General features: G+C 37.0%; 1 long non-coding RNA gene across 1 annotated transcript; it reads right to left on the minus strand.

The window, feature by feature from the left end:
* Positions 1 to 18,020: 18,020 nt before the first annotated feature.
* LOC125321696 lies at positions 18,021 to 67,213 on the minus strand. The gene is made up of 7 exons (XR_007201649.1): positions 67,164 to 67,213; positions 66,761 to 66,819; positions 55,237 to 55,268; positions 46,857 to 46,906; positions 43,744 to 43,838; positions 36,507 to 36,562; positions 18,021 to 18,257 (listed from the first exon to the last, which is right to left on the minus strand). It is a non-coding gene; the product is annotated as an uncharacterized LOC125321696 (long non-coding RNA).
* Positions 67,214 to 144,179: the final 76,966 nt, after the last annotated feature.

The following is a 144,179-nucleotide window of genomic DNA, read 5'->3' on the forward strand; positions in this document are numbered from 1 at the left end:
GAATGTGCTGTAGTTTTTCATATGGAATATTACCATTTTAATTGCTCTGGAGCCTGACTTGCCTGTGCAGAAACAGGTAATCACTGTAATTCTGCTACTGAATCCTAGTGGACTGTATAGTAAAAACCCTGTTGGAAGACTGACACTGACTCATCTGCTGAAAAAAATGGGTAGAGGTGGCCAGTTTAGGGTTTGTGGGAGTCTAGGGCACCTCTGAAGGTGGTAAAATGACAATCTGTGAAATTCACCAGGGACTTTTCAGTGATCATTACAATGAGAAAACTTCAACCATAGCTTGCACATGTAGCTGTGATGAGGAATTTGGTTCGTGCTAGAGCAGAGACAGAGCTGATAAGGTGGTACCTTACAAGTGGGCTGAGAATACAGGGCATGAGAGAGAACTGAAGAGCTTCACTGAAGAGCTTCACTTAAGAGAACTCTGGGGACAAAAACTGGCATTTAGAGAGGGTTCCCATAGCATCTTATTGCTATCCCAATGAATGATATAGGTTAATGAAAGGCACAGACCAAAGAGCAAACAGCTCTAATGCCAAATGCTTACAAATTATGTGTGATGCTGATAACTTGCGATGAAGAGATGACAGGTTCTGAAGTCATGTGAGGAAAAAAACCCACTCCCATTATGAAAAGCTGGGTGGCTGTTGAAGCTGTGAGGCCTGGAACACACTGACACAGTGATACTGCAATGCTTAATCCACCTATCTATGTGTTCCCTTACTAGAGAGGTAGATAACCTGCCCCACAACCATTCCAAACCCACTGACTCAGACACAGGGTGAACCTGCTTAGACTAGAGGGTTTGGTTTCATGTCCTGCTCCAGCTAGAATAGGTCTTGTGGTAGGCCTGCCCCCCATACACCACCTTCACAGCATTTCCACTCCTAAGGGTCCATTTCCCCTTCTTGGCCTTCTTTTCACCATTCTTCTATCTACCTTTCACCTCCCATTTTCCCCCAGCTATACAAATGAATCCATAACTTTTTTCTGGTTAGTACTAGTTTTGATAACAAATATGTTATTTCTCATCCCATTTGCTGTGCAATCTTGACATTATGTGGTATTGCTAATGGTTACCTGGGTGCTGTTTGCCTTACAACACTGTACTCCCACAAACATCCTCTCCAATTATCTGTGAAGTTTGGCATTTTTTCACATACCTCCCACTTAACCACCTGTGAAACTCAGCCACCTCTCACAACTTAAATTTTAGCTTGCTTCCTACACAGGTACTTGTTATGTTCAGCAGCTTCTGGTGTCCTGTCCAGAAGATTTTCACTTCCTGCTCTATCACTTATTCTGAGCCAGGTCCTCCCCATCATCCTGAGAGTTCTCTTGCAGTCTTGACAACATGTCCACAGTGACTGATGTGGGCTGTCCTTGTCCAGTCCATCTCCCATCCCTTGAAGAAGGCATGTAGTTATGATGAGCTGGGATGGTGTCTTGCTGAAATCCTGCAGAACCTTTCTTCCACTTCAGCCCCCAGTTAAGCATATATCTTGCAAAGGGGTTGGTGATGGGAAAGCCATGTCATCACCTCCTTAGGTTAAGGAAGCAATTGCAAGACAACTTTTAATATCATTGATTTTAGTACTTCACTTCCCAGATGATTTGCTGTGATGGGTTGTAACCTTCATCTCTCCAGAAGGCTGGACTCCCACATCTTCCACTCATCTCCCTATGATTAAGTCTCTGAATTTCTGCTGTTCCCTGCAGTCACACACATCTTCGAGACAGAAAGGCCACAAAAAATGTCTTCCACATATTTATGGTGAGATTTTGTTTCACTGGAAACCATACTCTCAGGCTGCGCAGTGAAAAAAACAACAGGTGTGTAAAATACAGTAAATTTAGTTCTATCCTTATTTTACAGCAATAAATTAAAAGGCAGAAGGTATGTATTTATGACTGATATAAGTGCAGTTACCAAAACAGGGCAGATTTTTCTGAATTTAAGAATCCCCAGACACTGCCCACTCATTGCTTCTGCTTGCACAGGCCTCCTGTGAAATACAAGTAAACAACACATCACTCAGGCCGATATTCTCAGGTGAACAGCTTTCAATAACTTGCATGCTCTTGAAACAAACTTTTCCTTAATACTGTAGAAAACTGAGGTAGCTGAGTGAACAATACATTCTCCTTAACAATTAGACAAGGGCTATATAGTGAATTAAGATGAGGTGACAAAAGTTATATTTAATGGTGAAAGAGATCCTCCCAAGGTACGGTCTTGTACTGCAGCAGTGCTGGTGAGAAGCTGTGTGGCAGGGTAATGACATGGACATTCATACTGATTTACCTATATTGACTCAGCTGTCTGATATATTGTTATAGGGTTTTTTTGTCTCAACAGTTTAATTTTAAGGAATGATGGCTAAATAAACATTGCTGTGGAATGATGGCTAAATAAACATTGCTGCATCAACATAAACATCACTTATTCTGTCTTGTCTCTTTCTGGCTTCTTTTAGTGCACTCTTCTGTACTTCAGAGAAATATTCCAGCATCTCTTGTAGCCTTGGTGGATAAAATGTAAGCACTCAGTAAAGATATCTCTGAATCTTCAGAGCATTCAAACATCTGGCACCAAGATGACTCATTCAAGGAGTGCTGTATCCCTAAATCAAATCACACAATCTGTCATTTTTGACATTAAGAAATTAGAGAGTGTTCAAAGGAGGGCCATGAGGATACTGAAGGGTCTGGAGGGGAAGCCGTTTGAGGAGTGACTGAGGTCACTTGGTCTGTTCAGCCTGACAAAGAGGAGACTGAGGGGAGACCTCACTGTGGTCTTCAACATACTCACAAGGGGAAGCAGAGGGGCAGACACTGATCTCTTCACTCTTGTGACCAGTGACAGGACTCGAAGAAACAGCACGAAGCTGAGTCAGGGGAGGTTTGGGTTGGATATCAGGAAAAGGTTCTTTCCCCAGGGTATGGCTGGGCACTGGAACAGGCTCCCCAGGGAAGTGGTCACAGCACCAGCCTGGCAGACATCAAGAAGCCTTTGGACAATGCTCTAAGGCACATGGTGTGACTCTTGGAGTGTCCTGTGCAGGGCCAGGAGCTGGACTTCATGATCTTGATGGGTGCCTTCCAACTCAGCTTATTCTGTGATTCTGTGATTCTATGATTCAATTAAAACGGCTCATGATAATTGTGTGAGGTAAACTCCACCAGTTATGCCAAAATTATCTAACCCACAGACTTTCACAAAAAAATAAAGTCATCTTCCTGCCTCATCTGCTTTACAGTGAACTCCACAAAGAACATGAGATGTGAAACCTCCCCTTCATCACTGACAGAACACCTCACATCCAACCTTTCTGGAGGCCTCACTGGCCCTGTGCCTTGACTTAATCCTACATTTTCTTCTTCCCAGCTTATTCTTATGTATTGACACACAGTTCCTTGAGAGCAGTCAGACAAATCTACTCCTTAAAACTCTGCATCCTTCTTAGCCTATAAATACATCAGAAGAAGTAGCATAACAGAAATAAATAAATTGCTCCCCATGCTCACTGAAGATAGGGCAAAAAAAGCAATAGGCTTATAATGCAGCAAAAGGTACTTAGGACTCTGACAGGCTTGTGGCAGAAGATTAAAATCAGACATCTAGTCTTCATTTAGCTTAATATACAGGACTGAATGCTGTGATAAGTCAGCAGGTGATGACTTGTGGTATCAGGCATCCCTGCATTAACGGACAGGGAAAGAGACAAACACTTTAGTGCTTTAACAGTTTCACCTGCCTTATTTTGGCTGCTAAGACAAATCTATCACAGCCCTTAGTTTAACCATTAAAGTAAGACTTAGCATTAAGTACAGACAAACTGGAATAATTTGTGAAAGATATTTGCAGAAAACATATATTAAGCCTCTGTAAGAAACAGCTTAGGTAAAAACCAGATAGAAATCCTTGATCCTGCATGTGATACAGGCAGAGGAAGACAAGATTTGACTCAGTGAACGTAGGGACACCCTTCCCTTCTTCTCCCTGGGATTTTGTGAGCAAACCATGGAATTCTGACACATTATCATATATCACCTGAACCACCAGAGATCTGTAGCATTTTTTGAGCAGAAGACACAAGCCAGTACAATCTGTTTCAGTAAGGGCCAGGACTCTTTCCCTAACTCCAGCAGGTTTTTGTGTGGTTGGTTTGGCTTTGGTTTTAGGTTTGGGGTTTTTTGGGGGGCGAGTTGGGGGATTTTTTGGTTGGTTTGGTTTTTTTTTTTGGTTTTTTTTTTTTTGGTTAGATCAGCCTCAAAACATGAGAAACTTTATTTCACACTTTAAAAGTAAAGGGAACCTTTAGGGTGCTTCTGCATGAGGAAAGTCTAATATTATGAGGTAAACTTTAATAGTGGATATCCACAATAATCAGTTCAGGTTTTCCATTCCTGATACATTTTTCATGGTCAAATAAACCCAAAACAAAACAAAACAAAAAAAAAACCAAAAAACCCAAGAAAAAGTATTCCCTATACAGTATGGAATTGAAAAGCACTTTGACTTCTTATTTTGAGTCCTTCACTTTTGAGGCACACTGAAAATTGAAATGAAGCATTCAAAATTATTGGATGACTTTTAAGAAAATATCTCGGTAAGTTTTTTGGGGTTTCATTTAAGAACATCAACTTGTTCGTACTGATTTTTTTTCTAGAAACAGCATTAGTGATCATCAGTCTCCTAAGTCAAGGTATCTTTTAAAATTTTGAAAATTTAAAGAATTAAATTTCAACTTCTTATTGGCATTTTTGGAAATCTTTGTGATAAAACAGCATTTTCTTTTAAATTTTATAAAATTTTGAGAAATTAATGTTAAGAAGTGAAACAAGTGATGCAAGACAAGTGATGACATTTTCTTAATACTTAAAATATGAAGACTTTATTCTTTATTCCAATTCCATATGCAGTTATTTTGTTATCAATTTGGAAGGGTTAAATTAATCTAAATTTTGTTCCAATTTCAGTTGTGAACAACTACACCTTCCATTTTTTCTTTTCCTTCCAAGATTCTTTATATTAAAATATGAAAATACTAACTCAAAAGCTTTTACCAAATTAATTGTAAGGAAGGATAAGTTTATTTTTTATTGAACTCCATAAAAGACAAGATGTTGTTTCTAGTGTATCTAACCTTATCTAATAAAATTTTCAGGATCCAGAACTTTGCAGTAAAAGCATTCAAAATTAATTTTAAGTTAAGCTCTTTTTAGGACTGTATTTTCTTTTCTGTATAAATAGTCACATAATGTTTTCTGTTAAAAATTTTGAATCAGAGAGAAAAAAAAGACAGAAAAATTTGTCTCATATTTCTGCCTAGACTCAACATCTAGATAGATCTTATTAATAAAATATTGGTATTTTATTCAGTGCTATTTGAAGTGCCATATAAATAATGCCATTAATTCAGTGGTTCCAAACAGCTAATCTAGAAGTAAAACAATTGGTGACCAATGAGAAATCATAACAAGTGAAGAATGAACTCTCAAATTGAACAATCAATCAATAACTACAGGGGTGAAAATTGTTGCTTCAAACTGTTATTGTAGTATTGTTGTGCGTGAAATACATTTTACATAAACTGAGGTTGGTTCACTATGCAGCATATGAAGAATCAGGCTAGATTTGTAAATGGCTTTGCTATTAACAGTTTAACTATCTATATATCTAATTATATAATTATGTTCATAATGACCTCACATCTAGCAGTAAACAGGATTTTTTAAAAGAAATATATTGGTGGCTGGTGGCATTTTTTGGGTTTTTTTTGCTTGATTGGTTGGGTTTTTTTAGTTTGTTAGTTTGTTTTTCATACTTAGTTTTATATCCTAATACCTAGACCAAGGTCAGGCAGCTAGTTCTTGATGTCTTCTTATACAAGATGAACTTTTCTGCTTTGCCTATTCACAATTACCAATATGTAATAAAAAACCATGTTTGTCCCACGTGTGTGTGTGTGTGTGTGTGTATATGTATATATCTATATATATACACCGTGCATAGTATATTTAGCTTTGTTTGTAGTCTTGTTTTGGAAAGTGCCAAGTTTTATATTTTCATAACTGTTTAAATGGAAACCGTAGACAGAAGATAAAGGGCTTGCCAAGCTGATATGCTTCAAATCAGTGTATTTATTGCCAATGCTATTAATGCAAACACTGGAGTACAAGCTGAAAGTGAAACATTAAAAACAAACTCCACAGATATACCCAAATTCTGTAAAAATATCACATAATTAATAATTATCTAAATGTACAATTTGGTTTGTGACTTATGCAAAGTAGTTCTTCCTGACATTTCAGTTTATTACTTCAGCCTGAGTTTCTCTGCTGAAATTTGTGGTTGTATATTTCTATGGTAACCCTGGAGGAGGGAAGGGAAGGGTGCCCAGGGAAAAGAAAGGAAGGATGTTACAAGGAGGAAAACAACATGAAACTGAGAAAAACAGCCAATGAAAAAAAAAAAAAGATGAATTGCAGCAGCTTTTAGAGGAGACTAAACCCCCACAAAAAAACCCAATCCTTGGCCAAATATGAAAAAAAAATGAAAAGCATATTTTGAATGAAATCTCTGAATGCACTTATTGTGGATAAATCATTCTTTTTATTATCAAAATACATTTAATCTGGGGACAGTAGAAGAAGAGATAGTGAAAGATTCTGGGTTTAACAGGTAATTTTAAGTAACCTAAGTCAATATCTATCACCCCTGTGTAGTTTGCAGTGAATTGAAAGTTTTATCTGACTTTATACACCAAACTAAAGGCACCTAGGTTTTGAGTATTGTCCTATATAGCTAAGGGAGATACAGTCAGCTCCAAAAGGTGATTGTAATAGGTGACTGATTCTTAATTCAGGGAGGTGAGTCAGGCTAGTCACTTTCTTTTATGCTAGTGGGAAAATAATAATCTTTTGTCACCCTCTGAATGAATCAATTTGTTAGTAACATCTATCTACCACTTTTAAACAATTTAAGCTTCCAAATATTTTAATATATCTTGATGTAATTTAGGGTGGGGAAAGTGAAAGAAAAGAGAAGAATAATCTTTGGAGACACCTACAGAGTTTTTAATTTAGAACAAGCTGTCCATTTTGAGCACTGAAGTACTCAGGATAAATGTAGAATCTCAGCACGGTACCAGATATTTAAAACTCACTGGGTGCTTAGAAAGGAAGGAGTATCTCCACAAGAGCAGGTTCTCTGTATTCAATCCCCTTGCTACATATTTAATGTCAGATAGGGGCTGAGTTTGAGACACTGTGACACATGGAGTTAAATGAATTTTGCACTTTTGTATATACTCCATCACAGTTCCTCACCTCCATATTATTTTACTCCTGGATGTTCATGAGGCATAAGGATAATAGAAGGCAAGTACTTGTCAATATCTTAAAAGAGACAGTAAATAATTTTTTGAAAATTAATGATCTTAATGTTCTCCTCTGGTTAATTTTACCCTTTTCTTTCCATGACTATTATAGCAATTTGGGTATTTATAGTTTTCTGCTAGACGCAGGAGATCATTAGGGGATGTCTCACACTCCTTGGATGCTCCCAAGGAGTGTAAAACAGAAACACTTCCAAACAAGAGGAATTCTAACATTAATGCCACTGTCATATGTATCAGACAACCCTTTCTGGTCCTCTATGTTTTCAGATTTTTCCCAATGAATAATTTAAATGAAGCTGGTTTTCCACTGCTAATTTAGTTGACTAGTGATGTTTTGCTTTTCAGACAGCGTGAACTTCATGTTTTGAGAGCAGTGAAGACTCTGGCAGAGTCCAGCTTCTTCCTGATACCAAAGTCATTGCTTATGTGAATAAATGCTGGGTTAAAATGGGTGAAGAGGTGGAACCAGGTTGTAAATCACTGTCATCCATCAACACCAGTGCCTGACTACTTGTCTTTTCACTATCTTGAGTATAAAATCTCAATGACATACAAGGTAGGGTGGAAGGGAGGAAGAGTGAATTAAACAGTTCCCTATATTGCCTATTTCGTGAGAAAAAAAAAGGTAGGAAATAGAGACAAATGTGTTCCAAAGCTATTTAGAACAGATATCTCAATAAATAAATAAATAGAATCCTGAAAGTATATATACTTTAAGTGCTCATCTTAATTATCTTTTGCTTCTTCATCAGACACAACAGGGCAGATTCATGTTTGAATAACTTCTATGGAAAAAAATTAAAGTAAGTCTTCCAAGACAAAAATACAGTTTGCATATCTCCTTTGAAACAGATAAAAAAATGACTACTGAATATGAATGATTCTCACATCACCCACTACTCCACAAAATCAGTATGGATTATTGTGAAAAAAACCCATTCAAGTGTTTTAAGAACACTTGGTCACTAGATTAAGAGAATGTACAGAACCACAGAAACATAGAAACATTCTGTACATAGAATGTACAGAAACATAGGAACATACCACCCCCTCTAATCAAGTCCTTAAGTTAAAAAGTAATGCATCCACTTCTTTTCATAAACTTCTACAAGACAAAAATATATACAGAAAACGTGGTTGTTGGGGCGGCTCAGCCTGCTCTTGGGCTGAAACCATCAAATGTCAGTCACCAGAAGAGATCACTGCGGTCTAGGTTACCTCCCCCTGGGTGGCTCCCAATCCTAAATTACCTCCCCCTGTTCCAGAAAGTTCTCCCTTTTGTAGTTATTAATTGGTTCCCTGTTATGACTCCTGCCTCCCTGTTTTCCCCATTTGTTCTGAAAAATTGTATCCTCCCCTCTGCTTGTACCCCATTGGTTGTTTTCCCTTTCCCTGCCTTACTCCACCCCCCCCATAAAGGGGGCTAGCCCGCGTCTCCTCGGCGCTTTTTGCTGATCCCTGGTCCGTCTTGCGAATAAACCTGTTGGAACTCACACCAGAAGCCCCTCCCGCCTTCTTTGCCTCCGGGCTAACGCCAGCCTGATCATCGGCTGCCCGACAATGTGCTTCCTCTGAGGAGGAGCCAGCGCGCGCACCCATCCCACGCCGATTCCACTGAGCCGTGCAGCGAGGACGCTGTGGAGGCCAACGCTGCGTCCCCTCTGCCCGAGGGCACGCTGGGGCTTGTGATTACAAGCCCCCGGTTGCGTTACGTGGTTGCTTATCTATTACCAGCTGGAAAGGAACAGAAAAGCCAAAACCAAAAGTAGACATAATGAAATCTTCACGTATCAAATTTCTGAAGTCTTGTTTTATTACAAAAATGTATCATGTCTGGAGTATGGCCTGGTTGTGTGTCACATCTCCACCTCTGTGGAGGCAAAGTGCCACGTGCTTTCTTGTTCTCTTGCTCCCTTTCACATGTGCACTTGACCTGCTGCAGCCCATGAGTTTCACAGTAATTGACACTGCCTGCGAGAGATAAGCAGGAACACGAGTCAGAGTTTCCCAGCTGGTGATCTCTCAGTCACTAATGGTTTGGTAGGTCAGGCAACTGGACTTTTGTATCATACAATCAGAGCCTCAAAGGGAGGTCACTGGATGCTACATTCCTCCTGCTGCTACCCAGTGTCAGCAGCTCTGCACTTCATTTCTGGAACGTGGTATTTGATGCATCACACTTGACAGACGACTGCATTAATGTCCATGACACATCAAGAGAATGAAATGTAGGATGCACTGATAGAGACGATTGCAGCTTAGGAATATGTAGGCTTTTGATTCTCTCTGACTTTGTGGCTTACTAAGAAGCTGATATGACAGCTCAGAAAGGAATCCCTGTATGCAGCTCAAGACCTCTTAAACTTTAAAATGGATATTGTTTTTCTTTGTTGCGTTTTTTGTTTGGATTTTGAGGGGATTTTTTGGTTGGTTGGTTCTTATGCAGGTATGTGTCCATCAGAAAAGACGAAAAAAAAATCTATGGAGTTGAGAATCAGTTTTTTATTTAAAATTAAAACATTGTTTCATATTCACTTTGTAGATTTTATTTTCATACAAATATTCTGAGTCATATCAGGTGAAACTTTTGTTTTCTTTTGCTAAGAATTGCAACAAAGTACAAAGCACTATGCATTTTTTTTTAAAAAAAGCATATTTTTGAATTCCAAATACCTATAAAGATGAAAAGCCTAGTAACAAAGTCTCTGTAGACTTTGTATCTACTCAGGCATTTGTGTCATAAGCACTTTCATATGAGTTACCAGAACAGCTTTTAATTAAATTTCAGTGACTAACCCACCATACCTATTCCTGTTATAGCATTCTGCACTCTGTACACTTATGCTTTTTGAAGTACACCAAATTTAAATGGTTTGTTCCTGTCCCCCTAAAACAATTAGCTATTTTTAGATGCTTTCAGGTTACAGAACTTCTTGTTTTCACCGATCACAAACTTACATTTCTGGAGTGAAACACAAGCACTGTTCAATGGAGCATAAGCACCATCCTGCACCATACTACACATTACTCACCAGGGCAAAACAACAGTGCACAGAAAATACAAGGCAGAAAGTGAAGGATGCAGTTCTGTTGATAACATTTTGATGGAATACTAGCACTCAAAATAAAATACATACTGAGCTCAACAGTGACTCATACATTTGAAAGTGAATAGGAAATTTGGGTAGGCAGAAAGTAATAATCAAGGTGAGAATTTTACAGGAGGAAGGAACTTTACTGTTAAGCCCTGCTTAGAGTCTGAAAAGGCTTTGAAAAGTTGTGTGAATTATGAGAGTAAATTATATTCTTCCACATTTTTAGTTAATAGACAGGAAGGGTACTTAACATCCTGTTGCTTTTTTCCAGTTGTAGAAATTCACAATTTCACCAAGTAACAAGATAGAAAATCCTAGCAGGAGAAATAGAAAATAAAAGATTGATTCCCGGACTGTGGGCAAATAGTGCAATGCTGATGTTGTGTGAAACCACACAAACAGATCACAGAGCATCCAGAAGCCTATGGTTAAAGAGGAACTTGCAGGTGGCCCATCTCTGTACAGACTGTAATTCATAACAGCAGCCTATGACCAACAGAATTCAGGCCAGAGCATATCAGAGGCCGCTACACTGTGCTTTCACTAGGGTCTTGATATGCCACTTAAGTTCACAGCATGCACTCCTTTTTTCCTCAAAACACAGTGGAGTGATCTGTTCTTCACCGTCTTAAGCATGAATTCCTGGTGTGTGTCTGTACCACGCCTGTATCCTGCATGAAACTTTGGCCAGGCTGGAGCGGGCTTTGAGCAACCTGGCCTGGTGAAAGGTGTCCCTGCCCACAGCAGGGTGGTTGGAACTGGATGGTCCCTAATGTCCCTTCCAGCCCAACCCATCCCATGATTCAAAAAGCACCCTCACCCAAACCCAAAACCAAGCAAACAAGAAACAAAAAACCAAGCAAACAAAAAATCCACAAAACAATGCAATAACCTTTTCATAACACTAAAGATTCTGGAGTTAGGATTAATATTTCAAGATTTGATAAGAAAATGGATATCTTTTGAAATAGAAGTACTCTCCAAATGCAAATGAATTTACAAGCAAAAAACTATTGATGTTTGACTCTACTTTTGGATGTCACTTTCTCTGATTTCAATGCACTGACCCATTTTCTAGCATAATGATAAATTAAGAGAAAAGGTAAAAAACCAAAATTGCTATTTAAATTCACCTAGAGAAGGAGAGTCCGTAGCTTTTTTTCCCCATCAAATAAAATCTACATGAGAGAATAAAATTTCCTTGTGTATTTTTCACTTTCACAGTTTTTCACTGACATACAAAAATTCAGATGTTAGAGAAAGAACATGGGGAAAATTTATTCAATGCAACTGGGTTTAGATTCTATCAAGCATGAAGGTGTTGTAACATAAAAGTAGAGAACCCCTGGAAAAATAATGTTCGAAATGGGAATGAGACAGTGAGACTGCATCTCTCTTCATTCTTTTATCCTGCCATGAAAATACAAAGAAGAAGGTAAAATAAAAGTGTTTCCAGAACAAATGTCTACCGTAATGTTTCCTGCTCATTTTAGTGGATAATTGTAGCCAGAGAGTTGTAACTTGCAGTAGAATATCCACAAAGACAGATCAATGTAGCAAGGCAAGGATAGAAGGGTTTATTTAGTTCTTTAATTCTCATTGTGCAAAACATTAAAGGTACAAAGAGAATTTTATCATGAGTTCAATACTTTAAGTCCCTGCAAGAGCAAAAAAAAACTATTTGTATTAAAAATCAAGATTTTCTTTGAAACAAAACATCTAAGACAAGGCAAAAGCCTATAATGGAGCATTCTAATGTAACTTCTGGGAATCAACCTCCCACTTAGAGCATGGACAACCTCTAATCTATATTTAGTTTCAAATTTAGGTCACAGTGAAGCATAGAATATCTCTGACCTCTCTTGGCAACTTGTTGCAGTCTTTGATTACTCACATAGTCAATTTTTTTCCTAAAATCTATTCACAGTTTGCCTTGTTGCAGCTCATGTTCATAGCCTGTAATACCTTTACAGTGCATCTCCAGGAAGAATCTGGCTCTGCCTTTTCTGCACTTTCCTCCTGGAAGTTTCAAACCAGCTTCCTTTCATTTTCTCTTTTCCATACTGGCAAAATCAGTTCCCTTAATCTTTCCTTCCTTTTCCTTGAATATCTTGTGTTCCAGACCCCTAAACACCTAGGTGGTGACTAGTTCCTTTACGCCAATATTTCTTGAGTACTGGGGAGACCAAAATGGACATGATACTTTGGGTGCTGCATTCTTAGTGCCAAATGAAGAAGAATGACTCTGGTCTACTGGCTACACTTTTTCTCATAAAGCTCATATTCTTCATGTCTGCCAGGACACACTCCTGAATAAGGTTTTCTTGACACTGGGACATCTCAAACCCTTTTTGTTAAACTGGTGGCTAGCCAGTATGTCCCTAGCATTTGCAGGATGTTGCATTCAGCTTTGTTCAACTTCATAAAATCTCTGCCAGCTTTCCCCAGTTTGATACTGTCTACATACAGTATTGTACTTCATCCTGTTGTACAGGCCAGCAATGAGGACATCAAACAACATCAGTCTCAATATCAGCCCTTGAAAATCACTAAGATTCTTTTATTTTTCCAAACCTGAATGTTACTGTACCCTACATATCAGGACATATTGTGGCTGTGGTGCTTCTTCAAGATGAAAATAAATACACAGACTGCAAACATATTATTTTATAAGAAATCATTGAATACCTACAGAGGAGTTATTAATTTGGTCTCTAATTTGTCCCTGCTATGTCAAATACAGATTTTCTCAGTACTATTCAACATCCTTCCACTCATAAGAAATTGCTACCAATTTTCTAGCACTGGTTTCAGGAGATTGATGTTTAAGTGTTTCATATGCCTTTTTTTGACAAGGTTTAGGGACTCAGAACTAGTCACTCTCTGAGTTAGTCAATATATTCAACCAGGTGGAAGAATTATGCTTTCATAAGAATGCTTACTGTATGGGATATGGGGAGACAATTATTCATCTTGCATTCATATTCTAAGCATAAATAAGCATCCTGTGCCTTTCACTGGTGATGGAGAAAGGGCAGCAGGATGATAAGTCTGAGCTAATAAATATCAACTAATGGTGTCACTGGGATTTGAGGTATCTAGGTTTGAGGTCAGAATACTTTTTTTAATCATATATATATATATATATATATGTATATGATTTATACAGTCAAGACTGGTTAAACCTCAGTGTTCAACCACGGTTGATTTCCATCTTCATATATGGTGTTCTAGACAAGCCAAGACTTCGAGCATAGGAGTTCTAATTAGAATTAGGAACACTTCCTCATGTGGAAAATTACTGCAGTGTGTCAGAGAATGCTCATGGCAAAATTGTGCTGCTGTTGGTAAAATAAAATGACTCCTCAGAAGCAGACTGAGCTATGTGTATGAAAATATGGTTCACTAATATAACTGAAATTTCTCTAGAAAATTCTGTTGAATTAACTGTGCTAGTTGTAAGGAGCAGTGTAGGCTTGACCTTAGAGATACCTTTTAGCTTTACATACCTTACTGGTTTTTTGTGTGTGTATACATATATATATGTGCGTGCATATGATTTATTCAGAGCCATGTTGTACTGTTTAGTGTTTGTAAAGTACAAAAAGATTTTGAAAACTGCATCATCAAACTAAAAAGTGCCTTCAGCATGATGTAGCATAGTGATAACAGTTGCAGGTCCAGGTCAAGCATTGAAAATTCCCATGACTCCAATTTCTAACATGTTTTTAAAGGGAAGAAATGTTTAAAATTTATTTTAACTGATGCTCAGGCAAGAAACTATTATAATTACAAAAGTATTGAGCCTTTTTTTTCCTCCTTTTGCTCAGAAAACTCCAATTTGTTGTATTTTGTTGCCTATTTCATTGCTGTGTCTGGTTAATTCAGTCATGTTCCATTATTCTATTGACATGGCAGAACATGACATTATTGGTACAACTGAATCTGTCAGATCAAAAATATGGTACAGCAGCCTGGGAAATTATACAATTTCTTTTTCTTTCATGTTAAAAAAGGCAGAGGTTTAATAAAGCTCTGAAAACATTCAGTTAAAATTATATTTAAAACTTTAAATTTTTAATCTGTTATGGTTCATGTACAAAACATTACATCTCCAGGCAAACAGACTAAAAGTGCAGTTTCTGCTTTGTTGTTAATAAGGGAAATACTCACAGAAGTCTGGCAGGCTTCCCATGCTTGGGAATATGTGACTTAAATCTGATCCATTCACTAGGTCCCTGTTCAACATCTACTGAAGTCATGCAGCTCCCTGTGATTGCAAAGGGAAGAGAATTGCCACTTCACACAAAAATCTACCTCAGCTGCTGTCACTTAGAGGCAGATGGGCAGAATGAGCTGCATGCAAAATTCAAGAAAGATAAAGAAATTGTGGCACTGTCGGGATACAGTGATTTAAAGATAATGCCCAAAATGGCACATCTTTACTGCTGCATATGTTGTGGAGGACTCTTTGTGCTTTATCTTCAGGAAAACTTGAAGAATTGGAGAAACATGGGAGATGGGGAATTACTTTCTTGATGGCAGCACAACAATGAATAAAACAAAAATGTTTTATTCAGTACACAATATTTGGGTTTCATGGAAATTGACTTTTGGGAGCTTTCTGCCTTTTCTTTCTCTCCATCTATTGTTAGATTTCTGAGAGACAAGTAAAAATTATGCTGATGGCAGAAACACTTAATATAATAAATGTCCAAGAGGAATAATGTACCAAAGGTGGCAGAGTCACGGTTACAACAATGTTCCATTTTCTTGTGTGACTGTCAAGTGACCTTATGTATGTGGGACCCTAGGTGGACAACAATGCTAGAGAACCTGCCATTTCTAGTCTCATTCTGGATAAATCTCCAACCTAGGATGCTTTTGACTTCAAAACTGTGCCTTGGCACTGTTTTGACTGTATTTACTGACACTATCCTAATCAGGTCTTCTTAGCTAGCCCTTTGGAAGCTAATGAAATAGCTGAAATTCAGTCAGAAATCTTTTTTAATTTCAACTTCACTTATTATACTGAATTGATGTTTTGCTTTTTTTTATGGTGACACTCTAGTATTTGTAATTTTCACTCCATCTTTTCTTTTGGAAGCAAGCAAACAACAAACCTCAAATATTTTACCGAACAGTGAACAAATTCATTTTTTCTAATGAATACTTTTCAAGAGGGCTTGGCTTTCTTTTGCTTTTCTGTATTGCAACCATTGGTGGTGTTACAACCAACTCTGGGGTTTTGCTCGACCCACGGACTCCCCATGCATAGTTCTTCTTCCCAACCTATTAATTCGTGTTTGTCAGCAATCCTACTGACCTCAAGACAGCTTCTTGCCTGGGATTCACCCTGTGGAGTTTATATTGTCAAAATTCTGTTTTAATATGGGTGTTACAAAAAATTAAAGCTTTAAAGGATATGATTCTTTTGTAAATGCCAAGGTAACTTTATTTGAAACATACTGGCTCTAAGATGTGATGTCACTCCAGAAGATTTTTGTCTCAATAAGTTAGTAACATGAGCCAAATGCTGTGAAGATAATGGGACAGTATATTCCAAAAAGACAGCGAAAATATACAGCAAAGGTTGTTGTATGATTTGGCCATATGGTATTTTCAATAAAACTGTGAAACATGATCCAAGGTTCATACTAATTTATTTGTGTCTCATAGACAGAGATACTAGCTTCACTTTCCAAGAAGTGTGTTTATTGAGAATACAGCAGCCAAAAATGTCTAGTCACACACTAAATGCTGGTGTATTAACCATAATAAGAAGTTCTATTATAAAAATCACAAGGTTAATTGGATTTCGAGACCATTATTTTAAAGTAATTTCTTTGTGTTCAGGTTATCTACAATCCAACTGTGTTGTGGAGGAGGAAAAAAAGGTAACTAAATTATAAAAATGGTGTTACATTATCTAAAGAGTCAAATCTGGACTGTTATTTGGCAACAATCTTCATGCTATTTAAAATGTGTTGTGAAGATATTGCTCAATAGGAAGATTATATTGCTGACTACCTGTACAGATCTAACATACCTGCTTATGTTAAAAGCGGGGATATAATAAACTTAAAACATCTCAAGTAAACATACTATTCTAGAAAGTCACATAAGGACTGCGGAGCTTTAAGTTGGTGTATGGAAAGCATACAGATGCAAAAAGCCTTTCATCAAATGATAATGTCATGCTCATGACCAATGAACAATAAAGGAACAAGAAATAAAATGTATCTGCAACTTCCACATAAGCTGTGCATGCAACACATCTGGGAGTAGAATATTAAGAAATGGATGGTATCTATGAAACAGGCTGAGCATAGCAATACAGTGATTCTTATCCAGGGGATAAGGTAAGGGTAGGCAGCCTTGTGAAGCAGGTCTAGACCTCAAAAGCAATAACACCCTCTGATCATCTCTAGCCTCTCCTGCTCTTTTCCATAAAACTTCAAGAACAGAACTACTAAACTTTCTTTTTAAGAGAAACGTAAACTATTAGTAGCTGCAGATGACATTTGGAAAGATTAGATCTAAATTATTCTTTGGTTTTAAATCTGAGGGTTTTAATTTATAGAAGCCTTTAAACAAATTCACCTTTTGGCACTCTTGTGATCTAAAGGATGACTGTGCTTACTGAATTCACTGTAGTCCAGCACAACTCACAGTGAATTCAGTTCTTATTGCAATACTCTCCTTCCCCTCTAATTAATGTAAAAAGTCCACATAAAATGTATACAGTGTAAATAGATTAGAACACTCTTTTTTTCCCTGTGATTTACAAGAAAGGATAAGATGCTGATGCTATGAAGTGCTCCTGAAGGTGAGGGTAACTGAGATTCTTGTTAATAGACCCCTTGGTGTGGATTAGAGTGAAGCAACACTGAATCAATGTTTATTTACTTGTGGCAGGTTTCTTTCAGACCAGTGTACTAGTTTGAAAACAAACCAGTGGGAGGCACCAAGTCAGAATAACAATTTAATGGAAATTAAAGAAAAGGGGAAAAAAAAAGTAAAAGAAAACACTGTCAAACTGACAGAGTCAAGGTACAACCTGACACCCTGTTAGGCAGGGTGGTGGTAGCAGTCTGGTAGAATGGTGGCTGCAGTCCTCTGAAGCAGTGATCCTGTAGTAAAACAGTCTGCTCTTCCTCAGGAAGTCCAGTGGTGGCTGTGTAGCTCCTGTCCTCTGGAAATCCAGTGGGAAGCCGGTGTCTCTGGTGTTCAGCCTCAGCTTATATCCACGATGGGATGCTTGGTTCCTCCCTCTGGGTGGAGCATCTCACAATGGGGTGATGAGTCATGAGGCAAAGTGTTGATTAGGCTCATTAACAGAAGATAGTCCGGAGGGAGTTATCTCTGAGTCAGGCGGCAGGACAATGATGGGCCATTAACAGCAAGCTAGTCTGGGGGGAGGAGGCAAGGGAACACTGCCCCACCTGATTTCAACAGCTGATGGGGATGGTAATAGAATACACTGCAACCCAGGACAACCAGTTTGGTTGCAATGGGAAGAGGGTATGCAGCCATTTTGGTTATTGTCAATAGAAATATGGCAATATAAAAATATAAAAATATTGCTTAGGAAAATATATATGGAAAAGAAAGGGAAATAAAGGACAAGAGCACATAGTGGAGAGGAAATAACCATCCATGGATCCAGGGACAAGACTTGATTGTTGCAATTTCCGTATCTGTTGGTTGAGGCGATGGTTGCAATCTTGATCCATCAGAGCTGGGGGAAGACAACGAAACACAAAGTTCAATGGGTTACACATGCTCAGGTTCAGGTGGGAATGCCCAGGTAGCTCCCACGAGGGGGAAGTTTTACACTGTTACACTGTGGATCATTCACAGTCCTCTGGTGGAAGGCTCTAGAAATGAGTCTGGGGGCACTTAAGGGTCTTTGATGGGTTGTGAGTCCTTCTAAGACATAACAGCTGGCTCACATGCCAGCATAGCCAGTCATGCCCCATCAGAAGGGACGAAGACCTTCAGGCCTACACACAAATGTGAATGTCCTGATCCTTCCCCGGAGCGCTGGGGGGCTTTTACACCTGAGCCAGTGTTATGATCCAGTTTTTAGGTTCTTAGAAATGCCTCTGCCCAAATTAAGGTGCAAACGAGACCATATGCCAGTGACAATAGTAAGGGTTTTATTTGATGATAAATATGAGAGAGAGAGAGAGAGAGAAAGAAAGAAAGAAGTAGAAAATAGGTGGGGGGGACAGAAAGAGTGACAGGGGCAGAATAGGAAAATATCACCACTCTGTGGACCCCAAGATGTTCTGTTGCAGACTCCCACCCCAAACTCAACTGGGGATAGTTGCAGCTGGTGGCTTTGGCCTTTTGTGGATGCACACCTTTCCCTCAGCCTGAAATGACTGAACAATGTGTTTCCCTTTATCTAATCAACAGTTTGACTTTCAGTTCAAAGTCCCACTCTTCAGGGAAGCTTCTTCGGTTGTAGCTTCTTTATAATGAGCAAAACTTTATATCAGTGTTTGAGGCATGAACTATTTTCAGTCTCTGACAGCCAGTTGTGTAAGGGAGGACATTAGCATGATAGAAGAGCATTATCCCACCTCTGCAAGACCCTGTCCTTTTCCCTTATATAGCTAAAACTTTCCCTTATCTAGCCAGCTAGTTGCTAAACAAAGGCTGTTTTGGCATGGTCATCCTCTGGTGGTGGGTGTGCCTCCCCTCTTCACCTGGGCTGTCCTTATGCAGATCAGAGCTTTCACCATCACACACAACAAACTCTCCTCCTCCCCTTGGGTCGGGGGGTGCAAACCTGGCCCCAGCAAGCACCATCTGCTTTTGCAAATGGCCAATTGTTTGAGTCATTAACCTTTAACCTTTCAATCTCTCACGCCTGACACACCTCAGAATAAAGTATACCCACCCAGTTTCTGTAAAGTGATTATAGTTGGATGTGTACTGTGGACAGGGCATACCCTTGTCAACCATGTTCCATTTTTTCACTAAAAAGAAGGGAATGATACAAGATAAGGATAAACCATGCAATTACAGGATGTTTCCAAATCTTAGTAGCTAAAAAATGTTATTCATAAAACATTCAGCAAAGGACACTGTCCCTCTACCACCTCTTAGATTAATTTTTCTATAACTAATTGGCAGGTATTGCTTTATTATTTGAATTAATTTGGTTCATTATTCTTCAGTTAATTAGATATTAATTTAAAATCAATTTGGCTGGAAACAAAATACTTCAGCTAACAAAATATTAGATAATTTTTTACCTTGCATTATAAAGTTATAAAAGTTGACCCTTCCCATTACAGGCCAATAAAAATTTGATGGGCTGAGTTGGATACAAGCTGTTCAGACTCTTCCAAAGTTAGTTACAAATTAAAGCTTTGTTCAAGACAGCATTTTAAATAGATGAGAACATCCTTTGAAGATTGTCCACATTTTGTACTTTGCTCATCAGAAAGTCTTTTTTCTATACTCCTTTCCCCCCTATCAAAAAGCTTTTGAGAATTGACTGGTGTCTGGAAAGAATGTATAGGTAAAGTAATGCTTATTCTTTTCCTTATATTTCAGGTTTTCACAATGGTAAGGTCAAATTTGGGAGGTGGTAACAGAATTCCTCTCTCCTGTTCTGTTGCAGAGGTACTGGAATGAGTAACAGATGACAAAACTTCTTCAGAACTTCAAAGCACCTCCCCCCCGTGAATGTCTCAGTCAGTTTTGAATAGGTGGTGCAATGCTGTGAATAAACAAAGCCTGACTTTTTAATCCACATATTGCCTATTGTAAAGTATTTGTCAGATGTCCTGTGAGAAGGATTTTAAGGCTGTATATTGCTTGCATTGTGCTTTTGCTGATCACTTCTGATGAATTCTGGTTACCTGCGTGATCTGCTTTTGTCTCTTCATTCTTTTTAGATAAATGGTGTTTTTTAAGCTATTAAATACAAAAAATAGCAATTCTACTCTTCAGAGAAGTCCGCAACAACGATCAGCATGTTTAGGAAGAAGAAAGTCCTAAGTGCTAAAATATGTGGAATTACACATCCTGATATGACTCCAACGTATTTTATATCGCAACTAAGATATTTAAGTGGCAGTAGTTAGGTCTTATTTGCATAACTAAGGAAATTTTAACAACTTTTTTGTGAAAAAAATATTATAATATTAATGATTTTTATACCATTGCATATATTTCACCTAGTATTATTTCCTACAAAAACAAAAAGGCAGGATATTAGAGAAAAGCCAGTAATGAGATGAGAAAAATAGATGCTGTACTGTCTAGCACTTAAAATAACAAATTCCAAGTTCCCCCTTTGTGAAGCACTAACCCTTTACCTAGGAGTAGATTTTGGGTTCTTCTTAATATTAGAAGAGAAGGAAGCTTAAACTTGTGATAGTGAAACAATTACACCATTTTTAGGTTGTTTCAGATTTTGTCTGATACTATTTCAGAGGTTGAACACCTGCCAATTCAAAATTGTAGTACTAATCCACCAGTGAAAATTGCTCAAAACTATTGAGATCTTCAACAAAGACATACAATCCTTATTTTTTTCCTGGGTTAAGTGCACTGTGAAATTTATGAGGTGTGTAAAATTTTGTATTACAAACATTATAGTCCAACAAAGACATTTCATGTACAGCTCTATTTGAAGTAGATAATAGCGTCTGCCATGATATATACTGCTGAAGAGAAATGTATGCTTTTAAACATCAGGAAGAAAATTAATTTTCCTGTCTACAAGAGCTTTGGGGAAACATAAATGACACTTCATCATGTATAGTTGTATTTTTTTAAATGTAATTCAAACATTTTAACAACTAAAAATCAAGTCTGGAGTTTTTTATGTACATTCTCTAAGGTGATTACGTTCCCTAAGGTGATTACATTCCCATTAGAGATACCTGGCATTCATAAAAGAGTGTTTTCAGTTTAAAAAGCTTTGTGAAAACATGCACTTAAATTTAAAAATAAAATAAGGATTCTGGGGTGATTTCTCTCTGAATATTACAGTATATGATGAGTTTTTTATGACAATTGAAAGTTTCAGAAGTCCAAAGGCAAATAGAGACATCCAAAATTATTAATATACATTTTCCATTGCTTACATTTCAGTTTAGATTTTTAAAATTTCTGTAGCTTAAAATTTGTACTCTCTTTATGTCATGGCTGGCTGCACAATAGACATCTAAACAGAATGTGATCTGCTGCTCATACAATCCAAAAGAAAATAAATTTCCAACATTAACTAGAGGATTTCTTCCTGCTTGAATTTATTAAGCTCATGTACGGAATAAAGCAAGGAAACATCTGTTTTCTCTTTGGGGTCCAATTGATTTTTGATAGCTAAAGCCTTCCCCTCAGAAAAAGGTATGGAGTTACCTTGCATTAGGAGTATCCTGATGAAGGCAAGACCCTTTCTAGTTTTAATATGTGTAACAAATCTTATTAAAAGCACCTGGAAACTGTCAAACATATTATGTAATCTTGTATTAGATATAGTAACCATTTTTAATATTGAAACATACAGTCTGAGTTAAATAATCTGATGCCTTAGAAGCAGATTCCAGGTCATTAACTTATTCCTCTTTCCTTGGACATTTTGACCTGATGCCCTCTTGTGCTCTGTTTGAGAAGACCAAGTTTGCAAAATTTATTGTTTTAAAAGGTCCTTTCTTAGTGGTAAAGAGATAAAACACACTGTAATGAAGAGAAAGATGCAGTCCCTTAGTTTCAGCCTGACAATTGCAAAACAAAACTAAAAGTGATATTTCGCATGAGTGGTTCTTCTGGAATCTATAAAGGCATTGATTAACTTCTTTCCATTAACTTGTGACCTCAACATTAAGCACAAATCACACAGGGACAGCTGTTGACCATTAAAATGTGGTTCATTTTCTTCCTTCCATTCTCCAAGTTGAAGCTTTTATACAGAGATCTGTAATAGAAACACACGGAATAGCCTGTATACAAGTTTGCATGGCGTATGAATAAGAGTGTGTGTGCATAAAAATAGCAGAAGGAATGTCACAGCAGGGTTTAGACAAGTGGTGAACATGCAACTAGTCAAGAGACTGAAAGCAGCCACCCATGGATAACAGCAAGGCATCGAGCTGAGTGTTGATGATAAGCTGCACAAGAGCTAAATCCACAGCAGAGTTGTGGGGCAATCTCAAAGTGATACTGCTCAGCATGGCTCTGTGTCTTTGTCAAAAGCCTTAAAGTCTGCAAAGGGCAATGCCACTCAAGATGAGCCTAGAAGATATGAAGAGGAATCAAGGTGAATAATTTCTTGTCGTCTATTTCATCCTATGTAATAGTGGTCACAACATTAGAACATACGTGTCTCATACTTTTGCAGGTAAGTGTGAAACACTGAGTGCAAATTTGGTATTTTCTATGATAAAAATAATCTAATTCCCTCTGTACCATCTCTTTTAAATTTTGTATATTGTTTAAACATACACACAGTGTCAGATTGATAAACCCGAAGAGTTATGATATAAAATGGATTTTTTTGCTGTCCTGATTGAGTTCTGTGTCACATCCTCAGAGGAATTTACTTGTACTTTAACTGCACTTGAAAATGAATTCATTCAGTCCTTGCTTCTCTGGGCTGTCAAGAGTGGAGAACAATTCCATGACAGGAAGAGGACAATGTTTAAAATGCAGGTTCCCACCCCAAGTAAGAAGAGTTGTAAGAAAAGTGAAGCTTTTTTACTTGTAGTTCCAATTCAACACATGTACAGGGATTAAATAAACTTTTTATAATTGCTCTGAAATTCTTGAGTAATTAATTTTCCCATCATCAAAATGTATGGCTAAATATTAAATGTTACAACTCTGTGAACTGAATTGTTTAGGAATAAAAACGAATCAAACTGAAAAACTGTTCAGCACTTAAACGCCAGAGGACTTTTCTTTATAACATGGCATTGCTCAATCAGCTGCTCCACAGAGAGTTTTAAGTGCTCGTTTTAAGCATCACCTGTAGTCTATTGTCAAATAAAAAATACTGTATTAGAAAGATTGCTGATCTTTCAGGTAAAATGACTGAGTTTCATCAGTTTTTCCTGTTTCAATATTTTTCCTCCTAGCAAGAGCAGGATCAATGTTTCTCCTTTTAGTAAAGTTTACCTGTTTCTTACTCGGCAGTGATGCACATTTCTGCCTAAGGAATTAATTCTTTAAGATTACAAATTTACTAAACAATTATTAAACAAATACAAGAACTGATAGATAGAAGACTCGCAGGGAAAAAAAAACCAAGGAACAATGAAACTCTGATGATATACAGATGATCAGAAGTAGAAACATACATACTTATGAGTGTTCTTATCACTTCAACAGAAACTCACAGAGCGCTATGAATTACAGGATAAGAAAGCAGAGAAATCTTAGCTTACTGCCATGGATAATGCCTTAATAACAAAATCTTCTGAAGAAGGTACCTAGTTTATTTTTTTTGCATTTCCCAAATTACCTGTGAAATTCTTACTCCTAAAAGAACATTTTTGACAGGCAAAAATGGCCTGGTCTATTTGAATAACATGGCAGCAAAGCCTTTGAATCTGCATCCATGTAATAGAGGAAAGAATTTTGTCCAAAATTATACCTAATTTTTTGTACTTCTAAAAGTTGGGTAATTTTCCATACAAAAAAATTGATAATGGTTGGTAAATTTATTTCTTTATATTTATGGCAGTGTTTTAAACATGGACAAGAATATTGTTTCAGGCATTGCTGCAATGAAGATTTCACTCAATCACATGACTGATAAACAGCTTTATAAATCTCTCAACACACTCAAGGAAATAAAGTTCTTCAGAGACCTTTTCTTACAAGCACTACTGCCACATCTAGGAGGATAGCAATAGATGTTTGATGTGACTTAAGAAAATTTATATGACAGCTTCCAACAAGAAATACGAGAAATTCAAGAAAACAGTTTCTGTGAATGATGAAGGTGAAAGAGTTTAAGATATTGTCAGAGCAGCAAGAGAGATATCCTTTTTCACAGAAATTGCATAAGATCAAACCTTGCACATTTAGAGTGGATCAGAACCTCTAGTGTATGACACTTCTTGATTCAAAGGCATGATTCCAAGTTGGAAGTATCATGAAACAAAACAGGTATGAATAATGCAGACAGCAAATGAGTAATTAACATGCATTTCATGTTTATTAATCCCTCCTCTGACACATCGTTAGGGGCATTCTCAAGCTTTTGCCTTTTGATTTTACAAAGTCTTGCCAGAAAGCATGTTCCTTTGGAAGTTCTCTCTCATCTAGAGAATCTGCTTTGGAACATCTACACAACACACAATACAAAATCAGCTTCTCCTCCTCAGCCAGCTTTATATATTCTTCAGAATCAGTACTTTGGACTTCTCATGTCATGCACACCAAATCTCCCATTCAGGATTCCACTTTCTGCAGACTAGTGCTTCCTCTTAAATGATCTGCTTATTCCCCGCCATTTCCTGCCTTAGTCCACCTTCACTCCTACCTTTTAGCTTCAGTCTCTTTTCACAGCTTTACTTTTTTTAACAAGGTTTTTTGCCAAGCTTCTTATCTCTGAACTGTTCTCCCTTCTGAACTGCTCTCTGCTCACCAGTACACCCACAAAGGCACTGGACAGCCTTTGATCTGCCTGTTTTGTAAAAGCTAATTTCAACATTAAGCATATTTGTATTTTAAACTCCATACCGAGAGCTTATGAAGTAACTGTATTGATTACAATGGTATTTCTGCTAGCTTTTTTTAAGATTCCCTCACAATGTTTAAAGTTCTTACCAAAAATCCTGCTGGAGTTATTAACATAGTTTTTAAAGAATTTGACCTTATTTGACTTAAAGAAATTAAAAGGAAATACTAATCCCAGAGAAAAATATTAAATACATATCACATTCCGCAGAATGCATTTATTGTTACACTTCTTTTTGTAAAAATATAAACCTACTGTTAGTTCATCTGAAGGCCATCAGCATCACTAATGCATATGCTTCACAGTTATTATAAATCTCTAAGTTGCCAAGGTGCTTCTGCAATACGCAGAAAAATTATTGACCCTCACAAGGCAAACACTTTGGCAATCAGTTCCAAGTCACAACCTGAACATATGGCCAAACATGCATCTCTTACAATAATCAGTTTTAAGACTTAAAAAATTATACCCAAAGAATAGAGAAGAGCTGACCCAGTAAAGCAGTTTGTGCTGGAACAGTAATGGATGACAGAAAAATACAAATCTATCTTAAGAATTACACAAATATTCACACTATCCATCATATTCTTTAACAGACTAGTTCTGACATAATACTTTCAGTCCTTCTGGACAAGTCACAGGGGTAGGAAGAGTAAAGCATAAAGATGTAGTGACTGGAGAGAAAACTATGGATGCTAGAGGATGCGCCACAAGATCCACAAAGAAAACAATGAAAAGAAGTAGTCCCTCAGCCATAATGCTGCACTGGATTGTATGGTGTGTTCTGTGTCCTTGTCCTGCTCTTTGTGACAGCACCTAATCATCTCACTAAGATATTTGTTGCATCCAACACTAGAGGAGCCTCTCTTGATCTGGTAGACTCCCTGTTTTTCAAGGAGAGCCCAATGTGACTCAAGGTGTCTTCAGCTTTCTATTTCCCCTCACAAGCATTAACTCCACACACCTTATATAAAATGAGTCGGTCTTTGATATCCACTGTCAATGGAGCACTTCTCCCTACATTAATATCAGGTTTTGTTGCATATCTTCTCTTTCAGTTATGATTCCTGTATCATTTTCCACCCCTCACACCTTTTTGCAGCATCTTTAGCAGCATTAGCAACCTGGTCTAGTGAAAGGTACCTTGCCATAGCAGTGGGGTTTGAAAGAGCTTATATTTAAGGTCCTTTCCAACCCAAGCTTTCTATGGTTCTATGATTTTCATTTATGACCATTTTGCAGAAACCTGTTTCATTGTTTTCAGGAACAGAGCTCAATTTTAGCAAAACACATAACTTTAGTTCAGATTGTTCAGATCATTACTCAAGAGTTCCGTCAGAGATCACTCTGTGCTTGTTCACATTTCCTACACTTTATAAACTAGCACTTTATGATCTGGGCTTCTGAGATTGTCATTAAAATAGTAATGCTTTATTGTTCCCATGATTCCTTTATTTACCTTGCTGTTTCCTGTTTTTAATTACAACAATTGAGAAACTGTCTGAAGTGTTTCATTTGTCAGACTAAATAACACTAGCTGTTTGGAATTAAAACATTCAGATGATAGGTGGATTAGACTACACTGAAATAAAAAGTGTAGCCTGGTGTCTTCCCACTAAATGTTTCCAGTAGATAAAGATTTTATATTGAAAATTGCTACTAAGAAAACCCCAACAAACCAAACCAAACAAAAACCCAAACCAAACCGAAGAAAATAAAAACAACAAAAAAAGACAACAACCAACAACAACAAAAAAAACCAAAACAAACCCAAAAAACCACCCCAAACCCCAAAAATAATGCTAATAAAAGGAAAAGTATGATATAATTTCAGAAGAATCATTTCAGAATGAACCATATTTGCCAGTGCATTAGCTGCTTAGAAGTGCTATTTTCTGTTGTCACCTTTTGCTGTGTCCTCTTGACACTGCAGCTTCTCCTGTTACTGACTCATTTCATGCCAATGTTTCTGTCATGGCTTTTGGTGTGACTGTCACTTCTGCATTATAGGTGGTGGTGAGTAAAGCAGCAGTGGCACCTTAGAGAGTGACAAAAGAAGACAAAAGTAAATGAAGCAGAGATCTCAGCAGGCACTGGATTAACCTCATTTTTTTTTTTCAGGCAAGACTTTTTTTTGACAATGATCAATTATATACAAGAAATTATGATAAATCTGTCATCTCTTTTCCTTTCATTTCCCCCTTCTTCACTTCACAATGACAGAAAACAGGGAGCTCTTTGAAACTGCAAGAGGATGCAGCTGGCAGAGAGCTGAGCAAGATGTTTCTGAAGAGTTGCTTATTTTCTGAACAATAGTCTCAGGTCAACTGAAATTACTTAAATTAATCTAAAAGAGGAGACTCTTAAAAAATTCCCAAATGATTATCTGAAAAGTTCTAAATGAATTTGAATAATGAGCAATTTTTGCAGTATTGTGTTCTGATAGTTCCTTTTTGAAATCTTCCTGAATTACTTTTGTAAGGGTGGTGAGGTGGGGAAGAAATCTTCTTGATCTACATTAAATTTATTCATTTATTTTACCTGGAAGAATATGCCATTCTATTTGTTTGGGTACACTTTAAACAAATAACTGAATTATAAGTATTAACTAGTCTCTATAAAGGTTTATGCAAACCCACAGGACTGAGGAGACATATGAGAGAGGCAAGAGCTGGCAGTAAGTTGCTCCAGAGCAGAGCCTACAGCTCACCTCATCACCAGGCAAGGAGTGAGCAAAGGAAAGGGGTGTAAGGTGCTTAGAAAGGGTTTGGCTACAGATGTTCTGTGAGGAGGATTTTGAATGATTCAAAACCATTCCATGTGACTCTGGACAAATCATCACGAAGACAGTTTTTCCAAAATTACTTAAGTGATTGAGTAAAATATTTGTCTCCAAAATCCTTTTCAGTTATTGTATAAACAAATTGGTAGCTAAGTTTGTGCTCTGTCTTGTTACATTTTCTGTACAATAAAGTCCCACAGATTCAAATATTTTGTTAGCCTGACATTGTCAGCTTTAGTCATAGAAGAGCAACACAAGCCCCATTTCATGCTGAGTACTTTTATACAGTCAGCAAGATATGTGTTCCTCGTGTACAATACCTTCCTTTTTCCTTAAAGTTATTTCCTCTTTCTACACTAAATTCCAGTTAGATGCAAGATGGCTTTATAGAAACGACCAAAATATTATTTTAATAATATTTTAAGTATAGAATATTTTACTCCAGAGAGTATCTTACTCACAGGGCTACACCTAAAAACTATTTTGGACACGCTTAGCCCTCCTACAAAAATTGACGCCTGATCATGGAATTCATAAAGATTGGCTAGGTTAAAGAGAAGTTTCAAAGACGACATGACTCTTTGGTTCAGTACTCAACACTTTCACTCAGATGGAAGAATCTGGGATTAACTGGCTGATCTAATGGCTGTGTCTGAGTATGGGAGACAGTTACTGCAGTGAATACATAACATTTCTTAGTGAAAAGAATGGAAATGAAGATCCTTCTCTTTTGGTGGGACATAAGAAACACTTGCTAGCCTTTTAACTTAATTCCTGTTTAACATGGTACTTTTTTTAAATGTCTCTCTGAAATACCCAACTCTCCCCGCTCACCCCGTGAGGAACACTGATGTGTTGCCTGGTGCTGACACCAAGCAAACAGCTCTGAGCTGTGCTAGTGATCAAGAAAATGTTCCTTCTGTTAGTTCAACACTCTCCAGAACTCCACAGTTCTTCTATATATTAGTCTCATTTAATTGTGTTTACCTCAAAATTACTGAGGTGTACATAATTCCTACTGAAATAGATGCTCAAAAAGGGTTCCTCTCAAACCAGCTTCTTTCCTGAATCTATTATCTATCAAAACAAATGTAAAAGGATTGAGGTTTGAAAGTGAGTTGGGAGAGGAATGAGAAAGCAGTATGCAAATAGCATATAATAAAACTAGATATTTTCATATGTAATTATATGAAATAGTTGAAATATAAGAACACATTTCAATAAAATATGATGGATCTCTTCAATGTGATTGTATGGTTTTAGTCACAGCACGCATTATCAGTAAAAACTTGAAATCTTTGTGTCTTCATTTCAGCCTTTATTATTATTTTGTGAAAGGTAGACTCTCACTAGACTCAACCCATTAAAGAAAATTATGCATGGATTTTCTCCATCCCTTTCAATCAACTAAGTATGTTCACATCAGTGTTGAAATAGAAAATTAGTTTTATAGTGCAAGATTAATGATATGATAATTGTTTCTTATGAATATAGAACCTTGAAAGACAAGAGAATCTCTGTGTTCTTAAAACCAATTTTGTGTCACCTTTTTCCTGGCAAACATTACTATTATCCAATGTAGCACAATACTTCTTTTGTTTAAACATGTTTTCACATACCATTAAGCATAATTTCCTTACTTCCCATGAAGATTTTCCAGTTTATTTCAAGCTTTAAATTTACAATTCCCTCTAAATATTCAAAAAGTTTTTCCTGGAATGGTATAAGCAAGCTTTATACAACACATTTTCATACTTTGTCTTAGTTTATCTTTCCATGTCCTTTATTTAATTTATCTTTATACTTTAGAAAAGACACTGAATGGAAGTTATTTAACAGCAAAGATGAAAGTTTGAACAACTTGTTTATTTACATATATCCTTTTATCCCTGATAATTTGTATTTATGTATTTTGAGCCAATTTTTTTAAGTTACACATCTACACATTTATTCTGTATCCTAAAAGATATATCTTGGGTTTCCAGAAGCAGGTAAATATAACATCTAGCTCTTTTTCACAGTACATCAAGACAATAGCATAATTTTTAGAAAGGGGAGAAAAAAAGCCTGAGAAATGACGGACATAATTCAAACAAGTTTTTTTTTTTTTAAATTAAATTTTTTTTTTCTTTTTCACAATGTACAAAATTAATATATTCACAGTGTTTGGTAGAATTACTATTCCTGCCTGTGAACAGGAGTGTAGTTCATAGAGGCAAGGCTTTTTCATACAAGTTAAGTTCTCTTTGAGTCAGTCAGAATGAACCAACATGAAAATGCTATAATTTGCAACTGTTTACTTTAGAACTTATTAATCATAAAGATAAAAGCCAAAATTGTATTTCAGAAATTGAAGTTGTCTGGTCTTCAAATCTTCACAGAGTCCTAGTTAATTAAATAACTGTGTCCTCTTATCTTTAGTAAGCTAGTAATTTAATACAATAATTTAGCAGAAAGTTAAGTGAGAGTACAAATACTTGGTGGAATTTAAATATCTATTTAACCTAAAATTGGCTTTTACAGGTAATCATATTAGGTGTTTTTTCTAGTCATATTCCTGCTGTGCTTAGGTGCAAAAAGACCAGGGAGGTCTTTGTGAAATGAGGCTTATGAATTTGAACAACGTAATATGTTTCAGAGAGACGTGCTAGATTATTGGCATGAGAAAGATTAGGTTTATTCATATAGTCTGCTTTTTAAAATAGATCTGTCACAGCTGAGTGAAATGCAGCTTACTGTCAACCTCTGCTGTAATCGTTGAAGGTATTGAAATGAGCTGAGTCCACAGTCGGTTTCTTTTAAAGCAAGAATAAACTAATCCATTCTGTCAAAAATAAGGATACTAATTACTTTGAACTCTCAGTATGAAGCAGGTAGTGAAAGGAATGGAGGAATAAAAGAGGAGAAAAAAATGACACAAGAAAAAAGTGTAGAATTGTCACTGAATTTTGATTTAGGACCCAGGAATCTCTGAGCCTTGCAATTGGTGTATCTGCAGAACATAAACTGATCCCCAGAACCATGCCCACACTTTCCTGGGGCATTTAACACATACCCACATGTACAGCTTCATGTGGCGTCAACACAAGGGCCTGAACTTCATGCAGCTCTCAAGCAAAGGTGGTCCATGGTCCACACCCTGACATAAATTATCATTTGCCATTAAATCCATTTTCACAGTGTAGGAAAGTCATGCATTTTTACATTTAACAGTAATGTCATTTCTGGCATTTTTCTAGCAGAACTTATTGCCTAAGCTTATCCTGAGGTATTAGATGTTCCCAAGGATACCTTCCATCATTCTCTTTGTATTTTGCTGCAACATTTTTTCTTCCCTTGAAAATAGCCAGTAGGTATTATTTATTTCTTTATTTATTTCATCAGATCACAATGTCACATCTAACTTTGTAACCTGTTTTCTATTTCATGTGCAATTAATCTATTATGAGTTTTGCCATCTAAACTCTTATATTGAGCCAAAACAAAAACCAAAGGATGTTAAAAAATATGTCGCTAAAATGAATTTCAGAAGAGCAAAGCTATAATATAATCTTGAAGTCTTAAAGTCAGATCTCACAATTAACCCGTAAATTCTGAAGTTAAATACTATCATAATTTGCAGTAGCTTCCTGCTAGACTACAGAATGAAAGGAAACCAAATGGTTCCAGACTTTTTTAGATGCCACCAGAAAGACATCCATATCAGGGTTGGAAACACTGATAAAATTAAAAAAATAATTGCCTAACTCCAACAAAAACCCCGTTTGTTAAGATTATAGAGAACAAATTTCTCACCTCTTCAAGGTGTACATCCAAAGCCAGCATTGTCAGTCCGAGTTGAAAGAGAAGAAAATTAAGTGTTAAAATATATTTTCTCAGAAAGATTTTCAGTTTTGCTACAAATACGATTTGCATTTTAAAAATGTATGAGCCCAGAAAGATGTTTATCCCCGAAAACGGAATGTCTTGCTCATTTCTGTTGAGAAACATTTTTATCCATGAAGTATACTGACATAAATTGAATACACAATAATTCTACCAAATACAGATTGTTATCAAATATAAACACAGTCCATCTATCAAAATACAGCCCCATACAAAATGTTGATACTAGTGAGGTTTTTTCACTTCTTTTCTCAGTTATTGTTAAAGAGGTTATTTACATTCCTGCAATTTATTTAGCAGTACCTCAACAGAAGAGTATGTGTCAGTACAATTTAGAAGTAAAAGTCAATGAGATACTAAATACCTACATACTCTGGATCAGAAACAGAAGGTGATTAGAGTGAGCTTGAAGAGAAGCCAGGATGTAGATGACATTGTGAACAAATTTTTAATAATCTTATATTTCAACAGGGCAACATATGGTTTCACATGGATTTCAAGAAAAAAAAGTGGCATATGGCATTACTATTGCATGGCAAGGTGCCACTTTATCTGGTAAGTGTGTGATGCAGGATTCACATCAATTATTCACCAACACAGAGAAGGTAAGCATAGAAGTAGTAGCTGTTTTAAAGAATTTGTGTACATTACATGAATGAATGGCCTGGAATGGCCTGAATCCAGTGAATTCGTCCTGCTCTTTTGGCTTAGAGGTGGTAGATGACACATTACTAGAAGTGATAGATAAGAAATAGATAGGCAGGAATACTGCTGCTAGTCTAAATGGTTGTGCTAGCAGTTAGGGTATTACTCACCATATGTTCTTTTACACATATTTAACAAAAGAGCTTCTACCTTAAGCTAAAATTGTTTTTCACATGTATGTTCTTTCCTCATTGAGAACTGCCTTGTTATCAACTGTGATCACATTTTACAATAATCTTTTATTATTAAAGACCTTATTAACGTGGGAAATGTTCACTGCATATGGAGACCACAGCTAGAAATGTTATAGCTTCAAAATGAAGAAGTGAGTAACTGCAAGTGTTAAAAGTAGGCATGTGAACTGATTAATCAGTTTAATCAGTCTCAAACCAAGAGGTATCAGTTGCTTTATGTCAAATAATTAATATATAACAGCATTTTTTATCCCCTGGCTAGTATCGCTAGTACTATTAGAAGAGCTTGGTAGGATCTATGTCTCCAGATCAAAGAATTTCAGGAAAAAAATTTGAGTTCTTTCTCAAACACAAAATAAAATGAGATGCTAATAACACAGGCAACAAGATCAGCTGATGCACATAGTCCCTATTACCAAACCACTGACATTGTATATGGAATAGCTTATTTGAAATCTTGGAAGTTTTTAAGAGCAAAGAGAAAAACTGAACCATTTCAAATATCCTGTCCGTGATGTGATTCTGTAGTCAAGACCTTGAATAGTTTACAATGGGACACTCAAATAGCACAGTGATGAACTTTGCATTTGAACTTCAAAAAATCCAGAAGGTAATTTGCTGTGAATGATGAAACTTGTAACAGCAAAACAGCCCAACCAAAACCAAACCAAACCAACTCCCTACACTACAAAAACTGTCCTGCAGTAGCCTTCTCAGACATAAAACTTCCATGACAGAAAAGTAGAAGTTAATTGAGAAATCAGTGAAGACTCATGAGAAAGGGAGAGGTCTCTGCGGAATAATTAGTTACTTCAAAGTAGTAATTATTTTCTAAAAGTCTTTCTTTACAATTTATTGGAGTTTTAAGCAACTTGGGGGTTTTTTGTCCTGTTTGACAGAACTTGGATTCCATTTTTTGTATTATGCTTCTTCCTTTAATAGAAAAATATTTTTTACTTGTAAGTATTCAACTGAGAAAAAAAATACTCAAACATCTGGGTTTTTTAGATTCTTTTTTCATTTGTAGCAAAGCACACAGCATATTTAATATTTTTTACAAAAAGCACATGACTTTTTGGTGCACTGCAGGAATCTTGATGAAAATTGAAACACATTTACAGAGAAAATATGAAAATTATATTAATGACAACTTACAATGTCATCTGCAAGTATATATTATATAACATAATGTTACATAACATTTCTATGTTGCACTGCAACAGTGCCGATACCAATTTAAACAACCAGAAGGATTCATGTATGCCAGAGAAGTTGAACATCCTGTCTGCCTTTCTGATAGGTAAGGAACACAAAACTTGACCTGTACCCTAAACAGGCAGCAGGTACATAAATTTAAAGCCATTAAAGAAAATATTATGTATCATATACTTTTTCTGTAAGCACTTAGTCAGTACAGGGTCCAAATACACACATAAATGCACATAAAAATACGTGTTACTTTTCTCATCAGAAGATTAAAAACCCCCAACTTGCTAAACTTACAGTGATTGAGAAGAGTACATAAAACTTGAATACTATTTTAGAAAATGTCTTTAAAAGTTACCTGTTGCTTGCCAAATTTGCTGTAAATTTTTAATATCCGCCTTGTCCTCCTCAAAAAAATTTTTAACTAAAACAAGGCCTTACCATTAAAATACAGAGCACTGGTCAGTAAGTCTGATGTCTGTTTCTTGTAAAGTCTCAAATCAGATGTAACAAAGTCATCAAATATGCTCTGTGCATTCCCTAGAATGTTAGGACAGAATTTTTCAGCAGCTTATTATGTGTGCTAATATCACAACAATCAAGAAAGGATAATGAGGAATTCTTTGGAGCTAATGGTTAAAGCCTAATCTTTTATATCTAATACGGAGAAAAGACTAAAAGAAGCCAAACTTCCACATCATCTACAGGCTTAGAGGCACTGGATGAGATAGAAGACTCCAATTATTGCATTCCTGATAGGCATCCATGTTCTGATTGGTGGGAATTTTCATTCATCACTAGGGAGTAATTGATTCATAAATGTAGATACTCCACTGTCCTTCATCTTCCAACATAAAAAAAATTATTGCTGTTATAAATCACAATAACAATAACTGTCTGAAAAATAATCATTACTGTAGTTAATATTACATTGTTTAATTATAGATATTCCTTTACTTGAAAATGTGAGTTTTTAAAAAAATCAATTAATTAGTAATCAGTTTATTTTATTTAGAATGTCAAAGCTTAAATTTTCTTAAATATACTCAAAGTAATAAAATGCTGTAGAGGTATTAGGCATACAGAATACTCCAACAAAATCTATTTCTTCTGCTGAAGGTATCTTGCTGCACCTCTTTGCTCTTTGGTTTAATTAATGATGCACAGACGCAAAGAAAATAAATCCATGCCATTAAAAACTTGTATGCATCGGGATTATTTGCAGCACTGTAAATCATTAACCAATAATGCAATTTAATTTGAAAAACCTTAGGTCAGACTTTCATAAGCATTTAGGTACTTGAGGCAGGTAGGATTCTACTACAATTTTCAGGAATTTAAGCATCAATTCCCTGCAAGAGTCAATGACATTTAGGATTCTGCACAGTTTTGAAATACCAGTAGGTATTAATTTACATCTTTTGATACCTAAATTATTTTAAAAATCGGATGGCTTATCAATCCCTCTTGAAGTAGAGAAGAGTTGCTTGATTTTATGGCCAAGGGCCCACAAAAAAATTATTATAAAAAAATGAAGAAGGGCATACAGGGTGTTGCAGCTGTATCGTGGAAAATACCAATGCGTGACTTTTTGCTCACAGTCAGTAATGAGGTGTCTTGCTACAGAGGTACATATGAACCACTCTGCACACTGCAGACACATGAATAGATGCTGAGAACTGCAGTGGCAATAATTTGTGTTAATGATTTTTATTGTAATACTGAGTATTGGGGACATTGATCAGAGAGTATGTTAACAAACACAGCAGTCAGCTAAATTTAAGTTAAATTTAACTTAAATGAATGACAATCCTGTCTCATAAATAGCTCCAAGAAATCAAAAATAGTTCTTTTTACTCTATTGAGATAGAAAAACAGAAAATCAAAGTACATACCCTCTCCCAAGTTTTCAATTTCTTCCTGTCCAACTTACTCAACCCATTTATCCGTTTTTTTTTCTGCCCTATCATAAATTTTTGTTGCACAGCATTCAAATGGAACTTTGTGCAGCCAGGGAAACGGGGTTTTAGAGGTAGCCTCTCTCTCCTGCTCTTTGCCCATAAGAAAAAATCTAGCCTTAAACTGCCTCCATTTCACTGCATTACAGACATATTTTAAAACACGATGCAATTTCCCTTCTTCCATGAAGAGTTAGGTACTACAAGGAGAGTCAGATTGTAAAACAGACACTCTGGTAAAAAAAATCCACTAGACATTTTAAAATTCCTCTTTTCCAGTAAGCTCAAGGTAATTTTTGTGCAGTAAATTACTACTGAAGCTGCAGTGAAATTATTCTGTATTCTAATGGCATTTGGGACTATTTTAAGGGGTGATAGTGGTGATGGGATAAAAATCAAAGCATAAACTGCAAGGAGAAATAGCCATACAATTTATTTCCTAGATAATGTTTGTACTAGGGTGCTGTAAAAAAGGCCCATTAATAAGTAGCTTCATTTTCATATACAATACCCTTATAATATAATCCATTTGCTTTTGTGAACATACCATGATGCTTTGGATGCCAGATATTTCACAGCTTCAATATCCTCCACTAATTGAACCTGGATGAAAGAGGGAGAACACTAATCAGAACTGATTTCAAGTGCTGCTCACTTGAGGGAGTGAAAATGGTATCTTCTCCCAAGAGGAAATGTTGATACTGCATTAAAAAGACAAGCCCTGTGATATCCTGTGTCTCTCAGGAGGAACAGGAGTCTAATAAACTGCAAATTATTTCCCTGTTGAGGTAGAACACCAGGAATAAGGAGCAAATTTTAATGAAACTACTTGACTGCAGATGTGCAGGATAATGGCTCTCTTCCCATAGCACTCAGTTCCATTCTGCCAGCCTTATTTCTGTTCCCACTATGGAAAGGCTGGTTGCCCATCTTTACTCAGTTTGATAAAGGCTGAGTTAGGTGCTTTGGATCTCAGACTGTAAAAACAAGTCTCCAACTTTATTTCAGAGATAATTTTTGAGATCAGATCTTTATTGTCAGATGTTCCACCTTATTTGTTAGAAAGCTCTGTCAGAGTCTCTAGGAGAACTTTATCGATACATAACTATATAAATCATAGATATTATTTCTAGAATGATTGGAAAGGTATGTTTACCAAGGAAAAGGAACTATTTGAAAGAACAGACAGTGACAGTCCAAAGAGAGACATAAGTGAAGACAGCAGCAAATTTTTGGAGGCAGATGTAATGCAGTGACAGTAAAGGTGAAGAACAAGAGACCAGTCAAGCTGAGGAGGCAGCTTTGGGACTTCCATTCAGAAGTCAGAGATGCATTTCACATCTGAAAAGAGTGAAAACCCTTACAAAACAAAACAAGAAAAGAAAAGTAGAGTAACAATTGTAAAACGTGCTATTTTTTCACAAAAGATGATTAGGATAGAGATGGAATGTGAAGCCTTGGAAATTGTGCAGGAAATAAAAAAAAAAAAAAAGCGTGAACTAACAGGATTAAAATAAATAACTTTCTTGGAGTTTTCTAGCTAAAAAAAAGCAATCTCTTTAAGATAATTAGGAACAATTCAACATATACCAGCAGATAATAAAACAAAATTGCAATAGATACTTTAGAAATTGAAATTAAACTGGTATTCCATTCAAGATTAAGATACTTAGATTTATTGTTCATTAAAAAGGGTTTAGTTGTGACTAAGGTACATAAACTGCCATCATAGGCAATGGACATCAAGGGCAGATGCATAAGCATGAATTTGTTTTGTTTTCCTAAGGTATCCAGGACATCTATACGGTGTTAGAATGTAAACCCAGACTAGGATACTGAACTTATGGAAGACTTGTACTTTCAGGAATTTACATGGAGATCAGTTGCAGAGCTTTTCCTTTATGGCACACTGCAATAGTATTTGGAGAGATAACTCAATTAGTGGTCACGTTTTCCATTTTATTCATCTATGTAGCAACAACGTAATTCTTTTAAATGGAAAAAAAAAAAGTAGCATAAAATTCTTTAAGTCAAACTGACAACTCTTTCAGTGGCCAAAAAATGGTGAATTATAACCTTGCAAAACAAATTTACAGGAAAATTAAAAAATATTTAAAAAAAATTAATTTCTAATTCCCCTACATGCACTGTTTTAATTGATATAATTAAAACACCCTGTTCTGTTCTGTTCATATATCTTAAATCTCATTCACCATTTATTTGTAAAGAGTGGTTTCACTATGTCCCCACTCCTTCACAGAATCAGTCAGTTCAATATCCATTTTCTTTAGAAATCTGACCTTTAAAAAGAGATCTTGCATTTCTCTCTTCTCTCAACACTGTTATCAGTAGTGACTCATTTTCTTTTTATTCGTTGTTATTAATGGATATTTTTAAGGTAAATATCTACTAGTTATAATTTCATGGTTCTTGGATACTTCAGACTAAACAAGGAACCTATTGTCCTAGGCTAGGTTGTTTTTCCCATCATTGACCATAGCAACGAAGTCAGAACTCAACATAGACATTTAAAAAAAAAAATTAATGTGAGGAAAAGTCTTTGCTGGAAATGAACCTAAGAAAAGATGCCAATTTCCTTAGAAAGCTCATCAAAAACTTGCAAGACCCATTTTCTTTCATTTATTTGTGGTTTCTTTCATATTATTATGTCAATCTCAACTCTTCTAATGGTCTTGATATACAATAACCTTTTTGTGTGCATCAAGGAAGAATTTGTTACCTTAGGATGATTTTAAGACAATTGCCATTGTAATTACCTCATAGATAAACTTTTTTAAAAAGTATTAACGAGAAGATCACAAAAGCTACATTACTGATTTGTGTTTAGCTCTCAAAGATAAATAAGAAATCTGTCCATAGTTTCCAGAGGCAAAAGATACACTATTCTGCTTTCTTTTTTTGAGCTGACCAAACTACCTGCTGTGTACTAAGTGAAAATGAAAGTTTTTCTTTGGTTGTATAACTTTAAATTTTATTCATTAAAGAGATAGTTTTGTTCTTGACACTGAATTCATAGAATGAAAACAATTCTCTAGTTGTTCTCCAATCTCTCAAATGAATGGTCAGTCAAGTCTTCAAGGCCTTGAATTATTTTAAAATAAAGTGACTTTTGAGAAAAAAAAAAACCAAAAACTTTCATTCTTCAGAGAACTTATTTAGCAAAAGATTTTTTTGGTTAGAATCTGATAGTGTAATTTTTCCATTTTGACAGATTCTGAGGAGATTTGCAGTTTGAAAATTGCATAAATCTGGGAGGTCTCTGCAGAATATAAACCATAATAATTTGTGATGTATTAACTTCCTTTTAATTCACATGCATATTTTAAAATATTCTGATCTACATGATAGGTATTTATAGAGAAATTGCAGTATTTTTGCAATTCTTATCAACAACAGCACTAAAAATATCCAAATGCCCTAAACCACACTAAAGTCCTTCCACAGACATTTGGAAACTTATTTCTCAGAGAAACATAGAGATGCAGTTAGATAAACCTTGAATAAATTAATTGTTGTTCTTCCACATGCAGAATAAGTGGAGTGATTGATGAGTGATGACTCATAATTGCCTCAGTTTCCCTTTCTAAAACTTATTTGGATTATAGTGTCTAGAAATCTGCTGTCTGGTGAAACAGGGTAGTACAATGAGGGTCCTGCTTAGGCAAACTCTTGTAATTAATTTATTTCTCAATCAATGGGGAGAATATAATTATCTGAGCTATGTCCTGAACATCATCTTTGGCACCTTGCTTGTCCTTATAGCCTGGTTAGGTGTGTGTATAAAATAATAACAGCATAAAGAAATTATAATTTCCAGTTTGTTATAGTCTTTCTGCTTGCTGCACCATAGTCTGGCCCTATCAGCTACAGCTTTTTTTCTATTCATTAGGAAGTCTCCTTTACAGATTATCTTCCTAGACTATCACTTTGTCTGTAACATCATCGACCGGTTCTCATGTCTCTACTGCATACACAAGTTGCTTGTTGCATTGGTTGAGCATCACCAGCTGCGTGCAGTTTGTAGGTTCTCAGGACAGAGACTGACCCTGTTCCATTTCTGTGGAGTTCCTAACGTGACATGCTCTTCTAAAATATAAATTATTATTAGATTTGACATAATATTAAGAGTGACTTTTTAAATGAAACTTCATTGAAGCTGTGTGCATATGACATTCTGGGAAGAGTTAATGATCTCAAAAGCATGTGGAGTGAGCAATCTGTCCTCAGGATTGTTGGTTATCTGATGAAACCATCTCACTGAAAAAATTGCTTCTCACCCTGTTCTATTTCATTCTTGTGTGCTTTTTTCCCCTGCAGATGAATAGCATATCTAACTAACCACCTTCCTCTTAATTTCACTTTTCAGGTTTATCTCAGCTTTTATAAATCTGATCTCGTTAACAGAGAAGGAAATGTAAATAATTTTAAAGCAGCATAAGTGAAAGTGAGAGTTAGTCTTATTTAGATTAATGTCATGCTATGGCTAAGCTGGCATTCAGTATATTATATAATATTTTGGACTTTCTATTGGGCTCACTGCTATTACGCTAATGATCCATTTCTAAGCCATATTAATTTTTTTAAAATTTTTGTTCCAAGAAGAGTAAATGAGAAATATTTACACATCTATCTTTGAGACTATCATTGCAGGCTGGATTTAAACTTGATGCTCAACCCGGAGAATGATGTGATGAAAAATATTCCAGGACCAGTTCAGAATTCACTGTAAGACAGAAAGAAAGTACCCTCCACACCTTTTTGTTGATTTTCAGGTTGTTCGTTGGCAGAATAAATTAATTATCGCCTACTATATCTTCATTTTTCTTGGGGTAAGACTTACCAGACAAACAGAGAATGTGTTTTCTTTGCTCACAAATAAAATTTCTTCACTTTGTGAACTGTTTTGATGACACATGTACATCCAAGACGTAAAAGTCTGTAAGGTGGAGTGAATGTATTTCTTTCTGCTCCAAGAAGAAATAGGTAAGTATTTCAAATCAGGCCTCTGCCAGTTATTTCAACCCTGACATGCTATCAATCTTGTTTTTTCAAGTTCTGGGCTTCATTAAAAAAGAAGTGTGTAATTTTCCATCATGAAGACATCTGACCTTTGGTGCCTTAGGTTCTAGCTTTTATATTTTTCAAATCCTGTACTGCTTAGTGTGTAACTCTGAAGTTTTGTGTGGCCTGTTAGCTGCTGTTCTCTCATGCTGGTTAGACATAACAAGCCTCTCTAGGTTTGCTCTTCAAGGACACTAGATCCCAAAACGTCTGAACTTAAGCCTAGATGGGGGGGCGAACTTGAGGTAATTACATCAAAACTGAAGTTATAATTGGAAAATTAACCCTCATATGTAAATAGACCAAACTTATAAATGTGTGTAGAACCCTTGACCCAGGGTCCATCTTGGGTGTAGCCTTTTGACTGCCCAGGGTGTACCTTTGAAGGTCCTTCAAATAAATACCTACTTTTATTCTCTTATCCTTGTCTAGTCTCTGTTTTTAGGTGGCCACCTCAAGGCATCACCTTCATAAAGTGTAAAGAATTGTGTGGTTCTGGCTTATATCTGTCAAATTCCTTCACTGGAACTTGACCAAAGCCCAGGCACGAGAAAAATGCAAAAGGCAGCATCAGTGATACTGTGAGCTGTTCATTTCAAGATAATACACTGCGCTGGATATCACGGATAATACCATGACTTACCTTCCATTAATCTGTAAAGAAAAAACAACTGAGCTTGAGCAGAAGTGTTTACAGCTGAGGAAGACTTTTTTCTTTGTTGCCATCTTCCCTCATTCTGCTACCATGTGATTTCATGTGAGTCACTTTATCTCAATGGAATGAAATCCAGGAAGGAATATGCCTAATCTCAGTTAAAGTCTGCAAGATCCAGAGAGAAATTTCTATTTTTAAAGCATTCATACAGGAGCAGAAATAACAATTTGGGAAACTAAACCAAACATCTTTATCATTCCCCCTCTTCAGTGGAGCAAGGGGAGAAGGAAAAACCTCATGGGGCAAGAAAAGGACAGGGAGATCCCGCATCACTTACTATCATGGGTAAAACAGTCTTTGGGGAAATTTATTTACTCTATTGCAAATTAATAACAGAGTAGGATAGTTATACATAAGAACAAAAGTAAAATCACCTTCTTTACATCCCTCCCCTTTTCTCAAGCTGAACTTCACTTGTAATATTTTTTCCCTGCCCCTCACTCACTGGCATGCTGTCCTTCATGAACACACTGCTCCAGGGTAAGCCCCTCACAAGACCTAGCTCCTGCCAGAAAATCGACTTTTGCATGAGCTCCTATCCACAGGTTGAAAGGTCCTGCCCAGAGTCTGCTTCTTCTTGAGCTCTTCATGAGTCACAGCTTCCTTTATGGGATCTCCATCTGCTCTGGTGTGGGGTTGCCCATGGCCTGCATCGTGGATGTCTAAGACACTGTGGTCTTCCGTGGGCTCATGGAAGTGAGGAATCTCTGCTCTGGAGCCTGGTGCACCTCCTCCCTCCTTTTTCTCCTCCAACCTTGGTATCTGCAGGGTTTTCTGTCTCTCACAGGTGTTGCTCAGTGTTTTTAACTTTTCTTAAATAGGTTATCACAGAGGTGCCACCAAAGTCGCTGATGGCTCAGCTTTGGGCAGTGGTGGGTCTGACAAGGAGCCTGCTAGTGTCTCTGTCAGACAGAGGCCAGCCCTTCAACACCTCCTGGCTACCTAGAGCTTGCTTCATAAAACCGACATGTGGTTACACTTCCCTCTTCACTTTATTATTCCATCAATTTAAATAGAGAAGGGTTTTCAAATATGACATTTTATTATTAGCAACGAATAAACAGGTGAAATCAATAATTCTTCCTGTCAACCACAGAAGTAAACCTGTTTTGAAGAGTAAAGGCCAAGTTTCTGCCTCAATTAGAGCTGTTACTCTGTCCCATGAATTCTATTCCTGGATTTCTACTCTTGGCTTTCTATTTCTGTATGAGCTTGAACAAGTCACTTGTCTTCTCTCTGCTTAGTACTTGACAGAAGTTCTTCTGAGGTTAAAATAATTATTTAGTATATGCTAAGATTGATATATGGAAGGTCACTGCACAAGAATTGCAATAATTATTTTTCACCATGAATTTAAACATGTTTGCATTTTGAAATGAAATCAAATTCATTAATATTAAATAATAAAATGAATAGAAATAGTATGTTATGCATGATTAAGAGAAAATTATCTTGGTATGCTTGGCTGATGGAGTAAAATTTGATGAAGCATTCCAATGAAATATATAGATACACACACATTCACCTGGCACCAGTTTCACTGTTAAAGGAGAAGATGCTACCTGGGCATCCTCACACACATACCACCTGAAGCTTCAACTGCTAAGACCAGAGCCCCTTCACAGCAGATGGCTCGTGAGCCAACTCCTTGCTCACACACACACTCACTTATGGACATGCTTCCTGCTTCTGTGGCTTGACCTTAGCTTTCCCATAGCAGAGTCTCAGGCATTGGATTTATAAAAATAAATTATTAAAGTGCCATGGCAGAAGGTCAGCTTGAATGGGCTGTCTCCAGGGAGGGACAAAGAACAAAGAAATTCCCAGGCAATTATACCCTTATGAATTCTGCACCCACCCTTCATGCACTTTTCCCACACCTTGCATGTTTTCCTTGGTCTAATGGTGATTTTTGATCTGGGGCCTTTTAAAAACTTGTTGGATTCTTTCAATTTGTCCATGCAGGCAGGTCATTCACTGTTCTTACCTCTTGGAGTTACAGCTTCTGCTGGCATTTGTAGTGTCTTATTTGCACCGCTGCTGCACCTGCTCTCTGGTAGAACAGTGGAAACTAAAAAAGCCCTGGATGTGGGATAAACACAATTTATCAACACTCAAACCATCTGTGTACTATCATGTTTTTCTGATACTAAAGACAAAATACATCACTCTACTAGATACTAGGAAAGTTAGTATGAAAATTAATTCTATTCCAGATGAAAGCATATCTAAGTGTAAGTTCACAGCTTGCAGCCCAAGGCTTCACCAAACCAAGTTACTCATGCTAAGGCAAACAGCATACTAAATCACACAGTATTTTAATCGTGTAATTCCTTCTATATAATATTTATTTAAGCTAAACAACTAATACCTCTCAATGTTCACTTCTAGATCATTGCAGATTCCCTTCAGTCACTTCTCAATTAGTACATTGCGGACAACGGACAAATATTAACTGGCTTCCACAGAAGAGGCCAAAAGGTTTTTTTTCTAGCTCATGTATGTGGTATGCAGAGCTACAGAATGTCATGGAATCTGCAGAGCAAGAAGGTTGGAACTCTCTGTCTACCTTCTCAGGTACAACAGGAACAGGAAAGATGTGATAAATCTTCTTTGGTTATACCTTATAGTTGTTCAACCACCTGCCTTTTCCCAAGAACAGGTCAAAACCAAACCAACAACAAATCAAAACTAGCAATCCAAAACAACAAAGAAACAAAACAAAGCAAAACATGTGGACCATACTATTGCCTACTTTGAATAATAAATTTTCTGATCAGACTCTCAATATGCTCGTAAGAATTGCAAGAAAGCAGCTTTTTGCACAAACCCACTCAAGCAGCACTTATGAAACGCTTCACACTTCAAAAGAGGAGTCAAGACCAAAGAGCTGTAAGATAGCTCCCATTTTCTGGAGTAACTTTGCAAATACTATGCTTGAAAAAGTATATTTCAGATTTGCTACTTTTTTCCTTACATGTGTCATTAATCCACCTTTACTCAGGCTTCATTTCTTAGAGACATCCTTCATATTTCCCTGACTTTCCAATTTTTGGCTTACAAACCTTATTGTTCTCCGACTGATAACAGAGCTGTTTGTACTGGTTTGGTCCAAAATACTCATTACTGTTTACCTTCTGTGAGATAAGAATTAGGAGAAACGCAAAGCAGGCACCAAACTTGAAAGAATATAAAGAAATTTATTAACAGACCTAAGAGAGGGAAAAAAAAAAAAAGTAATACCACACCTTCACACCTTCAGAACTCTTCTCCTCCCCCCACCTTCCTCCCTTCTCCCACGGACAATGTAAAAAGACAACCCTTGAGATGTTCAATCTGTTTACCACTTCTGTAATAACCTTGTTCAGTCCATTTAGGAAGAGGAGTCTCTTCTTGCTCGTGCTATGGAGGAATTATCACAACGAGACAGCCGCCTGGGTTGGTTCTCTGCTTGCATCATGTGAGGGTCCCCTCCCATGACTTACAGCTTTCCCCACAACTGCTTTCAAGGGTCCAATCTTGAGCTACTGGGGTGCAATTTTAAGGTTGAGCTGTTCAGAAACAAAAGTTCTCTTCACCCATCTCTGGGAGCATTTCATCTCTAAGAATAGAGGTCCTCCTCCTTCCCTGTGAGCAAAGGGTCCTCCTCATCTTCATCTCTAGGATTATCTCTGGGAGCACCTTTAGGAACTGAGGTCTTCTCCTTTTCCATTTGGAGCAAAAGTCCTCATCGCTTCCATCTCTCACTGTCCAAACTTCTCATGAAATTACAGCTGCTTCAGCATCTGCCTATCTCGGCGCAGGTGCTTTTGCTCACAAGTACAAGTTCAAAGCTCCACCCCCCATGCCTTCATGAAATTACAATGGGTACTCTGATACATCATAGCTTTACAACAGAATTTCAGCTTTAAGCATCTCCTCTTTCTTCTGCCTCAGGTTTTCAGCTCTTCACAGCACTAAAAAGGTTAATCTCACCTAGGCCTTGTAGCTGGAATGCCGATTATCGCTGTTGCTCACATGATGTTTTGCTGGACAGCAGGGCAGCTTCAGCTGAATCTTGGCCACAGTGGAGAGGGGGAGCTGAGCCGCTCTGGCTGCACAGAGCAGGGCTGTGGGGGGGAGGCGGGGAGTGGGGGGGGTGTTTCTGCATGTGGAACAGGTCCATCGGCTCCAGGATGGCCGTGGCCCGGCCAAGCCTGGCCCAAGCAGGGCCTGGCCGGGCCCGCTGGCCCCACACAGGCCCCGCAGCCACCTGTGCCAGCACCGGAAACGAGAGAGAGCTTGGGGGAGGGAGTTTGTCTATTCTTAAGTGTGGATCACAGAGGCGGTCACAACTTTAAGTGGCTTAAAGAATTGTCCATATTCAGATTGGCCAGCTGATAGGTTCTATCAGGTCCCAGAGGAAGCTGTGAGCACCCCTTTGCAAGAACATCACTTCCGGGACTATGCTTGCTAACCTATGACATTCTCCACCTCTCACCTCTATGAAGACACATTTAAGAATTATTATCAAACTTACATTCAACTTCTACACCAAATTCCACCCCTAGACAGTTCACTACAATATGTTTCCCACTCATTCTACTTATGACTTAATACTTGCTTTGCCGAGTATTCCTCCTAATTAATCTTTATCTCACAGCTCATACTTGCTTTGCCCAGCATTGTTATCAGTAGGATAACAATACAGTTATCCTAACAGGGAACGTGATAACCAATACACTGTTGCAAACTTAGTCACTGTTTTCAGTGGACTTCTAGCCTGAATGTCACTGACCTCAGTGATTACATCAGAGGCTGATACAGTTGTTCAGTTTTCTCATGCCTTTGAAAGCACTAAGATCTCCTATAAAAAAGCTGGATTTTGTTAGCAGACTGAAGCAATACACACTAAAGCCATATCACCTGCGATATTATACAGTTGATCATCAGCTCTGCTCCAAATATAGATTTAGACTGGTGATATTAAAGTTTGAAAAAATGGATTATCAGAAATTGTATCCCCAAAGAGAGATATTTATATAGAGGAGATTCCTACTATAAATTCTTTATTGAGCTTGTATTGATTGCTGTTGGAAGTAAAAAAATGGCTAGATTTACTTTCTTACTGCATCATCTGTTGGGAAACTGGATCTTCACTTACACAGATGCTAAAGGGAATGAATAGACAGATGACAGACAGGAAGACAGCCATTGCACTCAAAGTGCAGACAAAAGACATAAACTCTATGCATGACAATACTGTAAGACAGTTGTTTGCAAAAGGGAGAAAAATGAGAGTATGAATAAAAAAGGTTAATTCAAATGTGTGAGGACAGCTTACAATTACTCAGAAAGAAATTTGATCAGGACCCATTCAAATTCATCAGCTTTTGCAAAAAGTCATCTGCTAATAATACAGTTGTTTAGGAACTTATTTGTCTTATTACAAAGACAGTGGTAAATTTGGAGAAAACTGACCAGATGAAATCTTAACCTCACTGAGTTTCTGAACTCACTGAGTATCTGTTCCTCTTCCAGGCCAGGATTTCAGCTGTTGTGCCCTTTACTTGGAGGTCTTCCATTCATGCACTAACCAGCTATTTCACTGGTGAGATCTAGTGTAAGTCAGATCTGTCCATTTCATTAAAGAAAAATATCTGATGGTTTAATACTACCAGCAAAATTGTACAAGTCATCTTTTCTTTATCTATGGTATTCATGTGGCTATAAAACTAAAAATAAAAGCAGGCATTTTGTGTACCCTGGATTGACAGCCTAAAAACCAAAGCAATATACTGTCATCCAAACTTTCTTACTGAATGAATAATGCATTGAAAAATAATTTTATATTAATTCAATCAAAAAAAATCCACCTTCAATATTTAATTTGTAGTGATCAGTCTTTTCCACTAATCCATACCAGTGTGGAGGTTCTAAGGCAATATTGTTATGTGCAGATCTCAATACCCTCAAAACTGAACAGAAGCAGCCTGTTCAATGATAAGAAGACTGTAACCCTGAGGAAAGACTAACAAAGGTGATATTTGTTTCCATGTCTAGTGAAGGTGATATTTGTTTTGAGATACTAGGAGTAGCTATTGACCAGAAACAATGACTTCAGGAAATAAGTATGTAAAATTTTGGGACAGCCAATGCATCACTTACATGGCTCTAACTTCCAGTACAGAAAGAGAATGACAGGTGTATGTATTTGTGCTTTCTTCCTGAAGCAGTTCGTTGCCAAAATCTTTCTTTCCCAAAGGTTAGTCTACACTTTTTTTCTATTCTAAAGAAGTATAATTTTGGAGAGGGTTTCTGATTGCATTTCTTTTAACTAGTTGTCTCATAGATATATTTAATAGAGAAGGATGAATATAAAATATTACAGTAGCCTGAAGTCTGCAGTAGTTTGTAAAGTAATTTGTGCTTAAATGTGTGATGTAAAAAGATTAGGGATTTTTAACCTCTCCTATAGGCATGCTTTTGAATTTTTGCAAGTGGATTAATCTATCTACATGACAAAGTGCTCAGGCATGTAAATACCTGTGACCTGAGCTGAATTAATCTACTGTGATTCAATACCAGAACTTGACTGCAACTAATAAAGACTGATGGCAAAATGAAAGTTTCTGATTCACCTAATGAGTTTATTGGTACATTTAGAGCTATTCATGTGGCAAACCTTTTAGCATTTATATTGGGATATTTCTATTTACAAACAGCAATTCTGATGTTTACATGTGCAGTTAAACATGTTTTAGGTATATGGGTTTTGTTCTGCAGCTTCTGTAATTTGTTTGAAAGTGTCTGAGAGTTTTTCATGATGGTTTTATTTTCTTTATGCCTAAAATGTTTTTTTTTTTTTTTTACTTAAAAAGGGGATGATAAGGCTAAAACATATGTTTAAAGACATAATTATTGAGAAAATAATCTGTTCCGCTAACTTTATGTGATTCATTTTAGTGGGTATTGATTACAGAAAAATTGAGATGCACACTTTTCATGTTTAACTAAAGAACAGAGCAGAAGTTGCATGCCTATTGCTTTCTTATGCTTAAGCGCGATTGGAACTGAATTTGCTCAATTGCAGCAGAAATTTTCCTGCATATTCTGAGCTGCCAGATGTGGTAAAAATCTTTATCAAAGTGATGTGTGATAAAATGTCATGTATCTGGCAAAATCTGCATTTTTTTTCTGAGCTGCTAATCCCACAAGGATTTGGAGTAAAAATTTTTTTAGAAAACCATTAGTTCCAGGAGTACAGATAGAGAAGGAAGAACCTCTTATGGAAATGACTGAAGATGGTAGGACTGAGGAAAAAGAAGTTGCACGGGGGAGCAGACATTTCAAGAGCCAGAGGTTAACACAAAACAGTACAATAGGGATCAAAGCTCTGATTCTTGAAGCAGTAGTTGCCAACATGTGCATGTGTGCAACCTCCTGTTAAAGTCAATGGAGATAAGATAAGCAGTAGACCTTAACTCAGCTTACCACATGTACAGATTTAATTCCTGTTTTCAAGGACAGGCAGCAAACTGTATTTCAGACTTGCATCTGCACAGGGGTGGAAGCTGTGACTTAGGAAGCTGGGGACACCTGGGTCAAGCCCTTCAGGCTGAAAGCTAAAGGCCAGGCAGGCAAGGAAGCCTGGGCAACTAAGCTAGACTGCATTTGTCTAACCCAAACCAATTTTTTCATCCTGTTTATAAATTTCAGACTCCTTCTACACATTAAAAGTACAACGAATGTTTAAAAGCTGTCTTTTTATAAAAAAATTCTGAGAAATGGGTGACCTTAAATAAGTGTAGTGCCATTGTGGTGGGTTGAAACTGGCTAGGTGCCAGGTGCCCACCAAAGCTGCTCCATCGCTCCCCTACCCAGCTGGGCAAAGGAGAAAAGTTATAACAAAAAGCTGGTAGAATGAGAAAAGGACCAGGAGACATCACTCACCAATTACTGTCACAGACAAAACAAACTTGACTTGGGGAAATCAGCTTTTCTTACAAATCAAATCAAATCAGGGTAGGATGAGAAATAAAACCAAATCTTAAATGACTTTCCCACCACCCCTCGCTCCTTCCCAAGCACAGCTTCACTCCTGATGTTTCTACCTCCTCCCCTCCCTCAGCAGCGCAAGGGACTGGGGAATGGGGCTTGCGGCCAGTTCATCACAGCTGTGTCTCCTGCTCCTTCCTCCTCAAAGGGGGACTCCTTTTGTTGGGAAAAACTCTAGTTGTGACAAATAGTGTTTAGTCTTAGTGATGCTGACATCTCGAGAGTCAGAAATAGTTAACCATTTGCTCAGGGAGTTACAGGAAATGAGAAGGGGGTTGAGAAACAAGGTCCTTCCTAGTTGTTGCAAAATGTGGAATATGTAAAAACTTTCTTAAGGATGTTCTTTAATGTTTCATCTTTATAACTTACAAGCCTAATCAACAAGAAGGGAGATTTAATCCATGAAACAGATAGCAGCTAACAAGCAAGCTCTAAGTGATATCCATGTGTTAGAAAAACAAATCAAAGTTTAGGGCTTGACATGCTTCAACGAGATCCGACTTGGGGGGAGGAGCTAAGAAAGCTTGGGAGGAAATGAGGAGTTTATGGACCACAAGAACATTTGGCAGTTCTCCCAAGATGAGGAAAAAAATAGTAAAACCAGGTCAGTAATTCTGCTGGAATCAGCTCCAAGTGGGTAAAAGGTAATTCTGGTAGGGGCAGTCTGCAGCCAGCAGCCCACAGATCACTAATCCAAGAAATCCACTGATCAAAAAGAAGAGAAAGACTGAGCATGCAGACTAATTAGCATGAGAAGCAAGAGAATCATTAACCAATAGAAGATAAAATGCTAATTAATAAGAGAACTTGTAGTCAATGAACAAACAATTTCTTTGTTTGCTAAAATGTATAAATAGTTAAAAGTTTTGATAATTGGTGTGCATGTTAGGAGGAGCGATTCCTCCACGCACCTGGTGCCGAAATGAAGCAATGCCTGCCTTCTAGTACTGAAATCATAGTGTTAGAGAGTTTTATTTTCCCAGTGGTTTTGGTGACACTCAATGCTCTTCTCTTGCCCCAGCCTGGGGTCCCTCCTATGGGAGACAATCCTCCAAGAACTTCAAAACTCAGGAATGAGTCCCTCCCACAGGCTATAGTTCATGAACTACTTCAGCATAGGTCTCCCCTCATGGCCACAGGTCCTGCCAGGAACATCAGCGTGGGCTGCCATGCTCCAGTACAGACTTCCCACAGGTCGCAGCCTTCTTCTGGCATCTTTCTCCTCTGGTATGGGGTCCTCCATGGCCTGCAGGGTGACAGCCTGACTCACCATGTTCTGCACCATGGACTGAGTTGGAGCACCTCCTTCCCCCCTTCCTTTTTCACCAGCCTTGGCGTCTGCAGGGCTGTTTCTTTCCCACATTCTCACTCCTCACTTTTGGGTGCTGTTACACCGTGTGATTTTTAAATACATTATCCCAGAGGCACTACCACCATCACTGATAGGCTCAGCCTTGGCCAGCAGTGGGTCCTTCTTGGAGCTGGCTGGCATTGGCTCTTTTGACACACAAGATCATCACAGAATCCATCCCTGTAGCCTGATCACTACCAAAATCTTATAATGCAAACCAAGTACAGCACTGAACTTTCACCGAGTTCAATTTTGCCATTTAGCCTTAAAATTATAAAACCAAATGTAATCCCTAGACTATGAAAAGTTGTATTTCTACATGGAAGCATAAACATAAGTTGTTCATAGAAGAATTCAAAAAATAATGAATTGTAAAAAATAAAAGTAATGTTATCCTGTTCAAAAAAATCAAAGTCATTTCAATTGCATAGATTTATCTTCATTACATTTGGAACTAATTCTGTTCAATCCTACTTCTATGCAGACAAAAAGCAAAACTGACAGCCATCAAGAACAGGCCTACAATATCACCAGCTTATTTGTATTCCCACACTACATCTCCATGCTGTCAAGAGGGAAATCAGGCCCTGAATTTAAAATTAAAGCCAAAATAGTCCTAAACCATACTTTCGGCTTTTGTTTAGTCTAGGTTTTTGGGGTTTTTTTTGGGGGGAGGGGGAGGTGTTCTCTTTTTTTTTTTTTAATTTATCTAATGCTCAGATGGTTTTTGTGTTTCAAAATAATGTATTAAATTTTCAGGGCTCTTGGTGCCTTTGAAAAACTCTTTGAAGAGTGAGCTCTCAAATGCATCAAATACAATTGCTCACCCTACGATGTAAAATAATTCAAACAATCATGCAAAACCACGACTATGAAAGAGCAGTTTTAAACTGTAACAGAAAAGATGCCTCAGATGCACAATTACTTACCAAAAAAATATTTCAAAGAAATACTACAAAAATAAAAATGTAATTTAAGGATTTTCTGAGGATGAGAGATAAGATCTCCCAGCTATGTTTTCAAGGAACTCGAAGGAATGATATCAGGTAAGAACCTTAGGAGAGAAGGCTTAATGATCATGTAACACAGATTTGACAGCAGCTCAATGTCATTAATTTCTTCACCATTTATATCTGTAGCTTAAATGTAAGGGTCAGGGTCAGGTTTTTTTATTTATAAATGTAGAAGTAGAAAACATCATCCCAAAAGACTTCAGCTGCCTTTTGTGAAGAGATTTCACTTTATATATAAATTTCTAAGTCTGGAAAAAAACCTCAGGTGGATTTACAATTCATTCAGATTTCTTTTTTCCACCATCCTTGGTTGCTAATATATTCATCATATTTTTTTTATTATTCTTCTAGAGTGGAACATTTTGGACTCAGAAATGGTGTTTTCTTTTTCAGCATCACATCATGTGGCATGTGATATGTTTTGGCATGTTAGTAGAGAAACAACTAAAAAATCCAGAGTTATCAATTCTCAAATTGAAAAGATCATCTTGAAACTACTACATGTTCTAAAAGGACTAGTTTCATTTATTACTCATTCCTCAGTGAGAATAAGGAAAGGAATCATTGCTGTTTTAATTGCAGTTTCAGTAACACTACATGCAAAGCTGACTATATACTGTATTTATGTAGTTCTCAAAGCTGACAAAATTTAGAATATTATTTTGGTTTTTTTGTTTTGTTTTGTTTATCTGAGAAACTTGGTCAGTGTTTCTTGTGCTTCATTCCTGAATCACAGCTCATTTTAGCATATAGAGTTGCATTTTGATCTTATGTGTACAGGTATGATATAGATGGATAAAGAATTTGTGTGTGTTGGTACATGAGCTCAGCTGGTCAGTGCATGGTGCTAATAATGCCAGGGTTGTGGGTTTGATCCCCATATGCACCATTCATTTAAGCATTGGAGTCAATCCTTGTGAGTCCCTTCCAACTCATAATATTCTGTGATTCTGTGAAATTCCAAAGCCTCATTTTCATCTGTTTCCCATATTTCTCCTGAGAATCAAACCTTAAAGGTATCTCTTCCCCTTTATCCCACTGCTTTAAGAAATCTGTTCAGCATTTTACCTTATACAATGGCGATGAAGAGCCATGAGCCTGCTGCAATCAGAAGTGCGATTGCAGCGATGGTAAGCTAGATCAAAACTAGCTCAGGCACTAAGTACAGATTATATGGGCTAACCCCAAACCTAAGTGCATTAGGGGTTATGCAGCCTGTAGGGACGATGTGGCCCATGCAGGTCACCACAGCTGCCATGTGGACTTTAACTGACCAAAGGTGGCTTGAGAACATGTACAAACGTACAAAGGTACTACATCTCACCTGGCCAAAACCTCTGCATGCCCCCTGGTTTGCTCTCTAATGCAGTGGTGTGGAAACAGACCAACATGTCCTACATCGGAGCCACTGGTGCTGCTATTTCTTTCCACTGTTTTAGCTGAAAGGAAATTTTTTAAGAAAATATACTGTAATATATGTGGTGCAGCTTGTCTGTTTACCTCATTCACTCTCCTTTCTTTAAATAGATATTTGCATATAAATTGCTTGGAAGAATATATTAGCAACCAAGGATGGTGGAAAAAAGAAATCTGAATGAATTGTAAATCCACCTGAGGTTTTCTTCCAGACCTAAAAATTTATATATAAAGTGAAATCTCTTCACAAAAGGCAGTTCCTTTAAGTTGTCAGCACTCCTGTGTTTGAAAATTATATCACCGTTGTAGAAATAAAATACCACTGAAAGCAGGATAATTAATAAAACAGGGGGAAGTTCTTCTCCTCATTTTGACTTGGAAGTTCAGTATTTATAAATGTAGCAGTTATTGTAGGGTAAAGAAGCTTGCTGACATATTGATTCAATTAAAAAACTTCAGAGTGGAAAAGCAGTGTGCAACAGCAAAATGTTGAGAAAAAAAATGAAACTGGGTTCAGAGAGAATCTAAGGAGAAATCTAAACTGAAGAAGCACAGTCTGAGGGAAAGATGACTCTTTGGAAGCAGATAATATGGAGGCAAAAGCAGAGTTGTGCACGAGCATATATAATGACACGTTTTTCAAATAACTCTTTCCAAACGTCTTCTGTTTTTCATGTATACCAACACAAATCAGATTTGTTAAAAGAGATGTTAGAAGACATAATTAGAGTGAGACAGACATAAACAATTCCAAATAATTTCCATAGTCTCTGTTCAGGCAATCAGTGAAGAAAGCAAAAAAAGAGATACACAGACTAGCAGAAACTAAAAAAATTCATGATTTACAAAAAACAGAAGACAAAGAGAGGAGAAGGACATGCTTTATAAGGTCATGATTTTTGTTTCATGTACTACATGAAAGGATTGATAATTTTTTTGAGTGACCAGTTTTAAATATATATATATAATATATAAATTATATTGATAATAGATATTTGTTATTTATTTATAATAGATATTACAATATATGCCCATCTATATAAAAAAAAATTAATACTTCCTAGCTTTCTTTGCTGCTTGTCTGCCTTTTTGAGATTTTGGGATGCATTTGAAAATACATAGTTGAGTACTGGTCCATTGAGAGACCTGAACTCTTTTCTTTAAATGAAATCCAGTCATCTCCACTAATTATAGATGTCCAAGTGCTTAAATTTCAAATAAAAAAACCTTTTGTCATTGTAAAACTCTGAATGAAAAGTGAGAAGACTGAGTGTGTTCTATTTAATTAGAAGAAAACCAAGATGTGTTACCTGGATAATTACAGTTCTGTTAGCCAGCATTAATCTGAGGTCAATAGCTGACTTGGACTTGACTACTAAAAAGATAAAGTAAAATAAAACAAATAAACAAACAAAAAAATCCAAAACAAACCAAAACAAAACAAAAAACAAAACCCAAATATAACCCCCAAATATATATATATAAAATGGATTGTGACAAACTAGATTTATCTACTACTTCCTTCTGCCTATTTTTTGAAAGAGACTAAAGATTACCTGGAAAAGGTAATAGTGTTTACAGACTATAGTGGGAACTGTGGGACATTGGGTTTGGGACCACAAAACATTTTGGTGATATTGTGTATATTTAGAGTTGTACTTACCATGCATCAAAATTCATTTTGTAACCTGAAACCTAAAGCAATAAACAACAGTCAGTTGTTTCAGGACCTGGTTGTATTTGCTGCATGATTTTCATAAATAGTCTGGGAAAATTCCAGTATATATGTATCAATATAAAGAATCATTCCTTACTAAGTAATGCTCCCAAATATCTAATGGATAGGAAGTAAGCACACCCCTCACTCTATCTCTTCTCTTCAAGAAGGCTAAAGAGGGACTTTTTATGAAGGCAGTGATAGGACAAGAGGAAGTGGCTTTAAACTGAAAGAGGCTAGTTTTAGATTAGATATTAGGAACAAATTCTTTACTGTGAGGGTGGTGAGACACTGGCACAGGTCCCCCAGGGAAGTTGTGGATGTCCCATCCCTGGAAGTGTTCAAGGCCGGGTTGGACTGAGATCTGAACAACCTGGTCTAGTGGAAGGTGCCTCCACTCATGGAAAGGGATTTGAGCTAGATGAATTTTAAGGTCCCTTCCAACCCAAACCAATCTACTATTCTGTGATTTACCCCCTGGACCGTAAATTGGTGTCATCAAGGAAAGTAGGCACAAATTATTTTTGATCAGGGACTTCTCTTGTGGAATATCACTTGTGGTAATCTGATTATTACAGATATTAGCAGACTATACTATCACAAATGGGATTTATTTTAGTACAGCATTAAACAGACAAGATTCAGATTTCTGAGGAGATCATAAATTGCACGGTTGAGATGGCAAGAACACTTGTGTATTTATGAACGTTCGGAAAATCACAAAGTGTACATGTGTTAGGTAGATCAGACAAAGAAAATGATCAGAAGGCAGCACTGAGTATGTTGAGATGGCTGGGAAGAGCAATAAATCAAAATCTGTTAAATTCCCTTTAGAGGTTGGGGATTTCGGTTACACCTTCTATCATTGTAGCAGGTAAGAATATGATAATTCTGCTACTTAGATTCACTTTTCCTATTTGGTGAGACATTCAAAGACAAATTCAAAGGGAAAATGAGGAGCAGTAGGAAATACAGAGGACATAGAAGGACATATGGGTTTAGGTTTATATCCTCAGATTATCAGGGCCTTGACAACAGGCTGGCAACAGATTTTGCTTTTGTACTTTGGTTCCTCCTCCATTTTCCTCAATCTGAGATACTCTGTTTGGGCTTGTTTCTTCTTATAAAGAGACAGAATCTATCTACTCCTGTGCTGCTGGTTAAACAGTCAGACTTTTCTTTTTTCCTAGTAAAGAAGAAGGGGAAGAACAGAAAAGAATTCACAAGTGGAGCAGGGGCAAAGTAGATTCTACAGGACTCTCAGCAGGGCTTCAATTAGTTCAGCACTACTGTGTACTGCTCATTTTTAGTCCTGTTAGAGCACCAAACTGGTGGTCAAGGAGCTCTTTAAATCATAAAGATAGAATCTGCAGAGAAATGCAAAAGCCTAATAATTTTCCTCTTCTCAGAAGTATTTTCCCAAAATTTTCTCCATGCTCTGTCCACATCTAAGTGCCCTTTTTTCAACCTGTTTAAGAGGTGATGGATGAGACATGAGCCCCAAACTTCTGTTATAGTTGTAGGTCTTTTGTGCCAGTTAACATAGTCAGTTATATTTCTTTTGCATCTTCTCTGCATCATTGAGTTGCATTGTTGTCATAATGAACATTCTATATGACAAAATTCATAATCTTTTGCTTAGTTTCTTGCTCTGTTCATGTCAAACTAGTTTTTTGGCATAGGCTGTTAGCCTCCCTTAATAAAAGGCATTTCTGTATTCTGTGCAAGAATAACTCTCTGGCCCTGAGACTTATTCTTCTTGTATCTTGCCGGCAGGAAGGAAGAGACTTTGTGCACTGACATGCTGCATGATCTCCTACATAATGAAAATGCAGCAAATGTGTTCGAAGTGAAAGGAAATGGAGAATGACAATAGGGGTCCTGTTATGTAAAATCCTCTTAGCTTTTCAAATGTCACTTTCAGTTGTCATGATGAAACTCTGAATAAAGGAGGAAAACAAAAGACCTCTAACGAGGGCGCACAGAAAGTACTGCACATTGGGAGTGGGTTTCTGCAGAGTGTTGATGCCAAGGTCCAATATTAGGAGGGCAGTTACACTACTGGGAGATGTTATCCTCCAGATAAGATATTAAAATGATGTCCCATCTGCTTATTTTTAACATCATTTTGAGATGATAAAGATCTCATGATATCAGCTCGAGGGACATGATTGTGGTGGTGTTAGGGAGGATGGGGATTAGGGAATAACTTTGCTTCCAGCTGGAAAAGTCATCCTTTATTAAATATTATCATTACAAATTAATTAGCAGTGTAAAAATCATTCATGACTGTACAGCATGCAAGATGTTATACAGGACAGACTGGTGACCATTCTGGTCTGTGTAACAGAATGCACTAAAGCTGTTTAATTGTGACGTTACCTGTGAAAGTGAAAAGAAAACAATGTGCTGATGATATACTTGCAGAAGCACCTTTCTTCGAGTACACTTCTGCTTGCTCAACAAAAAATTCTACATAAAATCAGGTAGAGTTTAGGAAGAAGAAAAGTTTTGAAGAAAAGTTGTGTATTTAAATGCTCAGTGATGGACTTAAGTGAGTATTGCCAGACAGATATTTCAGTCATCTGCTTTCTTAAATTCTCATTTCAGTAAAAAGATTCCAATTCAACATTTGAATTATCTCTGTCTTGGGGTCACTTTCAAGTATAAGCTGCCATAACTGCAAAAGAAATATAATAAATCACAGTCCCAAAAGGTTATTTCCATGGTCTACCCAGGACTTAATTACGTAGCATGCAAAGCTTCTGAAACTATACCTGCCATCTGTAGACATAGTCCAGTGGGTAGATGGTGAGACAACATGTCAGAACTCCCCACAATTTTACTTAGGCACAGGCTCTGAGCAAGGATACACAAATGTTTTGATTATTCTGCCTGGAGAGGCACATGGTGCCTTTCAATTCCCAAGTTAACAGAGCCACATTCCCTGTCTCAAAGTTCAGAGGAGAGGATGAGAGAAAGGAGAATATGTAGTAAATATCATGAAAGGGTGCACCAGAATCAGATAATCTGGAAGTATAGAGAAAGGCTCTAATATGCAAAGGGAGACAGAAAGTAAGAATCGGTGGAAACAGGAAAGCAGACAGAAGTTGCAACAGGGTACTTTCCACAAAAATATTTGCTAATTCATATTGTCTTCTGTTGGAACTCAAGCAAGAGTTGCAATTTCGTATTGATACTCTTTGTAACAAAGTTAGCAGCTTCACTTCTAGCTTACTGCTTCTAAAAAACCAGAAAGTTAAAGGTGCATTACGCATGTCCAGAGAAGAGATAGTTAGTTGTTTGATTGCAATCTTTTATACATTTTGATAATTAAAGTTAGGTTTTTAATCTTTGGTTTTGCATATTTGAGGTAAATCTTAGCAATGCTGCAATTATATGTGTATGCTACCTGGATGCTGTATGACCATACACTTATACATTGTACAACGAAAACAGTGAAAATTTAATTACACAGTGGTCTAAGTATTTATAAAAAATCATTGGTTTAAACTGTTGTCTATTAGAGTTTCAGGTGATTAAGTGCACTTACTAAATTTTGATGAATGTTCACAGTTAATTATATATGATACATAATCCATATGACACATAACTGTACTTGTTTTAAAGGATATTCCTTGGAAATCAAGACCACAAAAAAAAAATCACATTAAATGAGTCTTTAAATGCAAAAATGTTCTTATTACTTCTATGAATTTGTATGTTGATTGAAATGCAACTTTATAAACACTTTCTTTAGTGCTCTGTATTATCTTGCTTCATGCTGGGAAAGATACATGGGTAAGTTATTGATCTGCAACTCGTACAAGTTATTTGAAAGGAGTCATTTAATTGATGACTAAATGTAAATATTGGTTTGTAGGTCCACAAAACAGAATAGTTATGGGGCAGTCACTTTTTAAACAAGACGAGGCTCAAAAAAAATTAATCAAAACACAGAACAAATCCCAAAATTCACTACCTTCTATAGATGTCAAGTACCAATGAAGACTTCAGCTTTAATATCAGGAACATACAATATTTAAAACATTATTCTAGGAAATAAAGGACATTTTTAGTTAAGGTAGGCATTTGAAGCAGAAGTTGATCTCCCACTAAACCCTATCAAAACTGAATCAATATTTGCAAAAACATATCAAATGAATGAAAGTGTTGATTCTGTCTTTAAATAGATTCTGAAATACTCAAAGTGATAATTACCAGCATGTACATAAAATTATGATCAAAATCCTGCAGAAGTACAATGCTTTTGTACATGTATTAGCAGAGTCTCTATTCAAAATGTTACTGTGAGCCATGAAATATAAATAGCAGCTGAAATGTCAATCTATCCAAATGCATGATTACGTAAGATTAGATTCATAGGACCGTAGAACATCCTGAGCTGGAAAGGACACAAGAGTTTTCAAGTCCAATTCCAAACTCCATACAGGGAAATCTAAAAGTTAAACCATATGTCTAAGAGCATTGTCCAAAAGCTTCCTGAACAGTGACAGGCTAGAGGACATGGCTAGTTCCCTGGGGAGCTTTTTCTGATCACTGTTCATACTTTCAGTGAAGAACTTTTTCTTAATGTCCAACTTAACTCTTCCTGACACAGTTTTCAGCCTTCCCCCTGTGGCCTATAAAAAACCACCAAAGAACAGCACCTCCCTCTCCACTCCCTTCATGTTGTTATAGGCAGCAAAGAGGTGACCCCTCAGCCTCTTCTCTGAGCTGAACAAACCTGTATCCTCAGCCACTCCTCATAAGTCATGCCCTTTAGCCCTTTCATCACCTTTGTTGCTCTTCTTAGGAGAGAACAATAATATAAAGATCAAGTTTGTGAACTGACAATTCAGGGTTTATGTGTATTTTTTTCTTTCTGAATATTTTTCTTACACAATCTTTCTCAGAACTCATCTCACACAGCTTAAGATACTTACTTAGATATGTACCATATCAGCTTCTGAATCATTCACCTCTATTCCTTTTCCTGATCAGTGCATAGGAGAAGGCACTTTGAGGCAAAATTAATCTACAAAAATTAATCTGAACTGCCGGTTTGTGGTTTTTTATTCACTAGAAATTCTTTTTTCTCTTCACTGATTAAAGAGAGAATATTCAGTGTCTAGAAAAGGTGTGAATGTCTGTTGTACAGACATATAAAAGAAGGTAAGTACCGTTCCAACATTATGCTCCAAGTATTAACTTCAGCCTATAATTTAATATCCATAGGACTGTAAATACCAGTATAAAGGCTAATAAATAAGAGTCAAAATCAATAATAAATCTACTAGCTCAACACTGCTTGGAGAATGATGAGCATCACTAGTAGGACAGGGAAGGACTTTATTCCCTCGCTATCCAGAAACATTTTACTTCTGTTAATTACTCAACCAGACTATTTTTGCAATTGATTGACTTCACAGCATCATGATTTTAATGTCTAGCATGAACTTTTACATTAAATTAAAACTTAATTTAGCTAACTTAAGTTGTAGGAATCACAGAATTTCATCCAGCAACTCCTGCATCAGGCTCATGATTTGTATGAACCCTACACCTCCTGGAAACCACATCCATATCACTTGCAAAATAGTGGCATTTTCTTTTCACCAAATCACATTTAATTTTCAATTATGGTAGCGTTAATCCTCTTTTTAATATGTACAGGAAATAAAAAATATTATGGAGCCAGACTCCACTCAGTGCTATACAATCCATAGATGAGAAGCAGTGGCTATAAGCCCTGGAAATTTTAAGTGGGATATAAGAAGAAAAATTGCAGAGTAAATGGGTAGGGCCTGCAACAGAATGCTTAACAAGCCTGTGAAACCTTCACCCTCAGGGACTTTTAAATTTGAGTGTTCAAGGCCTTGCTCAAAGTGTTCTAAATTTAAAGTTAGTACTGCTCTGAGCAGGAGAGCAGTCTAGATAACCTCTAGAGGTCCCTTCCAACCTAAATGATTACATGAATCTATGATTTTAAGAGATGATTCTTGTTTGTCTTATGAATCAGCTATTTTCCAATCACTGGTTATTTTAGTGTGTTCAAGCTCTGTCTCCTATCAGAATTGTTTTTTCCCACATCTGAACCTGTAGACAATGACTTCATAATCTTATCTTGGGTATAATTTGCTAGTTTCCCAAATCTTGACCTGCCCTTGTAATTTTTCTCTGTAATATTTTTAATATATCAATATCCCTTTAAAAGACCATCTCCAAAAAATGCATGTAGGCGTGGTGGTAAAAGTCTCTCAAGTGCTGTACACAAATACACCCTCTTCACTTCTATTTAATATTTTTCTAGATATGCATTTAAAAACATGTTCACGTACTTAGCTGTAGTGTTGCTCAGGGAGCTTATGCTCACTTAAATAGTTACTATTTCCTCTAAGTCCATCAGTTTCACTGAACACCAGGACTCCATTTCTCATCCTGCAAGTGTGACCTACACATTTTGTTCCTTGATGCATGTCCTTTCAATTGGCTTTGTTAAACATATCCTGTTTAAACATATTGCTGAAAGAAAAGTTACTTCCTTCAGCAATATAATTTAGTTGAGTTGGTCTTTCCCCATTATTCCTCCTCACTAATTATCCATTATCAGCAAATTTGATCACATCATTGATGAAGAGGTTGAAAAGCAAGAATTAACTTTTCAGAGTAATCTGATTACGCATACTGTTGACATTGATACTTCATTTGTAATTACTTTCTAAAACATCTTTCATAGCTGATATTTAAGCTTCATTGATTTTGCATAGCAGTATCTCCCACGAAAGGAAGAAAGACAAGGAAAACTGTTTTATAGAAGTATAACTGCATTATGTCAATGCAGTTACCTGCTGCAGTTATCAACCAAACCTATTGTGCAAAAAGATCCCACATTTGTTTGACAAGGTACATTTTCCATAAGGCCAGGGTGACTGCCATTTTAATCTTTGCAGACAAAATCCCTTGTCAAAGTGCCATCACGTTCAAAAACCCCACCTTAATCATATTATTTACCCTCCTTGAATATTGTTAGACCAGGTAACCAGTTTAAAAAAGAAACTAAAAACGCCTCAGTATCTAACAGAGACTGTTATCAAAGTAAATAGGGAAACATTATTGTCAGAAACACAAGCTTTCTTTGCACTCTTTTGATACTATGGATATTTTTTAATGATGAATGATATAAGCATTTTTTTGTACCTCCTAAAATGCAGTGGTTTCATAAACATATCCTATAATGCTGATGCTATTTATATTTTTTTTGTCTTTTTTATTTTTTTTGTCTCTTTTCCATGCATTCATTTATTCATTTATTGGGCATGATAAGGAAAATATGAAGAAAAACCTTCTACATTTTTTGAAAACATGCAGCAACATTGGTTTTATTATATAAAATACACTTAATAGTGGTTATATAAATGCCTAAAACATTTGCATAGTAAACCCAGAAATGTTGATTTGAGGTCATTATTAATTTCTAGATCACTGAGACTGAAATGAATGACTTCTTGACTCATGGGGAAGAAAAGGACAGCCTATCCTTCCCTTGACTTATTGATGTAACATTTCCATACCTGCTAACATGCAAAAATAAAAAAGGATATTGCTTCTGTGATGTACTGGCCACTGCTTCTTTCTGGGATTATTTGGGTCTGAGTCAAAATCACATGAGGCTGCTGGTTCATGTATGAATCCACTGCAGATACTATGACTAGGTCACACCCCTCTCTTGGTTATACAATGTAAAATGGATTTGCCTGTGTTCAGCAGCCACTTGGTTGTCGTGAACAGAAGCCCAGACAGTAGTCTGAAAATTCCAGAAAAAAAGGGGTAGACTCACAATAAAAATGACAGAAAATTAATGCATTTTCAGTTGTTTAGATTTACAATTTTTTGAAGTTCTTTCTTGTCTTATGTACAAACTTTATCTTGTTATTTAATATCTGGAGTCACAAACTGCAAATTTTACAGGAATTTTCTAAACTCCCTCTATTCTATGTTTTGCAAGCACTTCTGCTAATCAATACTTATATATTGGAAGAGAATGGTCATCAAAGATAAGTGAAATAAAAATGTACCAGTCAGTCTAATAATCAAGGTATGAGTTTAAAAAAGAAAATCTGGTATATTATAATGAATGTTTTTATTAGGCTTCCAGCATTTTTAAAGACAGGCCTTTAAAAGGTTATGGTGTCAAAAACAAATTAGGTACATAAAAGGAAGTATTCTAATTAACTACATCTAAATATGAACATTAATTTACATATAATTATTTTATCCCTTTAAGTTCTGTGTAGCTTTTGAGGAAAACAAATGGCTAAATTAACAGCATATAATTTTATTGATGCCCTTTTCCATAAAAGGATAATTTGAATGAATTGCTGAGCTGGTGTATTAGGACACAACCAAACTGGAAAGCAGCCAGCTGACATTCTGAGAAGTCCATGTAATAGTATACATTAGGCTAAAGCAGCTATCAGATATATTATCCCAAAGCCTCTTGAAACTCTTAACACTGGGTCTGCTGAGAATATGCAGCAGAAAATCAGACTAGGTATTGTCAGGAATCTACCTGGAATTTCAATTAAAATCTTGTGGAAATCTCCCTGATTCTTTCTTCTTCTTTTAATTATTGCTTGACCACCCCAGTAAATTGGTCTAATCTCATTGAAAATATCATATTGAAACTTTCTGGCCAGCATAGTAAATAATCATCAAAAGGCAGTTGTTAACTAGTTACACTGGTAAACGTAATAGCCAAGGGACAAATCTGAACACATTACTAATTTGTTTTATGCGTGTTCAATGCTGCATAAGACATGGTTTTACTCCAGAGATACTCGTAATCTGAACAAACTAACATGGCCATCAAATACAATGCTCTGTTCTAAATTAGAAATTTATTGGAGTGACTTCTGTGAATATGACTTATTTTGAACCAACCAATAACCCAGGGCAGATGTCACTGTTTAATTACAGTAGGCAGCTGTCCTGATTTTTGATGGGATAGAGTTAGATTTTTTCCTTGTAGCTGGTACAGAGATGTGCACTGGATTTAGTATGGGAATAATGATGACATTGGTTGTTGCTGAGCAGTGATTATTGTAAGTCAAGGACTCTTCAGTGCTCTGCCAGTGAGGAGGGGCACATGAATCTGGGAAGGGGCATGGCTGGGACAGCTGACCTGAACTGGCCAGAGGGATATTCCACACCACAGAGCATCATGCTCAGTGTATAAACTGGGGGGAGTTGGCCGGGAGGCACCGATCACTGCTGGGGGCAGGCTGGGCATCTGTTGGCAGGTGGTGAACAACTGCATTGTGCATCACTCAAACATCTTGTGTTCTACTTTTCTCTCTCTCTCCTTTTCGTTGCAAATATTATAATTAGTAGTATTAGTATTATGCTATTTCACTTTGTTTTAATTATTAAACTGTTCTTATCTCAACTTTTAAATTTTTTTCCTGATTCTACTGCACCTCCCACCAGGGGAGGGAAGAAGTGAGTGAGCAGCTAGTCCACACACAGCCAGTTGCTTGCTCCCCCACAGCAAGATGGGGGGAGATATGGGAGGGTAAAAATGAGAAAACTTGTGGGTTGAGATCATAAGGACAATGAAAAATTTTAAAAAAATTAATGAAAAAAGACAACAAAGAGAGGGGAAGGGAAGGAAACTACAAGGAAAACTATTGATGCAAAAGAAAATAATTGCTCTGCACCAATCAACTGATGCCCAGCTCATTCCAGAGCAATGCCAACCTCAGACAACCTCCTCTCCCCAGTTTCATTGCTGAGCACGGTCTCATACATTATGGGACATCCTTTGGGTCAGCTGGAGTCATCTGTCCCAGCTGTGTCCCCTCCCAATCCCTTGTGCATTGTCAGCTTCCTTGCTGGTGGGGTGGGGTGAGCAGCAGAAAAGGCTTTGACCCTGTGTAAGCTCTGCTCAGCAGTAATGAAAACATCCCTGTGTTATCAACACTGTCTTCAGCACAAATCATAGCCCCATATCAGCTACAATGGATATATTTAACTCTGTCCCAGTCAAAAACAGTGCAGTCTGAGTGTTTAAAAGCAAAATATTATTTAATTATTCACTGTTAGGAAAAACCATTATACTGACAGTTTCCAGGAAAGGATCCTGCTGACAATGAGATAAGAAAGAAAAGCTGTAATAAAAGTTGTATGATTTTTTTTCTGCAGAAAAAAACAAGCATGGCTTGCCCAAACAAGAGGAATTTTACCTTTCAATTTCTAATGTGCACACCAGGTTTATGCCGCACTTGTATTAAAATCCACTCAGTTCAATGCCTGTCTGCAGGAACTGCATATTTATAATTAAAAGGAGATTAAGGTAATTTGCTACTCTCTTGTCTGCTGCCCACTAATTTTCTTTCAAAAGGAACAACAGCACACTAACCACTTGGATGAATTAAGGGACTGGTAAATAGTATAAGTGGACATTATCACATCTTTTCATACTAATCGAATAACAGGATTGATCTGTTTCTTCCTAACAGTGACAAGGAAGCTAAAGCTTTCTGAGATTAGAGTGTCTCTGGGTTACCTTTTCAATCAAGAAGAGGATCTAGATTTCCAGTGCCTTAATATTTTCAACAGGCACTTTTCATTTATTCGTAAAAAAGCCTGGTATTCATCTGACCATGTGTAAATCTGTATGTGAGCTGAGCACTGAGCTCCTCATACAGCAAAGAGAAATAAGCATTTTAGCAGGCAGTTCACTAGACACTGCATAGTAATACAAATCATACCCTAATGTTTTTTTGTCTTCTTTCTTCCATGAATAGTAAAGTAGGATGACTAGGTCAAGTGCAGATGTCTATACTGTGGTCGTCTAGATCAACATTCATAAGCTGATAGCTCTGTAGCAGCATGTAAGGTGCCCTAGCGCACCCAAGACATTTACACAAGGCTCAAAAATATGATACAGGGTCTGTGGGAGATTCATGTTATTCTTTAGTGATGGGTGAAGGATGTAGCAGGAAGTACCCTTGACTTTGTATAAAATCCCCAACTATCTAAGTTAGGTAGTCAACTTCCACCTTTAGACGTAGTGAATCCCATTCAAGTGATTGAACGTGTCATATTTTGAGCAATTATCGTCTTTCTTCAGTGTTTCACAGATCCTGTTACTTGTTAAACCACACAGCTGGGAAACACTGATTCAATAAAAGTAGCATGTAAGTACTATGGATTGTATGGTATAGCACACTAACAAGATTGTTTCAATTTTTAAAAAATTTAATTTTTCTATTGGAGTAAACTGTTGAGCTTTGAAGTTTATTCACTGTGCATTTGCTCAAAACAGTGTAACATTGCTACTACTTCTTCATTATAAATGGTATATGAAATTTTGTGTGACACTGACAGGCACTATGGGATAAATATTTTACTTTTCCATTGGGATTTATCAGCTACCTAACAACTGAAAACACAGGAAGTAACCCACCTTCCACAGTCCAGGCTTATTGTTCAGCCTATTGGATAAATGAATGCATCTCTTGAAACCTGTTAAAAAATTAATCACTTTTAGGATGCACAAGACAATACTAGCTCCAGTAATGCATGCATTCCTTTGGCATAGATTACTGTATAATATTTAAAGACAGCTGTTTCTGCAAAAGCCAGAAATGATAGGACAGATGGATAGGCAGAGGGGTAGCAAATTCCTCAGAGGGCTTTATCAACTGCTTGCCATATTCAAAAGGTAGAAGACAATAATTTACAATGTAGCAGAGCTTACATTATATAGTCAGTGTAAATATTTTGGCTTGTTAAGCTGACCAAGTTTTTGATACTTGCATTAATACACTTGCCATCCTCTTCTGCTGAGGGAACTCATTTCAACTTACATGATTTAGCATCTGAAAAATGCCATTTCAAGGGCACCAGTCTCCATCTCTACAATAAAAAACAATCAAATAATCATTAAAAAAAGTCCACATGACAGTACAAGATCCTGTAAATAGCACAAGTCCATGTTATACCCTTTCATATCACTTCTGTTTCTGCCCGTGTGGCAAATCTTTTGCAATTTATCAGTTGCTATTTGTGTCATTATATGAAGATTGAATGGGCCAGGCTTTTTGTGTTAAGAGTTCTCTCACCAAAGACTGGGGTTTCAATATAAAATTATAGTTTATAAGCAAGAAAACAAGCAAATGTGATACTCTTCCAAATTGCAGAGTATTTATTTGCAACATAAATTTATTATTGTGTGGCTATATACAAAATGAGTGCTTCTCTACTCAGTGTCTCCTTATGAAAGCAGCTCAGTGTGTTCTCCCTCTTACTTAAACTATGATTCATGAAGTCACCCTAGTTACCGCCTAAAGGTAAATAAAGCTGTGCACAGAGGATATAAGCTACGAAGCACACAGAAGAATCCAAACAATAGAGTAAATGCACATTACCACACTAACACAACGTCCCAGCACTCCATGCACTCATAAGTGTTTAAAATGACTGTGGCTTGCTTTAAAAAGCAAGCTATTTGAGACTAAATATAGAGCATACATGGTGCGATGCCAATTCAGTCTCTAAAAATCGAAATCATTCAGTCTTACTCCAGCTGTACCTCAACATTTACACCTGAGAACAGATTTTTATTCCTTAAAATGTGGATGGTAAACATCCACCATATTTTTAAAATTATTCAGTTGAATTATTTTTTTAGAAATTGTGAGAGTTAAGAAATTGTTGTTTTCCAGTTATTGATTCAGTGTTCCAATCTTACAGCCCATGTTCATAATGGGTGTGTTTGTGGCAGGATTTCCACTGTATCTCTTCAAACAAAGGATCTGGAAATATGTTTTAAAATAAAAGCTAAGAATTCTCTTGCTTTTAGATGATTTCAGTGACTAAGGACTAAAACAAAATCCTAACTGTGACAAAATCTCCTTCCTTTTCAGAGACCTGTCAACATTGAGAAAATCTGTCCTTGGTGTAGAAAGAAGAAACCTATGTACATTTTGCAATAGAGGTGCAAGAACCAAATATAGACAAAGATACCCTCCAAAAGGCTAAAAATAATTTATATTTTGAAGCCATTGCATACTTTTTGGAGGATGTGAAAAGGAACTCAGCTCTCCAGCACCAGCACCTGACAGTTGCAGAGTACAGCTGAAAGTTCCTAAATACCCTTTGAGACACAGAGCAGTTAATGTAGCCTGGAATGAGGACACAAGGTAAAAGAAACACTAAGAGAGAGGAAAGAAGAACAACAGATGGCATAGCTGAAGTATAGTCAGCAGCATAAACTGCAAGGGAAACAAACAAATCCCAAAGGCTGCGAGTAATAAATTTGCACAGTGGGGAACACACAGTTCTGGAGAAACTTCAGTCAGAAAATAAACTGTGCATCAATCCAAATCTTTCTCTTTAGTGCTAGTTGCCCTGGTAGATTTTCAACAAGCTTTAGAAATTCTTCTCCCTACAAGTCTATTTTGAGATTGCAAGGACCTGCAATCTCAAAAGAGATTGAAAGATATTTCCTGAAGCCTGAGGTGCCCTTGTAGAACCATGTCAATGTCCTGCAGACCAAAGAAGAAAGACCCATCTGTAGGGACTTAAAATGCACAGTTGCGTGTCTCAAACACTGTTTAGGCCACTTTGCCATGAGAGAAGCATAGCATGGAGCAACAGGATGGCGCTAACTCCAGGCTTGGCAGAGGCAATGTCTGGCTGGCACATCCTGGGTAATGCATCCAGACAAAAATTCCCACTGTGGCAAACTGTGTGAAGAATCAACTGCTCATACACATATCACAGCCAGAGAAAGATCACCACAAATAATGGGACAGATGGCATCTGAGGCCACCGAAGCTCCCTCAAATATGCCCCTGTGGAACTTGGACTGTTCTAAGCCACTGTGACGGGAACTTGAGAGACAAAGGTGGCACTACTGTCCCAGTGTTAACACAGCTGTGGGAGAAGAATGGATCACTGATGTCGCAAAGACTGCAGAATTTATGGACCACAAGGAAAGCCAACTCAGAAACTGTGTTGAAATAAACTCTGACTCAATAAGAGGTAATTCTGTCAGGGGGAGAGTGCAACCACCAACCACAACCCACGGACTAAAGAAACCCACTGACTCAAGAGGAAGACTCAGCATGGCACTAATTAGCATTAGAAGTGAGGGAATCCTTTAACCAATAGAATAAGAGATATGTGTAGCCAATGAGCATTAATTAATTTGTTTGCTAAAATGTATAAATAGTGACAAGCTTTGAACAACCTTGGGGCCCACACCAGCAAGAACCACAGAAGCACAGAACCACAGAATAAGCTGAGGTGGAAGGAACCACAAAGAACATCAGTTCCAGCTCCTGGCCTGGCACAGCACCATCCCCAAGAGTCACACCGTGCCTGAGAGTATTCTCCAAATGCTTCTTGAACTCTGTCAGGCTTGGTGCTGTGACCACTTCCCTGGGAAGCCTGTTCCTGTGCCCAGCCACCCTCTGAATGAAGAACCTTTTCCTGATATCCAACCTAAATCTCCCCTGACACAGCCTCAGGTCATTTCCTCACATCCTGTCACTGGTCACCACAGAGAAGAGATCCAGATCTGCCCTTCCTCTTCCCCTCATGAGGCTCAGAGTGAAGAAGGACCAGTGGGATGCCACTGGATCCATGGGTACATTCTGCTTTATTTGTCTGTCTCTCCCTCTCTTTCTCCCCGCTCTCTTTTCTATTTCTTTCTTCAGCCTGGAGAAGAGAAGGATCTTACCTCACATTCCAGCATCTAACAAGGGACTTTTTACAAGAGCATGTAGTGACAGGACAAGGGCTGATGGCTTTAAACTGAAGGAGAGTAACCTTGGATTACATATTTGGAAGAGATTCCTTGCTGTGAGGGTGATGAGAAACTGGCACAGGTTTCCCAGAGAAATTGTGGAAGCCCTATTCCAGAACATGGTCAAGACTAGGCTGGATGGGGCTCTGAGCAATCTGGCCTAGTGGAAGATGGCACTATCCATGGTGGGGGGGATAGAACTCGATGATTTTTAAGGTCTTTTCCAATCTAAATAATTCTATGATTCCATGATTTTCAAGAAATATACAAAGTGTTGGTTCAGGCTCAGCTGAGGACAGCTCTGCTTAGCAGCAAACGTCTGTCTTCTGCTAAGCTCTGAGACAATGACCTGGTACCATGTAAGGTCATAGGTGATCAGCCATTTTTGAGAAAGGAGTTACAAGGTTTAATCTAATTTTATGATGAAGGGATTCTCATATGAAACCTGTTTTTCAATAGCGTGAGAAAAAAACACAGAGCAGGAATCTTACTGTACTGGGATATTTTTTTCATTGTGGTAAGGTCATGGCTCCCCTGTTTGTAGTTTATGCTTCAGTGCTAAGCAAAACACTATGATGATGTAAAACTGCAGGTAACAGAGACACACACAGACAAAATTTAGGCTGTGATTGTGGAGCTATTGAATGAGGTGACTACATCTCAGTCACCTCATGCTCATAACATGATTAGGAAATGTGTCCCAGAAGTAAAAGAATATTGTTGCTATGGCTGGCATTATCTCAAGTTTGAGAGCTCACTTCTGAAGGTAACTAAGAATAAGCCTGGAGCAGGAAATATAGCTCAGCTAAAATATAAACTAAAACCACTCAAAATCCTGCATTAATCTGACTGCACTGAGCAGACCAATAATAAAAAAGACAAAAATGTATTCAAAGGAAGTAAAGATAGAATAAATGGCCAGGCCATTAAGTGACAGAGCATAGACTTAGGCATTAGAAACAAAAAATTGAAATCACAACTAATTTTGAGTGCACAAATTAGAGTGGGATTCATATGTTTTCTTCCAGAAAAAGAATTCACAGAAGAATAGCTTCACTACATTGTCTTCCAGTGAGGACAGAGTGGATTTGCTTGACTATCCAGTACACCTGCACAAGAGTAGCAGTTGGGTCACAGGACCTGAAAGAGACCAGGAATTTCTGGATCAGCTTCTGATGGTCAAACAAGATTCCCTAAGGGCTCTCAACTTGGACTACATGAATCTGCTGAAGCAATTGATTTGAGCCCAAATATCTACTTCAAGATGAGCTGAACCTCTACCTCCAGTCTTTGTCATGTTAGATAAATTTGACCCCAGCTGATGGCTGCAATTTAGACTGCTTTGCATGCACATCTATGCATGTAGACACGTAGGTATCTCAACATGGAGATGAAGCCAGCCCTGTAGGAGAGATCTGAGAGATATAAGAGTAGGAGTATAATTCAGTTACTTAAAACATCCATCTAGACATCTACAGAGTAGTTGAGCCATTTGTAAGGTGCTGACATATGACAAAGTAAAAGAGATTTTCACCATCCTGGACTGGCAGCTGGAGACCAGCTGAATACCTTGGGACATCCCAGTTGGTACTAAATACCTATTTAGAAAATTGAATTGACTCTGAGGGTCTATGACATTGATACCTGCATCTCACTTAATCTCATGGATCACCCTAGTGAACAAAGCCTGACACTTCTCAAGTGAAATTTATTCTTCTGAAGCAATGTCTAAGTTAGGTCACTGCTCTGAGCTATGAATGCTTATACCTTCCTACTGGCTATAATTCGAATTAAGATGAGTTAATGTAAAAGTAGATATTGAAAAAGAGATTAGCTGAATTGCAAGTTTTTAGCCCAGACTACAAGGGCAGCACTACTGAAGCTTAAGAAGAAATGAGGTATTTAGGGTCCCACTTTTGCATTGTTGAAAACAGTAAGGTTTTGGAGACTTAATTTAATAGCAACAAAATTGGAGTCTTATTTTAAATCAATATGAAAAGCTTCACCAAAATGAAAAATAGTAAAATAGTAGTTTTATAAATGCAAGCATATGTACATATATTAAGAAGATTATAACAAATATGTTGAGGTTTTACACTTTCAACATCTTTGAAAAACAGGATTGAATAGCAACACCGTGGGCTTTGAACTGGAATGTCTAGCAGTAAAGTTCACTAAGTGTCAGAAGAGACCCTTATGCCTGCAAATAGCCAATGTACTGCCATTATCTAGAGATGGAAAAACCATGAGCACAGTGGGAAACTACACACCACTTAATTTAGCTCCAAAAAATGTGGTAAACTACTTACAGTGTTCAAAAGGATTTGTAGAAAATCTACACAGTAAAACACAAAAACCCAAGGTCATGTAGTGACAGGACAAGGGGTGACAGCTTTAAAATGAAAGAGAGTAGGCTTAGATTGGATATTTGGAAGAAATTCTTTACCGTGAGGGTGGTGAGGCACTGGAAGAGGTTTCCCAGAGAAGTTCTGGAAGCCCCATTCCTGGACATGTTCAAGACCAGGATGGATGGGGCTTGGAGCAATGTGATCTAGGGGAAGGTGTACCAGCTCATGGAGTAGGGGTTGGACCTAGATGATCTTTAAGGTCATATAAAATATTCTAGGATTCCATAGGTTTAAACTGAATTAGTTTAAATGCAAGATCAACTAATCAAAATTTACAAATGTATATAAAACACTGTTATAGCATATATTTCATGTGCCATTTAGAGCTAGTCCACAGTTCTCCATCAAATTATTTTGACTAAAATTAGGATTTTGACTAAACCAAAATACACTCTCAAAACTGTCTTTTCTCTTGGAAAACTTAGGAAAATAATGTTTCCAAAAAAGTAAGGTGGAGTTCATCTCACTTAACTTTAGAAATTTATAGCATAAACGTGTTCACCTAAGTTAATTACCTTTGGCTTCCCTTTTAACAAATTTCAGACATCAACTGCAGAAGGAGATGAACTGCACCTGAGAAAACCTGCTTTTCTCTATTATTTAATTAAAGTGGGCATATGGCTGGCTCAGATGCAGAATTACACTGCTTATATATGCATCTGATAAAATTAATCCCATTCCAGTCTTCTAAAAGCATCTCAAAAACGAAAACAGAAAGATAACCCTGAAACATTTTGTAACTCAGGTGCATGTACTCCCACGCTTCTATGCCTGACATTCCCTTACCAGCCTCCCTGCTCATCTGTGCCTATGCAATCTCCAGGTGTGCTGTTTCACCTTTCCAAAAGGGAGAACCGGACTCACAACTGACAGTACAAAGTGAACTGTCTAATATCTCTATATTTTTCCCTTGGGAGGAACATATTTTCTGTCTCTGTTTAACTGACCATCTTTCTGGTCAGAATAATTCACTTTCCCTTTTCTTAGCATGATTTTGTACTTCTGTATAATTCCACTGCTCAGTATGAAGAATGTAAAGAAAAAAAAAATAAACCCCAAATTTCCTTCCTTGCATTCCTAAAATCAGAGCTATCCCAATTAGAAACATCAGTTCTTGGAAACATTAATGCTGCCATTCAGTTGCTTTTGAACCCATATGTAGTGGTTTGGTCTAAAATACTCATTACTGTTTATCTTCTGTGAGATAAGAATTAGGAGAAATGCAAAGCAGGCACCAAACTTGAAAGAATATAAAGAAGTTTATTAAGACCTAAAAGAAGGGAAAAAAAAATTATACCACCTTCAGAACTCTCCTCCTCCCCCCACCTTCCTCCCTTCTCCCACTGACAATGTAAAAAGACAACCCTTGAGATGTTCAGTCTGTTTACCACTTCCATAATAACCTTGTTCAGTCCATTTAGAAAGAGAAGTCTCTTCTTGCTCATGCTATGAAAACATTATCACAACGAGACAGCCGCCCACTTCCAAATATTGTTCAGTCCATTTAGGAAGAGGAGTCTCTCTGCCTTCATGTGAGTCCCTTCCCCCGACTTGCAGCTTGTTCAAGGTCACACACAGATAGCAATTGGTTTTCCCGTGTTCGAGGGTCCACTCTTGAAGTTTTTTGGGGTACAATTTTAAGGTTGAGCCATTCAGAAACAAAAACAGAGGCCCTTCTCCTTCCCTGGGAGCAAAGGGTCTTCATCATCTTCATTGTTAGGACTATCTCTGGGAGCATCTCTAGGGACTGAGGTTTTCTCTTTTCCCGTTTGGAGCAAAAGTCCTCATCTGGTTCATCTCTCCCTGTCCAAACTTCTCATGGAATTACAGCTGTGTCAACATCTCCCTATCTCAGCGCAGGTGCTTTTGCTTACGAGTTGAACACTCCACCCCCCATATCTTCATGGAATTACAACGGGATACTCTGATATATCATAGCTTCACAACAGAATTTCAGCTTTAAGCATCTCCTCTCTCTCTTCCCTCAGGTTTTCAGCTCTTCACAGCAATAAAAAGGGTTAATCTCACCTCGGCCTTGCAGCTTTGCAGCTGGAATGTTGAATCTTTCTTATCACAGTGGAGAGGGGGGAGAGCCGAGCCGCTCCGGCTGCCCACGGCAAGGCAGTGGGGGGGGTTCCATGGCTGGAACAGGTCCATGGCTCCAGGATGGCCGTGGCCCGGCCCGGCCTGGCCCAAGCAGGGCCTGGCCGGGCCCGCTGGCCCCCACACGGGGCCCGCAGCCACCTGTCCCAGCGCCGGAAACGAGAGAGAGCTTGGGGGGAGTTTGTCTATTCTTAAATGTGGATCACAGAGGCGGTCACAACTTTAAGTGGCTTAGAGAATTGTCCATATTCAGATTGGCCAGCTGATAGGTTCTATCAGGTCCCAGAGGAAACTGTAAGCACCCCTTAGCAAGGACATCCCTTCCAGGACTATGCTTGCTAACCTATGACACCATAGAACAAATTGACAAGAGAAAATGAGATCTTGAAAGATGAACTGAAGGTAGAGACTTTCTCTTAGTTATGAGAAGCAGAGATAGTTGTCTCAGAGAAATATACTGAAACTTTTATGGAAGTGTCAGAAATTACTTTTTCTTCAGTCACTGTCATGCAGTAAAAAGAGGAAGTCTGTATAAGGCTGAAGACAAATATATCCTATGGTCCCTTGGGATGTTGTGACAGATCTGTATATGAATGAGCAAAGGAGAGCCAAACATATAAAGCAAATATGCCTAACATTTACACTTCTGTTTTGAAGTCAAAATCTGGAGAAGCCTGCACAGCTCATTTCCAAAAAAATAGCATCACTGCTAGCCGCTTTTTTACCATTAAATGGAAAGTCTCACAGGGGAGACAGTATTTCCAGGAATAAATTTTATGGTCAGAAGTTACTTCACGAGCATGATTCCACCATGAGACTTCCATGTATGAACAGCAGAGGAAAATAACTCTCTAGGCCCATCAAAAACACCTGTGCAGTCATGGTAAAAATAGAAGGAGGTCTTTTTAAACATGTACTGAAGAAATTTTGATACTTTTTCAAGTGCACTTTATTTTTTTTTTTTACAAATACATGTTTGAATGTGTTTCAAAGTTTGGAAAGATACTATCAATGAGCTTATCTTACAGGCGTTTTTAGTGTCACTCACTTCATGACCTGAAATCTCAAACTGTTCAAATGACACTCTCTCTGACATTACAGAGCTGTGCCAAATAAATGAACACACTTTTTATTTGTCCATAAAACCTTGTATCTCCCATAATAATCTATCATACCCACCATAGTTTTGGCTTGATGTAAAAAAGCAGAGACACCAGTACAGCTTAAGAATAATTATTTTAAGGTGATATATAATTGAGGTGTTATAGAAGTCTATAAAATTCTGCCAATGGTTCGAAATGGTTCAAGGAAGCTAAAGTAATGGTGTTGCAACCTATTTACACTTACAATACCTGCTAGTGGACTTAGAATAATACCATTCCAGTCTTGTCTTTTTCAGTTTTGTGGATGGTTACTTAGAATTAATTTCTGTCATTAAAGAAAAAACCCACCCCCCTGCCTCCCATCAATCAGCTATTGGATTTCATAGGAAGGAAAGCACTGAATGAAAGACATTGCTCACTTTTACACTTCAGACCAAAGTAGGGATGTTTTACCCCCCTGTAGATTCTGACCTTACGAAAACACAACAGCTTGGATATAGATTTCCTCTTCTGTTAAATTAAGCCTTCTGTCAGGGATAGTCCCACTGCAAAGAAATATTGGATAAATTGTGTCTTAGAAATAACTGTTATGATCAAGCTGACGTAACTGGAATATGTGTATGATTTGTAACATTGCTATTGTTTTCCATTGAAAACAATAGCATTTTAAACAGTGAAAGCCAAAATATTCTGCCATACTCAAAATGCAGCTTCATAGAAAAGAACTCTTGTCCTAAGTTAGCAAGAAAAAGAAAAAAAAAAACATAAATAACCTTTAACAACTGAAACTCCTGCCTAGAAACTCTGCAAACCTAGACCCAGGTTCTCTTAAAAGAATATACATGAAGATTGTAGTCACTTTATGCTTCCTCTGCTACTAAATCAACGAAATTCTAACTTATTCATATATATCAATGCTCAAGCAGGAGATTCTGCAGCAGATACTTTGTGCTATGCAGGTCTGAGTTCAATTTTGGCTTCCATTTACCTAGAGGACTGTCCATTTTTCACTTTGTATTGCAGTGCATCAGGGAACTAAAACTTATTGTGTGTATCATGCAAGTTGCTTATTTTTTCACGTCAACAAATGCATTGTAACAATGCACCCTGCAGATATGATCATGGCTTGCACCATAAAAGTCTGTAGTTCACACTGTACATGCCTGCTAATGGCAGTAAACATGAGTACAGAAAAAACAATTAGTCATTAAATTTCTGTGTCCATGCCAGAACAGAACTGGGTGCAAATGAGATTAAAGCCTCTCTAAATGACCACAGAAAATGGATTTATTTGAGACTGCTTTTCCAATGCTCTTTATCTCCCTATGAGAAATTCCAACAAGTACAGTGGTAGAAAAAGAATAGTAGAATAAAGACCTGGGGTTGGGACACTGAAGGAACAATGACCTATGATAAATAACCAGATGCTTAGTATCTACTGCCTTTTCGTCTGTCTGTTACTTGGCTTTCTTTATTGTCTTCTGCAATGGAAACAAGGAGAAAGAAAAGTGAATGTCCAATCCAAGCTCTCTGAAGTTCTCAAAAAATTAAGATTTGGATGTTCTGATAAGGATATACCATGTGGCCAGTAAGTGTTCCCCTGCAAGGAAGCCTGTCTCCAGGTGTAGGGAGAAGCAAGGCAGCAGTGCTGGAAGGCTGATGTCAATGGGCTACATGGGAGCAGTGCTCTGCAAAAGGGTAACAGGATGTCAGTTGTGTAATATGAAGACATTTCTTCTCTTAACCTTTCTAATTGCTGCCTTGTAACTCTTGCCCATTGGAAGAAGTTGTGGGGTGCTGTGCTCTTGTTACCCAAGAGCCTGAGATGAATGCTGGTTGGAGGGAGTTCAAGTCTGGAGGATGTCTGGCAGTCCATTTGGCCTGACTGCACCAGCTCACTGGCATGTTAATTGGAGCATGTTTCTGTTAATCATGCATATATATTTGGGTGGGAATGTACGCAAATCTTTTGCTGACATGGTCTACCCATTATTTGCCCATTTTGCAAAGCAGAACTTTTCACTGTCATGTTATTTGGTGCTCTTTCTCTTCCATTGGGTCATGAAATGATGTTAACCTAGAAATAACTTAGGTTTTTTTTCATGGAGTATTTGCCATTAAACTCAGTGATCCAATCTGTAGTGAAAAGTGTACTCTACACAACATCCTGAATATCTGAAAAATAACAAACAGCCCATGCCTAGGGCCATTCATTTTCCATGCTAAATTAAGAACACTGTTTCACCCCCCTTTTCTAAGAGACATCAGTATAGGCTTATCCGCTATAAAAGCTCAAATGTGTAGACTTCCTGATCTTTGTACTCTCATATCTCATGTACTTTAAGATATCCAAAGACTGTGCCCATCCTAGACTCAGATGTTCAAATAGGGTATGATTACAGAAGTGGCTCTGAGTGTGGCTAAAATCAATGCCTGGACATAAGGGGCTGGCTTTTTACTCCTAACATACCCTCTTAAATATTGTTAGAGCTAAAGGGATCACTCATGGAAACTGATTGTTTTTGTTTGCTGCCCCAAAGGAAATATGAAAGACAAAAAGAAGAATGAAACAGGATGTCTATTTAAATCTTACATCTTTACCATGGAGGAGCTGGAAAGTTAGGATTAACTTAAGTGCCATAAATTTAAAAAAAAAAAAAAAAAAAGAAAAAAAAAAGAAAAAAAGAGTGGACTTTTCAAAACTCTGTGATGGGTTGATTCTGCTTTGAGGCAGAGTGGTGAGTAGAGCAGTTGAAGAGGAATGAGGAACTCTGGCTTCCCTACAAGAAAAGGCTGCATTGTCTATAAACATATAACTTTGGTTATAACAATACTTCAGTATTATTTAACATAATGAAGATAAAAATACTCCTCCACATTTTCTTAGTTGTTGTGTGCAGACTAAAAAACAGAAGAAAAAGGCTAAATTTTGCCGCAAGTTGTATATCTGCAAGTCTTTATATGTCTGTAAATATACTGTGTATCTTCAGAAAGAGTTTCTATGATAAATTAGACAGTAATCCATGCTAATAGGTGACAGAGTGAGACTAATGCAAAAAGGAATGTAGGACAAAGCTTGTAAATTGCATCCCAAAGGCAGCAGCCACACTAAGAAATGAGTCCTGAAAGAATTTGGTCATCTGCCTTTCAGTAGTTAAAGGCAAAGCACAGCCTCTAGGCTCAGATGTCTTGAAAACAACATCTAAAATTATGAAAGATACCTAGATTCCTTCTGCCACCTTGCATTTGATTTGTAAGAGCAGGAAATACAATTAACATTTTAGTGCCTTGGTTTACTATTCTGTGACTCTGCATCTTCTCTTTGTATTAAGACTGTACCACACATGCCAATACAGTTAATTTTCTCAAAAAATTCCTCACATATTTGGCTAGTTATCAATAGATTTGGCCTGAACAGGTAATGAAGGCAAGAAAGTTTTCACAGCTATTTGCAAAAGCATATCAAGAAGAGCACATTTATTTGAATTTGTTAGACTATAGCTCACCTTCTTTTTCCCCTTGATTCAAATTAATCTTGATAGTAATAATTAATTTTCAGCTTCAAGATTTAATAATATATTAGGGTCTAATTATCATTGGATAATTACATTTTGTATTTTGGAAATCAGTAAAGTAAGTTCCATGATTTGTTGTTTCTGTTTCTTGAAGCACCAATACTCTGAGCCTATACTTTTCTTCCTCCTTGATGGTTGGCTAATTATTGTTTTAAAAGTGTATGGTATGTTCATTTTGATGGAAGATCCATTTGGAAAAAACAAGACCTTTTTTTGCTCCTAGAGGTTTTACAAACTTTTCATTATGCAGTAATAAGGAAATGAATTCCTGTCTTGAGGGAGGCTTGGGAAATCTTCACCTGTAACTATTACCAATGTTACTGGAGCATGGCCAAATAATACCATATTCCTGTGGTTAAAGAGATTAGTAAGAAATTCAGAGTGTGTTATCTGAAGTGCAAACATATTTTCCCACTTGAGACACATCAGCACATGGACCGATTCTGGGCAGAGTCGCACTAGCATTGACATCTCTCTGAGAGCAGTATAAAAATTCTGAGATACCTGATCATATCTGATCCCAGTCTAGATTTGTGGAAATACAGGTCTGCATTTACCCCCAGCTCCTCAGCTGCTGTACACACTTCAGCAGTTCCACTGTGCTCCCAGCATAGTCGTCCCATGGTGGTATCACAATGTCCCTAAGTAGCTGGGGGGGTAGCAAGGTAACTCTAAAGCAAATGCAGCTCTATGTTTTGAATTAGGAAGCCAGCCTTCACGGTATTTATTATAAGACAAATTCAGCGTGGCTTCAGCAGGAGTACTGAGCAGCAAAGGTAAACAGTGCAGACAAATAATGCTGAAATGCTAGTAAATTCCTCAGAGAAAGAACTGAAATGCAGCAAAACTGAGAAGTGCCTTTACTGATGCTCAGAATTTTAGCATCTATTCAGATTTTGTGTCCCTTCAGGTCCACTGTTTGGAGAAGCTGGAGCCTTTTTAAGTGGTGTTTCTAGACGAGAACACATACTGCAAAGGTACACTGGGTAAAGCAACTAAGCAAATGAGTCTGGTGAATGCTGACCTTTTACTTTTATTAAATTTAATGCTATGCTGGTTTAAAATTTTCTTCTTAAAAGTTTAATTGGAGATTAAACGTTCACAGTTGGAAATGTTTCCTTATCCAGCAGAACTTCTGTCATTATTTATTTATTATATATCTGACCCAGGCTGCAAAGTCTTGCCTTGAGTTTGGGGAGAATCAGTTATAGTCTTGCAAAGACATTTGCTGCTTCATCAGATTCTCTGGTCCTAAGGATTTTCTTTTCAGTTCTTTTAACTTAGCGATGTTGAAATATTTGTCAGGCTTCCAGCAGTGTATGCTGTACTTATGAAATACTTAGACATCATGAAAATTGTCTTTTGTGTTTATCATTGAAAATAGGGTTATATTGAAAACACATTAAATATTGGTGTAAACTTATGCCATATGACACCACATGTGGAGAAAGATAATGACCTAAAAAAAAATGAAATAACCATTATTTACCTGTTAAATAGCACTTTCCTGTAATTATTCAAAATTCTCTGGTGCGTTGCCATTATTTAGTTACGAAGGAGCCTTTAGTGCAGTAAGCTTGAAGCCATGACAAATTCTTAATAAGAATATATATAAAAAATTAACTAAGAGCTGGAGAAAAAAGCAGAAATGTGGTAACAATGCTGAGGCTGATACCACTGAATGTAGGTACTTATTATAAGCATACATTCTTGCTTTGCTTTATAGATGAAAAGCAAAGAGAGAGACTACTTGCTCGGAACAAATCAAACTTTAATGAATAGGGCAAATTTCTGCACATCACTTCTTCTCTCCACTGTCAGTGCAATAAGCTGCAAGGACCAGATTCTGCTAGGTACTGAAGGTTAAGTGTGGTGAATGGGGTTTGATGTCTCTGTCATTTGGGAGGGGATGGGGTGGAGGTGATAGGAGAACTGGAGAAGTCCTTTAGAGCATATGTTTTTTCTTTTATTTCAGTTGACTGCATAAAACAGTCTCATAAATGGATTGCACTTCATCTTGACACTAGCTAATATTCTCTATGCCTACTTATCTTAGCTGCCAGAAAGCTATTCTGGACCTTATTTCTGGCTGGAAAATCTGTCCTCATTTGGAGCCTAAATTCATTCAAGGATATTTAAACAAGCTTGTTCTTGTGCCAGCACTGTCCTTTAGCTTAAACTGTTTTGATTTTTTTCCTTCTTTGGCATTTATCTCCCTCATATATTTATGGCAAGCAATCTTGATCTCTCTTGACCTCTGTTTTGCTAGAACAAATAAACCAAATTCTTTTGGGACCTACCCACTACAAACTGCAGTGCAGAGCAGATCTCTACACTTCCATCAAACCAAGTAGCTCTGGGCCAAAAGACACAGAGTACAGAACAATACCCAAGGCAATTATTCTGCTTCTTCCAGATCTGACTCAAAGGAATAAAATGCTACTGGAAGCCACATAGGTTGTGTCATTTAGAAATGTCAGCTCGTGCTATTACAGCACTCAAGCACAGTGCTTCAAATAGATTCACTTTAATTTGTCATAAAATAGGGTCCCACTTGTCTTACTCATCTTTGTAGACCCATTTTATTCTCGCTCTGCTGTTAATAGATCTGCATTGAACAAATACAATTAAAATTTTCTATATGTGGTTTGGGCATGATTAAAAGTTTGATGTCATGTGCATATGTACTATTCATCTAGAATTATAAGAAAACCTAATGCTAAAAATTTTTTCTCATGGGGAAAAATAAGAAATACAAAATAAACTTGAAGGGCAATATCAGTTTTTGGCTATCTATTAAGAGTTTTAATATGTGTAGCAAGATATGTCTTCCAACATCCCTGATTCTTGTTATTTATATCATATCAGAAGTTCATTAAATTTATGGGGATTTTTTCCGCCTCAGTTGGTCAAAAAAGTTTTTGCTGATTTGTCTAGAATTTGAAAATGTCAAGAAAATTACTCCAACTTTACTACATTTGGAAACGCATATATATTCTTGCTAGTTATTGTAGTATACCTTCTCTACTCCAATGGTATGGAAGTAACTGCTTGTGTGTAATACTGAGTGAAGAACCAGCACATACGCATGCACATACCCCAGCCAAACCAGTGATTTCCCCAAGATATAAAAATGCACCCCAAAACACATCAATAAAAGGACCATGGGAATATAAGCCTCTTAAAGTAACAAAAACTTAGAGATAGGAAAATGACACATTCTCAGCAGCAAGCACTGGTGACAATCATAATGATTAAAATGTTTGATGTGAAAGAAGTGACCTCTTCCACTAGTGTCCAGAGAAAGATGATTCTCTCTAGTTAAATGAATTAAGAAAATTTGAATTTGAAAAAGAGTGCATAGTGCTCTGTGGCATTCAAAAATAAATGATTTTCAAATTACAGAGACAGTGCCTGATCCGCTCTAGCCTCTAAGCAGGAGAAGCAAAATGATAAGATGCGCAGCTGAGTTACTAAGCAAAAGTAAGCCACACCAGTTACATGCTATATTCCACTGTCTGCCAAAAAGGATAGGTGGCTATTGAGCTGCTTTCTGAAAGCATGGTTCCAGGATTTTGTTTTGTCCACATACTTATTGATCTTAGCAACCCAAGATCTCATTGCACTGTTGGTGCCAGAACTCCAGCTCCCTAGCATGTTGTGCCAGCCAGAAGTGTAAAGCAGTCACTCAACCTTTCCCCAGCCTTTTAACAGTTCTCAAGTGGGATGCTCCAGGCTGCATTTGAAAATGTAAGTTCAAACTCTTTGGGTTATGCTTTTTAATACTTTTGCAGCAAAATTGAGACTGGGTTTGAACAGGTGTTACCAGGTGGCTCACTCCTAAGATGTGTGCAAAGGGACACCTTCAGCACAGGGACACAACCAAAACAGAAGAAGTGCCAAGAATGCAGCTGGTTTTGTCCCTCCTGCTCCAGGACTTTTGCACCACACTCTTACAGCTTTGTTGACACAGAATTCAGCTAGGCATGCAGTTTTTTCTCTGTTGACACAAATGCCCACAATGTGACCTGCATATGTGTGACCTGTATACAAGAGACATAGGAAGATGCTCATGCTCTCGGAAAGAAATAGGCATGTAAAATTTTCTACTATAAATGATCTCTAACTCAAAACAATTGAACAATAACCCTAGATTTGAGAATTTTAATGACAGCCTAAGAACCTTATAATTAGCAGATATGTGAGAAATTTTAAAATACTGGTAAAAAGAAAATTTAAAAAGGGGAAAATTTAAAAGCGAGGATATGATCCAAATAGTTTCAACTAGATACTGGCAATAACCCCCTGAAATTTAAAAAGAAGAAAGGGTCTTCTTGTACAAAAAGCCCTCCCCTTGCTGTATAGCTTCACTGGTTCATTGTGAGGTAACAATTTAGTAATGAAGAGCATGAGTTCAGACCTTAGAAGCAGTGATATCTGAAATGCTGATACCTAAGCATGGCTACTAGGAGCTGTGCACGCAGCTATTTGGCATGAGCAAGAGGCCATCAGACAGGCTATTACCAAACACTGCAGTGCTCCCTGAAGATAAAAAATGTGACACTTAAAATTTCAGACTTCTTGCTTCTTGCCTACTGATTTCCTCCCCATTAAATAAAATTAATGTTTAAACACTATATAAAGGTTTTAGTATTTTTCAGTTTTTATCCCAAGAACTTTAAACTTAAATATAGAGTAAACAAGTGTTTGAGAATGTGGCAATACTAATTGTTACTATTATATCTTGATCTTGTATTTGCCTTATCTAAAGTACTTGCAAAAGTAATAGGTGTGCATTCAGCCAGTTAAATTCAATAATATAATTTCTTCTTGAACAACAATTTGATTTTAAAGAGAACATCTTGTTAATAGCCTTCACCAGTACTATTTTGTGAGTGTCATTAAGTTTATTTGGCTAGCGACAATGTGTATTTTTGGCAATCAGGAGCATCTTTAAAACTATATTATCATTACAACACATCTATGTTTCCTACTTTAATTTCATTCTGCCATAACAGCAAATTGACAATGCATTAATTTAAGTATCCAATTTAAACCAGCTGAAAATGAATGTATTCAAACTAATAAAAACAAAGACAACAGCAGGCTAAAAGATTATGGAAATCAAAATACTATAAAGCAATCTGAACAATTTTGGTGGTATTGCAGCTCTTTCTAAATATTCTGATTGCAACAGTTGATTTATATTGTTATTATTAAAGTAGATATTTCCTGCTTTACTGATCACTAAAAAGCTATGTAAATTTTAACTTTTTTATTATTTTTATTTTTTGCATTCTCTTAAACTGCTTGACATGGGAGAAAAAAATAATGTAAAAAATTCAGTATATTGTTGTTGCTCTATTTAGGAAATAGATTTCCCAGAATTTAAAAAGGAATGAAAAAAAAAAAGTTTATGACAAATTCTGTAAAAGTTCTCCTGATCTCTTCAGATTTTCAAACTAATGAAGAAAACAGAACTTCTTAAGAACAAAATAATAACTTTTGTTCAAATTTAACTCTTTAGCTCTTTAGGCAGTAAGTCTAGCATCAATTGTCATTGATACGAATCACAGAAGGTTGAAGAAGACCTTTAAGGCCATCAAGTCCAACCATCAACCCTGCACCACCCCCATATTCACCATTAAACCATGTCTTCAAATGCCATATCCACCCTTTTTTGAATCCTTCCAGGGACCTTGGCTCCACCTCTTCCCTGGGGAGACTGTTCCATCTGAAACTTGAGAAGTTTTGCTTGAGAACGCTTTCAGTGAAGAAATTTTTCTTGATATCCAATGTAATTTCCAATCCAAACCTCCCAATGAGGCCATTTGATCTTGTCCTGCCCCCATCCCTGAAGGTGCTTGGTTAACAGTTGGGCTCAAAGGTCTTTAGTGTCTTTTCTAACCAAAACAATTTTCTGATTCTATGTGCAAAGCAAGGTATATTAGCCTGCCTTTTCCTCCTTTCATAAGACCTTCTGGAGCAAGGACTGCAAAACAATCCTTTTTTCAGTTACTAATAACAGCCTCTCTGCTAAACAGCCATTTATCTATTACTATCTAGATACTATCATCTACAAAAACCCTCCCAACAACCCAGTCCCCACAACACTTGTCTAAAAGTGCTGACCCTAAGTGAGACAAGGTGCAGTTTCATAAGGGGCTTATGGCCCAAAACCTCTGATTCTTAACTAGTGGTTTTTTTAGGCAGATTCCTCTTGATAAAAGCAAGTATAAGTAGTAATGTTAACAAAAACCTGCCCTAACATTTACTTTCAATGTAATGGTAACAAATGGATCAATGAGCACATTCAAAAGCAGTACCATGTTCCTCAGGTTGCAGTCCAAGGACTTGAGGAAGGCCATGGTCTAACATTGGCTTTTCATGACATTTTTCTAATTTCTCCAAAAGGTTTTTCCTGAAACACACTGTAGTTCATCACTTCACCATCCATGTTCCCTTTTTTTCTTTTTTTTTTTTTTTTTTTTTAATTTTAGAAGCCTAAAACAGGTGAAGGGAGAACTAGAACTGGAATTATCTATATATAGGTCTCATCCTAACATGTGGCCAAGATGGAAAACCACATTTTGGAGTTAGGTAGCACTCTAGGGCCAGGTGTTTTCCATGTAGCCAGAGAAAGCCTAAAAGAAGGCAACATTCAATAGATAGAAAAGTCAGATTTTCCTTATATGAAATTATAAAATCTGTTCGTCTGCATTCCATGATCACTTCTCTTAATTCTTTTCTCCGAATTTTGACTTATTAGTTCAGAAGACAAAGTCATAAAGAGATGCCTAAAAAGAAGGAAAGAACTGACAAAGAGCTGACTTCTTATCTTCTACAAAGGGACAACCCACCAGCAGTAATATCATAACAAGAAGCAATCTCTGCTTATTTGTCTTGGAAGCATGTGTTGATTTCATAGGTTTCTATGGTTTCATCCAGAGAGTAACAATAAAGTCATTTATCAGGCTATAAAATTATTAAAGAAGGGCCAGGTGGAGAATATTTCACAAAGATGGAAACACAAATAAAGCAAGTGCACAGATAGAAAGATAGAGTGGAAGATAAGGCTAGGAAAAAGCTGTGGTCACCTGGAGACTTGATGAATATAGATGAATTCTGGAAGTTTGACAAGCACTGTATGGCACTTCAAGTGACAACCCTCACAGAGAAGTCAGAAAATGCCAAAGATGCAGGGAGGGGGGTTGGAGTAGGGAAGTGGATGAGAAATATCTAGAGTTCTCCACTGGCACAAAAAAAAGTAAGCATATGTGGAGAACGGCATACTATCAAGGGCAGGAAAACAGCCACAAGCCTGCTGCCTAGTTTATTTATGCCAGAGTTCTGAAAACCCAGGGTTTCAGAGACTACTGCTAATGAGGTAAGAGCTCAGTCTCTGCAGCTGTCATTATGGCAGGCAAGGGAGAGAGGCACAATGACATTCCAGTACTGTTATTTTAGCTTATTATTGTAGTTAACCTCTCTCTCATGGCTAGGATAAAAATATTCTTTCTCCCTACATTTCTTAGGACATTTAGAACTGCCTATGATGGTCTTACCCTCAAAACATGGTGAAAAATTGATGTTTGCCCTATGTTAGTACATTTATGGTAGTAACATTTCAAGGGGGAAAATACCCTAAGCAAAACTAACAATTAATTCTAATTTCTATTAAAATGCAATTAAAAAGGATTTGCATAAATTTTTGAATACCAGCCACTTTCTTTTGTGCTCATCCTTCTTTTCTGTTTTTATGGAAGCTTGTCAAAACACAAAGTCCTTCACTGGGAGTACTAAGACTTGAAGATGAAGGGTTCTTTCTCTTCGAGTGTTATTGGTGATTTTTTAAATGATCTATTGTTAATGCTTCTTTCTCTGTTGTTCTACACAGTCAGTTACCAGTAAATACTGCAATAGTTTGTATGAGTTTTAGGGTAAAACTTTGCAACTACAAAAAAAACCCTAAAATAATACTAAAAAAGTCACATATTGATGACATCACAGATAAAATTTTGCTATTTTAGAGTAGATGGCTTAGAATTAACTTAGGACCATACAGGTCCAGACAGAGATCCGCAGTTTCTGAGACATATACTGTTAAATTAATACAAAACCTCTGGCTTCCCTCTAAAATGATAGCCACATGTATTGTGGGTTTAAAGGTTACAGGGGATTAATTTATTTAACGTGTAGCAACAAAATAGTATTTAGCAACATGCAGTTCATCAGAATAAAGAAATTGTCTCACAAAACCAACTCAGAAATAACTAAAATTTGAGTAATTACACCGATAAATCTATAAAATCAGATTTGTAACCACTGAAGATTTTTAATATGATCATATTTTTTCAGAGGGAGATGAGTGCTGAGAAGAGATTAAAACATTATTTAAGAAGTTCCCACACTGTAAACAGATGTCAACAGTAGAAAGAGACACAATGAACAGAGTTGAAAGACTGATACCAGGAGTGAGTTATAGAAGATACTTTTTGTGGAGTTTCGTGTATATACAGCATCTAATTCACATTATTGATTGATTGGATCATACCAGAGTTTGAGTTATACTTGGGAAAAAACTTAAAAACAAATTATTCAAACTTACAGTTGCACTAAGTCATGTAATTTCTCCATTTTTTTAATTGGTATAATTGTTCACTCACACTCATATGAACCAAGTCTATATTAAAAGACAATAAAAAAAAAAGATTTGCAGAAATGGGAAATTTAAAATTGAAATAACATAGCCTGCTTAGTGGAAAGCACATTTTTTGAAAGATATGACTAGTTAGAGATTGTAAGAGAGATCTATGAGAATACTATGTGTGATTACCAGGAATAAAACTGATATTAAAGACAGAAAAAATACTATATTTGAAGAAAACTACTTGCCAGTGATAGATTTAAATTTATTTAACAAATTTGCAAGGGAAATGTTCAAACTCTGTCACTTGAGACATTTATAATGAGTAGAGGTAGCATGAGATATAATGTAGGCAACAATCCTAGGTTTGTCCCGAGGGTTTGAAGTAATTGAACTGATATATCTTCTCAATTTCTAATTCTTTTGATCTATGGTCAGGGGAGAAGTAAAAGGTGAATGAAACTCAGAAGACTGATATTTCTGATTTGGGTGAAAAATAAAGCTCTGGTTACAAAACATTTTTATATGCATACACAAATACACACATACATATTCATGTTAAATTACATGCATACACACTCCCACATACAATTAATTTATTTCTTTTTGCTTGGATATTAAATATATCTTCAAAATATCCATAAACAGGAACCTGTATTGTAGCCAATAAAAAATCCTCACATATAGAGAGATTAGGAAATGAGTCAAAAATCATTAAATTTCTCAGCTCTCCTGGATAAATTGATAAACACTTTTTACCCTCTATAGCCTCTCAGAGGAAAGTATCACATAGAAATTACTAGATGAGCCAAGATAGAAGCTCCAGGCTTAGTGTATGCATGAACGATACAATATTAAGCACAATATCCTAGCTAGTTCACGTCCACCTTGTTACTTAAAAAAGGAAGATACAGTGACTTGCATGAATGTACCTGATCCAAGGCTTGTATTAGATGTTTAATGAAGTTTTAAAATGTGTTATAAATTTAAACATTCCCTACAATACTTATACACATGTCCTAACTGGACACATTTTTAACTTACAACTCATTGACATACGGAATGGAAAAAGTAGCCACAATTGTGAAAAATAAAAATGTGCCTTTCATTTAATATTTAGATAATAAAATGCGAATTGTATTTACATTAATATATTACTGTACTGATAGCTACTTTAAGAGGACATTACCAAAGATGTTGGACTTTGCTAAAAGCAAAAACTAGGAGTTAGATTTCTTAATGTTGTAGGAATATTATGTATGGAGTACATTGTAGTTTCTATGAAGTGGAAGCGATATTAGAAAAAAAATATAGGCCTATTACTTACACATGATTATTTGAGCATGACATCACTGCCAAGCCACTTCTGTGTCAATTTTTTTTAGAAATAAGGAAATAGACAATCTTCAGTTAGTCCCTTAAACATACACTTGATTTTATTTTGTTTTTACTTATTTTATAAGACATTTCATTTATTTTTATTGTCCACTGAGATCAATATATCCTAAATTCACTTTTAAAAGCACTAAGATCCAGCCAGCACTAATGAAGTGATAATTCCCCTGTATTCAGCCCTGTTGTGGCTGCATCTTGAACCCTGTGTTCAGTTTTGTGTATCTCTCTTCAAGAAAGAGGTGCTGGAGAGTCTCCCGGGAAGGGCAATAGAGCTGGGGAAGGGTCTGGAGCACAAGTCTGATGAGGAGCAGCTAAGGTTGTTTAGTCTGGAGTAAAGGAGGCTCAGGGGGAACTTTATTGCTCTCTACAACTGCCTGAAATGAGGGTGTAGCCAGGTGGGGTCAGTCCCCAGGTAACAAGTGACAAGAGGAAACAGCCTCAAGTTGTGCTGGAGGGGGTTCAGGCTGGATATTAAAAATAATTTCTTCACTGAAAGGGTTGTCAAGAACTGGAATAGGCTGTCTATGGAGGTGGTGGAGTCACCATCCCTGAAGGTGTTTAAGAAATAACTTGATGTGGCACTTATTGCTGTGGTTTAGTTGATATGGTGGTGTTCATTCAAAAGTTGGACTTGATGATCTCAGAGGTCTTTTCCAATCTTAATGATTCTATGATGAAATTACTTTAGGATTTTATTTATCTCTGTATGTGACCAGATCTTAGAGCTTTTACTCACCAGTCCAAAAGTAACTGTACACATCTTCAGGCTGGACATACCCTGCAGGCATCCTGGCCAGGTGTGGATCAACATGGGAATACTTCCTACAACCTCAGGAGACCAGTTTGCCCCATTGGCCCAGTCTTTAGCAGCCTTTAATATGCTTTTGCAGACCAATGTGTACCAAAGTCAATCTCAATCATCACAGCTCCCTGTCTCTGGAATGTATTCATTATGCCTTTTCTTCATAATTAATATTTTTGTATTAGGATAATTCCCACCTGGTGTTCTTATATGAGGACAAATCATATTGCCCAACAGAGACAATCAAAAGGAAGACAGGCTGTGCGTGAGGGGAAGGACACACTTGAACACCTGACTACCTTTTGCTGGACATGGGTGAGACAGTAAAACTCATATTTGAAAACACTGCTGACACAATAAAGCAGGAAACCTTACAGGGGTTTTTATGATGTCTAGGTCCTCTGAGAAATTAGGAAAGAAATGGCTCATCATAAGGGGTTTCTTTATCACATTAGCTCCTGATTTGTTTCATAAATTTTGTACGTATATTGGATCTCTTGAGTGCACAGCTGTATATTTTTGAAAAAATAATTTCTGGTTTCTGGAAGGAGACTAAAGAAAGCAACCTGTGGAACCTGGAAAGTTACATATGGTTGTTGGAAACGAGAATGAAAGACAGAGTGAACACATATAAATCTGAATATAGATATCCAATAAAATTGCAATTTATAGCAAGATTACAGCAAAGAGATTGCATCTTGATCTGGGAATAAGACATTCTTTAGCTATTAGAAAACATGAATAACCTTATTGCCTAGGCAAAACCCATATCTATCAGTTGGGAGGTCCTAATGCCTCTGCCAAGTAGTGGAGGAAATTGAATTTTGGAGACACCCAGTTTGTGGCCCATAACTTTTACTAAGAAATTTAGAAACCATTTTACTGTGAAACACTGGTACTACTAGGTTTTATCACTTTGGAATGAGTGAATACTAAAAAGAATTTCAGTTCTTGTTTTAGTTTAATTATCCTCATAATATCTGATGTGACCAAGGAACTCAGTTGGCACGCAGAGGATTACGTGATTAGGGAGATTAATGAAAAGGAAAATCTTCTTGATGAATACTTGATGACTCTTAATTCAACTTGTTAATTAGGTCAGTAGTATTTGATTTCAGGGTACAATTTAATCTATCGCAGTTTTAGTTTCCTGTGTTTCTGAAATGCACTTCACATGCCAGAATATACTCTGCTATTGAAAGTAGGCATTGAAAGAATCCCTTTCAATGTCTTCATGGTAGAGTGAATATGAAGAAATTAGAGGGCATGGTAAGTAAGCTTGAATTCTTTTCTTAGTGTATACATTTTTAGATCTATTCATTCAGAGATATAATACCTAAAAATCAACAGTTGCAATGGTCTCGGTTCCCTTTCAATTATTTAAAATTAGAAACCAGGAGAAAAGTACAATCCACTTGTCTACCTATCAAATAGTAGCACATTTTTTTTCCCTCATACCTCCAACCTCCTGTGTTTGATCAAAGATCACATTATTGAAAATGACACTGAAATGTTGTCTAATATATACATGGGATTTGAGAGAGCTTTGTTGACTTATATCCCTTTATGATGCACAAATTTTCTACAATTAGGTCAATCTTCCTCTGGTAAACCCAACGATTTTTAAATAAAAATCACAAATACAAATGCATGTTACTGCCCAAAACAAAATGCTACGTAATGGCTGTTTATGTTATCAAACCACCTTCCTGATACAGCAGATGGTTCTCTGTGACACATTTTCAGTAATACAGTGTTCACCACTTCTTCTAAAAAGTTTTTTCACAGTTCAGTATTAGGGAAATCAGGCTGGACCCAACAGCCAGAGAGAGGGGAAGTGTCCCAACGCCATGGCCTCAGGTCCAACCAGTAGTGAAGCTGAGCATGTATGTCCAGCTGGAGTAGCTGGGCTCAGCCAGCCGGGAGTAGAGCTGGCTGTAGGGGTGCCTAACTGCAGCCCCAGTGCCAGTGGGGATGTCACTGAGACAGTGGAGACAGTGGACTCTACACCCCTGTGCAGGGAACCAGAGAGGCAACAGGCACAAGCTGAAACAAGAGAGGTTCAGACTGGGTAAAAGGCTATGTTTTCTTGCCCCATAAGGACAGTAGGGCAGAGGTGGAAGTGGCCCTGACAGGTTGGGCAGTCTCCCTCTTTGGAGGTTTCCAAGTATTGACCAGATGAAACCCTGAGCAATCTGCTATGGTCGCTTGTGTGAACCTGCTCTGAGCAGGAGATTGGACTTGGCTCAAGTCCCCTGAGAACTCTTCCAAGAGAAATTATCCTATGATCCTAAAATTTTCTGTTTAGTCTGGGCCTTGGATATTTACTCTGTTCATTGTCTCTCTCACGTCCATGCTCCCTGCAATCCATTTTGTTTAATTATAATACTAAATAAAAGATAGACTATGTCTTTCTACTTAAAAAAAAACCAGGAATCTTCTTAAAGTTTCAGAAATCTTAGCTGACTCCACCAAAGAAGCCCATAATATACAACATTCTTTGCCCTGATGTAAACTGAAGAACACAAGGATTTCTGCATTTATCTGTGGTGGGCCAGACTAATCTATTTAACCTACACCATATACAGTGTCAGTAAAAGTGGAAATCCAGTAAAATGAGGATTTGTATGCACTTTCTGAAGCCTACTATCACCTAATATCTGAAGGTTCCCCTGATTTCATTGTTTTGTTTATGTCTGACTAATAATTTTGACCGTAGTACTCAAGGGTCAAAATTCTGATTCAGGTTTCTGATAACTGACACCTTTGGGATAGTTCACAGGATAGCAGTTATGTAAAGGTGACTGCTATCAGTCAAAATGTCTAAAGAGACAGTGCTATCTCAATTCATGAAAATATCTGCATAATATGGGATTACTTTGTCAGAGCAAGAGAAGGAGAATCAAGCTCCCTTCCAACACTGGACAAATTTGTTCCCAGTTGACACAGATGTGCCAGAGGAAGTGATTACTTCCAGTTCTTCATGATTTCCAGGAGAACAAGAAGTCTCTTTCATTAGCTTCAGGCTAAAATCAGACAGGCTTCCCTAAACACTGCATAATGGTGGTTCCAGATTGTCTGACTGTCCTTGCCTGAAGCATATTACGAGGTATACTTACAAACTAAGTTCCTGACAGATCAGTGATGGCAATAGTTTCCAGCAGGGCATTGGGGGACAGCAGCTAGAATGGTGATTTATTATCATGGCTTGGTCTAGAAGAAACCATCCTTGGATTGGTTAAATTTTAAGTTAAGGAGTTAACAATTTCCTTTTCTGGAAATACAAAAAGTTGTTTGGTGGGGATTTTTTTCTCCATAATCTTCTACAAGTTATGTGGTAGGATTTGCTTGTTCTTCCATAGTTTGCTCTATTATTTCAAATGCTGCAGGAAAAGATTGTCAAATTAATTTTTAAAACTTCTTCTGGAATTGTTCCACCTGGTAAAAAGTGAAAAAAACCCCTACCTCCAAAAAGCAGCAGAAAACCCTCTCACATCTGCCTGGTTCACCTCACTTGACTCCTAAACCTCAAGTGTGCTACTATCAAGAAAAGTATTTTTTAAAGTTGTAAATTGTCTTCTGATGTTATCACTTGTCTAAATTCTCATGCTGATATAACTGTATGAAAATCAATTCATCTGTGTCATCTTGGATTCCATTGTAATTTACTTTCTAAGATTAGATATTGCTTCCAAAATGTCTAATCCGGAGATTGTTTTAACGATTCTTTGCTTATCTATTTGTAACATGGGCAAACTTTGTCAAATGTTTTGCTGTCTCTCAGATGAAAAAAAAGAAAAAAAAGTCTTCTTTTTCCCCTTTTAGTAAAGTATGTGAAGGCAAATAACAAAAGTTCCTGGCAGATGTACTCAAAAGAGCCTCAGAGAAGGAATTCAGAAGCCTGTTGCTGGGGGGATTACTGCAACAAGTATATTTCAAACCAGGAGTCCTGTGGTATATATGGACAGATTCGTGGTAGATGTTTCAGAGATGTTTATTTCTCCAGCCGCATGGCCAGGGCTCAGCTCAGGAACTCCTCAGTCACGGGACCTGAGGGTCCTTGGCCTTATCAGGGGACACAAACCAACCAATGGGGAACAAAGGTGACCAGGGGCAGGGAAACCCCGTGTGTCCCCCCCAGAGCCCCTCTCCCAGGGCTCCATGGCAGGGGAGGGACCCCAACATCTCACCCGTTTTATTTTAATAAAAGGAGAATGAAAACAACTGGATAAACGTAACAAGAACAGTTTCAAGACAACAAGCCACCCTCCTGAGTCTTTAAATGTCCAAACAGATTCTCTGGAACATCTTAGGGCTGACAGAAGGGAGACAGAACTCTCTGGGCATGTTTTGTGGGGAAACTGAGGCAGGAGAGGGTTTAATTTCTTCCCTCCCCCTTTTCATCCCCCCCTCGGCATCGGAGAGGAGTTGTAGGGAAATGGAATTGTATAGGGAAGCCATGGGGTGAAAAACGGATTAGGAATAAACTGGGGATAGGGTAAATTTAGGAAGGGGCTCATATTGGGTATAGGGTAAAAGGGGGAAGTAGGCTGTGGGTAGGGAAGTTGCTGGGATGGATAGTGTTTATAATTTTGTGCATGACGGCTGCCTTTGACTGGAATACCTCCAGGCCCAGTAACATTTGCTGCTTGTAAACCCTTCTTTCCTTGCACTATATCAAACTGCACAACTTCTCCATCTCCTACACTTTGCAGGTAATTTTTAGGGTTATTTCTTTTAATGGCAGTTCTATGGATGAATAAAGAAGCCTGTAGGTTAGGCTGTTGTTTTGTTAAACGCTCAGTACTGGTTTATAGCCAAAGGAGCTCCAGTCATTCCTCAAGGCAAAGTATCATGAAAGGATATGAGATTCTGGGGGGTGGTATAAGACACCCAAAAGATTGGTTCAGTAAAGAGAAAAATCCACGCTGAGAGAAGGGGGGTAAATGAACATCTAAGCAAAGTGCTTATGTCTTCCTGTGACTGCTGAGCTTGCTAAGCCCTGTAAAACACAAGTCTATTTTAAGTGCAGGTTAAATCACACTAGTCTGAGATGCTGGAACAGTACTCCTTGCTGCACAGCAGTGTTAAGTATCATTACTAGGGGGAAGAGTTGCATGCACAGTCAGATCTTCAGGCAAAACTGTTATACAGATTAAAACTATCTATGGATCTGGTTTTAGCTATTTCAGTGAAAAATGTGGCTACTTGCAAATTTCTGTTGAGTGCTGCAATGGATTAGTCAGAAAAAAGAACCCCAAATGAAAATGGATGAGAAGCTGAAAAAGTAAAATATTTATTTTCAACACGGTGATTATTTTTCCCTCCATTAAAAAAAAAAAACCAAAAAAAACCTATAGCTCTGCTGCAACTGTTCAAATGAAAAATTTTTGTTGCTCTAGAAAGAACTGTCTCTTTTTCTTGTTGCCATCACAATAAGAAAAACATTAAGTTTTGTTTGTCACAAATATTTCCTTTTCAGTATTTTTGTTAGTCAAGGAATAGGCAAAATCAGTAACTGCACAGCTGTAATATGGGTTCTCTTTATCCTGGTTTACTTCAACTCCTGGAATTTCTTCGGCTTCATAGAATGAAGCACAGGGTAGAGCATGCAGTAAAGATGCTCTGTGTGTTTCCATCTCCCAGCTATTTGGGACTGAGTTCATCATGAGATGAAAACTTCACAACAACTATGCCTGGGAAAGGTGACCCAGAGAAAAGTAAACTTGAATCAGGCAGCTAATTATTACCCAAAATGGAAATGTAAGCTGTTTCTAAAATGCCTTGTCAGTTGAGATAAAACATATAGCTCTGATTCAAAAGATAAGACAGCAGTGCAGGGAGCTACAGGGCCATGGAGTGATATGATCTTAGAACTGACAAAGGAAAATTATTTTAGTGACAGTTGCCAGATGAAGGTGAGGGCTGCAATAACAGAAACAAAAGGTTATAAAGTAAGTCGCTGCAGTAGTCAAGGTAACAAAATTTGACATGCCCAGCAATTTACCTATCATACTGAAGCATTGTATTTACCCATAGAAGAGAAAAGGAAATAAAGAAAAAGAAAAGATGTATGGTGGGGGAGAAAATCATAACCCAATCATTCATGGTAACCTTCAACCTGTATGCGTCTGTTTAATTACTGATAAAAGCTTTAGAGCTGGTAAAATCCTGGTCAGTCCTATAAAAAGCTTTTTAGTCAGTGCTTGGTGAACTAAAAGCCTGAATGCTATGAGAATTAACGATTCTTGAAAGAACTGGTTTGGATCTAATTTGATAGACAGAAAATCTATTCTGACTAGGCACTTGCATCCAGATAATCTTCTGTCACAGCTATTAGAGGATTGCCTCAAATTCTCTCCTATAAATACTCCTGTTATTCCTCAGCACTCTCCAGGCAGCTAACAGAAGGATAGCAAGAATACCTTTCATAATTAGTCCTCTTAATATATTTTCTTAAGAATACAGGAAAATTCCCCCTCCTCCAATAAGAAAACTGCAACCCAAATACGGAAGTTAATTCAGTTAGGTGAGACAGTTATTGTACTTTCCATAAGAGCAAACCTGCAGTGGGTGCCTTCCTGATTACTTGTATTTAATAACTGTGGTATACAACTTTTAAATATTCACAGAAGAATGAGCTTTGAACTAATGCTACGGGTATCTTATGAAACTGAGGGACAGGGTGAGCCCAGAAAATGCCTGATCCACTGTGGGATAGTATTATCTTTTATTGTCCTGAGCTCGTTGATTGCCTAAAGACCCCCAAGGGTTTAGATTTCAGGACCTTCCAATAGTTTTCTATGGAGTAATTTCATATGTAGCTAAGAAAAGAAAAAAAAAAAAAAAAAGTGTATGTTATTGCTACTATAATCATTATTTCTAGAACATTGACCTGCAAAAGACACAGGGTGACAGAAAGAGTCTCAAACGCCCTTTCAATTAAAAAACCAGCTTTTAAAGGCTTTTGCATTCAAGAAGCCTGACTTCCTAAGAAATGTTTTATTTTTTCTTGAATATGCATGGACAGTAGCTACTGATATTTCATTATTTCATATTCAATATGCTGCTACCTCAGCTTATAAAAATTTGCCTTTCCCGTTATTAGGTTTTTTCAGTGCAGTAGTTTCTTTCTACACTCACCACATATAGGTCCAATTCTCAATGCAGTTTTCAACCTCCTCCTGTACACACCTACTATGATTGTGCCAAAAAAGGATTCTTGTTCTTACTACATTACTTGTTAATGCAGATGTATTCTGTATTGCCATATTCCCTGTAGCATGACTAAGGTCTAATTCCACTAAGAAATTTGTGGTTTATTATTATTTCAATTCATTTATTATTACCATTTTCCTGTAAAGACATATGCAGAATTATCAGTTTTAATTTTGATCATCATTCCTTTTAGTTTTCATACTTCTGTTGTGGCTTTCATGAGAGTAGATAAAATTGGGATTGTAAATGCAATAGTAAATCCCTCTGAACAAGAATTATTTATACCTGTACACAGATTTTTGTCTTGTCAACTCATTATCCCCTTATTCTCAGAGTAAATGCTTTGGCCTCCTCCTTCTTTTTTTTTTTTCCTCCTTTCTTTCTTTTCATGTTTATTTCTGACCCTTCCATTACTATTAAAGCTATTACTTCTGATACCATTGTACAAAAATTATGATTTCCTTAAAATAATGAAAAAATATTCACAAGAAATTTTGTATTAAGTATGGAAATATGCCCTGCCTGGGCAGTGCAATTGTAACCACCAAATTCAATATTCAACACAAAAATTTATTGTCACAAATATCACTAAAATATGTTTGGTGAATGCAATGATTAACATCATCAGGCACCTAGAGAAAATGCCTACCAGCGAACAAATAGAGTAAGAAAAAATGCGCCGTGTTTACATAAATAATTTTATTTTGTAAAATTGTATGGGTTAGAATCCTCCGTGAAAATACAGAAAATTTATCTGCATTAATAAAGTTTCTGGAATTTTACCACTACTTCATAGAAATACCCCATGAACTGAGAGTACTTTTGATTTAAACATATGCAAGTCATTAATATATACTATGAGATGCAGAGATATACCAGTACCAAGAAAACCAGTTTTAATCAACACGTCCAGCAAAACAATTAAAAACTACTTTAGCACAGAAGGAACAGTCATTTGAAATTTGTCTTCATCCAACATGACACCATATGAAGTTCTGAAGCAGAGACCAGGAATCTCTGCATGTACTGCACTGAAAATTAAGCGAGACAAAACAGAAATCCTGCAGACCTGTTCACAGATGAGGAACCTTTGAAGTGCGCACATCCCACATCCGAAGGAGAGCACAAATGGACCAGACATGTCACAGATCTTTAAGACAGCAAAACTATTCTTGGTGTGCAGTGGGCATTACCTTAAAAAATGTTTAAACAACTGTAATAGGTTTCAGAGAGTAAGAATACTCTCTCTATTAATAGATATGTGATTTCTAGGTCTGAAGCTTTTTATTTGAATTTTCTCAGAAAATCAGTTTCTAGTGATTACATGAAGAACAGTGATAGTTGTTCTTGAGTGATAATGCATTCAGATATAATTTCCATGTTGAAATTCCCTACTTCAAGTCAGGTAAAAAGTGATACAGATGGGAAAATAACAGACTATTTAAAGAAATTGAATAGCTCAAAATGAAAAAAAAAAAAAAAAAAAAATCATCAATGTATGCATTACCTAAAAGCAGAGTTAGAACCAATGATCTTAATTTGGAATTAAAGGAGAATTTTATAACTTTTCCTCAAAACTTAACACTAATTTATTACTCATCAAGCACTTGTGAAATACCCCAAAGTCAGCTTGCAATGGTGATCTAATTTCCTGAGGTGCTGGGCCAAGTCCATTACGTAGTGTCATCAGTGTAGGGATGACATCTGGTAACTAGACTGTAAGTGCCTCTGCAACTATCACTGATGTAAAATGGCTTCAGTGTGAAGGAGAAGAGACAAAAGCAACAGGCCAAATGACTTATGATTTTTCATTTGCATGGTAAATCAGTTGAAGTTAATTTGATATTGTAAATTAAAATCTACTTCTTAGCAATTCTACCAGTCACTGAACATCCACTAATTGATGTAGAATATTTGGGGTCCAAAAAGAGTTTTTGGAAAAGCTGAAAAGATCATTCCTGCATTCATGAAGAACTAATAAGAGATGGATTCTGAGATATTTGAATAAAGTTCAACCAACTCTTTTATAAATACCTGAGTTTTGATTTTTTTGCTCAGTCACCTGGTTCACATTTACCTTGAATAATACTAGGCTTAAGAACCTATCATTTCAGCCAAGATGACAACCTCTGATATTGGGTTCTGTGAGCACATGTAAGTTAAAGATTCCCCAGTAGTGAACAGACTAGATGGCATAACTGAAGCCTGGAAGTTTTGGACAAAGACATTGAGAGATTGAGGGATGTATAGCAGCTGGCTCTTAAGAATATGCATCTGAAGAGGAAGAAAATAAAATATACCAGATGGCAGTGGAGGCTCCACAGCAAGAGAGACAGAAAATGAATTTTGATGAGACTAGGGCTTATCATTACTCAGTTCTCTCTGTGACTGAAATAGAAACAATGTTTGTTTTCAGACAAATTCAAGATTCATAGCTCAGCTTTTATGCAATCCATAACTCTTTATAGGAAACATTAGTTACTGCAGACCCATATTTATTTCCACGGTAGCTGATACCTATTAGGTACAGGCTCTGCAGAGTAAGACCTATGACTCTAAAAGGAACATGCAGGTATATCTCATCTTTATCTTGGTGACAGCTGCCCAAAACAGTATCAAGGATCTGAACTCAGTTTCCTTAAGTCTCATTTTTGCAGAGCATGGTGCAGTGCTGTGTTGGGTCACAAAGGACACTGCAATTCTCTGCAAGCCATGCCTCTAATGAAGAAGACACAGGAGGAAGGAAGAAGATTTGTGTTTCAAGTTCAGCTAAAAATCTACAAATCTGGATATAATCACAATTATTAAACAAGTTGAGAGGAAAACAAAAAAAAAAAGAAGCAGAGGATAAAAATCCTTAATATTGCACCTATTTATTAAATAGGTGAGGTGATAAAGCAATTTTGTTGTTTATGTTTTAGGCTGTATGTTGTGAAAAAGTAATCTTCAGGCGGTGGATTTCTATGAAGACATCACAGAACTACTCAGGATTCTTGTCTAAATCATTTTGGTGGTAGTTGGACATATAAGGATGAACTTTTGCCTCACTCTTACCACTAGCAAAGACTCTATTCATTACAAAGAAACTACATTTCATCTTGGATGCAAGATACTCCCTTAATTATCCATAATTTTACTTGGTAATTCAAGCCCATGTTTCTAAATCAATCTAACATTTTGCAATGAGCACCTTACCAGATAAGTAAAAACACTGTCAGTTGAACAATCAGCAGTTTTGTTCTCTATTTTTGCAATGAAAGCAGACCTTCTAAAAGTAAGCGTTGTGTTTTTCAGTCAGTAACACAAACAGACTTCATTTTATTGACAGTAACTGAAAAATGACAGTAACATAGATGTAATCAACAATTTTTCTTTCTCTTAATCTCCTAGAAGGTGTGCACTTATCACAGAAATGTCAAAAATACACTTGCAAAATGTAACCAGAACTCTAAGGCAATGGGATCAATTCAAATCTTTTCTCGTTTTTAATACATCTGATGTTAAATGCTTTTGGGTCAAAACATTTAAAAAACTGACAACATTCTTTGTTGTTATTATTGTTCTAATTCTTTTTTTTAAAGAGAGCTGGCTCAGTAAAAGATATTGTAAAAAAGCCAGATCCATATGGCTGTGTTTTTTTGAAGACAGTTTATAAAAAATGATATTCGGCCAGTGCAAGCTGCTTTATGTATTTAGAAATGTTTTAATTTTAAGAAATGTTGTATAACTCAGGGATAGTTCCAAATGTGGCAGATACGAAAAGAAATTAATGTTTGGATCCGCATATTTTCTGTATTTACTCCAACTTTTGAAATATCAAGTGCCAGTACTAATCTTATTAACCTTTTCAGAGTGCAAAATACACAGGCTTTGAAATTTTTGGTTTTGATTCTTCCCTCCATATCATAGTATAAACCTATCTAAATCTTCCAATCAGAAAAATGAACCAAATTAAGTTCTTAGAAACGTCCCAAATATCAATGAGAAAGGCTTCATTTGGTTTATGAGACATTCACAGACCATCCCTGGAGTCAGCGTGCCCTTGTTAAAAATATCCCAGTCTGGTTGCACTCATATGGCTGCAGAGCTCACAGTGACAGCAGGTCATGGGATCCTATTTGCAGGTCAGCTTCTACTTGTGAGGAAGGATCCACCTCTCTGTTTTTGTCAATGGCATGTCCAATCTCATCGGGAGGGCTTTGTAAGAATAATGGGCGGGGGGGGGGAAGAGTAACCAGCAGTTCTGGGAGAGAGTGACAAACAGGATCATAGAATCATAGAGCAGCTCAGGTTGCAAGGGATTGACATGTTGAAATATCTTCTATTCCAATCTTTCATGAAAAAGGAAGTCTAGATGAGATTATCTAGCACCCTGTCCAGCTGGTTCCTGAAAATCCCAAGTGATGGGAACTCTACCACATTCCTGTGAAAGCTGTTCCAGTGACTGACCTCACAGTAGAATAAATTCTTTCTTATACTAAGATGAGCAAAGGGTATGGGGGAATATGTCAGGAGGAGTGGACAAAATCAACAAAATGGGGGTAAATTGAGGTCATCCCCAGCATTTAAAGTGCCAGCAAAGAAGTGTCTACAAGGAACAAAGGAAAAATATTGCCAAACCCTCTCCAGCAACTCACCATACTGGGGTGCTTCTCTAAAGGTGCTTCATCAATACACAGGGGAAAAAACACAAGTTATTAACTTGTTAAGACAAGTTAAACATAAATTAAGAGGTATGCATGTATTTGCAGTGCTACATTCTTGGGGTCATGGAGGTGAGGTGGGATGGTTTCCATGACTGGAATCTTGCAGAAAAGGGATACAGACTCATTAGAAAAGATAGGAAAGGAAGTTGGGGAGGAAGTGTTGCCTTTATTGTGACAGACCAGCTGGAGTGTATGAAGCACTGTCTGGGGATTGATGAGGAATCAACAAACAGCTATGGGTGAGGAAAAAAAAGACCGACAAAGGCAACATTATAGTAAATGTCTGCTATAGGCCACCTAACCAGGTAGAACAAGTGGATCAGACCGTCTACAGAGAGATAGCAGCAGCCTCACTTTCACAGACACTCAACTTGATGGGGAATTTCTGCCACCCTGATATCTGATGGAGGGACAACAGCAGTTGAGGGTGTTCCTGGAGTCCTTCGATAATTTCCTCCTCTAAGTGATAGAGGATCCAACAGGAAGCAGTGGTCTGCATGACCTCATAGACACCAACAAGGAAGGGCATGTTGGGAATGTGAAAGTCAAAGGCAGCCTTGGCTGCTGTAACCATGAAAGGGGGCAGTTCCGAAACATGAAGGCAGGGAGGAGGGTAAAAATCAAGCACAGAAAAGAAGCATACAGAGGGTGGGAGCAAGGACAGGTAACCTGGATGAAATACAGAAAAATTGTCCTAGTATCCAGGGATGAAGTTAGAAAAGCTAAATGGAATTGTGTTTGGGAAAACAAGAAGGGATTCTATAAGCACATAGGCAACAAAAGGAAGAGATAAAATGTGGACACACTGCTCAATGAGACATGGGACCTGCTTAAACAGAACATGGAAAAGGATAAAATACTGAATGCTGACTTTGCCTCCATCCTTATAGCAAGGCCAGCCTTTGGGAATGTCAGATCCCAGAGATCAGGGGGATAGGATGAAGGAAAGACATTCTAACCCTGGTGGAAGAAGATCAAGTTAGGGAATACTTAAGAAAACTGTACATATATAAACCCATACATGCTGATGGAACCATAGAATGGTTTGTGTTGGAAGGGACCTTTTAAAGAATATCTAGTTCAGCCCCCTTCCATGGGCAGGGATATTTTTCACTACATCAGGTTGCTCAAAGACTAAACAAACCTGACCTTGAATACCTCCAAATATGTGGCATTCCCAGTTTCTCTGGGCAAGCAGATTTCCATCTTTATTTTAAGTCCCTTTTAGGTACTGGAAGGCTGCAGCAAGGTCTCCCCAAAGCTTTTTTTCCAGGCTAAACAGCCCCAACATCCTTAACCTTTTTTTCTGAGTGGCCCAGACTAGGAAGGTGTGGGGACAGCAATGTTAGTGCCCTATCATGATCCCCCAGGCATTCCTTTTGTAGCCCCAGTGTCCCAGAACCTCAACTTCTCCTAGAAGGCATTTCATTCATTCCTTGCCTTGCGGTTCAGAGAGTTAAGAGACGTGGAAGAGTAATTGCCAGTAGTAACTGAGATAGAAGGACTGTTGAGCCTTCACTACATTGGTTGTCAGTAGATATCCAGTCTTATTTTTGAGGGGGAGTGTAGCCTCAAGTGCTGAGGGAGCTGGCTGATATCACTGGAAGGACACTCTTAGTAATCTTTGATTGCTTATGGACATTGGGAGAAGTGACCAAAGACCACAGGAAAGTGACTGTAACTCCTGTCTCCAGGGAGGGCAATAAGAAGACCCAAGGAACTACAAGCTGGTCAGCCTTAACTCAATCTCCAGAAAGGTGATGAACCAGCTAATCATGGAAAGAATTTCTAGGCCCAGTAAGGACAAAAAAAGAATCAGGATATAAATATAAATATAAATATAAAAAATATAAATATAAATAATATAAATATAAATATAAATATAAATATAGCCAGAATGGATTAAACAAGGTGAAGTCATGTTTGACCACCTTAACAAGTGTCTACACTGAAATGACTGGCTTGCTAGATGAGAGAAGAGCAGCAGATATTGTGTGTCTGGAATTCTGGAAGGCCTTTGGCAGTGCCTCCTTTAAGACCACCACAGATAAGCTGCTATATATGGCTTGCATGAGCAGACACGGAGGTAGATTGAAAATGACTGAATGGTCAGACCCAGAGAGTGGTGATCAGCAGTGCAAAGCGTAATTGGAGGCCACTAATTAGTGGTGTAGCCCAGGGGTCTCTACTGAGCCTAGTCCTGTTCAAGATCTTTAATCACCTAGATAATGGGGAAGTGTGTATTCGCAGCAAGACTTCAGAATGCATCAAACTGGTAGGAGTGACTTTTAGGCCAGAGGGTCATGCTGGCATCCAGAGGGATCAATTTTCTATTAATTTGAAGGTAGAATGCTATTTCATTTCAGTTTGTAGTCCTAGAAAAGTCTTTCCCTTTATTGCCTTATCTTAAAAATCCATTTGTGACTCTACACCAGATTAGACTAGCTGAGTATCCTCAGAATGGAAACCATCAGCTTAATAGATCTGTGCTCACTAGACTTTTTTCCTAAAAAATCTCAGAGCTTCCTTAATGATTACCAAAGTTTCTTCCCAGTTTTAGGCCCTGTCATAGTTAACAATCTATGAAGTTGTCTGCTGGCACAGGGAAGCGTACAGTTTCCAGGCATTAGAAGGAACACCTGTTGTTTCAGGACTAAAAATCTGACTTGAAACAATATAATTTCTCTGATCATATTTCACAGAATTTCCCCCCATGTTTATGCTTTTATTTTTCTACATTTTAATTCATATTAATTCAAAAGAGAAACATTTTTTTCAGGAGTGGACATTCTTATTTCAATCATCTGAGATTATCTGTGAATACAACTGAAAAAAACCCCAAAACTCTGAAAATAAATTATTTGAAAGACATTCTATGAGAAGAAATCACTAAAATTCAGATTTTATAAAGAACTTTAACATGTCCTTACAATGAGAAGCTTGGAGTTGAATTAAGGTTAAATCCTTCTGGAAGCAACACTAAGCCATACCAAAACCCAGAAATAATCTATCTTTGTATCCTTTAGCACGTTTTCCTAAAGAAAATGTTTTTATGATCACACTGCCTGTATCTGTCAATCCTCCTCTACTAGCACTGAAATCATCAAGCAGCTTTCAAGTGCATTGAAAATAACAGATGAGGTCTTACAGAGACAAAATTTCTTCAGGTCTCATGAATACCATTAATAATACATTGTCATTTCTTCCATCAGCACTATCCGACAAAAGGAGAAAAAGCCACCTGGCCAATCTAAGAGAGTGAATCTACTGTGAACCTTTAAATCAGCCAGGGCACATGCTCTCTGTGAGCCAGGAAAATAAACAGGGGATTGGAGAAAGCAACAGGTGCTTTGAGTATGAGGACACAGAAGAAGGCTGAGAATGGGTGGATGGGCTGAACACAGAGGGGAACAGGACTAGTCCCAGATTGCTAGAAACAATTCTGCAGACAACTGGGTGCCATTAATTCTAATTATTTCAGGATCAGCTTGATTGTATGGGGGTTTTTAACTGTGTCTCTAATTCTTAATCATCATTAAATAATTGTGCACCATTTCATTGTTTTTCTCTATGCTCATTTTAATACACTTTTATGACTGACATGTCGACTAGTTGCAAAGAATTTTTGGGAAATAATAGAAAAAGAAATAGAAATAGAAATAATAGAAATAGAAATATAGAAATAGAAATAGAAATAGAAATAGAAATATATAGGGTTTGGTGAGAGTAAAAATAGCATTTCAGGAGTCTGTTTCTCTGTTCTTGTGTAGGAGATGAAAGAGAGGGAAAGAAAAGAAAAAGAAAATGCCCAATGTTTTTAAACTATGCTTAGCAGATGTATCTCTAAATCACTTAATCTTATTAAGTGCCTTGTTGTCCTCATTTTTTCCCCAAATAAAAATCAGTGTCATGGCACCCCTGGTGCAAACCAGCTCCAAATCAAAGACTAACTGCTGAGCTGTGAATGCTGGGCTTTCATGAGCAAAGCAGGGTTCTGTTTTCATTCCTTCTAAAGGGAAAAGGGATGAATAACATTCATTTTCGCTTCCTTTTACTGTTGGTTACCTCCAAGTTTACACTGTGCATGGCACACACAAGCTAAGGCTTCTAAGAGAAACCTAATAGATTTCAGTTGCATAGTAGAAAATATTCTTATTTAATCTTGCAACATTTAAGGGCAGAAAGCCTCTGTTAGTGTAAATGCGAGGCATCCACTTGGGGGAAAAAAAAGCTGCATTTATTACATGGAGGAAATTCATGGTGATACCTAGGTTTCAGCTTTTATATTTTCCTGATTCTGTACTGCTTAGAGTGTAACTCTGAGGTTTCTTGTAGCTTGCTAGTTTCTGCTCACTTGTGCTAGGCAGACATAACAAAGCCTCTCTGGACCTGCTCTCCAAGGTCACCCAGACCATCCTAGGCCCAAAAAGTATAATCCAAAGAGCTTCTAAGGGGGGGGGCAGCAGAGGGGAAATTACATCATTAACTGAAGCTTTAATTGGAGAGTTGGCCCTGATATGCAGGTGAACCAAGCCTGTGGAGGTGTGGGGAGCTTGTGACCTGTCGTCCATCTTGGGGTCCATTTTTGGCAATAGCTTGTGGCTCCCAGGGTGTACCTTTGAAGGCCTTTCAAATAAATACCTATTTTATTCTTTTACTCCTGTCCAGTCTCTGTCTAGGAGGCTTCTTAAGGCATCGATGGCTGGAAGTCTCTGCCCTACAGGCAATTAACATTGCCTACAAAAAATTTTATGATTTCCTTCAGCAAGAGAAGAATTAAACCAATGTTAAGTCCACCAATTTTATATATTTCTCCATTTGGCTTTTAAGATCTTGTATTACAGCTGACATTCTTGGAACAAAACCTCTGTGCAGTGACTGCTCTTCCTCTCTGTCCTACAGCTTTGTGTTGCTGTTTATCAGTGTGCTGTAGGAGGTCTTTACTGTAGTAATAGCAAAGTCCTTAATGGGTGACCAGGTCTTGTGGAAGAAAGTGCATCAAATATTGCATTCACCAGTACAGTTTTATAGCTATTCCAGGCATCCGTGTGGTTTGTGCCCATCAAGCAAAATGGGTTGGTGCATCCAGCACACAGAGGATTACTTTTGAATCTGAATAGAGGAGTGGGTTGGTATTTCACAATAATAATTTCAGATTAGTGGGAAAAGGAAATAATGGGGGAATGTGTGTCAGAATTAATCTGTTTGCCATTCCAAGCTACAAAATGCTGAAATATATAAAAATGTTCCCCTGCTCCTTTTCTCGAGCTGGAGAACCAAAAGAAGAAACTATGAAAGGAGAATTTATCTAGTGGGCAAGTAATCTACCTCCTTCTCAAAACCTTGATGTAATCAGACACAACTTTATTTTATTTCAAAATGCTGTTTGTTTAGCAACAACAAAATGTGGGACTTAATGACTTCTTTGCTGTTGTTGTCAGGCCAATCTCTTTCTCAATCATTTTAATGGAGGGAAGAATCAGCAGCACATTTTTCCAGCTCGTGTGTCAGGTATCACTGTCTCTAACAAAGAGAGATGGGGCAATTCCCACCTCAAAACTTCATACTATTGTATTTAATAAGGATCAAATTTCAAGGGCTTTCTTCCTTGTGCTATAAAGAATATCTGAGATTTTGAAGCATAACATTGGTATGGGGTCCCAGCTCAGATTATTTCTTAGTTGTATTTCCAGTAAATATGAAGGTTTGAGTAACCAGAATCCTTCAGCCTACCACCTGCTGTGCTTCTTTAATATTTTCAGTAAATTTCTTGTCCATAAATACAGCAAGAGGAAAAAAATAATTCAGTGCTCCCATCAGTTTTTTTCAAACAAATGCTAACACATATCCATACACGCTTATGCAGGTTGTATCCTTACATCTCTCACAAGTGTAATGTTCTGTCAAACATTTTAAATTCTTTTGATTGGTGATAACAGATTGCAACCCAGTTATTAGGCATGTAGCAAATAGTAATAATAATAACAACAACAACAATAACAATAGGAATAGCTGGTTTTTATTTATTATTACTGTTGCTATTGTTAAAATATCCCAAACTGTAAAGATGCTTGCTTTTGGACTGTACTTATGACCTATTCCAGCAACATTGCCACTTCACTCACTAGTATTATATCAACACAAGTAGAAGGAAGAATAAGATTCAGTAGTACATACTGAGTATGGCACATATCAGAAATTTACAGGGCCAACATGTGGGCTGGATCAACTACTAAGTGTCCCAGGCTATTAATATCTTAACACCTTTAGAGGCCTTTGATCTTAGCTGTTAGATCCTTGTGAACTCGTATGTGTGAGTGGTTTCAGTCCTCTGGGTCCTATGCATGCATTTGAAAACCTTGGCTTCAAAGAACTTCCTAAGAATCCATTGTGAGAAGAGGTGCCATGTCTGTCAATACACCATAGACAGCAGCACGTCTTGCCACTGGCTTTGGTGTTCTTATGGGTGTACTACTACTGTAGGCACAAGCAGTTCTCACTGTTACTTGTGGATGGCTTGAAATTCAAGCATCTTAAGGTTTAGTTTGATTTAGATCAAACTTTCCAAGGAATAAAGTACATATCTACATTGCTAAATGCATCTATGACACCCAGCAGTCTTTGGTCCTCAGTGAACACAAACAGCGGCACACACAAACACCCCACAGAGCCAGATGTCTTTGTACTAGATGAGCCACAGCCATACAACACCTGGCCCCAGATCTGTGTCATGTACAATGCCCCCACAATTTTATTTTTAGCCTGAGTGTGGCTCTGATAAAATGAGAAATCTGGTTTTAGTCCCAGGGGAGAGGCCTTTACAACATGAAAATCAGGATGTCTATTGCTTGCCTCAAGGCAAGGCACATGAAGTTGTGCTAATTGTGAAGAATCAGCACTCACCAGGTAATGTTGGAGAATGTTACAAAGTGGAAAAAAACCTAATCAACTGCAGCCTTCATCCACTCTCTTAATTGAAAAAAGTGTCTATAGAAAACTCACTCCTTAAGAACAGATAGATTTTGCGTCATGGGGAACTGATGGATAGTACTCCAAAGGGGAGCTCAGTAACAAATTAACATTTATGCAGTGTTCAAGACCAAGGGATCAGGGCTTGGGTTTTAACTCAGAAACTAGATTATTTGACAAGACTGACAGTTCTCAATTTTCCCACAAGCTAGAACACTGATTTTCAGCCAGGTTTATTTGTGAGACCAATATGTGCTCTTGCCTGGATTTTGGATTTTCACTCCAAAATACACTAAATTCATACAAAGGGAGATTAAAAAGTATTCTACTTTGGCCATTGCAAATACTCTGTTTGCTCCTGAAACATCTCTAGGAGAGTTTTTAAGCTTCCTAGGATTTGTTTCTCTTACCACTTTCTTTTCTTTATAAATATGTCTAACATCTGTGGATAAGAAGCATTGCATATATGTTAGATAATTATATTAACTCTTCACATGAAAGATGTCTGTAGAATTTCTCTCTTTAGGAATATATGCTTTTGGTGGGATTTGTTTGTTTGTTTATTGGTTTTTTGGTTTTGCTTTTTTTGTTTTGTTGTTGGGGTTTTTTACCTTTAATTAAGACATGAAATTACATAGGACAGAATATTGGAGGGATGTGAGGGCAAGCCAATGTGAATATATTTACCAGACAAATATCTTTCAGCAAATCTTTAATCAGCTTAACAATGTTAACAATTAGTGAAGAACATTGATTAGGTAAATCAATAGAATTCTTGTTTAACAATCCAGATTTCTTCTCTGGTTATGCCCAGGCGCTGCTGGTATTAACATGCTACTGATACTTGGTTTTCTTATAGAATTTGCATTTTCTGCGTTAAATGAAGGGAAAATATGTGTTAGCATTTCTAGTGACATACAGTCATATTTTTGTTTCTCAGATATAGAACATGCTAGTCTCAGTCTTTCTCTTAACCATCTTTTACATAATTTGCTTAATTATACAGATTAATATGTTTATTAGATGCTTGAATAAGGTTGTCAGGTTCCTAGAGTGTATGTTTTATTTCTGTTCTGTTGGAGTTTAAGGACACAAATAAAACCAACAACTTTTACTCCACATAAACAATGGCAGGTGTTAATCTACATGTATGTGAATGATCAGATAACACTAAATAAATAATTTTATTATCAGCTTTGTGTTATACAAAATTTCAGATGTTTCCCATATAAACTACAAACATATTTTTAAATATTACCCTAGCGTCTTTCTGACAGCTTTACGACTTTTCTGCAGGGTCTTCTCTTTTTCTATTCCTTCTCCCCCTGACAAATAGAGGATTTTATTTTGGGGGATTTTTTTCCATTCACACACTAATGAGAAAGTACATTTTCAAACCAAAGCTAATTTTATTTTCAGATGTCTCTTTTTATTGTTTGGAACAGGGGTTTTTAATGTATTTTCTGTCCTCAACATTATTTGAAGCCTAAATATCAGATGGGACTTTCATCAATGTACCATTTTATTACACAACCTAGACTCTCAAAGACAGTAGGTTTTGTCTTTCACTTCAGGGATGCCACAGCTCCATGTAAATTTATTAATGAAAATGTTAAAAGAGGCCTCATCAAAGAAGGACCACTCCTCATCAAAACTTGAAACCTTGTTATTCGTCATTACTGTGTTTTACAGCCCTGCAGTTAGCTCCTGTCAATATGAAAGAGTAATTTTCCATTTGATTTTAATTAATGTTGAGAGTAAGATCATTTTCTAGCTTTGTAATAACATCAAAAAGCAATCCAACTTGTCTGGCAAGATTTATCACTTAAAAACCCGTAGAGGAGGACCTTGACTACCCTCAGTCCTCCAGGTGACAGGGACAGGTACATTCCCCTTATTCACAGTCAACAAACAAGACTGTTTCACCTGGTATGTTATGTGCCTTTCCTAAAGGAGTAAAAGGCTTTCTGTGCTGTGTGAGCTCAGGAGGGAAGTGCTGAACACAAGTCTTCAAAGGGCTTTCAGCAGAGTAGCACGGCATTTCTTTGTCCCTCAAAGGAGGGGCAAGTGAGATGGTAATGAAGCATGTTAAACCTAAACCACACACTGCATTTCCACACAGAATCACATCTGCCTGCCATGAGATAGATTGGAAATCTGAGACCATTCAAAAAATATTAGCAAGGTTAAAAAAACAATGAGCAATACAGATTTTTTTTTAAAATATTTGAAGTAGATATTTTTAACAGTGTTTTGGAAAAAAAAATTAAAAATGACATTTTTATTAGAAACTTCTCTGGTTTAGTTAAAGGCAAGGTGATTTCAAGTGCTCATGGACTAATTTTTGTTTCCTACATTCAAGCAGAATATTCTAACCAACAAGATATAGACAGAAGGCTTTTTTCAATTGTGCATCCAAAGCAACTAACTCCCATTATTTCAGACAGAGATAAAAATCCAAAAGACTTTGAGAATCAGTATCATAACACATTAAAAAGATTTATCTCGTAAGCCAAACACAGTCATGAACAAAACTCAGTGGGAAGAAAGAAAACCAAAACAACAAAGCTGATGAAAATTATGAATGATTGATAAATGTTTAAAAATTATTTATTAGGGGTTTTTTTACAATTCTCAATTTTTCAATCCCCTAAAGGACTTCTATTAAAAAATCTGGGTCAAGGGAGCCAGTGAAAGTAGCAGTTCTCCTCTCACATTTGCAATGGAAATGAATTACTTATTTTAAATAAATATTTTAAAAAAGGTTAGAAAACACAGGCAATATAAAAGTACAGAGAATGTATCCATGAAAAATCTCTATTTAACAAGGAACAGGAAAATGGAAGGCAGCTGTATGACAACATGAAGGACAATTTTTAAAAAAATTAAAGGTTCTATAAAATGGTAAACTTTTTTCTTCGTCATGAAGACAAGAAAAGCAGTACCTTTTTTATCAGAAGACTTAAATAACTGTGCTCCTAGAAATATCAAGACACCATTAAAAGAACTAGAAATACAGCACTTATATATGCACAGACATGCTTGCAGATGACACAAAACTGGGAGGAGTGGATGATACACTGATGGTCATGATGCCATTTAGAGAGAGCTCAAAAGGCTGGCGAAATGGGCTGGCAGGAACCTGAAGTTCAACAACAGAAAATGCAAAGTCCTTCAGCTGGGGAGGAGCAACCCTTGGCACCAATCTGTGATTGGGACGACTCAGCTAGAAAGCAGCTTGGCAGAAAAGGACCTGAGAGCTGGGGTGGACACAAAGTTGAACATGACCCAACAACATGTCTTTGCCAGAAAAAAACACTAATGGGTTGAACTGACAAACTATTACTTAGAGTTTTAGAGGTGATACTTCCTGTCAGCCCTGGTGAGGCCACAACTGGAGTCCTGTGTCCAATTCTGAGCAATCCATTTCAAGAGAGAAATGGATATTAAATATTTTGATTTATAATATGCATTTGCATTATTTGAGGTAATTTCAATACTGGAAAAGAAAAAAATAGCATACTCTATACTGAAAGGCACAATATATGTTCAGGGAATGCCGGAAATTTCACTTAGATGAAAGACAAACACTTTTCTGGTGAGGTTGGCCAAAGACTGGAATGGATTGCTCAGAAAGGTTGTGGAGTCTTAGTCCTTGAAGATATACAGAACCCAACAGGAAATAGTTGTATTTGAATGCACTCTAGCTGGTGCTAGATCTCCTGAGGTTCCTTCCCCCAGCAGTTGTTCTTTGATTATATGTTTTTTTGACATATTTACATGGTGTCATCCATAGATTGTGAAAGAAAATGGTGCACTTCTTGAACAAATAGAGCTTAGATATGAATCATAACTTTCATGTGGAAATTATGGTTTGGTTTTGTCCCTTGTATTGTGCAAATGATGCAAATGTTCATCCACCTCTAGACTGGGTCATTGTCTAAGCAACAGCATTAAATACTGTTACAGATTGTGAAGAAATCATTAATGCCATTTGATTAATAAATCTCCTTTGAAATCTTAAAATGGTAATAACTGAGACTCCTAAACACTGAGAATGGGATTCTTATGAAGAAGTCTGCATTGGGTCATCCTGAATTTCTTTTACAGCAAAAAAGTAAATGGGATATGAGTCCCCTGATGAATTTTAGAAGTTTACTTTAGGACAGGATGAATTACTGCTTGTAAGTGCCTCAAGAGACTCCAGGATGCAAACAATTTACACTTTAAAAATCATCTTATTATCAACAGTACCAAGAGCCCTACTTCTCCCTCCACAAAACTGAGATTTTGAAAGAACATGAAAAATTGAGGTGCTGATCTCTCAAAGTGTTTATCTTTCATGATCAATGATGAATAGACAGAATTAGCCAAATACCTTTAAACCACTAACCAAAATGTAATCAAGGTTTTAGATAACAGAAGTCAAATTCTTTGAATTATTGGAAGAAAGCTATAAAGAACAACTTGTTCTATTTAAGATACAAATATATATAATCTGATAATTGTTTATTAGTGTGTATGTTTACATAAAATGTTCCAATGATAATAATTAAGCCTCATTTTTGTAGACAGAGATCATCCCTAGCTTTTTCTCTTTTTGATCTCCCAGCGTACCCTTTCCCTTTTGCCTACAGGTAATAAGAGTTGTGTAAAAGGAAACCTAGATCTCAGAGTTTGGACTTCTGGGTTTTTTTTCTCTTTATGGATGACTCTTTTATTTCTTCTTTTTCATTACACTTCTTCAGTAAAAGTCATGGTATCCCTCATTATTCCAGTGCTTTCTGACCTTTAGTCTCGTGTTTGTATTAGACCACATCTCCTGAATGGTTTTTGCTACCAGAGGAGTTACACTTTCTGCTACCAGAAGGAATCCGCTGAAGGATTTGAATATTGCAATGCCTTACTCAAAGGACTGTGAACTCCTGGGATAGAATTCTTGATTCGGTGACTGGGGGCTGTTAAGGGAAAAAAAAAAGTCATGAGAGCCAGTGCAATGAGTGGAAGGCATAGATCATCCAAGTAATAAAGAATGCTGATGACAAAAATGTGTATTAGATCCTTTCACTGAGTCTCAAAATCAAACTTCAAGCTGTGGAAAGCCACGTGATATCTTTGATTGGAATTTGCATCTCCAAAACACTCTGCACAATTAGATACCTAAATATTTCTTTCAGAAATGGAAACAAGGATCATGCTTCTCTTTTTATACGCTGGCATGGATAGGGAAGGAAAAAAGCCCTATATTTTTAATTTAACAGGATCTCCCTCACTGTAAATGTGAGAGACTTCAGTTCATCTCTCTGCAAGGGCTTTAACTCGCCTTTCTTTCCATCTGCCAAGTAGCCAACTGCAACTCAAAGCTCTATATATGTGTAATAGAAGCTTTAGAATTAAGGAGAGAATGCATTTCTCTTGCTCCAACTGTAATATTTTATAGGAAGTGCTGAAGGTTTGTGAGGTCAAAAGTAAAAAAGAACAAGATTGACTTGATAAGCATGTGTCAAAAGGAAGGAGGAGGGGAAGATAGTAGCAGAAATTTAGAACTGGATACCAACATCTCCTTACAAAACTGTTTATTTATTTAATCTAATTTGTTAGTGAAACATTTAATCGATTCCTACTGGATTGTAAGTGAACCATGAGGCTGTAGCTATGGTTAAATCTAACAGAAGATAAATATGTCCATGAGCATTAGTAAAAATTATGTCGCTCCTGAAATCAAGAATAATTTAAAAAATAATAAAAAACCCAAAACAAAACCTCATGTTACAAAACACTTCCTCTCATTTTTAAAATAATAAATCTCTTTGCATCAAATTCAAGAAACGGAATTTGAGAGGTTGTCTTTTCTTGAATGTCACTAAAAACCTGCAAAATTTTGTGGAAGTTAAGGTCTCTGAAAGCTTTTGCTCTACAAGATTGCATCCTCACAATTCTGTCACCAAATTGATTAATAATCCATTCTTAGAGTGACTGGTCTCTTTCTATGCCAGGGCTGCACACTGTCTCTCTTGAGATTTCTCTTTCCTTTTTCAAGCTCCACAATCTTTTGCAACCATCAAAATCACCCTCAAAAGTAGCAAGAGGCCTCTCTCTGCTGAGAGCTTTTGGCGCTACCTCAGTCTGATACCTAGAGTACAAGAGAACAGCGATGTTGAACTAGGAGTTAAGCAGGAAAGACAGCTTAAACTATGGGCAAGAATAGGATGGAAAGAAAGCAAGGTGCTCTAGACAAAAATCTTCACAAAGGCATTATGTGAAAGAAAAGGAATTCCTAAAGTGCTACTTATGTTGTTAGCTGCTGGTGTTAATGAATAGCACAGTAATAAACACAAAAGACTGATGGCCAGGAGGAGGCTGTCTGCTGTGGACTCAGATTAACATGATGCAAGTCAAATACAAGATGTATGTCCAGGAGATATACATCTGAGTCAAATAAAATACAACCTGTGAACTCTGAAGATTCCAACATAATTTTCATCTGGAGAACTGGCACCAACACCCTGGAAACTTTGCACAGATACCTTGGAAGAATTTGGCCTTATATGAATAGAATCCACATTTGTAAGGAAGCCTGCTCGAAGAAAAGTCTTTATCTCCTTTAAGAATTAGTGTAATGCTTTATGCCTTGTGACAAGTGCAAAATCACATCCACTGCATACAGGCCACTTATTTAAATCAAATGTGTTAAAGTCAGCGCTGCATCATTTAATGAAAAGTGTTAAACAAAAAGGTTAACTAATCCTGAGTAGGTCATGGAGTTGATAACCTAAGAATACTCATTGAATTAGATTTCCAAATTTATCATGTCATCCCCTGAGTAAAATTTCAAAGTAAAGATAATGAGGCTGTGGGGAAGAATAACAGATGTGGAGTATTAGAAGCTAGTAAATTGCATTTCATGCACTCATAAAGGGAGTATACCATCACACTTATTGACTTCTGCATAGCTACTTATTACAGCAACAACTTGAGCTAGACTAACAATCTTGAAATGTTTTTTAAAAAAAATCTTGTTTTCTACCTTACAGGATGCATGTGTCCAATGGTCAACATCAAGTAAAGACCTAATTTTCATTTTTCTCTCTTTAGAAATAGAATCTCTCTCATAGAAAGTAGGTTAAAAATTCTGTGGGCCTTTCGGCAAAGTTTTCATTTCTGAGAAAATACCTATATAAACCTGTTTCTGAATTCTATCCCACTCTGTATTTCTTCTGCATATGTTCCTACAGATAGTCATGGATGAAAAACATCTGGAACTCAAAGCTTGCAACCAAGGGAGGCCCTTCTGCAGTTTTGGTAACTGGTAAAACTTTTACGACAATAAATGAAAGTAGAAGATGTAAAACAGAATTTAAAATGCTAGCATTTAGCATACTGTGATTGTAAGATTAGATCAGACTGAAAAGATTAAAACCTTGAGGGAAAGACCTGGAAGAAGGAAATGTTTGATTATCATGAAAGGTCAAGAGTGAAACCCCACTTATGAGAAATATTTTGGATGTCATTGTGGGTTGCCATACAAATCTGAACTCAGCATTAGAGATCTGATCAAAATCTGCAGAGCTCATTTTACTCTTTTAATTTTAATGACATCAAAATGGGGGGAAAATATTCATCCATTTTTGGCCCCAGAGATAATCTTTGGAATGGAAGTCAAAGAAGCTTTCCCATTAAGTGTTAACAGAAATTTAAGAGCCATCAGTGAAAGCACAGTAAATCTGCATCCATTTTTAACCCACAGGAGATGCAAAGTCACTTGCCACAGATCAACAGTTTCTACTGTGAGGAAAGCTGAGTGAATTACCTGATATTTGCAAAAGATAGGAGCATACAAAAGGAGAATCATGGTAGCTCATTAACCAAGCAGTGGGTTGCCCGATTTACAGTAACTTGCCTGTCCTCTTGAACCTTTAAATTAGCATATTCTTTAAATGCAGACAGATACTTTAGGACACCGAATTGTGAGGTAGGAAGATACAGAGACTAGAGTAAGAGAAGCACATGTCAAGTACCTAGGGGCACAAAGAGATATCATATATACAGCAAAGATATGCAGGTTCAAGAAGGAGTAGACAAATACTGCAGTCTAGACTTGATGTGAAAAACACAGGGACAGGAAACAGGAGCAAGTAAAAACACATCTGCACTGACAAAGGGGAAAGATGGTTACAATGGGATTGATATTAAAAAAAAAGAAAAATTTTGTTTGTTTCTTTTGTTAACTTTGTATCATGTAAGTGGTTTTGTATCTCTATTTGAAATCAACTTTTAACCTTTCTGGGTTTTTTTATTTCTGAAAAGAAAGGCATCTGAAGCAAACTCATCTGCAGTATAAACATATTCCCTGAACTGCCATGTAGAAAGTATGATTTCTCTGAGAAAACATTCCATGAATAAAACTGCAGCATGAAAAATAAATAACTCATTTATCTCATTTACAGGTTTGTCTGCTATTAGTAAATATCTTGCATTATGCTCATTTTCTTATGTGTCTGTGAAGGAAAAGAATTTTTTACATTGATTTTTCTACAATCTAAGATTATTTGAATACACTTCAAGTCTTATTTAATATGAGTAGAACATTTCTTGTAACCTTAAAAGCTTTAATTGAAGTTCCTAACTGCTACTATCTACATTCTGTCTCTACTCTGCTGTTTCAACATGTATCTGATTTCTGCTTTTTTTACTACGTACTAAAACCTGAGGTCTCGGTACAGCCCATTTCATTCAGAATGTTAAGAGGTGATTATCTCAGGCAGAATTATGCTTAGCAGTAAAAAAGTTGAATCTCAGGTAAATTTGTGAACTATACTCTTCAGTAATTTTGTCTTCTGACTGGAAGATGGACATAAATTTCTCTCTGTTTATTCCAAATTTTGAGCTACTAGGCTAAAAAATGTTGATGCTGGACATATTAAAAAAAGCCTGCCATAACTTCTAATTTACTCTAAAAATGTCTGAGCTGGGTTTTTCTCTAACTTTTCAGTCATTTTATAGTTTCTAAGATTACCCTTGACAATTAGGATTCTCAAAAATTAAAAGCAGTGATAAGCTGTGAACAACAAACGGAATGGAAACAGGCATAAGCATAGGAATTAAAGTCAAATCAGTCTTCAGGAGAGTGTCTCTGCCCCTAATATCTAGGCCATTCCCCCGAAATATTTTCCTAACCTGTTCTGAAGCCTTAAATTCTAAAGGTTACAATCACTTTTCCGGTTGTCCCCTCTTATAACAATAAAACATTTTTCCTTGAAGTATTCATTTTTTGAATATATGATTTTACATTGTACTCACTCTAAAAAGAATAGAATGAAAAATAACTCCTTTCCTGTTTTCTGTGGATTTGAAAACTGTAACTATATTTTTCTTCCCTGTCTTCTGCCTAGATTAAATGCCCTTTATTTTTCAACCTTACTATATCTTCTAAACCTCTTAAAATTCTTGCCAAGCACAGGATTTTTTATAACTTTTCCATATCTGTCTTGGCATCCTAAAGAAATAACTAATTTTATGGGGGATTTGCATGGTATTTGGCAAACATCTGGGAAAATAGTATCTTGCTATTCTTTCATTGAAACCATTGTAGTGGAAGTTACCATGCATTCTAGGAGAAAGATCAAATGCTAGCTAGTCAAACAAGATTTACAGACTGGAATACATACTGTCAATATAGAAATACTTATTGGAAAACTATAAAGCACACCAGAAAATTGACAGAGACAATGAAAATCTGTATCACAACACAACACAAAATCCTGTATCAGTGGCACAAAGTCCAGATGAAGACTGGTCACTAGTAGTGTACCCCAGAGGTTAATGCTGCAGCCAGTACTGTTTATCATCTTCCTTAATGACCTGTACAATGGGACGGAGTGCATCCTAGGCAAGTTCATGGGTGGTACAAAACCAAGAGCCCTAATTTATAGAGTAGATGAGTTGACATGGAGATGTGAGCAGAGAGTAATCTCTGAGGGGAAAAGACAGCTCCAGCCTGTGGGGAGGAATAAATCACAAACTGATTTGGAAGGGACCTTTAAAGATCATTCAGTGTGATCTCCAAGCAACTGAACAGGCTGGGCTTTACCAGCTGGAAAACAGGCTGACAGAGAGGGATGAGGTGGACAAGCTGAGCAGCTGCCAGCAATATGTTTTGTGGTGAAGAATGTTGACAGCTCTCTGGGCTGCTTAAGTAGTGTTGTCATCAGTTCAAGAGAGGGGACCCTCCCTCTCTGTTGAGTCCTGGTGAGAAACATGTGGACACCTGTGTCCAGTGATGGACTGTCCAGGATAAGACAGACATGGACCTATTGGAGCAAGTCTAGCACATGATTACTAAGGGCTTGGAACACTTTCATGTGATGACAGATAAGAGACAGAGTTGGGAATGTTCAGCGTTGAGAAGAGATGGCTCAGGGATCTCATCCATGTGTTGAAGAATCTGATGGGACAGTGTAGAAGACAGACTCAGCAGCACCCACTCACAGGACAATAGACAGCAGGAGCACATTAAAAAACAAGAAATCCCATTTGAACTCTTGTTTTTTTATATGAGGGTGGTTGAACATTGACGCTGGTTGCCCAGGAAGATTGGGAAGTCTTTAACAATGAAATATTTAAAATTTGAATGGTCCGGTTAACCTGCTGTGGGTGACTCTGGTATAAAAAATTTCAGGAGGTCCTTTGTAACATAATGATTCTGTGATTCTGTGAAATAGGATTCAAAGAATAAATATATTCTTCTCAGATAAGTCTGATAAATTAAAAGGAGTCTAGTGAAGGAAACAGGAGAAGCATTAAAAAAACGTAGCAGTGGGGAAGGGTGGAAAGGGTAAATGAGCCCAAGAGCAAGACAGTTGCCCAGCAGAACCTCCTTGGAGATTTAGATTAGACTTGAGACAATTTATTTTTAGATCATCTACTCCTACAATCTGAAATGCCCCAAAGTAGCAACTATCATCTATGACAATATTCCAAATAACAGTAACATGGGAGATAAATATAAACTTGATAATTTTTGTTGCTTACAGCACTTCGTCCTTTTCACCTCCCCAACTATATCAGTAAGATAATGCCTCTAAATATTTTTTTCAGATCTTATCAATATTTTTAAACCAGAATTATTTCTTTCTATTCAAGATTCAAAGTGAGGCTGGCAAGACAATCATATATTCATATTTTTTAAAGGAAATAAGAAAAAAAATAATACAAAACATAATAAAACCTGAAATTTGAGTAAGAAGACACAATTCCAGAAGTAAATCATACCAAGCCCCATGTTGCCAACTGTCCTCACTTTATTCTCTACATCAAATGGAGTGTGAGTGGAGAAGAACAAATCTTTGGACTGCCATAACTGAATCAAAACCTGATGAGTTTCTATGAAGTAAATGTTCCACAGCATATTAGGAATGGATAATATGCACCTCAAATCTACATGGTGAAAGAAAAAAAAAAAAAAAGAAAGAGAGAAGAAAGGAAAAAATACTGGAGAGAACATTCACACTTATGAAATCTCTTTGAAACTGAACAAAAGGTTTAAGTGAACTGCTTGCATGTCTGATGAAAAAATGCAGGCATACCAACCCTTTTCTGACAGTGATGAAAACCACAGCTGATGTGGCCTAAAATACAATGAACCGTATTTTCACTTTGCTTTGTTCACTCCCTATATTGTTCAGTTTCTTGCCTTTAAGTAAAATCCTGCAGTACCTTCTTTGAAATGGTGAAGTTGAAGAATGCTCCTCTGTCAGATACACATTTACTTAACAAATAAAAACTAGAGAATTAGTATTGGTGGGTGGATTTATTCTTCATAACCTTGCATAATTTCCCCCCCTTGTTTCTAAATTAAACTCCTTAGATTGCCATTTTTATAGTGCACATTGTTTGGCCTTTAGGAACCTAGAAAGTCAAAACAATGAAATCCAATGTACAGCTCCAAATAATCAATGTGAACTGCTGCAAATGCCATAGATAGATGCCATAGATAGGTGCACTGATAGATATATTTGAGTGAATCTTGGCAAGGCAGTTTAAAATGTTCTTTCCTTAGCTGTCCTCCTTTTACCTCTACCAAATACAGACACTCTCCTGAAGTGGAACCACAACAGGAGGAACATGTCTGCTCTAATTAGTGATTAAATGTATTGCCTTATGCTACCATTAATATAAGGAGCTTTCTTTGCCCACTAAAAATTTCCCAGAACAAATGTGTTAGACTATTAGCCATTTAATAAAATTCACCTATCGTATCCACAGAGAAATCCAGAGCATCCTTGTACCTGCCTCACTAATCATAAGGTTACCAAACCAGGCTCTGTCTTGCTTAGAGTCTGTCAGAGACCAGCAGAAAAGGTCTTGACTACCCAAGAATAATATACCGAGAATATCAGACAATGAGACTACAACTGGTTATCTTATGTCTCTCTATTAAACATTGGGAGTGAAAGTTTAAGAAAGTGAACATCTTACAGATATCCATGAAGAAAATAATTTTTAAAAAATATTTAATTTTATATTTGGAAAAAAAAAAAAATCTGTTGCACTCCTTGTAGTGGAGGTACACTTGTCTTGTACACACTTTGTACCAACAAAAGCTGCTTGCACATGCTAGTATACAAAGGATTCCCTGCAGTTTCTTTGTTGTCCCTCTAGCCATTCTGTCCAGAGATTTCAAAAGCAAAAATAATGTGGCATGGTACACGGAGAACAAATGCTTGCAGTCTGCACATAAGCGCAGATGGAAAAAAAATATTGCCAAGCCTGGAAATTATTTGTTTTAGTTAGTGAGGATACATGCATTATTTATTCAGGATAGTTAATTACTATTTTTCTTTAAGAAATAACTAGATCAGTTGAAACTCTAAAAGAGGGGAAGTGTACTACAGTTCACATTGTGAACACCAAAAGATATTGGAAAGGGCATTCCCTAGAATCTACAGGACATTATAGACATAGATGCAAAGAATTGCAAAGAATACAGGCAGGAGCCTGAACTTCATGGAGGGAGACTTAGAGATGACCTGAAAATGAGACAGCAAGAGCCAGACCACCAGGGGAGCAGACAGTACTTCCTGAGGAGCAGAGGTACCTGAAAAGATGTTTCTGATACCCTGCAACCTGGGTCAATTGCAAGAAAAGGCCACAAGCAAGAATTTGCCTTCAGTGATATAGCGAGCAAAAGGCAAATTTCCAGTCACTTATTTTCAAGTATTTTTGATATATACTCAAATAAAATCTGGTTCAGTATTGTTTTGAGGTGGGTGTATTTAAAACACTTTCTGGTTTTTGGGTGAATAAAAAGAAGGTCTAGAAACTTCTGTCTCAAAGCTATCCTGCTGACTCAGAGTCCTATGAAAACAAATGAGGTTTTTTTCCCTCTTCTCATAGCGATCTGGAAGATATTAATGATGGCATATGGCCCATTGTTCAGCACTATGACAGATTTTTTTCAGATTATGACTTTGCATCAAAGCATGACTTGCATGCTGAGTATAGTACTTGTTATTAATTCATTAATTTGTATGGGTCTGCAAGTATCTAGAGCTTTTCATAGCTGTTTAGAAAATCCAGAAATATAACAGCCTTGCATAAAACCATTTCTTTCCCTTTATTCTGATTTCCAGAAGCACAAGCTAACAATTTCAAAGTCTGACTCAAAAGAACAAAATCAATTTTGAGAAAAATATTACGTTTATATACTTCTTTTTTTTTTTTTTTTCTTCCCTGATAAGGTCTTACATGAAAGATGTCATAGGGCTCACCCCAGAATAATTCTCTAAAACATCTGAATTAATTGTCATTTCTGCAACACTCACCTGCACATGAGGAAAGACTAGAATTTGTTTCTCTGTCACTTTTATTTTTTGCCCAAAATGTCTTATTCCAGCAATTTTGGAATTTTTGGAAAAAAAACCAAAACTAGCAAGATTGACAGGTGAGAAGTCTAAAAACTAGAAATATCATAAAAAATATATTCCCAAAGAATGAGGGAAGTTTGAGAGAAATTTTATGTCAGTGTTTCTGCAATTGTGAAAACAATCATGCAGAGTAAGACATATTTTTATTTACAGAGAATAGAATACCAGCAAATATTCTAGGATTCGCAAAACATGATTATTTCATTTTACAGAGGGAAAAAAAATTTGCTTTCTCTCTATTTTCTGTCTAATGTCTGGTAATTTCCCTCCAGAAGGCCACTGAGTGTCCCACACTTATTTATGTCAGGGTTTCTTCTAGAAGACAGATAACCTAATTCCTTCTGCTTTGCTGAAAATTTGGGAGACCAAATACAGAAGTCACCAAATCTCAATACACGATTGTATATGATAATTTTTATAGTTACAATTTTGACAAGTATTTTTATTTTCATTTAGGCATTCCACAAGGATTGAAATTAATGATGTGAACATTAAAGTCTTTGAAACAAATGTGTCTGGAAACAGATGTATTACTGATGAATACAAATAAAACTATTTTTCATAGGACTTCCCATCTGGAGAAGACAATTATTGCATGTTCTATATTATATCAACATCTACCATAGGCAGAATTTGCAACAAGATAGAGAAACTATTAGCTCTCAACATTTCTTTGAGTGCATTATGATTTAAGAACCAGTTATGTCCCAATCCAGAAAATCGCTGCACTTGTATTACATCTGCAGAGAGCTACATTGAAATATATGAACACCATAAAAATCACTCTCAAAACTGAGTCTTTAATTTCTATCTCTGGACTTGTGAAATTCAAATAACAATTCAGAATATAAAGAAGATACATTTTCTAAACACCTTAGTAGTTTATCTTGCTCACATCACTGAGCCACAACAGGCTCAGTAAAAGCATTCTACTCAAACTGGCAGAGCAGACCAAACAGAGGTACTGCAGAGGATTGAACACAGAAGGCTTACTGTTCCTTAGTTTCATGACCACTGGAAAGCAGACCAGTTACAGAGTTCTGTATTACCAGGATTGGTAAATTCCTCTTCATTATAAAATTACCTTTGGTGTGGTTTGAATTTTTTATTGATTTTTTTCTTTAAATTTCTTGCAAAAACACAAAAGAAAGCTTTCTTATCTGAACTAACTTCTTGTGGAGATATTGTCACATTGATGTCAAATTATTGCAGATGGACTTTTACACATTGCTTAATTGTGGTTTCTAACTCAAATCAGTGGACTGGATGCTCAGGCGGTTTAAATTCATGTAGTTTTAGAAAAGCTAATGGTCCAATGTCTATTGGAAACAGGTAACAATACTTCCTGAATTTTGTATCCTCCTTCCCTCGAAACCCACCCATAAGCTTCCCCTCAGCCACCTCAGGATTTGGATCTATGTATTTCCAGGAGCTAAGGGACAGCTCTGATATAACCCCATTGCTTGGCCTCAGTTGCTGAGAAAGTTGCTGAGAAACCCATTAGACAAATCATGTGATAAAGTCTGTAGAAAGATATACAATGTAAAATTACAAAGACATGCTGAGACAAGTAATGTTAGTAGTTCTGGATTCAAGATGGGAAACATCAACATGAAAAGGTTTAAAATCCTAAGAGAATTAAAAAAAAGGAGTCTAATGTCTAATGAGGATTTGTAAGACCATCAGGTTGAGCTGATATTTCAGTGTTGATGGGGAATGAAAAGATGGCTGAGAAATCAGTATAGAAAGTAATGGAAGTTAACTGTTCTATCCATAAGGTGCTTGCTGGCAAGCCAAAGCCTTCGGGATGGTGACCACACGGAGCCTAACAGCTCATTAAATCCCAGCTACCAGCCCTTTGTGTTAGGCAATATGTAACTGCTAGATGCATTTAAATGGAGGTTTTCCTTACACACAGCTAGAGATTTCCAAATAAATTCTCTTAAAAGAATAACAGCAAAATATTTGAACATCTTGGGAAACTAGTTAATTCTGGGTAACTCTGGAATCAAGCTTCTTTCCTTTCCTTCCTCCTTCCCTCCCTTCTTCCTTAACTATTTCCTTCCCTCTCCTTCCTTCCCTTCCTTCCTTTCCTTTCTTTCTCTTTTTTGTGAAACACAACATTATCAATATGGTGTTAATTCTGATGTTATTTCAATGGGTTTACACAGCAGTTATTGTATTATAAATACTTGTTTTGTGATTTTCCGGCATTTTATGCATCCTGGATATCTTTTACTTTGTTGTGCCAAGCAAAGGCTCTGTGTCATTTACTTCCTTGTTTGATGTTTGGGTTAATATTGTGTGATGTCTCAGTCAATAGAAAATTATTTTCTAGTCCCTTACCAATTAAATGTTTTGTATGTGAAGTACATTTAGACTTCACACCTTCAAATTCAGCATGCAATCAGAAGCCAAGGTCACCCTGATCATTATAAAGCACATTTCTGCATTAATGGATTAACTCTCTTCTTTTGCTGTTGCCAATACTCCAAAACTGAGATAAAATAAATCTTTATTTCTAGGGAAAATAAAGAACTAACCAGAAAATTCCAAAGTCTGATACAGAAGTAGCAGTGCTGTCTTTGGAAATGTCTTCTGGCCAATGCTACAACAGTGAGCATATTGAAATGGTACACAGAAGGATACAGGGTATCCCTGAAAGAATGGTGGGCTTACTAATTCCTCATAATATTTCCTAGTTAATAGTTTAATTTTGCATTTAATGAACCTGAAGAGTCACCATAAAAATTCCAATGAGAGATGAGGGACAAATGCTATATAATTAGAAAACCTATCCTAAATTTTATTCACAGATTGGAAAGTGCAGATTTTTAAAAATTACATTTCTTTTTAAAATATAAAGAAGTAATAGAACCCATTATCTGTTCCACAGCTAGCAAAAAGCTACTCAATTAAAAGAGGTGAGAAGATCATAAGAGGAGGAACACGATAGCTAACAAATGAGACTAATAAACGAATAATCTACTGAAACTGCCTGTTTCTGCACATAAGAACTTTACCCTTTTAGAATTATTTAAATTATTTTTTATTTTATTTTATTTCATTTCATTTTACTTCATTTTATTTTATTAAGTCACAGCCTTTTCTCTCATGACAGGGGTGGAAAATATGCAGCTGGAGGGAAATTATTTTATTTGGCGTTGGTTTCCTTTGTAGGTTGTAACCTCCCAGGTTACAGTGTCTGAGTTAAGACTTAAATCAGAGAAGACACACCAGAAAATTTTACATATGACTTCAAGACAGCTTCTATCCCAACTACTTCTTCTTGAGAGCTGTTCAATTATGAAGGTACTTACTTTGTGGACCCCGGTTAAAAGTGTGCTTGGATGTAACTGGTAAACTTGGAAACAAAGAGCATTTAAACCTGTTCTAAGTTTTCTGTGGTGGTCTCACACTTTATTCAGACACATTCCTTTCATTTTCTCCAAAGTTTATTTCTCTTCTCTGCCATTCCTTTGTCCTCTTCTCTACAGAATGTAGAGCCCTGATAAAGCATAGAAGCCTCCAGTTTTCTCCATCAAGTTGGAATCTTCACTATCACTTTCCAGGACTCATCTACTTTCCCAGTTTTTTCAACCACTCCCAAAGTTTTCATTCAATCTCTTTTCTCTCCCACTGCAGATATTTCAGCAAAGTATTACTATTGCTGCACTCTGATTCTTTGCTGTCCCTTAGCTTAATCAAGCAATGTCATTCCTTCTTTCATGCTGCTCAGGTTTGTGCCCAAGGTTTTTTTTCAGAGACTGAAATATTATAATTTATGATTTAAACATTTTCTTGATGGACTTTTAAACTGTATTACAAAAGCTGCAGAGAAGACTACTGCACCCTGAATGGGGCTCTGACTGAGGCCTTACACTGCTCAGTGATGAAGATAAAGTAACAACTCAGGGCTGGGGACATTCACAAAGCACAGGCTTAACACCTCCAAGGTGGAAACCACAGCCCCAGGGCTATCAGCTGCCAGGCTCGAACAGACCCTCCCACCAAGGGGTGGAGGGAGGAGAGGCTCTGGGTATCTTGGAAAAGCCTCTGGTCAGAGGGGCAGTGACTGCCCATCCTCCACTGTGCAGAGGAGCCCAGCTGAGGGGTCCTCACCCAGGCGGAGGGAAGCTTATCCACAGCAGAAGGGGTGACATGGCCCATCACAGGGGCCCCCCTCAAAGGGGTCACCAGACCCTGCACCAGAGCACCAGAGATGATGCAACAGACCCTCAGTGTTGCAAGGGACAGTGTGCCAAGCTGCCTCCTGCAAGGGGAGACACATGGGGGTACCCACCTGGCCCAAAGTGTATATTAATCCACGGGATTCTGCACTCTTTGGCGTGTGGTGTGGTGGCGTGTGGTGGCGTGTGGTGGCCTGGCACAGCGTGTGGTGGCGTGGCCACGGCAGTGACGAGGAACCCTCACCACCAGCAGAGCAGATGGAGGGGAGCACCCCACCTAACCCCTGTCACCTCTCCCTCTCCCCCCACCCCCCATGCACTCTTTCTCTTTTCTTTCTTTTCTTTCTTTTCTTTCTTTTCTTTCTTTTCTTTCTCTTTCTTTCTCTTTCTTCCTTTCTTTTCCCTTCTCTTTGTCTCTCTTACTATTAAATAAAATACATCAATTTTTTGGCATCAACATCTAACCTCACTTGGTTTTAATCTCATTTCTGGGAATATTTTGGACCTTCTAAATTCTTTCCAGTTTATGCACAGAGGCTTAGCTTTCTTTGCTTTTCTGAGTTTAAACCGGATCGTAACAGCATCTAATGGAGAAATCATATTAACTCACCCACCGTTTGTGATTATGCTTACCCGGTACTTATATTGGAAGATCATGTTTATCCATAAAGGGTGAAGAGTGTATGGGAGAAAGTCAATTTGACAAATTGCCTCTATTCACTTCCACTCCGTCTCCTGCTACACACCTGTTCTATATTGATTCTCTGCTCACAGGTCAATTTCTTCACGTGCTTCTTACACTCTAGTAGTTTTATGCCACTTCTCTCTACCTAGAGGTCTCACTGCCTCACAGTCATTACTTCAAATATTAAGACCTTCAAAAAAATGCAGGGAGGAAATGGATAAACAAGGCACCACAAGATCTGTGAGAACAGGCTATCATAAGAAGCTAGTGAACTTTTAAATGCCATTGTGGCTGATGACTTAATTTCTTTGTTTTGGCTTATATACTGACTACTCCCATTACTAATACTCCCATCAAAGTATAGACAAGAACACCAAACACTTCTGACATGATATTGATAGGATGGGCATTTTTCTGGATGGAAGTAATATTACCAGCTTTTGAAAGAGATCACAAGCATGTAGATAGCCCAAAGAGTGTACTTGGATTTTTCAGAAGTTTTAACAAGACATTCCCTCAGACCTTCACCAGAGGCTGCTAAAAAAACCATGAACAACAGAAGGAAGGTACTTTGTAGGTCAGTGAGTGGCTAAAAATATCAGAAATAAAGAATAGAAGTTTATGTCCAATTTTCACAGCAGGTGAAGGCTTCTGGTAGGGTACCCTGGGCTCTGGAACATAGGGCATTTAACAAATATCATAGAATCCTCAGTAAATGATCTGGAAAAGGACTCAAATAATGATGTGATACATTTAACAGATAGTAAAATTTAGGTATTTTTCTACTAATTACAGGGGGGATTTTTAGGAAGAGCATTTTCCACTGCCATAAATTGTTTATTTTGGGAAAAATGCAAACAGGTTTACTGAAAAGGTGAACCTGGCAAGAACAGTCAGTTCTTTGGATAAACACAAACCAACTGTAACTTCTAAGTATGTGGGTTTGAAAACCAAATTGTGCCTGAATTTGGTACAGTAAACTTAAAGATTAACTATAAATAAGTTCTTCCCAAACTTCTTGCACAAAAAGAGCACTTGAAAATGTACTAGAATTGTTTTTAGAAAAGTGTCAAAAATGGTACAGCATCATTGAATTCCCCCTTTCTCCCATCCACTTTTGGTTTCAATTTTCTTTATATATTTTCTTGAAAAATACCAAATTACTATGATTTATTACTATTTATAAATGCTGAAATGTACAACAAAACACATAGTTAGGTTTACTTTGTTAAAAAAATGTCGAAGGCAGCTTTCTGCAGAGCTGCGCCTTGCCTAAGCAGCTCTGCTTAGAGTTTCGATTGTTATTCTCTGAATGCCTACACGTTAACATTGTTACTGTGATTTAAGGAACCGCAGAGCAGTGTTGCCATGTCTCACATAGCTGCCTATCTCAGCTAGCTCAAAGGCAAATTGAGAATTTCTTACATGGCACAACACTGTGCTAAATAAAAATGTTTATAGAGTATTGCAGTCAAACTGAAGAATTAAACAGAAAATGACTGGGTATGACTGAAAGCTAAATAATGAAGATACTTGTGATTAGGTGGCAGTTAAAACTTATTTTCTGTACCATCTTCTGTTTTTTGGGGTTTCTTTTTTAGTTCAATTAAGTGGTACTAATGGAAATGAAGACTTCAATGGTATGAGGACCTAGTGCTATCTCTGTGCCTCAGAGTGACAGGAATGCAGAAAACACCGACTGGAGCGGCCCCCACCCTTTCCACTGGAGGGAAAGCTTCGTTAGGCTGACATTGGACATGGGACCAGATGGCAGGTTGTGAGCAGAAGATTACAGGTCCCTGGAATTGAATGACAGGTTTTATTCCCAGTGCCACTGTAGTTGTAGAGAGTATTCAAAGTTCAATAAGCAGAAGTCACATAACTTGTGACCTAATCTTGCCAATTAGGAAAGAAAACCTTTAAGGGTAGTAAGTTTGGCCAGAAAAATACAGACTTCCAGGGCTAATGAGGATCAGATTGTATAAATTGACAGCATTGCCGTCTTTTACTTTAAAAAGAATAAACATATGGCATGTTTTGTTGCCATTATTTGTTATGAGACACTTCAGCAATATAACATACAAGTCTATGATAACAGATGAAGGAAAAAGCAAAGTTCTTCATTGAGCAAATAATCTTCCTGGTATCTGTCAATGCTCTGTAGCTGCAAAGTCACCCACAAAAACCAATATCTATGCCACAGAAAATATTCTTTATATAATTAGTAAAACAAACAAACAAACAAACAAAATCAGAAGTGGTTACATTATTTATATGAAAGACAAGGAAAATCAGGTGTATGCTGTTTTACTGACAGATTAGTAGCATGTTAAAGGCCTGGAAGGGTATCTTCATAAATGAAAATATATATACTTATTGACAAAAGCAATAGAGTAACAGTTAAAGTTTATCTAATGTTAGCTGTTCACTTTGCGTATTCATAATGTGTATTTAAAGGAAGTTATTTGTTGAATATGAAAGAATCTTTAACAAAAACTGAATTTCATGTATGATTATATGAGAAATTTTATGCTGTTTTCCAAATTTGTACCATTAACTTTAAAGAAAAGATCTGTAGTGTAAGGCAAGATGTAATCAAAGTAACCTGAACCCCTGACTATTCCTCATAAACAAGTTGTTACCTTCCTCCAAGTTCTACGTAATTTTCAGAATTTTGCCGGTAGCCTTTTTGGCATGCCAGTGTTTATTTTAATTGAATGTATACTTATCAGTGCTGAATAATAACATCATCTTCAGTCTTCTGTCTTCACTTTTACTGATCAATAACACTTCAAATATATTAATTTGGAAATAAAGCTATAGTCCAAATTGAAAGAAAAGGTGATGAAAAGAAATTAAACTTAAGAAGATAAAGACCCATGTATGAAAAGTTTATTAAATTGACTTAATAAAAATATGATTACATCATTTCAATATATAAACACTGTATTCAAAGGCAATAAAAAAAATACCCTGGCAATCTATAGGACGAAAATATAAAAGGAAAATCATAAGCAGGCAAGACTAGATATCAAATAAGACCTATAAGCATTAGGAGGAAAACTGACAACTGATTAAGTGACAACAGATTATACTATTTTCCTAGATTATTATATAATAATTCTAGGAATAAATTTATTATACTAAAGGTAGCAAACAAGAAAAAAAAAGAGTAAGGGAAGGCAAAGGCAGGACAGCAAAATGGTTCAGAGGCTAAGATTTTTCATAGCTCACTTTAATGCAATGAAAAATTACTAAAACAAATGACTTGAACAGTTCAGGCTATCACAAGATGGAAAAACTAGGCAGCAGCACAGATGCAGAAAACTGAGCACCAATTTGATATTGTGGAGGAATCAGTAGAGTGCTGACAAGCCTTCCCTGGAATTTTACAGAAGAAAATGAGAAATGGCAATGTAGTATGATGGATTCATCTTTACACCGCCAGGGAGGTGTAATGTACAACCCAAACTCCAGAGAGCAGAGTGCAAAACAGGAAGCATGCAAAATTTGGAAGCCCCAACTTTTGCCTAAAATTAATGAAAACAAGAATGACAGATCTACTATCCAGAACAAATAATTGTTAGTTACACAAGCAAAGCAACAATACCTAAAGTAGGTGATTCACCTTTGTTGAAGCCTGCAGAAAATTCTCAAGATTCTTTGAATCTCTGAATATGTGGATTCTTTGCTCATACTAAATGGGTGAAAAAATAAAGCAATTCACCCTGTGCAACATCTGCCTCATGAAGTGCTGCAATTATTACTCCCGTGCATGTTTAAACCCTTAGCTACTCTCACAGTTTTATTTCACCTGTTCTGGCAGGATTATTATTTCTCTTGTTAAATCTCACACTGAGAATTTTTATAGTTTCCTTATTATCCTGCTTTTTTTCTTCTTTTTCCTTCAAAAGACAAATAATTAGTCTACCCTTTTCACTATAATCATATGTTCTACCTACTGATATTGTTGACATGTCACAGTGTTTATTTTATTTGGATATTTGTAGACTTCTCACAATTCCTTATTAGGTTTTGTTTTTCTTTTCCTGGCCCTATAATCTGTCCCACTATTTTATTTTCAGAAGTATTTATCTATCTATCTATCTTACTTTTCAGTAATAAGATCCCAGAGCTCACATCTATATGAAAAGAAACCAGATATAATGACCTGAAATGTAGACTTAAAACACATCCTTCTCACTGAGGAATTCCTGCAGAAGAAAAGCCAGTATTTCTATGTACTGTCAGCTTGGCTTTGTATTAGATAGAAGTAAATGTTATAACTTTTTAACAATAATTTCCTGACACCTTCAAATAAGAAAATCTGTCTTTCTACTTTTTTTGCCAGTCTCGATTTGCACTAGATGCAATTGTTCACCATTGTGAATTTGTTTCTTTAAACATGATAAGTTACTGTCTAAGAGATGTCTAAGAGATGGCCACTGCCAATATCCTTCATATCAGCTTGTTCTCCCTCCACCCAAGTCTCCAGTTCCTTCTTGAAGCTGGTGAGAGATTGCTCCCAGGCATTGAAACGGAGTATAGAAATGCATTCAAATATGTTTGATGACTAAATCTATTTTTCATATCTCTTGGCTTATAAATATGAGTTTTCAGCACAATATTTCCTGTTTCCATTTCTCTGACCATCTTTATAACTCTCTCTTCAGTTCTTTCAGTAATAAGTCAAATCATGACTATATAAAGGTATTTCTCCCTCAGTTACATCACTAAGTCCTGTAGATGATCAATTTTTTTTTTACTTTTTTCCTATATTGACATCATAAACAGCAGAAATTTTAGTGTTCGTATTAGATTTTGTGAATACAAATACAACATTGCATCAGCACAGAGATTCAAAGAGGTACTTATAGCATAGAGATACAATACTATAATGAACATTCTTTCATCCTGTAGCCTGTAGTACATCCAAGCTATGCCTTAAAATCTGTAAAAATTTAAAGGTATAAATGAAGCTTATTTCACAATAACTGCATTATACAACTGACCTTTTTAATTAAAAAAGGTGATTTTCTCTCATTATACTCTCATCATAAATGGCAATATTTATGTATTAAATATTATATTTTATAAGTTGTTATAAGGAAGGACATATGACACTTTGCATTATGTTTTATTTTTCAAATGGGATATGTGATTTTTGCATTTTGTTGTGTTAATTGTCCATAATAAGCAATTTTGTACAGTGTCTAAGTTAATCATGCATTCTTTACTAATTCACCACTACAATACTTCATGCTTTATTGCTCTGGGTTTGCTTTCCAAATCTTTTCAAAATTTGTATCTCGAGACATTTTATGTAGCTGAAAATTGCATACTTGGACTATGGTACTTCCTGTCCATTTAATATCATACAATTAAGGAAAGGAAGGGGGTGGGACTGTGTGGAAAATAGAAGCCTTTACAGCAGAGCAGCACATGCTGAATTAAAGGCTACCTGATGACTAGGACAAAGAGGGACAGGAATATAGCAGTGAAGGAGAAGAGGAAATGCAAAAACCAGCTCAGTCTTCACAGCTCCAAGAACTGGAGATGCAAGGATAGGGAGCAGAGTGGGGAGACTAGGATTGCTGCACTGCTTTTGCAAACCCACTTTGACTTTGGCAAATAGTTTAATCAAACCAGCCTTGATTTCTTGTTTATCCAGTTCAGTTTTACTATGGAGTTTTTAAATTACTATTTTAAGGTCAAAGATTTTTTTGCTTTTTATTCATTATTATATTGTTTGCTATCCTGTCATAATACTTGCAGAATAGCAATAACACTGCCTGAATACAGGTTTTCTGACAAGTCAAACAGAAAAATTTCTTTAACAATATTTTACCAAAGGCTTGGCTATCCTTTTGGCTTTATCATACTTCTCACCACAGAACGATTAAATGTTCTATTTCTTGGCTAATAAATATTCAAATAATTCCATATTTCTTTACCACTGTACCAAGAATGTGACTATTTAATCATATGACCATTCCTATTTTTCCAGAATTTAGTTTTAAATTAGATTCCAGAAGCTAGTTTTAAAAATAATGTTATTTTTGTAGTTTTGTTACAGAATCATCAGCTGTAAGATGAAGCTTGGTCACTGTTCTTCAAATTCTCTAAACTGTGAGATCCAGCATTCTACTAGCTTAACTTCCAAAGTCATGAGAACACACAGTTCATCTTGTATGCTGAAATCATTACTCTCACATAGTATCCCTACCGCATTGATACAAAAAATAATAACAAGAAAGCAAATGAGAAATGAAGTCATTGCTTGTTAATTCACTGGACTCTTTGATTGAATAAAAAGGTTGATTGCAGTTGAAAGGCATTAAAATCTCCTCCAGTTCTTGGTGCCAATTCTCCCCATGCTGTGTAAGAAAAAAAATACTACTCACTAACAAATTGTCAAATAAAGAGAAATTAACTGACATAATAAGAGAGAAATCGTATTTAATGCCAAAACTGTAACTTGGCCCATGCTATGGGAAAAGATAAAGAAAGTACCTTCTCGCATCTGGCATGCCAGCAGGTAGGTATAGTTTAAAAATGCCAGTAGAGAATAAACCTGCAGCAGAAAAATCAGTGGCAGAGCATACTAACAGAGTCGGCAGGTTTCAGTGTCAGTCTGGTGCATGGATGCAGGCACAGCATTGTCAGTGCTGTGGGAGATCATGAACAAAACTCATTTCTCTGCTAAAACAGAGCCAGGAGACAAAGAGGAGATTCTATGAGTCTACGACTGGTGCAGGATCAGACAGGGTGTGCTGGCAGGTCACCCAAAAGTTGGAGGCTGACTCTTAGATTGTAAAGCTGCACATACTATGCACAGATCTATGTGTTCTAAATAATAAAAAGCCTTATGAAACTTCTGTTCATTTCTGCTGGTGCATTGTCGATGCGTAAAAAGCCTTTGAGACAGATAGAAATTACCTTAGCTGTTTCAACATGCTATCTTCATCACCAGTCACCTTCAAACGGTTAAGAATGAAAAATGATTAATACAAAATAGTGGGAAAGAGAAGACTTATGCATCTTCCTCAGAAAGGAAAACAAGAAATTACTTTAGTCATGGTAATTGTTGCCATTGGAACGAATATGCCCATACAAAAAACAAACATTTGCCATAGTGCTCACATTTATTAAGTTTTATCAGTATGCCTAAATTCACAGAGCTGCTTTGGAGGACAGTGCCCTTAGAAATATACTATATACAGTTCCAAAATGCCTTCATTGAATTTTCACTGCTACTCTTTTGATGTGTGTAGCAAGAAAGGAATGGAGATAAATATATTTGACTTGTTCTCTAAACATAGCATAAAAATGGCAACTGCACAAAAAAGATCTTCAACTTGATGGTAGCATAGAGTGAAAGACCCTCAGTCAACTCAGTTATGTTCAGTTTTCAAAGCAAGGACCAAAAAGAGCCTGAGAACAAACTAAGTAAAAGAAATTTTCAGCTGCTCATATTCATCATCTTGTCAGTACTTCCAGACACCAGAGGAGAAGCCATACATGCCTCTCAAGAACACAGCAACTGGAACTTTAAAAGAGCCAAAAATAATGTCAAGAAAATAAAAAGCTTCTAAAAAACATTTGAGGGACTTTATTTTAGCCAGAAAGCCAGATTCGCATGAATGTCATGGGTTAATGCCATGGGCAGCTCTGACCCACACAGCTGCTTACTCATTCCCCCACAGCTCGATGGCGGGGGAGAATCAGAAAAATAAAAGTAAAAAGGACTCATGGGCTGAGATAAGTCAGTTTAATAGGTAAAGTAAAAGTTGTGCACACAAGCAAAGCAAAACAAGGAATTCACTCACCACTTCCCACAGGCAGGCATATGTTCAGCTATCTACAGGAAAACAGGGCTTCATTAACAGTGAAAATAAAGGTCATCGCTTCAAATGTCCCAACTTCCTCTTTCTTCCCCCTGCTTTTATTGCTGAGCATTATGTCGTGTGGTATGGGACATTCCTGAAGTAAGTTTGGGTCAGATGTTCTGGCTGTGTTCCCAGCAACTCCTTGTACACCCCCAGCCTCCTCACCGAGGATGTGAGAAGCAAAAAAGGCCTTGACTCTGTGTAAGCCCTGCTCTACAGCAACTAAAACATCCTTTTGTCATCAACTCTGTTTCCAGCACAAATCCAAAACATCCCAATACCGGCTACTTTGAAGACAATTAACTCTATCCCAGAAAAAATCCCAGGTCAATGGGTGGAGATAAAAAAGGAAAAGTCTGGTAAGCTAAGGTCACATGAAAGACAAAATGCAGACCAGACAGCAAAAGATAATGAAGATACTCAGCATCATTTACAGAGGTTGAAACAAAGATTTTTTTAGAAAATCTAGCTTATAGACTGCATTTATATGAACTAAAGTTCATATATATTCATATCAGTACAATCACTGCAGAGAGAGAATGCTGTGTTCCATCAAATATGCTGCTGTTTGCTGGGATAATTACATCACTGATCCTCACTTTATATCTTTAAGGGTCTCCACGTGTTTCATCCTGGAGACAGGAGAGCAATTTCATCTTTCTCATTTTATTATATCCTGATTAGCAGGATATAATCTGGATTCTAACAACCTTACTTAAGCTAGAACCCTTAACATCATATTGGAACTTTAACTGTTTCTTTCTCTTCATTAAATATTTGTATTCAGAGCACATGCAATGAGCCAAAAGAAATTAGTACAAAAATACAATTGCCATGTTTTGTTGGAAAATGTAACGAGAGCACAAAAATGTTGTGATACGTTTTGATCAGGTGATGAAACAACTTGATAAAAGCAATTACACACTTCAAATAAATCAAAGTTTTTGACATGATGCTATATAATACCGTATTCTGAGAGGCATGCTGCGTATATAATCAGTTGGTCACATGCTTTAGCTGGTATTTAGAGGCAGCAAATGCACCTTAAAGATTAAAAAAACAGTGCTAGAGTCAATGATATTTGGGAGCACTGAGAATTCTTCAGGATCTGATACTACTCAATGTTTTAATCAGTAATGATATTGTTGTATCTGGATGATCAAGTAAGGCCTTTGCTAGTATGTTGTACAGCTCAATGGAAGCATTAAACAATGAGAAGAGGGTGATTTTACAGTGTTCCAGATACCAGGTACAAGGTCATAACTGAGCAAAATACATTTCAGTGCAGCATTGAGACTGCAAGTTGTTACATGTGGGAAGCACTGCAGGCTTCAGAAGCAGAATGAGAGATTATTTCCTGGAAAGCAGCAACTTGAGAAAAAATGTTAACAGGGAGAACAGGGTCAATGTGGAAGCTCAGTATAAAGTTCAGCGAACATTGTCACTGAAATTCTAAAATATCAAGAAAGGAGCCAGATAACATCTGTACTCAGCATTTGAATGAATTTGAAGATTTCTTTACCCAGTTTGAAATCTGCACTTCATGGAAGACCTGAAGTTAGTGAAGAGAATTCAGAATACTCAAAAAATGACTCAGTTGTGCTTAAACTAATCCTTGAAGCAGGATGCTTATGGAATTCAATCTACTAGTTTATTGAAGAGAAAAAAAAGTTACTTGATCCTGCTATATAAATACTTAAGCATAGAAATTATATTTGATAGAAAAAGGTGCCTTAATCTTGCAGAAGAAGGCATAAGAAGATGCACTGCATGGGAACTAAAGTTAGACTTATTCAGCCTTGAAATAAGATGCAGTAAAATGCATTGGTGAAGATAATTAACTATTTGAACAACTTGCCAGAAGCAGCCCATGGACTTACTATTATTTGGAGTCTTTAAAAACTGATTAGATAGTTCTCTGAGAAACATATTTTAATCCAGTTTCTGGAAGAAATTCTCCAGCTTGTAGAGGCAGAGCACAGGGCCAGATGGTCCCTTCAAAGGGGAATGCTGGTCCCTTCTGTTCTCAGTGTCCTTGAGCGAGAAAAATGTATCTTTTATTGCTGTCTTTTTCAGAGCAGCACTCCGAGTAAGCATTTCTAAGATTAGTGAGCTGGAGGATAGTCCCATGGCAGAGCTGCATTTCCAGTCTCATGCAGTGTGTAAACAGCAGGCAATAAAATTGTCTGGTTACTCCCAGAAGACCAAGTTTTGCCTACAAAACCTACATTTTGGGGGATAATGAAAAATAAAGAAAGGTATGATCTGGATGCTAAGTCAAGACCTGTGCTGGGAGAAAAATAAACAACTTCTACTTTAAAAAATAAATGACAACCTTTTAGATTGGCAGATATTTTATTCAAAACACATCAAGTCTTTGCATTGTGGAAATCTAACAAAACCATTTTTCCAAGTATAAACATATTTTGATGGGTTATGTCTATATGTGTTTCAATTTTCAAATAGTTTATTTACAATTTTTAGTAGATCAAAGAAGGCTCAACAAATATAGAGGTTACAAAACTCAAATCAGCAATGCTCCAACAGTCTATTGACTATTCTTTCAATAATTAATTAATATTAATTGAGATATTTGATTTTCTGCTAAATCCTACATTTAAATTCCTTTTCTCTTTTTTTTTTTTTAATTTTTTTATTATTGAGTCACCATGAACTAAAAGGAGCTCCTACAGTGCTTCTTCCAGGATTGTGTGTGCTTTTTCTCAGATTTCGTTCATCAGCACTGGCAGCATGTTAATTAACTCAGCTGTGAAAGACCCCCTGCTATTTTACCGGGTTTTCTATTGTAAAATAAAAGAAGGACCAGAAGCATAGAGAAAACATTGCCTTTGCAGCCAACAGAGAATGGGAAAGTTGTTCTCTCACGATATTCTTTTCAGTGACGGTTTCTCTTTGGATAATCCCCATATTGTGATTTTTTTTTATGTCAAGCAGTGGCATCGATTGGAAGGGGACAATATAAAACAATACCACTTCATACAGGCATATTTCCTAAATATTGGAAAGCAACCCATTGGTGATTACTTCCTTTTCTGTACTCCTCAAGTGAACATTCCTGTCTGAAGAAGCCTGAGGAACAACTGTTAATGGAAGTGTAGCAGAAACTCTGTTGCTACACACTCTCACCTTTCCATTATTATCGTACTGCTGCATTTGCCCATGCTGTAACACTGAGCTATTGTGCAAAATGGAATCAAAGCCTTGTCATTGTGGACTAGGGATACACACAGAAAGACCACCACTCTGGCAATGTCTAGGACAAAAAAATAAAAAAATCCAAGGAAGTTTTTTAGAAGATTTTAGAAAGCACCTTCCACTCTGCAATGCATATCATCCCACATAGTGATTTCTTTCACATGTAAGTGAATTCTAAAGAGTATCATCATATTGTGTTATATTCTGTGATGCTACACTTTTCTCATTATGCTACTGAAAACCTCCCCAAGTTCTTCTCTTTTAAGTGATCTCCTTTGGTTTTGATATTTTTGTTACATTTCTTCTGAACATGTTTAGAAACATGCACCATTTTGTGAGATGCTCTTGGAGCTCCCAGTTGAAAACCTTGTGAATCCACATGTTTTTCATACTATGACGAGTTAAAATAGCTGTGATTCAAAGATACCAACATAAGTTGATATAGACAAGAACTAAAAAAACCTTGTATCAAGAGAAGATACATTTCTTTTTCTTAATTTTAGTATGAATTGATACTCTTGAAAGACCTTACAGTCCACACGAAGAATTCCAACACCATAGAGTTAATAACCACCCTCCCCTCCTGGTTTGAACAACTTAGGGTAGAATTTCACCTGTAAACCAAATTCATCTCTCATTGATTCTACTTTTAAACCGATACAGAAATGTTATTGGCAGTGCTAGTAATTGATCCTAAAGGGACATGAAGTAATTTCTTTTGGTTTTTTGGATTTTTTTCCCAAAGTCTTGGGGAGTACAAAAGCAGTTCAGCTCACTTGTTTTTCCATTCACAAGTCTCTCACGCAGCAAGAAATAGCAAAAAGAAGCTGAATGTGAAAAGCAGCAACTAATTCTCACATTGCTGTTCTGAAAACCTGCTAATTGCCTCACAAAGCTCAATTGTCTCACTTTAGTTTTCAGTGAAGACTTGACAATAGATAACAGGTTTCAGTAAAATAATTGTATTATATTAATTGGGATACTAGGACTAATTAAACTCTGCTTTTGCATTGTTTTCAACAATAAAAGACAAAGAAATTCAGTATCATACTTTATACATGACGGGCAGAGAAAATGGACTATATTTTTAATGTAATTATTTAGACCCATTGCACAGGGGGAAGCTGTAAGGATTTAAAGAGCACAAATGTCTCAAAACACTATCAAAGCTGGAAATTTCTGTAAGATAAGCCACCACAACAGAAACTTGACATAAGCGCAGATTGCAAACTGGAAGGTGCTAATTCCAAGCCTAATGGAGGTGAAGGTTTGGAATTAGCACACCAGCCAAAAATTCCACTGTGCAGACTATGGGAAAGGGAAGAGCTTACATCCGTCCCAGTCCAAGTTGTGGGAACATCTGGGACCACCCTGTGGGTACCCAAGACTTGGACTGTATAATGGTGGTACCTGCAGATGAATGACTCCAGTCCCTCACCACCAAGGAGACCAGGATGAAGGACAAGCAGGATGCCACAGGATCCACTGGATGGTGATATCTTTCTACTTAATGTCTGTCTGTCTGTCTTTCTCTCTCTCTTTTTCTGCCCCTCTCTTTCCTGTTTCTTTCTATCTCTTTACCTCACATTTACTGTTAAATAAAATCCCTGCTATTGGCTTTGGCATATGGTTTTGTTTGCATCTTAATTTGGGCAGAGGCATCTCTTAATAATCAGATCATAACAGAAGCTTAAGGAGAATGTAATTCTCTCAAGCCATTACACGAGTATGATAGTGAATGGTCGCATCATATGTAGCTTCAGTCTCTTGTAGGTAGTACTGCATGTTGTCCAACATGAGGAGTGGTCTTCTAATCCTAACAGTGTGACTGAGAGCTTGTCTGTGCAGCAATAGGAGAGAGTGCAATTAGTTGAAAAGTATTTAGAAACAAGGCATGTCTCTTAATTGATCAACTATAACTTGGTTAGACACAATCATTGTGGCCATTAGGCAATGGGCTTTTCAGATATTTACAGATTTTCATATAAACAATTTACATCAAATAAGTCACGTAGTTTTCTCTTCCAGTGTCTGCCCACAGATAGGTGTCAAACTAGTGGGAAATTATTTAATGAAATAAAGGCTGAAATTGTTTTTTCCAGCATTTCTGTATTTTCAGCAATCAGAAAAAGCCCCATTCCTTGAAATAAGACCTATTTTTCCCCCCAAGATTTTGATTTAGCTAAGATTTTTATTTGACACTAAGAGTATGACATACTTGATGAAGTTATTTTCTTTTCTGTAATCTCTCTTGCTGAGCCTGATGCAGTCAGTGTGCATTCAGACTACCTCAGCCTACACAGAACAAGAATGGTATATGATCAGTTCATTCACAAAGTATGGAGGGAGAAAAGACTCAGCCATCATCTCCCTGAGACTGTTTAAATTTCTTTCTAACAAAGGCTCATTTCTCATTTGCCTGAGACTATTTGAACTTCTTTCTAGTGAACAAACTTAAATTGCTGCTCTATACAGCATTCTGGCAGGGACTGATGAGATACCTCTTCATCCCTCCTGAAGCAGCCGATCAATTTCACATAAAAAGTTTTGGAATAGTTACTTCTGAGAGACTTGGAAAAGCCATCACTTAAGGCCTTCGGTTTCAAGGAATCAGAGAATAAATGTGCCTTGCATCACCAGCTCAGAAGAATATAACACTATCAAATGCAAAACAGAATTTCTTTCGCGTTGAAGAGAGATGGAAGACTATCACGAGCTGTGACTATCATGATAGTTAGGTTTCTGGTTTTGAAGTAATAAGTTTCAGTGTGCACAAATAAAGGAGAAATTTGAACAAAATTTTATCAGCTATTGAGTAAAATAATTTTTTTGACTACTACCTTTCCACATTTTTAGATTTAAAGATTTTTCTTTCTTTTAAACTCACAGAAGAAATATCATTTTTTCTTAACTTCAGAATACTGAAGTTTATCTTTTGCCATTTATGTCACTGAGAGGCTGAAGCTTAGATCCACCCTCCTAAGAAAGTATTTTACAATTATCTCAGTGTAACTGAGCTTCCTGCAAGCCTCAACTCCTAACTCGTAACTGTGAGAAATCACTTTCCTTTTTCAAATTAAACTTTTGGCTTGTTCTAAACAGGAATATTGAACAGAGGTAACTTCACAACTTTTACAGTAAGTGGGCTATTGCACATATATGAAACAATAACACTTCTGCTGATGGTTTCTTAAAAGTGTGGAACAATTAGGAGTTTTAGGGCAGCTGACCTTAATTTTGTTAATTTTGTTTTAAGTCAGATGTAGCTATTACTGGTAAAGTCTAAGCATGTCTTACTGAGAAACTCTTGTTTGAGCTGACAGCCAAAGGACAAATTTCACGTACTGCAAAAAGAATTCCTGAGCTGAATCACATCCATATTTTAATGAATCATAACATTTTCACAAGAATATGTTTGGAACAGGAGCTTGATATGCAAAGTATCAGTGAGATTATTATAAGATGTACATAGAGGGACAGGCAGGAATCACAGATATAGATATATAGATATAGATAGATATAGATATGTGTGTGTGTGTGTTTGTCTTTATTTCCATTTTATTCCTCTTTGACATGAATTAAGTAATAAAAAAAAATATTGGTTGGTTGGTTTTTTTTTGCCACAGGAAAAAGGAAAGATCAAAAGATACGCAATGTATGATTCCCACTACTTTTAAGTACTGAGAAAGAGGATATGCTGAGAATATTACCTATATCTAACAGCACTGTTGATATTTCCAGTCAGTATTTCTTTCAGAACCCACGGATACATTGCATTCAATCCATATGCATCACAATCCTTGTGTTTATTTGTTCACTTGGATCATACAGATGTGTTGCACAAATCTGCAGTAGAAATACTATAAAAAGTAATGAGAACAAATGAGAAGAAGCACTATTTTTAGACCTGCAATAGTTTTGCTGTGGAACTGTGTGTCATACACCAAACTGGGTGCAGTTAATAACTGAAATTTATGTGGTACAGGGCTGTCACTAATTAGGTTAGTTGTCATGAAATACAAGGGTTTTTTAAATGTTTTTTTATATGTGTTTGCTTAGTATCTATAAATTTTAGGATGAGTTCTTTGTTACTATGAAAGTTTTGTTTCTAGGAGGATAATATGAATAAATTTTTTTAATTTAAAAAAGGGATGCTTTCTGCAGTGAAACGCCTAACTGGGAATCTATGATAATAAAGCCCTTCTTGATTCCTTCTGGCTTAATATTTTAATCAACAACTCAAAATACATTAAATAGGCACAGATGAAGTTTTTAGAAGGCATCAAAATGTCGGGGTTCCTTCCCCCCTGCCATGTGGTCCTGGGAGAGGGCCCCAGCGGGGAGACACGGAGTTTCCCTGCCCCTGGTCAGCCTCATTCCCCATTGGTTGGTTTGGGTTCCCCTGCGCGGGCAAGGACCCTCGGGTCCCGTGATTGAGCAGTTCCTCGGCAGAGCCCCGGCCATGCGGCTGGAGAAATAAACATCTCTGAAACATCTAGCGAGAATCGGTCCATATATATTTCTTTCCCATGGGCCTCGCTGTCTGATACAAGTGTTGCAGTATCTGCACTGTAACATCAAAACAGAAGGAAAAACAAGTAATAGAAAAGTCAGGTCTGAATCAGTTCATAACATGTTGGATGCATTTTTTTTTACAGACAAATATAGATATGCACACCTGACTAAGTGGGGCGATGCCATAAGATTTTGAGAAACAGATGCCTAGGGAATGGAAGAGGCACAGGGAGGGTTCTGAAGTATCACGGTTGGTGAATAACTGAACATGATATTCCAAGTGGATATTTTGAACAGCAGGACTAATATGCCATTGGAATATGCAAAGAGGTAAATATTGAGTATCTTTAAACATTTTTTTTCTTTATTTGGTCCTACTGTGACATTCCAGAAATCCATAGCCAGTTCTGAAATATGTTTTGAAAGGTTACAGAAAAATGGAAGAAGGCTCAGAGTAGAATCAAAATACATGAAGGATTATAAAATACATTCCAATGAAACACTCAGGTAATTCAGTCTATTATATTATCAGAGAAATGGTTATGACTGTTATGGTCTATGAGTGCTTACACTTGTTAATAGAGAAAAAATAGGCACTTGCTAATAAAAAGCCCTTTAGTTTAGAACCTAACACATTGTAGTCATATGGCAAGAAATTGCAGCTAACTTCAAAATGAAATAAGTTGCCCATTTCTTTTAAAAGTTAACATACTTGACTTCTTAAA

This window comes from Corvus hawaiiensis, chromosome 2 (assembly GCF_020740725.1).
Source record: "Corvus hawaiiensis isolate bCorHaw1 chromosome 2, bCorHaw1.pri.cur, whole genome shotgun sequence".
NCBI lineage: Eukaryota > Metazoa > Chordata > Aves > Passeriformes > Corvidae > Corvus > Corvus hawaiiensis.